This window comes from Hyaena hyaena, unplaced genomic scaffold, assembly GCF_003009895.1.
Source record: "Hyaena hyaena isolate Hyena2069 unplaced genomic scaffold, ASM300989v1 scaffold_388, whole genome shotgun sequence".
Taxonomy (NCBI): Eukaryota; Metazoa; Chordata; class Mammalia; order Carnivora; family Hyaenidae; genus Hyaena; species Hyaena hyaena.
In genome coordinates this window covers 1-138687 of record NW_024081021.1, presented here as the reverse complement: position 1 = coordinate 138687, position 138687 = coordinate 1, and the positions used below count along the sequence as shown (strand labels likewise).

Sequence of the window (138687 nt, the reverse complement as noted above, 5' to 3'; positions counted from 1 at the left end):
TAGGAGGAACTTGACGGAGGACCAAGGGGGAGAAGAAGGGGGGAAATGGTGGGGGAAAGGGAGAGAGGCAAACCATGAGAGACTCTTGAATGCTGAGAACAAACTGAGGGCTGATGGGGGTGAGGAGGAGGGGAAGACGGGAGATGGACATGGAGGAGGACACTTGTGGGGATGGGCACTGGGTGTTATATGAAAACCAACTTGACAATAAACTATAAAAAAAAAAGAGAGAGAATACATGTAAACAAAAGAGATTCTCTCTCACTCCCTCTACCCCTCCTCTACCTCAAATAAATAAATAAATAAATAAATAAATAAACCAATACTTAAGTAACTAAATAAATTTAAAGTGATTAAGCTTGAAAAAATTAAAGTTCATGTCCTCAGTCACATTGGTATTTTAGGTGCTCCATAGCCACATGAGGCTAGTGGTTACTCTTGTGGACAGTGCAGATAGAAAACACTTCCATGATAGCAAAAAGTTATATCAGACAGCACTGCAATAGAATAAATCAGTTTGTCAATATACTGGATTTTTTTTTAATTCAACCAATAGCCATCTATTTAGTATCTACTTGGAGTAAGGTACCATGATAAGAAATCTGTGTTGCACAAGGAAGATTCAAAGAACTTGCCTCTTTCAGCAAGCAGGTCTGAAGAGAAATATAATATGAAAAGATATGGGTCAAAAGCCTTGAGACAGATATAGAGAAAGTACTGCAGGAATTCAAAGGAAGGAGAGATTTATATTTTCCAGTTCAGGGTAGGAAATCAAGGAAGACTTCTTAGAGGAGGTGGGTCTGAAACAGAAAACTGCCCACTTCTGCATTTCAGAAGCACAGAGCACTCAACACCTGGGGATAACTAAAGGAGAGAAGACCTGTATAAAGTAATAACCTGGTGGGTAAGTTAATTCCAAACAAGGAGATTAACAGTGATAGTTCTCATGGCTTTGGAGTCCGGCTTTTATCTCTCCCTCACCTTTGCCCGGGCATGAGTCCCCACATCTGCAGAAACAAAGACTTCTTTTCCCGCTGGGCTCATTTACCCTCTCCCCTGAGCTGACTCATGACTAAGCTGGCCTTCACTCACAGGTGGCGAACCCAAAACTCCCAGTGGAAAATAAACTCAGGTCAGAGGAACAAGGCTTATGAGGAGCACAGTTACTTCCACAGAAAAACAATTAAATTTCTAAGAGCTGGTGTAGTTCTTTCTAATACGGTTTGAATATTTCTGGAGTGCTTAATCTGATTGACATCATCTGGCTAGCCACAAAGGGCTCCCCTGGCCACCAGCCATCTAGATAGATGAGTCTTCGGTGGCTCATACCAGAAGTCAGCAAACCATGGCCCATGGACCAAACTGGGCCCACGGCTTCTTTCTCCCAGCTTGTGAGCACTGACTGATTTCTACATCGTTAAACGGTTGGCAAATATCAAAAGAAGGAGAATATTTAGCGACACACGAACATTTTTATGAAATTCAAGTTTCCATATCTGTATATAGTGTTATGCTGGAATACAACCACATTCATGTATTTGTTTTCTATGTTTTCCTGGTTCAGTGGCAGAGCTGACACATGGTGACAGAGACCAGGTGGCCTGCAAAGCCTGAAATATTTACTCTCTGGCCCTTTACAGAAAAAGGGTGCCAATCCTGGTCTGTACCATCAACTTCTGGAGACACCAGCAGATAGTGATAATAACCTCCTGCTTCTCAAGCTCTTTCTGGTTGACCACACACTTCCCTGGACACCATTGTCACCTCCGTCTTGAATTATCCTGGGCTCCACCAGGTTGATGCTTCTTCACAGACAGACAGGGACCCATAAAGCCAACAGCACCCCCAATGAGGTCATTAGGGAGCAGAAACAGTTCAAAGGCATTTTTTTTTTCATAGCAGCTACATTCAGGCAAAATTCAGACCCATGCAGTGCAATTGCATCCCTAAAACAAAATCAGAAAACAATTATTTTCCTCTTCCCCAACTATTTGGTTTCTGAAAGGTTTTATCATTTGAGAGGGTGCCCCTCACTATCATTATCCATAGCCTAAGATAATGCAACCAATCCAATGAGATTCTTCCTCTTATATGGTCACAGGTGACACTCTGAAGTGTGGTTTTGGGCAATTCTCATGTGTTCCTATAGGCAGGGCATAGTAAATCCTGCATAATTGTATGCACATTCAGATCAGCCAGGCCATTTATTTATTCACATCCAATTTATGCTTCTAAGCATTAAGTGCTGTTAGGTTTTGTTGTAAAAGAAGACTGCTATAAAAATAAGCACGTTTCCCGATTCTGTGGTGTTCATTCTCTGCTCAAGGAGACACACTCCAGCACCCCAAACCCAGCGCGCTGGATGCAGCAGTGGCTTCGTATGAAGTGCTCCGGGAATAAAGATTAAAAAATGCCAAAAAAAAAAGATTAAAAAATGCCTCCTTCCCCCAGGGACTGTGGGGATATGAGGGTTAGGAGTGGCTCTGAAGACGAGGCTCTATGTACACCGGGCCTACAAAGATGCTTTGGGTTGACCAGAAAGACATGGTGCTGGGGAAGGACATGGGAAGACCATGGATGAGGCCCTGAGGAATGGAAGGGGCTGTCTTATTCCCTGCTGGGCCTCCGGTGCTTGGGAAGGGGCTGGCGTCTCACGTGTGTGCCATAGACACTTGTGGGATGATCGAGTGTGACGTGCTTAGGGATGGTGCCAACCCATACGGAGTGGGAGCGGGTGTTCATCTGCTCAGCAGCATGCTCTTTGGGAACCATTCATTGGGGCGAGATGAGGCTGACTTTTAACATGTTATTTCACACGTCGGTGGGTAAATGAATAGCTCTTCTTGGAACCCCTGGAAAGAGCTTGTCTCCAGTCTTCAGCAGCATTTCTGAAGCTTTCTCCCACTCTGGCACACGTGATAGACGTTGTGCACGTGTTTGACATGCCCGTGAAACCTCCAAAATGGCCTGGGACACCCAGCTAAGAGTACTGAGGTGCCCAACTGTTAACGACACGTCAGTAACAGCCACCTGTGGGCTGTGCGGTCTTAGGTGAGACAGGGTGTGCATCTCTGGCTGTTGTATTTGGAAGGCACTATTGTTTCTCTCGCTCAAAAAAAGCATATCAAAATTCAAGCGAGCAAGTTATATTATCGCAATAATCTTAAGTCAACTGCTCTCACTGATTTGTTTTTAAGGGATATTATTTGTGCTTGTTGGCACTTTATTTTCAAGAACAAATTACTTTTCAATCTCGCAGTGAATTGAGATATAACAACTGGGTCACCTGGGTGGCTCAGTTGGTTGAGCATCCGACTCTGGCTCAGGTCATTATCTTAGCATTGGTGGGTTTGAGCCCCGGGTTGAGCTCTGAGCTGACAGCTCAGAGTCTGGAGCCTGCTTCCGATTTTGTGTCTCCCTGTTTCTCTGCCCCTACCCTGCTTGTGTACTCTCTCTCTCTCTCTCTCTCTCTCAAAAATAAATAAATAAACATTTAAAAAGATCTGACAACTAGGTTTGCGAGCCACTGCTTTGTATATCAAAAAGCCTTGAGACATTTATAGATTTAGCAGTCGTGGAGTTAGTGACCAAGGATCCATTCCATATGGAGATTTTTCTGAAGCACAACTTTGAATCCCATGGCTAGTGAGGCCAGAGGCTGGGAGTGCCTCCATCAGCTGGTAAACCCAGCCCGTTGCCCACCTGCTCATGTCCATGTAGCAGTAACATTTTCTACTTGACTTCAGAGTCCCTGTGATCCTTGGGAACTGATTAAGAGCAAAAGCTTGTAGAAAATGGTCCCAAGAAAAACAGCAGCTGCTGGCGAAGGCAGTAAGTCAGGGACACAGTCAGACAAAGGGTCCTAAGGCAGGTTCATCAATGTCTATGGAGAATCGTTACGAACACAAAGGCCACTCCAAATTTTCCTTTCCACTCGACTGCTTTGCACAGGGGGGCGTGTACAACTCCACTGACATTCACAAACACCTCCAGACACACCCCACATGACTGGGAAGGGTCAGCTATATCCCTGCAACACTCCCTTGGCAATTTGTTTTTGCCATGACTCTGCATGACCCTGAAGAACCAGTTGGCAAATCAAAGATAAACATCAAACCAGACTTGGTCTAATTGCATAAATTCCAGATTGATGAAGCCTGCGCTAATGAGGTTTCATGCCCTCAGGGAAGTCTTAATCCTCGTCTCAGTCACCCGGGTTGGGGATGTCTTTCCTGAAGAGGCTCACTCCCCGGGGCACAGCCAGCCTCACGAGGCCACGTTGTAACTTGCTCTCCCTCTCTGATTCTTCAATTTTGGCACCTAAACATAACGTGCCCTTCATGATCCTTTCCAGGTAATTGTTCCAGGTGGAAGATTCACAAAAGCACAGGATTACCCATGAGCCTTCTTCGTAAGCTGCTCCGCTGTCTCGTTTCATTCTGGTACTTAGGCCTCAGCCATTGGGTGTTGTCCAACTTGAGTTGTGAAGTTCGGTGAGTCTCTCTCACAGCCAGGAAGCTAGACTCAGATTAAGAATTACTGTTCAATTTCAAATCAGGGTGCTTCGGTTTGAGCACATGGGAAAGAGACCATAAATAGTGATTTTAGGCATAATCTCCAAAGATTAATTAAGAATACATTCAATTTTTTAAATGTTTATTTATTTATGAGAGGGAGCACCTATGCAGGCTCAGGCCTGCAAGGGAGGGAAGGGAAGGAATGGGGTGGGGGGAGCAGGGGAGGGTCAGAGAGAGAGGGAAACAGGGGATCCAAGCAGTCTCCAAGCTGTCGGTGCACAGCCAAGCGCGGGGCCGAAACTCACAAACTGTGAGATCATGACCTGAGCAGAAGTCGGACGCTCAAGCAACTGAGCCACCCAGGTGGCCCTACATTTCAGTTTCTTGACCTCATGGTCTTTCAAATAGCAGCTTGCTTTCAGAGTGCTCCTAACTTTCAAGGTCTTTTTCTATTAATTGCCTGCTTTTTTAATTTATGTAGGCCCTATGGATAACAACATAAATCATAATAATTCAATACGACAACATGCTATTATGCAATACAGTAGATGAGGCGGTTAAGGTAATCAGTCAGAGCCATGCAGGGAAATGGTCCTCTGATCTTACTTTTAAGAAATGTATAGGGAGCTCATGCAGAGTCATGTTCTCTCTCCGTTTCAAGTTCGTCATGAGGTGACCAGAAGCTCTATCAGAAATGGAACCATGCTGGGACATCCACCCAATTGGAAACCAGATTGCATCCCAGTCAGGCAGGGCAGAGGCATCTGAGATCTGAAAACAGTGTGACGGACCGGTTCTATCGCTGGCTTTTTCAGGAACATGAGAGGAGGAGCAGAGAAATTGGGGCTCTATGTGGGGATGTGTGGATAGAGCTAGACGGTCAAGGGAAATATTTTTTTCCTAGCAGGTAATACTCAGGCCCGTGCGGAGGCTGGCCACAGAGGTCCAGAAGGGAGGGGGGAGAGGATGAGGCAGGACAGAAGGAGCCGGAGCAGCGAAGCCTCTGAGAAGGTAGCGGGACGTGGGACGTGCTGCACATGGTACGCTGTGGGGAGCTCGTGTCGTGTGGGGCTGAGGGCTTTCATCAAATCTGGGGTTCAAGGACAGCAGGGAGCCTGTTTGGGATTCTCTCTCTCCCTTTCTCACTGCCCCTCCCACTCGGGCTTACTCTTCTCTCTCTCTCTCCCTCTCTCAAAATAAATAAATAAACATTTAAAAAATTGGGGGGAGGTTCAAACCTTATCTCTGCCAGTGTGTAGAAATGTGTGAACTTGTGCAGGTTAACCTCTTTAAGCGATCGGCCCCTCATATGCAAAATGGAGGGAATGAGATCTCAGATTCAAATCCCTACCCCTGAGCCACACACACACACACACACACACACACACACACACACGCACGTGCTGGTGTGTGAGTCCCTCAGATGTGATGAAAGCTTAGGTCCTCAGTCTTTCCACAACTTGCCTTCTGGCATTCTCTGTCCTCGCAACCCTCCCTGGCCTTCCTCCGACTCGCAAGGGCGCCCTGATGCTGGTCTGCTGGGTCTTCACCTGCCTGGGACCCGATTGTGGATCGTGCGGGGAGAGCGAGCGGGGAGTCGGGCTCGGAGGGGAGGATGGAGGGCCAGCCGGAGGAGAGGAAGGGAGACGCGGAAGTGGCGGAAGTGGCGGGTTGTCAGACACTGTGCTGGTCACGTTTATATCCCTCGTCTCCTCTAGTCCTCACAGCAAGGCCTGACCCTTGGCACCCAGGGGCAGATGGTGAAACGTCAGGGCCTTGGGAGGGCAGGGCCAGCCCAGCAGCCTTCCGTTACCCGTCCTGCCTGACCCCTCAGGGATCAGCCGCAGATCACGGATGATTCTGTGGCAAGGGAGGAAGCGGGGTCTTCCCTCTGCCGTCTGCCAACGTGATTCCTCTGTGAGTGGAGGCAGGGCCTTCTGGTTGACCCTAGGAGTGAAAGGGAGGGCGAAGACAACACAGCAATAGGTATCAGAGGAGCCGGGGTGTAGACAGGAAGGACTGCGCCCCTTAAGGAAAAGAAATCAGGGCTTCTGAGGAAGAAGTGAAAAAACAGGAGCCCACGGATGCTCAGGAAAACCTTCACAGACTGTGCGGCCCCTTCCAGCCACGGCCCGTCTATGGATTTAGGAACCAGACGGTTCTGAGTCAGAATCGTGTTCTTGTGGCTCACTCATTGTATGACCTTAGACAAGTTAGCCTCCTTGGACAATAGTTTCTGCACTTGTAAGCTGAGAACAATCCCAAAGGACTAAAACCCTGAAGGACAATCCCGGAATGAAGACCGACCCTTCCAGGACAATCACGTGCGTTAAAATTATACATATATATGGTGTTGAACAGCATCTGGCTTTTCATCATCGCTTGAAAAAATCTTTACTGTATTTTCATAATCGTTTAAAAATTTCAAATCAAGTTTGGACGCAAAAGAACTGCATGCCCTCCTTGGCTTCTAGGGGACGTGCCTGCACCAGAAACACGGGGCTGACCCCCCCCCCCCCCCCAGTGCTGAGAGGGGCAGAACCTCCCAGGGCATGGCTGGCACCGGAGATGCCCAGAAATGACGTGCAGTCTTCTGGTATGGACTCCAGAGCGGGGTCTGGTGAGATCAAAGTGTCTGCTTCTGGGGCGCCTGGGTGGCTTAGTCGGTTAAGCGTCCGACTTTTGCTTAGGTCATGATCTCTCGGTTCGTGGGTTTGAGCCCCGTGTCGGGCTCTGTGCTGACTGCCGGCTCAGAGCCTGGAGCCTGTTTCAGTCTGTGACTCCCTCTCTCTCTGACCCTCCCCTGCTCACGCTGTCTTTCTCTCTCCTAGGAAAAAAAAAAACAACAAAAAAAAACAAAGTGTCTGCTTCTACCTGTCCAAGGCCTGTTAGTCGCAACCCTTTGGGTTTCTCAGAAGCCTCCGGTGTAATCAACCCACTTTCCTTTTTGATTCTTTTACCGAGCGCCTGCCGGGTGGTAGGTTTTATTCTAGATGCTGTGGGTACAAAGGCTGAAGATGTCGGTTCCCCCGTGGCTGTGGCACAACTCGGGAAGATGAAAGGAAGCCACAGACCCCGTCCCCCAAGGCGGTGGTCCTTGCCCTGCCCGCAGGGATGGCTCTCAGTGCAGGAAGCCTTGAGCCCCGCAGGAGATCGTTCTGAATTTCCCAGAAAACAGCTTACGCAGCTTGGAGTATCAGTTTTCTCCTTGGCTCCTTCCCCCAAGTTCCAAGATAACTGAACCAGTAACACAGAACACTCCGTTTATTTGGTTGTTGGGAAAAACCAAAAACACCCCGGGGAAGGAAGGCCCCAGTGCCCTGTGCAAAGAGGCTGGCAGTCCGCAGTAGCCTCGCCCTGATGTTCCCTGCGCCCCCGCCTCTCTGAAGGGCTCGCCTCGAGTCCAGGCTGAGGCCCTCCAGCGGAAGCTCCCCGAAGGCCTCCCTCTGGGCTCGGGAGATTTCTGCTGGCTAAATGGAGCCAGTAAGTGCCTTCTATGGTCTAACTGGGGCAAGAAGTGGAAAACAAAGAAGGGGACGAGGGAGAATAGAGAAGAGACAAACAAAGGAAAGTAGCCAACATCCTGGACACCAGACTTGCAAGTGAAGTTAAAACTACCAGGCTCCAGAGGCTTCTACAGGCTTACAAAGCACTCCGAAGTATTATATATCTATTTTTTAATGTTTTATTTATTTCTAGGAGAGAGAGAGACAGCGTGAGCAGGGGAGGGTCAGAGAGAGAGAGAGTCACAGACCGAAACAGGCTCCAGGCTCTGAGCTGACCGTCAGCACAGAGCCCGTCGCGGGGCTCGAACCCACGAACCGCGAGATCATGACCTAAGCGAAAGTCGGACGCTTAACCGACTAAGCCACCCAGGCGCCCCCAAAGTATTATATTTAATCTTTCCTTAAAATTCTCATTCCCTCATCATCTCTTTCTGGAAGCGCCGGATGTGACCCCCAGCTCAGGTCATCACTGCCCGAGTGATTTCGCCTCCGGAAGCTTGTGCTTTATCATCTGTAAAATGGCCATGATGACCTTGTGGGGAGAATTAAAAGAGCCAAAGTGTGTAAAGCGTTTCACACAGTATCTTGCCTGAGCAGTTTGTGGGTTTCCCGCCTTGAGTTTCCTTCAGGCTCTCAGGAGCCAATAGGAAACTGAAAATGCTATTGAACAAAATACGTGAAAAACAGACATGGATTCCCCACTAGTGTGTGTGCTGCACGGGGTGCACGGCAAGATGATGTCCTCTGTGCGAGGACTTGCACCGAGTCCCCGAATGCTGCCACCCCCTTCCCCTGGGCTTCTGGACCCCCTCATCGCTGGGCCTGTCTCTGTCGATATTTATTCAACAACCAGAATCGAGAGGAATAGTCAACAAGCACTTACCACATTCTTATGTGTGGGCAACTTCAGTGTCAGTACGGGGTTACAGCGATAAAAAGCAATGTGGAAACATCTAGGGAAGATGGAAAGAGCCCAAAGATTCTCTGTCCCTTCAGAAGGGGAGCTGCTAAATGGTTAGTCTCCATTTCTACACGCCGATTATGTACTTTATGTACATTTGTTTGTTTGTTTGTTTTAGTTTATTTTGAGAGAGGGGCAAGAGCAAGTAGGGGAGGGACAGAGAGAGAGAGAGAATTCCAAGCAGACAGAGCCCGGTGTGGGGCTCGAATTCATGAACTGTGAGATCATGACCTGAGCCAAAGTCAAGAGTTGGCTGCTTAACCCCACTGAGCCACCCAGGCACCCCTACGTACATTTATTTAATCTGCCTCACAAAATCTTGCATGGTGGGAATTTTTAGCACCATTTTATGAATGAGGGCACTAAGGCTCACAGACTTTAAGTCCCTCTGCAACTTTGTAGAGGAAGCAAGTGCCGGGTCTGGGTCTGAATCTGATTCTGGACGCAGTACTTGTTTTATTTTACATTCTGTTAGCTTTCACTGGAAGCCTCAATTTATGGAAAACAAATGAACTCCCGGGAGAAAGCAGCACATTTTCCCCCCATTGTTTGCTCTGCACCCCTTCCTAATCTTCCCTGGAAATAGATAAGGAAGCCACCAGGACTCCCCAAGGCAGCCGTGGCCATCTGTCCACACAATGGATTTGGGGCCGGGTGGCTTTCCCATCAGACTTTTGCGTCTCTGCCAGCTCAGAACAGCACGTCTCTGGGTCTGATTTCTCCCTGCAGGAACCCAAGAGTCTGTCTCTGTACGTGTTATCAGACCCACTAAAGAGTTGCACATGTCAGTGCAGAAGAAGAGGGCTTTGATGTTGGCTCTGCATCTAGGAAAGCCTCGCTGCTGCCCCACTCTGGCTTGAGCTCTGTGTCTTTCATCAAGTCCCACAAGACGCCTGGCCACCTGCCAGGATGAAAGTAAATGAAGCAGGAAGCTCACGGGGTCAACGCTCCTCCCCGGGACCTGCCTTTGGACAGGGTGCCGATTCCTCTGTGGCTCCCAACCTTAACTTCCTTTCGGGGGAGGGTATCAGGATTCTTGCCCGGTCTTCAGAGTCCATGGCCCCTCTGGAAATAAAAGGTGACAGTGGCGAGGTGAGTGTGTGTTCTGAGCCAGGCTCAACAAAAGCGAACAATCGCCTCCGATCAGTTTACAAAGTGTACACACATTTGTCATCATGCGTCTTTCTCCTGGGAAGCCCATGAGCTGGGCACAGCCGGAAGAAGTATTCCCAACAACACGTACTTGGCTTGCTGAGATCACACTGGGCCGTGCCTGTGGGCTCCTGACGAGACTGTCCTGCAGGTAACGGATGTTCCCAGATGACACCTTGCCTCTCTCTGGGATGAGATCTCCAGGATTCTCTATCACAGGCACCTCTTGCTTCCCAAGTTGGGCCCATCAATGACAGTCGTCCCTTAGGCTCTTTGTTTTCTCCTTCTTCCTCTTTCTACTTGTCTCCTTTTCCTCTAAGCCTTGAATTCCTTCCTGGTTGGCATACATACCTTTCCCTGCTGTGCTATTCAGGGAGCAAGGGCTCCCACTGAGCAGTTGCTGTGTGTCACTGCAGACGCAGTGGTGCTCCCTTGGAATGGAATGATCCGGGATTGCTGGTGATGCCTGGACGTGGTGCTGTGGACATCGATGCCTTGGGAGGACCAATCTCAGGAGGCTGCTGCTCCTGCTGGCTAACAATTTTACAGGCTAGTCCATCTTTCCCACTCTCTTTGCCTTCTATGGGCCCATTTACTGTATAATCCATTTTACGTGCCCTCTTTATCATATACTAAATCTACATGTGGATTTGGGTGTACTTAGGGCCATTCTATTCTGTTCCACTGATCAGTTCATCTATTCTTTCACAATACTGGTTTACTTCTTGGAGCTTAAGACTACATTCCCCCCCTCCCCCCCCCAAGTCTGGTAGGTATGGTTGCCCTTCATTACTTGACTTCTTTGGAATCTCCATAACACTCTTGATGTTGTTTTTCCACTTGAATCTTAGGGCACTAAAAGAATCTTGTTGGTATTTTAATGAGAATTACACTAAATTTGTAGACTACCCAAGGAAGCTTTGATAACTTTAGGATGCTGTCTTCTTAGTCAAAAGATAGTATGTCTTTCTACTTGTTGGGGCCCTGAGATTTCTGCTTGTCTATCAAGCAGTTCTTAGGTTTATTTCTAGATATTTGATTCTATATTGTGGTTATGGTTAATAAGGCATTACCTTCCATTACATCTTCTATCCAGCTAGTGATTTCTACACACTGATTTATTATTACACTGTCTTAGTAAACGCTCTTATTTTTGAAAATAATTTTTCAGTTACTTCACTCAGGTTTTTTGTGTGTACAGGTTAATTTACCTACATAAATAATGACATTTATTATACTCTGTTAATACATTACTTCCAAATGGATACTATCATTTACTTGTCTTTTTAAATTAGAGCTAGTAACTTCTAGAACAATATTAAATAATAGTAGTGATAATGTCATCCTTGCGTTGCTCTGACTTCAATACAAATATTTCTAAATTCTGTGTTAATAGCATGATGGACTCAGATAAATATCTTTCATTATTTCAAGAAAGTATCTTTTTAGTTCTATTTTGTTAAGAATTTCTTTTTTAATCAAGAAAGGATGCAATTCTGTACTTTGAAAAGTTTTACGTGTGTGTGTTTTATCGTGAATATTTTAGTAATCAGTATTTGTTATTTATAAATAAATGAACATAACTATGTTGGCGGGATACCAACTTTTTTTTTACTTTTATTTATTTTTTTGATGAACAGTTTTATTTTTTACACCTAAAGGCTGATGAAAACTCATTACTAATCCTACTAAAGAAAATCCAACATCCCAATCAGAAAGGATAACTGTTTTTACTCATTGAATGCCATTTTCATTTTCTAAAACACAACTTGAAAATACCTAGGGCGTATATTTAATCTCAGTACAATGGATTCAAGACCAAGTATACATGTTACAAGCATCAAGGCTAGATTACAAATTATCAGTCATCATGGTCATCATCATCATCATCTTCTTCTTCTTCTTGTTTTCTTTTCAATTCATTGGCAATATTTTGTAATGACACCATGTTAGCGGTATTAAGAATGTTTGGGATGCCTGGGTGGCTCAGTCAGTTGAGTGTCCGACTTCGGCTCAGGTCATGATCTCACAGTTCGTGGGTTCGAGCCCTGCATCGGGCTCCGTGCTGACAGCTAGCTCAGAGCCTGGAGCCTGTTTCAGATTCTGTATCTCCCTCTCTCTCTGACCCTCCCCTGTTCATGCTGCCTCTCTCTCTCTCTCAGAAATAAATAAAACGTAAAAAAAAAATTAAAAAAAAAAAGAATGTTCTTGGACCCAATTAATGATGCATTACTCAGAACACTTTGAACTGCGAATGATGCAGGAATTGATGCTTTTACAGTTGGGGACTGTGAAGTGGGCATCTGTACTGTAAACCTTTGCCTTGTGAGAGACATTGGAGTCCTTACTTTAGTTGACACAGACATGGTTTGTGGGGTTGGTGTGCCAACCCCCTTAGGTCTGCTAGTAAGAAGCACAGGATTGTTATTCTTCCTGCAGAAGTAGATGCCTTTTTTGGTAAAGACTTAAGACTATATTTGGAGCAGTTAAGCAGTATCTATAAGGTGGTAACCTGGGGCCTGACTATGGCTTGATTAATGGCAAAGGAGTTTGATTTATTTGCCTTGCAATATCTATAAAAAGTCTCTTGGGGGAGGAAAGGTAAAAGACTGATCAACATGACACTGGATTGCCAATTGCACATCATCTGCATCGACAGTGGCTTTCTTAGCATGGCTTGACTAAAGTTTTGCATCATCTAGAATTGTGGCCACTTATCCGAAGGCAAACTCCAACATCTGATTTACAACTCTTAGCCCATATTCTGGAATGCTCATATCCTTCAGGATTTGTGCCATCATCTGTGAACCTTTAGGCATGCTCTTCAGAGAAGCCCTCTTGCCAGACTCCATGATGTCCGTTAATCAGACTTCTTGAGCTAAATCACCCACATTAATGTATTTCAGTCCTGATCTTGATGCAAGTTCTTTGCCTAGCATAAGCCAACCCCTGGTGTACCCGTGAGCAGGATGTTCAGAAGCAACATCGGGGGGATAACCAACTTTTAAAAACTGGTAAAATCAATGAAATCAAAAAAGCTTGGAGACCAATGGGCTTACAAAATTATAGCAAAATTACTTACATTAAAATTTTAACAATAACCACAAATAATTTAGCTTTTTTTTTTAATGCAGAAAGCACTTGGGGCTCTTGAATGCTTTAGGATCATCGTTATGGATATTGATTATCTTCACAGTTGATGAGAGGTTGGTTAACTAAGCATTGGTCATTGGAAGGCCTTAGTTTACCTCTGGAAAACTAAGCATCAAGACCAGATGAGAAGCATCAGATTTCTGTGGCCCTCTAAATGTCTTCCTCCACATCATACAGTGTTCTGGTGAAGCCATAATATGTCAGGTTTCCCCAGCCACACCTACAACTATGGAGGCACCACAAGAAGACAGAGGAGGCATAGACTGTGAGCCTGTGTAGCCTGGGCCCGGCCTCTCTGAACCATGCCTTGGACAAGTGGACTGTCCTGGCTGAAAGATGCTCTCTCTGGCAGAGGCAAGGTGGTAACACACCTATGGGCAGACCAGTCAAAAGATGGGAAGGAAGCAGATCTCATAAAGACCCATTGCTTCAGCAGAGTGGGACTTCCTTTTGGGCCCACTGCCAGAAGTCTTCCTGCATAGAGGATTCTGACAAGTAAAGAAACACAAGTACCCTTTGTAGTCATAAAGAGAGAAAAGATGGCTAGAGGGATAAACATCTCAACCAGCAAATTCTTTTTATCGGATGTCTGGTTTTTGCAAATTTTTACTGAACCAAGACATGTGTTCTTTATAAATTAATACACACTGTGCAAAAACTCAAAACAGTGTGTTGATTTATTCCATAAACATAATTCCCAGGCTAACTGTGGGTTTGTTTTTACATTGTCAACAAGAGTAGGGAGTCAGAGGAGAATCTTGTAAAATCCTGGAGATGAAAAGTTTGGGTCCACATGGAAAGACTACTCTGTAATCTAGAGTAAGTTCAATCTCAGCCTCCTTCCTTCCCTCTGGGTCTTTCCCTCCCTCCCCTCCCTCATTTTCTTCTCTCTCTCTCTCTGACTCTTTATACACACACACACACACACACTTACACATATATATGAAACATATATGTTGAAAATTGCAAATTTAATTCAACTTTAAAAGCACTCATTGAGCACCATGGGAACACAGAAGCAAGATAATATGGGGTGACTTTTAATTTATTTAAAGAATGAATACATGTGCATATAGAGTCGATAACAATTCAAAGAAACACAGAATTGAATAATAAAATACGACGCATGGATTTTGTTGCAAGAGGTCCAAAAACTCATGACTGGTTGTTGGGGTTGTATCAGGGGGGTTCTTATAAGTATAGCAGAGCAAGGGAGGAAGGGGGGCATATGATGTATATCTTCTTTCTTCTAGTCTATACAAGAGGTTCCTGAAGGTCTGTTTTGATGACATTACCCTAGGACAGGAGGCAAATCAGAGCCTCTGTCAGTTTTCATAGGTGTTAAGGCAAGAAAGAAAGAAAGAATAACAACCTACCAGCAACTGAAATGGATGTTTTTGGCTGTAGGATTACTGAATTTAGTGCCATCAGGTTAGAACGATTGAGTCAAGGAAGAAGAACCCAATGGGCACATGAAAAGATGTTCCAGTCATTAGTCGGGAAAGTACAAATTAAAACCACAATGCAGTGCAACCACACTTAGATGACAGTGGCTAAAATTAAGACAGACTGACCATGCCAAGCGTTGGAGAGGATGTGTAACAACCAGAAGTCTCATGCCATCCATTCTGATGGGAATGCAGAGTGGTACTGCCAACTCAAAAGCAGTATGGCAGCTTCTTGTAAAGCTAACATACACCTACTGCGTGACAACTCCACGCGTAGGTTTTTGTCTCCACCTTCCAAATAAAAACACATTTTTGAAAGACTAGCATATGAATATTCATATCAGCTTCACTCATAATAACCCCAAACTGTAAACAACCCCAAATAGGCGAATTGATGAATTATTTATGACATATTCAGGTTATGCAACAAAATGGAATGAACTATTGATATAACATGGGCGAATCTCAAAAATGTGCTCAGAGAAAGAATGATCCCCTTCATGGGATGTTCTAAAAAAAACAATCAACTTATGGTGCCAGTAAGCAGATTTATGGTTGCCTGAGGCTGGAGTGTGGGTTGGAGATTGAGTGGGAAAGGAACTTTCTGGGGGTGATGCACAAATTTTAGATCTTGGTTGTGGTAGGGGTTAAACTGGTGTATAAATTCGTCCAGACTCATCAAACTGCACACTTCCCATGAACACATTTGGTTGTATATAATGCATACCTCACTAGAGCTGATGTAGGAAGAAACGGAGGCGGACCCTCTTCTCATGAATGGGTTTCAGGATGTTGAGCCAGTGAGAAATGGCAGCCCTTCTAAGAAATGCCTGGGGGGTGAGGAGCAGCGAGCAGCTCATCTCCAAATCTGCTTGGAAGCTGTGCAAGGATTTAGGCTGAGCCAGAGGCTGGCAGCCATGATCTGCACCATCTGTGTGTTTGGATGTTTCCTTTGAGACCCGACTCAATTCATTAGCTCCTCTCTTGAACAAGAAACTTGAGTTGGGAGCTAGCTAACTGTGGTTCGAAAGAGCATTTCTCATGGGTTCTGTGCATCCCGAAAGGGGTCCCTCCCTGCCCTGAGAGCATTTCCAGTCCGGGATAAGGTGGGGAGGCAGAAGGAGATGTGCAGCTATAGCTTCTGCACCCCCAGCGAGTTATCCTCTTTGCAAAGAAACTGGGTCTTAATAATGCATGGCTAAGTTGGGGAAAATCCAACAAAACTTTCCCTTCACCCCCAGATTTCTCGGCCAACTCGATAAGCCAAATTGAAACAGTCTCGATTCGGGCAAGGGAAGATTTGCAACTGTGAGACAGATCATAATCTCTGCTAAGTATATCCTGAAATGACATACTTCATGGCGAAGTCTGTGAAGATTCACATCATTATACCAAAATTAAAAGGGAAACAAAGTATGAGTGTGAGCAACATCTTGTAGAGAAATGACCACAAACAGATGTATGCAAATTGCTCCCTAAGTAGAAATAAGGCAACTTTCCAGGACGTTTCCATGAATTTATATTATAAGGACACTGAAATCCCTATCTAAACCCCATCTTAATTACTGTTTTCCCTTCCAATGAGCCATTTCCCCACTTCGGGGGGGATACTTGTGTGTTGTTGGCTAAGTTAACAACTACACGAATTTCAAGAAGTCTATCTTTGTTTCTAGAAGACTCTTTGGTAGCTGCCATAAGCACTTTTTAGGTAAATAAAAACAAAGGAAAAAGAAACAAAGAGTTCCCAAGTAGATTAACTCTGAAATGGTTTAAAACTGATTTAAATTTGATTTCTTCCCTCACGGCACAGGCCAGGGCTGGGGGTAAGGGTATCTGGGTCCAATCTCCAGCAATTCTGTACATGAACTCCAGCAACCCTGATCTGGTTTTGGTTTCCTCATGGTCAAGTTAGGATGGTCCTTACCAATGTCAACAATGTCAGCAAGTAAAAAGCCTTCACCGAGGTTTTACATCTAGTGGGAACGCTTGGAAAAATTAAAAGTTTGACATGAATAAAAAGCAGAGTCTCTCTGGCATTTAAAAGAAAACTTTTAAAATGTTATAAACATAATACATGTGCTATCACTATATGTACCTGGTGTAGGACTGGTCCTGAAAGCAATAAAAATCATCTCATTAAAAAAGTTTCCAATCTGTTAGCTTTGAGCAGAAGGGCTAAGTGTCCTTCAAAAGCAACACTCAATCTTATGAGGTTGTCAGGAATAGTCCTCTGTGATCGCTTTAAATCCTTTTAAGTTCCACACTGGGGTACTGCAGGAATTACTGTATTATTAAACCAAAAGACTACCAGCCGAAGCCTAGAAATAGAATATGAATTAAAATTTCAGAAAGAAAAAAGAATTGGGTCATATAAATGCCACAATGATTAAGTCTAGTAGATGGTCCATATTCCAAATTCAATGCAGGCTGTAGTACTAAAAAATAAAATAGAATGTACACATATCTGTGCTGTTTTGAGGGGAGTTAAGAGTGCTATGAATTTGAAGTCAAGGGCTGGTCTTGGCATTGACTCGAGCTTACTGCCTCTGGCCTAGTCCCTGAACTGTAGGGCTTCTCCATTTCCAATCCTGCTCTCCCCTCTTTCCCTCTGCTCTCCCTCTCTCTCTCTCTCTGTGTGTGTCGAGTCATATCGGAGGGTAGAAATGACCCTTAATTGTCTCTTTCAGGAACCCTAGGAAACTACGGAGTGCTTTCGTGTTTTTGGAGTTATTTAGTTGAACACACGCCAGTTGAGGACATACTGCTACACAGACAACACGAAGGTGAATAATCCACGGTCCCTGCCGTCATCTCGCCAAAGAGCCGAGGGCCGGTGGGGCTGAAAAAGGACATACAAAGGGTCTTGCTAGTTTGAGCGAGGAGAGAACACCTCTACTCAGGTGGGTCAGGAAGGCTTTGTGGTAGAGCTTCCATCACTCGAGCCAGGCCGAGAGTGGGGAGAGAGATGCCCACAGTGGCCACAGGGGAGGGAAGGGACCCTGTAAGATGACAAAAACCAAGTCGGAGGGCAGAAGAGTATCAGGCACGCGTTCAGCAACTACCCCTTCAGCCTGGCTGGACCGCAGTGCGTGTGGGCCCGTGCGCACGCGCAGTGCGAGGGAAGGGTGCTCCCGTGCGAAAACAGACTGGGTGGGAGAACGGGAGTGGGGGCTGTCTTCAAGGCCTTGCCGAAGGCAAGGGCTGAAGGCAGTTGGAAGAAGATGGAGAAATACTGGTTTAAGCCCGCCCTTCTTCCGGGGGAGCTCACTTGCATGGGTCGTGCCCACCCCCTCCTGATCCTTGTCCCCTCCCCACACAAGAGCAGCCCCAGCCCCAGCTAGAAGGCTTGGGAGCTTTGGTGAGAGGGTCCACTACATACCCAGTGGAGGATGTGGTGGCAGCGATGGTCAGTGGGTGGCTTCCAACCTCCACATCAGCCGGTCCCGGTGACAGCTGGTTTCTGGGGCCCGCATCAAGCTACCGACCTTGACTTTGACTCCAAGGAGAAGAATATGAACAAGGTAGTGCTTGGCTCCCTACTTCAGGGCCCGCTATGACCCAGGCTTTGAGGCTCACCGGGACCTCCTCATGGCTGGGGGTGACACGGAGCCGGGCATCAGAGGTGCCACGGCTGAGCAGAGCCAGACCCGCTGAGCAGAACCATCCGGGACCAGCTCAAGGTGCTGGAGGGGCTGGAGTCCTTCCGGGCTCGCTCACCCTGGGCAAGCAGTGCCGTGGAGGAAGGCACCACATGCACTACCAACGAGAAGGGAAGCTGAGAGGAGCTTTTATAAACCATCAGTAATAAAAAATAAACATCAGTCATGTTAGAGGAAAGCCCAATTTTTTAATATTCTATCCTCTCTATAGAAAATGATGTTAAATTAATATCATGTGATGAACAAACGGTACATGGCAAAATGAAGGGAGAAAAGGGTCCTTAGACATGTGCCACACCCTTAGTACATAATGATACTTACTTTTCTGGATTTTGTAGTATTTGTGACATTTGTCAGCTTTTAAAATTTTTATACTATTTTGTGATGTCTTTTTTAATGTTTATTTTTGAGAGAGAGAGAAAGACAGAGACAGTGTGAGTGGGGGAGGGGCAGGGAGAGAGGGAGACAAAGAATCCAAAGGAGGTTCCAAGCTCTGAGCTGTCAGCACAGAGCTTCAGGAGGACTCGAACTGACTCACAAACTGTGAGATCATGACCTGAGCTGAAGTCCGACGCTTAACCAGTTGAGCCACCCAGGCGCCCCTGTCTCTTTTATTCGACATAATGTTGCTTTCATACCTAATTTTGTTTTGGAAAGTTTGTATTCTTTTTCTTAACAATTCTCTAAATTGAATAAACTTGAGGTCTCACAAGCTTGAATCAGCCCTTGGATGGTTCCATAATATTAGCTCAATAAATATTTGAGTAATTACTATTGCTATGCACATGGAGCTCCCAGGACTGAAGAACCCTAGGGAAAAAAAATACATTTCAAATGAAAAGACTAAATAAATAACTGAATTAGTAGCTTGTCTGGAAAATCACTGTCTTCGTGACTGGAACCTTTTAAAAGTTAGGAAAGCCAGGGTGACTGGGTGGCTCAGTTAGTTAAGCGTCTGACTCTTAATTTCAGCTCAGGTCCTGATCTATGGTGTGGGATCGAGCCCTGTGTCAGGCTCCAGGCTAAGCGTGGAGCCTGCTTAAGATTCTCTCTCCCCTTCTCCCTCTGCCCCCTCCCCTGCTTATGGGCTCTCTCTCTCTCTCTTTCTCTCAGAAAAGAAAAAAAAAAAAATTGGGACAGCCAGTGCTTGGCTCCAGATGAACTCCACACACACCATGTCTAGTGGCTGACCGCTTAGGGCACTGCAGCAGCACGGTTATGTGACATTAATAGTTTCTAATCCTCTTTCTACTCGTAATTTTCATCAGATTCTTTTTCCAAGCAGGCTTCCCAATTTAAAATTAGTTGAGTTGTGTAAACACAAAGTATTCGAGAAGGAGGAAAGGCATAATTTAATTCTTCATCTGTTTATAAGAATTAATGGTTTAGAGGACTGGAAAGTGCTCCAGAATTACAAGTCCCTGAAGTAACAATTTCTGTTTTTCAAAATCCAAAATGTGGGCAAAATATAGGAATCAATGGTTTTCAAGCTATTGGACAGCGGGAAAGAAAGGACAGTAATCCCTGCGAAATTGTAACAAATGAGGTGAGCCCTACAATTGCCCCACATTACTGCCTTGAGAGGGTTTCCAGGCAACAACGCACAGAGGGAGAGCCCCGAAGGAGTCCCATGATCTTCTTGAGTTGAGGAGACAGACTGATCAACATAATAGCAAGCAAAATCCTAGCTAGATTTTTTTTTTTTAGAAATTAAAAAGCTGATTCTAAAATTCATTTGGAAATGCAAAACAAAACAAAACACAACACCAGAATAGTCCAATAAGTTTGAAAAGAAGCAAAGCTGGAGAAATAACAATGTCTGCTTTCAGGACAATATAAATGTACAGCTATCAACAGTGTGGTATTGGCATTAGTAATACCGGTAAATAGTTCAATGGAACAAAATAGAAAGTGCATAAGTAGATCTACACATATATGGAAAACCGATTTTTGACAAAGGTGCAAAGGCAATTCAGTGGGGAAACAACAGTCTATTCAGCAGATGGTGCTAGAACAATTGTTTATCCACATATACAACAAGTGAACCTCAACCCATACCTCACACTATATACAAAAATTAACCCAGAGTGGATCACAGATTTAGATGTAAAATCCCAAAGATACAATTTTTGGGAGAAAATATAGGGGAAAACTTTATAGCCTTGGATTCAGCAAAGATATTTAGACACAAGACCCAAACCAACATACATGAAAGTAGAAACTGACTCACCAAGATGAAAAGCTCTTGTTCCGACAAAGACACGTTAAGAGAATTAAAAGATAAACCACAGACTGAGAGAAAACATTGACAAATTACCCATCTAAGAAAGGATTTGTAACTTACAGAATAGATAAAGAACTCTTAAATGTCAATAAAAAAGAAAACAAGTATCTCAATTAAAATAATGGGCCAAAAAGCTGAATAGATATTTCACCGAAAAAGATATATGAATGGCAATTAAGCACATGAAAAACTCAATGTAATTTGTCACTAGCGAAATAAACCCCCCAAAACCCCAATTAGATACTACTACACGCCTAGAGCAGTAGCTCAAATTATGAATGACCGTACCAAGTGTTGTTGAGAAGGCGGAGGAGGTAGAACTCTCATTCATTGTTGGTTGGAATGTAATATGGGATAACCACTTTGGAAAACATATATTTGTGTGTGTGTGTGTGTGTGACACACACACACACACACACACACACATACCCTTTCTTCCTTTCCTGTCCTTTTCCCCTTTCTTTCCTTCCACCTCCTGCCTCTTACCCCCACACCCCACATTTGCTGGCAGGGTTGCCCAGAAGTTCAGACTAGAGCACGAACTGCAGTAGACTGCCCCGGTTCAAACCTCATGCTGTGCTCTTATGGTATTTAATAGCTCGTGCTTTAGCCGCCCCTGTCTGTAAATAGGGTAATACCGAAAGTTCCTTCCTGTTGGGCAGCTGTGAGGATTCTATGATTTGATACAGGTTAAGCACTTAACACAGGCAGAACCATGGGTTAACGCCATGCAAGTGTCACTGATCTCATAGCCCCTAATCTAGGACAGACACGTTGGACTCCAATCAGTGAAATGTAAAAAGGCCTGGGCTCAGAGAAGAAGGCAGAGGGCACGAGATTCCAAGTGCTGGAACCCAGTCCTGGCTTGGCCAGTGCCAGCATCCTGCCCCCATCTGTGCTACTTATTATTTTTTTAAATATTTATTTATTTTGGAGACAGAGCATAAGTGGAGGAGGAACAGAGAGAGAGGGAGACACCGAATCCAAGGCAGGCTCCAGGCTCTGAGCCATCAGCACAGAGCTGGATGCAGGGCTCAAACCCACGAACCGTGAGATCGTGACCTGAGCCCAAGTTGGACGTTTAACCGACTTAGCCACCCAGGCGCCCCCAGCCCCTCCCACCCCATTCTGTGCTACTTATGCGTCAGATCTTAAACAGTTTCTGGGGAAATGAGAAGGCGGGTCTACAAGACTGTCTCCATGGTCCTGTCCAGCTGCTAGCACTGCTTTTTCTCACTCAAAATTATATAAATATTATCAAATGAAAAGCTTTTTGAAAACCGTTAGGCACAAGGGAGATTTTCACGTTACAGCGTAGGCCATTCATTATTTAGTAAGAAAGAGAACTAACCTCGCAAATTATATGGACGGAACAACTGTTAAAATTTTAGCAGAACACCAAGTGACTTCTTTAATGTTTTACGAGACGTTTTAACATGCAGTTTATTATCTTCTGAAATGGGATGTATGCGAAGCTCTGGATGAGAACTCCCCTTTACAAAGCCAATCACGAAGTCTCTTCAGGAGACTCTTTAGGAGTTTGTGTACTTTGCCTGTGGCGCACGGTGCACCACTAGCTTGGGCTTAGTGATCCCCGCCCCCCCTCCCCCCCCAGGAGAGAGCATTTCAGAAGTGCCCCGCAGCTATTGTTCTCTCCCAGGTGGGCAGCAGGCGTGGCCAGTGAAGTAACCACGGGAAGAAAAGCTACATGCAGCTCACATGGCCCGCTTCCTGGGAAATTCACCCGCGTAAGTGTAACAATCTACCTACGATGCTGCTGTCCGAGATAAATACTCCGCTTTTAAAGGGGGCAGATTTAATGGGGAGGCCATCTTTAGTTGTGACCTAGACAGCAGGGTTTTAATATTAATTTGAAAGGGACACAGTATAACCATGATGAGGAGGGAGATTTTCCCCTGTTAACAACTTCCTGCAGAAACTCTCAAGTGTGTCAGAAATTCCTAATACTTTAAAGATTCAGGTGCCTTTCAGGAGTGATATACTCCCATCAGGTCAGATCTTTATCCAGAAACTGGATCAGCTCAACTAAGGGGCATCCATCCGCCCACTGAAGACATACTGACCACAGGGACCAAAGAGGAATTTCGTGAAAACAAATGGAGCTTGATGAGCTCTTCTGTCATTTACTGATGAGTCCCAAGTCCCAGGGAGAGGATTTTTTGATGTTCCTCATAATTCCTAGCAGAAGTCTTTGCACCGATCTCTGCCAGAATGCGCTGCCCCAACAACATGGTTCGTTCTGTCATTTGCTGCTAGTGAGATTCACCTGTCTCAACTGGCACATCCTTTAGGCTGTTTAGAGAAAGCCAGAGGTATCCATAGTCTTATGGACACTGTGTATCTATGGGGGTACCTGCCACACCCCTGTCCCTCCTCGCTAGTAGTTTCAGAGACCAGACAAGAGTCAGTTAAGCTGATTCAGGTATCTCGACGGGTCACTGTGAAAGGCCAGAGGGAGGAACTGGCTTAGTATGGTTAACCAGCACCTCTAGGTCAGCGCTTGAAATTGTGTGTATAAGTGTCTGTGTGTGCCCATATATTTGGGATAGAAACAGGAAATTCAAAGTTTGACCTGATGTCCGGGATGAGGCTGGTTAAAGTGTAGTGAGGAACCTCTATAGATCACTGCTAGTTAAGTTCAATGGAAAAAAAAAATCGTTTTAGTTTAGTAAAACTTGGGAACTATAAGAAATAAAACACAACTCCACAGAAATATGAACTGCTACCAGTTTAGTGTATTTCCAATAGATGCTCTTCTGCTCATTTTCATATAGCTGAGCTCATATGTATGTGCTATTTTGCCTCGTACTTGCACTTAAGATGCTCTAGGCATTTCACTATTTTTGTAATTTTTTTCAATGTCAAAATAATATCCTATTATAGTTGTATGGTTAACTGCTTCCTTACTGTTGGACATAGAGTTCTACTGTAATAAATAATGCTGCCACAAACATTCGTGCATGAGTAATGATACTTTTTCTCCTTAGGACCATTTCCCTGAAATGACATTAAAGAATCAGTGCATTTTTAAGGCTCAGGACATTTTTTAAGGGTGTGTATGGGGATAGGGATGTTCCAACTCATGCGTCATTACCGGCATTGAATATCTTTTTAAAAATATTTTTCATGTTTTATTTATTTATTTTGAGAGACAGAGAGCACAAGCAGGGAAGGGACAGACAGAGTGGGAGAGAGAGAATCCCAAGCAGGCTCCGCACTGTCAGTGCAGAGCCCGATGCAGGGCTGGAACCCACAAGCTGTGAGACCACGACCTGAGTCGAAATCAAGAGCAGATGCTCACCCGACTGAGTCACCCAGGCGCCCCAGATATTTCTTCGAAAGAAAACAAAAATCTTTGCTCATTTAATATTAAAACATTACCTTAATGCAGTTTTATTCACATTTCTGATTACTAGTTAAAATATATTTCCTCTTTTGTTATTCCTCTTCTGTCAACGTGTTCACGACCTCTGCCTATTTTTTCTGTCTTTCATTCACATGAATGAAATTTTGTTTCCCAAAGTCTCCATGGAAGCAGGAATCAAACACTTGCTAGAGTTCATTTTATTGAATTGATTTAAATATTTTATTTAAAGAAATATTCTGAAGATTATAGTATATTGATAGGAAAAATATAAATCATACATGTTTAAAGATCATTTTGTACTGACATTATGCGAAACAGACTTCTCCAAACAACATGATTAGTTTTGTAGTGCTACTAGTGGAATGCATTCTGCAAAACTGTGGTTTTACCTTCAGATCTGAGCACATTACCCTTACATCAGAAAAGAAAAAGGGATAATAAAAAACACAACTTGAATTAGTTTAAATTTTAGTAGACCACATCTGATTTGTTGAAGAGTAAGTTCTTTTATTTACCTCTTCAAGGAAGCGCTTATTTTTTTCACTTCTTTCTGTGCATCTTTATCCTATAAAGAAAATACAAACACACAGTGAAATTTCACACATTTATCCTGCTACTCTAGCTACTTTGAAACAATCTTTGGTTGAATGAGGGGATACTTTGTGAAGGACCCTTAAAAGGACACTACGGATTTCTGAGATCCAGGCATGATTTAGATCTCTGAGAACACGTGTAATTGCAGAGGGCTACTTCCGGGCTGTTCCCCAACCAGGTCGGCAGTGGGGGGATATGGGAAGAAGAGATCCTTCCCTGTAAGCGGACATATTGGACTTCACCAGTGTGTTAATGGTAACATTGGTTTTTTTCTTCAGCTGTATGATGTGGAGGAAGTCCTAGCCTTAGCAGCAAGATTGGAAGAAATCGGAGATTCCGCTGCAAGGTCTAGACTTCATTACTGACTTCATCAAGTAGTTTATGTGAAAGATGAAAAACCATATACTATGTTTTCTACGTGGTTTAATATACTCCACATGTATTGTTATTTCTGTAAAACAAGAGTGGAGGTTAGAAACAGTGGCAATAAATTTAGATGGCAAGGTACTCCTACGCACTTTTGCATTTCACAAACATTTATTGAGCCCCTGATTAGAAAGAATTTAAGGGATGTAACAAATTAAAATACATAGATGAGAAAAAATGAATAACGTAGTATTTGGAAGTGGCTGTTAGATTTTTTAAAAAACCCAATCTTGGAAGTTCTTCAATAGTTTTAATCTAATGTAGTGTCTAGTCAATCAGATGTCTACCTTCTAGCAAATCAATATTTTTTGAAGGTTGTGAGAAAATATGATTAATGAATTTAGAGGATTAATGCATTATTTAAAAGAACTTACAGAAAATAAGCTGTAAGTCACGTTTATCTTGGTAACCCTGGAGATGGTTTAGTGCCTGGTACCTACAAGTCCCTAAATAGGATGCCTGCTATTAGCAGTAACATTTCCCTTTAATTGACTTCTAGGGATCAATTGCTTACAGAATAATGACATGAGAGAATTATTTCCACTAGACGCCTAAAGAAATGAACATGAACAAACCATAAGGAAAAATTTAAAAATTAAGATCATGGCTTAGCAATATTTGCCCACGTGCATATATTCTATGCCCACGTGCATAAATTCTACAAAGAACTCCCCCAAAACACACCCCAAATTAACCGGCAGTGAACGCACACCGCACACCCACAGTCACGCCTGCACACACAACACCCCTCCTGTCGTACCTCTCTCCCCGAGGCTTCCATCCAAGTATTTTATTTATTTATTTTTGACGTGCAGGCTTGTTAGCCCAAAATGCCAGCTAAAACGACTACCTCCAAACATGCTTTCCTCTGTTACTGTCCAAAATGTCCGCCCTTCACACCATCAACCCTCATCGATATTCCCCCCAATACCGTTCTCCTCGACTCAATCTCCCACCGGTCCTCTTTTCCTCACACATTTCTACAGAGCCCCCTGGCACTCCTGTGTGAAGTCACTTTTGCACAACCACCAAAGCATTTGCTGAGAGAATACATTTTGGGGGTAGAGGATAGTTGCCCTCTACCATTTCTTACAGCTGTTAAACTCCTGCTCACTCTCCTTTTACGTTCATTTCTACGGCTTTGGCACCTGGGGCGCTCTCCCACCAAGGTCTGCCGTCGCGGTTGGAGACATCCTAGTCCCCGGGGACCGTGGGTCCCAGCCTCCAGGGAGGTGGCCTCCCCAGCTCTGATGCCCTTCCCCGCCACCCCCGTGAGCATACCCTGGGCTGCGTCATGACCTACCACTAACCGCACTGCCTCTGGAACAGGCATCCCGCCCTCCGAATACACCTGCCGATCTCCGGGTGTCACTTATCCAATCACTCTCAACACCACGTTTTCCACTTCTGCAGTTTAGAGAGGTTTTTTTCCTTCTTGTCTTCTACCAGCTTTCGCCTGCTTTGACTTATTTTTATTATTATTATTTTTTGCTTTGCCTTTTTTCCTACCCACTTTAGGTTCTATATCCAGCTACCCACTTACTAAAAGACAAAAGCCCATTCCCCGCTCTGTGGCACCTGCCCTGGGTCTCTACAAATTCCCAAGTCTACAAACCCATCAGCTTTTCTATTGAGCCGGCAACAAAAAAAGAGGACCCTGGTGTGCTCGGATCCCTTTCTGACCTCCTAGGTCCCGAGGAACTCTACCAATGATCTCCTCTCTCCTTGGTCTTTCTTGAATCCTTCCTTCTCTGATGACCTTTTCTCATTATCATTTAAATATGCTCCCCCATTTCCCATCTAAAAAAAACAACAATTTCTCGACTCTGGCACTTTAACTGCCACCTTACTTTCCTCCTCTCTTGCCCATCTAATTGTTGGAAGTACGTCTACCAGCACTGACAGCATTTTCTCAGTGCTCTGTCTCTGCTTCCATCTTTCCACTGACACAGTCTGGGTTAAGGTCACCAGTGACACAGACATGATTTAACTCCACTCATTCTGGTCCTGACGTCTCCAGGGTTTCTGACAGAGGTGATCACATCTGCCATCCCTTGGCTTCTGAGGGCTTGTCTTGTGTGGTCACTTCTTCCAGTCTCACTTGCAGCTTCCGTTTCCTCCTCCTCTTCCATTATGTTGCTGTTTCTCAAAGTTGATCCTTTGCCTGCTATTTTTCAAACACTATATAACCTCACTGGGTGACCTCCGCCATCTTATGGCTTCAGACATCATTTATATGACAAATACACAACCACTTTATAGATTTGAAAATCTCATAAGCTCAAAATGTCTGTAACTGAGCTCACCTTCTCTACCAAACCTGGTTCTCCCTGGGTCCTTAAAGTGTACCTCCATCTACCTTGGTCAGTTGCTAAAGCCAGAAACTGAGATCTCATTCTTTTGAGTCCTCTAGCTCCTCAATATCCAATTTCTAAGTTTTGCAGAGAATGCCACCCATGAATCTGTTAAGTCTGTGCATCTCTGTTCACTGCTCATTGCCATCATCTTAGTCGGCATCATCGGCTCAGGTCTGTGTTACTGCAGTAGTTACACAAATGCTACTTCTTCTAGTTTTGCGTCCCTCCAAGCCAAGCCAAGTCTCCACATGGTAGCCAGCATGCCCACCCCAAAATCTCATTTGTTACTTGTTGCTTAAGACCCTGTCTTTAAGAAAAAGGTACACAAGGCTCTCATCTCTTCGTTCCCTCTAGTTTCAGCCATATTGTACATTTGATTCATGCTTTTAGGCATATTTCTCAATTCCACGCCTTTGTCTGTTTTTAGTGTTTCATAAAATGGGGCATGTCTACTGCCTGCATCAGTATCACCCGAGATATCTGAATCACTTACAAAGTATGTGTTTAATTGTCCATGTTTCCATTCACTGTTGCCATGTAGCTACATATTTCAACACTAATGCCATCATTAGAACACATTACTTTGTGTTCTCCATTTTTTCAGTTACGTTAAAAGTTGTTTTCTGATTGAACAAAGTTTTTGTAAATATGTTTAGAGCTGCAAAAAGAATAGAAGCTGATCAGCTTTCCACAGTGATGTAATAAAGGAAAAATGGTGGTCAACTACTCAGCATAACATTTATTTTTTTTAAGGACAATTATTAGATTTTTTTTATCAACAACTTTTATTAATCTACTAAGGAGAATTATCTTATTGCCTGTTACACCTTACAAATTCTTTTTTTTTTTTTACATATAGTTTATTGTCAAATTAGTTTCCACATAACACCCAGTGCTCATCCCCACAAGTGTCCTCCTCCATGCCCATCCCCCCTCCCCCCCACATCCATCAGTCCTCAGTTTTTGTCAGCATTCAAGCGTCTCTCATGGTTTGCCTCTCTCCCTTTCCCCCACCATTTCCCCCCTTCTTCTCCCCCTTGTTCCTCCGTCAAGTTCCTCCTAATCCTCCTATACGTGCAAACATATGATATTTGTCCTTCTCTGCCTGACTTACTTCGCTCAGCATAACACCCTCAAGGTCCATCCATGTTGCTACACATGGCCAGATTTCATTGTTTCTCATTGCCATGGAGTATTCCATGGTATAGATAAACCACATCTTCTGGATCCATTCGTCCGTTGATGGACACTTAGGCTCCTTCCATGTTTTGGCTATTGTGGAGAGTGCTGCTATGAACATTGGGGTCCATGTGCCCCTATGCGTCAGCACTCCTGTGTCCCTTGGGTAAATTCCTAGCAGTGCTATTGCTGGGTCATAGGGGAGTTCTATTGTTAGTTTCCTGAGGAACCTCCACACTGTTTTCCAGAGGGGCTGCACCAGTTTACATTCCCACCAACAGGGTAGGAGGGCGCCCGTTTCTCCACATCCTCGCCAGCATCTAGAGTTCTCTGATTTGCTCATTTTAGCCACTCTGACTGGCGTGAGGTGGTATCTCAGTGTGGTTTTGATTTGTATTTCTCTGATGAGGAGGGATGGTGAGCATCATTTCATGTGTCTGGTGGCCATCTGGATGTCCTCTTTGGAGAAGTGTCTGTTCATATCTTCTACCCATTTCTTCACTGGGTTGTTTGTTTTTCGGGCGTGGAGTTTGGTGAGTTCCTTATAGATTCTGGATATTAACCCTTTATCTGATATGTCATTTGCAACTATCTTTTCCCATTCTGTCGGTTGCCTAGTAGTTTTGTGGGTTGTTTCCTTTGCTGTGCAGAAGCTTTTAATCTTGATGAGGTCCCAGTAGTTCATTTTTGCTCTTGATTCCCTTGCTTTTGGGGATGTGTCAAGTAAGAAGTTGCTGCGGTGCAGGTCAAGGAGGTTGTTTCCCGCTTTCTCCTCTAGGGTGTTGATTGTTTCCTGTCTCACGTTCAGGTCCTTTATCCATTTTGAGTTTATTTTTGTGCATGGTGTGAGAAAATGATCTAGTTTCATTCTTCTGCATGTTGCTGTCCAGTTCTCCCAACACCATCTGTTAAAAAGGCTGTCTTTTTTCCATTGGATATTCTTTCCTGCTTTGTCAAAGATTAGTTGGCTGTATATTTTTGGGTCCATTTCTGAGTTCTCAATTCTGTTCCATTGGTCTATGTGTCTGTTTTTGTGCCAATACCATACTGTCTTGATGATGACAGCTTTGTAGTAGAGGCTAAAGTCTGGGATGGTGATTACCTCCCGTTTTGGTTTTATTTTTCAGTATTACTTTGGCTATTCGGGGTCTTTTGTGGTTCCATACAAATTTTAGGATAGTTTGTTCTAGTTTTGAGAAGTATGCTGTACACCTTACAAATTCTGCATTCAACATTTTCAAGAATGCATCACAGTTCTACACCTTTACACTACATTTATTTTCAGTGATATGTCCTTTGCCAAAAGTCTAAATTATAGGCTGGATTGTGTTCTCAAGGGTTCTTGATGGTTTTGTTTTCCAGTATGAGGTGTCTTATATAAATTTTAGATAAAGGCAGTTCTACTTTGACTTGAAGCCTGGGAGACTCCCCCGGGTGAGAATTTGAAGGCTGACTAAGGTATGTGTGATCATGATCTTCCTTCCATCCTGATACCGAGAGTGTCTTATACACTGAGAATCCTCATGTGTCCTATGATATCGCTCTGTGAGGAAAGGGTTCCTCATATTCATTTCATTGAATTGCTTCTCTAACATGAATCATTTAGTATTTCCCAAATGCCTTCCTCCTCCTGGTAAAGACTTGGTGCCTTCCTTCTTGGTTTACTCAGTGTTCTGCCCATTTGAAGGCTTGAGCTTTGGCTAAAGGTGATGGGATCTCTCCCCTGTGGGAACGCTAGTGTCTATAAAGGTTAAAGCTGAGGCTGACGGTTCTTCTCCATTCATTACATTTATAGGGTTTCTCTCCAGCGTGAATTCTCAGGATGGCTAAGGTTAGAACATCAGCTAGGGGCTTTACCTATATGACATTCATATAGTTTCTTTGCCATGTGAATTCACTCATGCTGTTTAAAGGATGAGTCATTGCTGGAGGCATTTCCACTCTGGTTATGAGCAAAGGGTTTTCCTCCTGTGTGAATTCTCTGGAGTGAACAGAAGTTAGCTCTCAGGCTGAAGTGTCTGCCACATTCGTTACATTGTTAGGGTTTCTCTTTGGGTAACACATGCTGAGTCAGCTGAGCTGTGGGTGTGTCCTCATTCTCAAAGAGCTCCTCTACAGTGTGAGATGTCTGCCGCTGAGGGGGACAGGAGAGGATGTGAAAGGTCTGCCTGCATCCATTCATCTATTCATTTTTCGACATATGAATTCTGCGCTGATCCTTCAATGATGACCTCCAACCAAGGCCTTTGCCACACCAGTTACACTCACATGGTGTGACACTCCCCTCCATGTAAGCCTTCTCCTCATAGCTTGTCAACTGCACAGGCATCTGAGTAATTCTGAGGCCTTCGTCATTATGTTTCAAGCACTCGATATATTGGCCACATTTGCTCAAATGTCATCTAAGGACTCAGGTTATGGCTTTGAATTCAGGTGATTCCTTTCTTCTCCAGATTCAAACTATCCAAACCTTTTTTCTAAGACAGCACCCCTTCTCTCCATAAAACACTGTAGTTTCAAATTCCAGGGATTCAAAGTTGGTCACATGCATGAGTCTAGGCCTTAGAGCCCAAGGGCTGACATTCTCAATATCAAGTGCAGTGTGATGAGCTTAGAGCTCCCTGGGAGGGATAGAAGACATGTCACAAATAACCATCATGCCAGGAAGACATTACAAGTGCCATAAGAAAGAGGCACATATGGGAAAATATATCAGTACTCTCTGCCAAAGGCTTTGGATAAATAAGAGACAGACATACTTGTATTAAATTGTTATACCCCTGGCTTGTGTGTAAATGATTATCAAACACCAACTTGACTAGACTGGGTGCTGGGTAAGAATGACTGATCCCAGACTGATGCTGTGTCACCAGTTATTTTTAAGAATATTATTAAAGGAGATCGAAGAGTGACACTTGGGTGGCTCAGCTGGTTAAGCATTCAGCTCTTGATTTTGGCTCAGGTCATGATCTCCCGGTTAGTGAGATAAAACCCTGTGTCAGGCTCCACATGCAGAGCTTGCATGGGATTCTGTCTTTCTCTCTCTCTCAAAATAAATAAACATTAAAAAAAGAGGTCTAAAAAGCTTCTTTAAGGTGTTTTTAAGATCAAATTAAAAAATACAAGCAAGCCCATTCTATATCAAGAAAGCTTAACAAGTAATGTATTTTGGACTGCCAATGAATAAAAGGTTAGAACCCAAAGAGCAGACATAGGGGGCTGTAAACAGAATAAAAATCCCTGCCTGTAACTCAGGAAAATGTCTCCTCAGAGAGTGGGAAAGTCTGTCCCTTCCTCAGTGGCCTTATGAATTTCCTTTTTAAAAAAAATATTTATTTTTGAGAGAGAGAGAGCACAAGCAGGGGAGAGGCAGAGAGAGAGGGAGAAAGGATCCGAAGCAGGCTCCATGCTGATAGCAGTGAGCCTGATATGGGGCTTGAACCCATGAACCCTGAGGATCATGACCTGAGCCAAAGTTGGATGCTTAACCAACTGAGCCACTCAAGCACCCCTAATTTCTTTTCAAATGTACCAGGAAGAATGAATTCTCCAGGCCCAGATAGCATAGAGGAGTTAATCTATAAGAAGTAAGTTCAAACCAGACATAGGCAGGCAAATAAGAATTTCTAACAAATGAGGCTGTGGGCAATTATTGCTGGGTTTTGGTAACTGACCCACTCCTCACTCTGAGCTATAGCATTCCCTTAGATGGAAGGCAGGCTGAATAATCTGTGGACTAACTATATTTTATAAACTTAACTGAAAAACCAATCTCTTAATTAAAAGAAATCAAATATGAGGTCTTAATGAATAGAAAATTAAAAGTAGGATTAGGATTTTATTACTAAGAGTGATTACTGATGAGAGGGATGATTGTCTATTTGTGGAACAGGATGGAAATACAGTCCAGGATTTGAAACAATGGGTAACTTGAAAGCCAACCACACAACTTGTTAGCCAGGAAGCCGCATCCTTTTCCTCTGAGCACTCCTGGAGTCCTTCTCTTCCTGACACTGTTTCTGGTATAGATTATTTACTGTCCTACAAGAGTTGGTCTTAGAAGAGCAATTAATGTCACTTCAAAATGTTACGACAATTTTAAAACAGTTTTTGTCTTTACCAGATTAGCACATCTCTTGCTGTAAAACAAAAGATTACTTAACGCTCTCGGCACCCAACTTTCTCAGCCCTGCCCCAGGTCAGTAACTCGGATGCTTTGTCCAGGCAAACGACTCCCAGGCTGCCAGGTCATGATTTCATTCATCAAGCATTCTCACACTGCCTTACACACAGGGATCCTTTTTTGGTTTCAAAGTAGACTGTTTCCTAGGACCCGAGATTACCTTCCTAGCGTCAAGCAAAGGCCACATGAATAATAAAATACTGCAGTTTCAAGTTCTGGGGAAGTAAAGTTGCTCACATGTAGGACTCTGGGCCCTAGAGCCCAAGGGCTGACGGTCCCAATGTCAGGTGCAGTGTAAGGAGCTTAGAGCTCTGTGGAAGGGACAGGAGACGTCACAAATGACTCCAATGCCAGGAAGAGGTTACAAGCACCACAGAAAAGAAGGAAGTATGTCAGGCAGGGGATTCACTGATGGCTGGGTTATCTTCGCTGTTATTAGTGGCTCCGCTAGACATTTTGGAAATGAACAGACTTGTCAGCAAAATCACTAATGGGGTATATTTCAGTCCGGAAAAACTTACAGAGATGGGGACTACAAATAACTCTCCTCGGCCTATTTTCTAATTGAAAAAAATACTAGGATATTCTTGACATTACATTACTACTTGAGACAAGACAAAACAAAACAAAACCTCCTAGAAAATACAAATGGAAACATCATTGGGAAAATGTGTAACGTGGGAAATATTTACTAATGCTATGTTGCCCATTACCTAAATATTCCCACAATGCCCAGCTTTCTTAGTTACATTTATTACCAGTCCTATTTATTAACACTATTAGCATTATTCTTTTTATTTGCACGGTATGAGACTTCTGATTTTTCCTACCAGTACTTATGGGTGCTTATTACATGCCAGGCATGGTCGTTGGCCTGGGAGTAGAGGGGTGAATGAAACACACCTGGCCGCGACTTTCCTGGAACAATCACACAAACAGTTGTACAACCACAACCATTCTGGATGATGTGAAGGAAAAGTACGAGGAACTTTCTTGCCTGGGAGTGGCAAGGAAGTCTCTCCTAAAGAAATGACATTTATGGTGGGGCCTGAAGGGTGAGTAGGAATCAAGCAGGGGAAGGGAGTGGAGGGCTTGGGAGGGAGTGTTTCAGGAAGAGGCAAGAAGAGGTCCCCAGGGTGTGAGGCAGGGAAGGGCATAGTGTAGAGGTGGGGAGAGAGGGCAACAGAGATCCAAGCCTTGAAGGACATGCTAAACATTTAGGGCTTTATCCCCAAAGCAAAGGGTTTCAAGTAAGAAGTGTCATATGGAGGTTTACGCGGTCTATTCCTCTGGATGCCACTGAGAGTCAAGAACGGCTTGGCGGGAGAAAGAAACCCAGAGACCAGTGGGAGGCTCGCACGTCGTCGGTCCGGTGAACTCGGGTGGTTTCCTGCTTGGTGGTAGCAGTCGAATGAGAGGGCAGCTGGGTAGCTCAAGGCATGCTTTAGAAGAGGAAGACTGAGACCTGGGGGAGTGGATGGATGTCTGGATTGGGGGCTGAGGGAGAGGATTCCCAACCGATGGATGGACATGCCAAATACTAGAGGGGAAGATGGAGAAGAGTAGCTCCAAAGGCCCAATGACGAGGGAAGTCTGAGGTGTCTTCGACACATCTAGGGACAGAGGTCAGGTAGGAAGTTGGATAATCAGGTCTTAGAGCTCAGAAGGGAGGGCTAGAGATACGAACTGAGGATCCCTGGCAGGTAAATGGCATCTGAAGCCATGGACTATAAGTTTCTGGGGCAGGAAGAAGGAAAGGTGAGGGGGAAGGGGGAGAGGAAAGGGGAGAGAGAAGAGGAGGGGGAGGGGGAGGAGAGACTTAGGGGACAAAGACCAAACCTTGGCGGGGGGCGGGGGGGGTGGAGGGGGAGACATCAATATTTAGCCCTTGTTATATTTCATGCACAAATATTTGCATGTCAAACCAGGTATTATACCTCACGACATACTGTATTCTAATCTCAAATTCTAAAAAGAATGCACAGACCCTCAGTTTTAAACGACTGCATGTAACTGGAACTGACATCACTGCGGAGCGACGGAAAAGATAATAGCGTCCCCCCCACCACCGTGGAGCAAGCAACCAGAGGGAGAGAATCCGTTTTCTGCCAAAACAATTGCACAGAGTGTCTTCTGGAGATAGGGCCGCCCCTGAGCCGAGGCTGCCGTGCACCTCCTTTTAACCAGCAGAACCAAGCGAGGGATCGGAGTTAGAAGGACCCTCAACCCTGTAGGAAATTCCAGACATAAGCCATCTAGGACCTTGCACGGGCGGTTACTGGAAAGGCCCAGTGAGGCCCGAGTAGCCCTGTTTAAGGACGCAGGCATCCCGGAACCCTGAAGTTCCTGGCAGGTCTTATCCGCTTCCCCTTTTCCTCCTTATTTCCCAGGACTGAACAACCCTGCCCCTCGTCCTCCAAGCAAACAACTCTCTGCTTTTCCACCGCGGTGCCTGTGTTCATCACCTGCGATGCGCTGCCCCCTCACCTCCACGTTGCATACAATTACAAAGCCTACCTCGGATGCTACCTGATCTTTTCCAGGTGAAAATAGTTTCTCCCTCTTCACTGTTTCCATAACCAATTATTTGTACCTCTCTTAGCACTTCAGGCTTTTCACCCTAGGCTACAGTTACTTGGATATATGACTCATATTCTCTCCCAGGCTGTGAGCTCCCAGAGGGCTGTGCGCATGCCTCACGCGTTTGTATTTGAGATCACAACACACATGGGAGCCAGTATTGCTCTGACAGAGAAGAAAAGGGTGCTCATTTCTGCGGCATTCCTTCTAGCTGCGATTCTGAGGATGACAATGTTTGGCGGTGTGAGAAGGGAGCCGGAACACATGGATGCATTTCCTTTTGTCCCTGCAATACCAATAGACGGCTCAGGGCAACACACACTGGGTAGTTAACTCAGAAATTCCTAAACCAGAGCACATCCAGCATCCTGAATTAGCGAAGAGAAGGGCAAGAAGCAACATGATAGTTTCTTCTTCGTTAACGGGAGGTGTTCAGAGGCCAAGAAAATGTTAATACATGATTTTTAATCTTCACGGTAGAGGAAAACCATACCCTACTGTGAGCTGGAGACTGAAGATGGGCCCTCCTCTTGTGGTCTGTGCTTAACAAGCACCAGGATATTTTAACCGCTAGCCCTTGATTTGTGTGTCCCTTAAAGATACAGGGAGTCTGCTGGTGAAGGGTGACCCACAGCAATTCTAAAAACTTCACAGTACGTGTTAAATCTAAATTAAATCCAAAATGTTTTGGTATGGAAGAAAAATCCAGATGCCTCTGAGTGTCTAACTTCATATCTGGAGCTGCAAAAGGACTGGTGAGAATAACAGCCTTCGCTGTCACTGTTAGGACTTACCTCTTTGGTGACACAAGGAAGCAATACTGCCAAGCCACAAAACTTCATGGCATCATCCATTTGTTCAAGATCGATATAACACTACAAATGAGAAGTAGACAATATGAAGGGGAATCCCGTTTTTATGTAATGGATTCAAAGTGATCTTAAAACAGCGGTCTTCCTTACCTTGGCCAAGAACAGGTAATTGGACTTAGAAAAACCAGGGTGTAGTTCTTCAACCTGATTTTAAGAGAGAACAGAAAAAAAGAATAAATGGGGCAATATTATCACAACCCGTAAAGAGGATATATTTCAATAAATCAAATACTAACCAAATTGTGCTAAAAATTTAGGTTGGTTGTGTTACATCTGAATCATTTGATCAGTTCAAGGATGGTGGAAATACAGCTTTTGAGATTATCCATTAAAATGAGATTATTATTATTACACTTATAAAGCTTATGAAACAATGAGATACTTTAAGATTTCAGGATTCCTTTGTATAACTTATCTTTTTTTTTTTTTTTTTTTTTTTAAGGACAGAGACAATTGGTTATACATCCTCCCAGGACAAGTCCTATTCAATTCATAATCTATTTTGGAAGACGAGTCGAGGATGATACTGCTGTCAGCGTAGAGCCCAAAATGGAGCTCGAACCCACGAACTGTGAGATCACAACCTGAGCTGAAACCAAGAGTTGGATGCTTAACCTTCTCCAGGCGACCCAAGAAGGTTACTTTAAAAAATTTACAAAGATATGCTTGTTCTACAAGATACAAGTGATACAAACATTTCCAAAATTAAAAGTGAAAGTTTCTTTGTTCTGATTTTATTTTCAATTTCAATCTCATCTCCCAGGAGTAACCACTATCAACAGTACCAGAACTTTTATCAACCATACACAAGTAAAAAACAAAAAATTCACTTTTGAGAAAAATGAATATGGGACCTTTTCTAACCATTGGTCCACAACTTTTTTCCCCACAACATATCAAAGACATATTTTTGAGGTAGGTACACAGACCTACCTCACTGTTCCTAAGAGGGGTATTTCCTATTACACATATGCCATAGTTAAATTAAGCATTCTCCATTATACATTTAGACATTTTTTTCACTGTTACTAATAATGATCAATGAACATACTTCCTCCTGTATACTTGTGTACATGTGTGATTATGTCTGTAGAAGAGATTTAAGGAAGTTGAATCGCTGAGTCAAAGGATACATGTGTTTTGAAGATGGATACCATTGGATGGATCTAAGACTTAGGGTGCTGAGGAGTTCACATCTTTGGTAAAGGGCATATACTCGCTACAAAATCTGAAAGGAAAGGATCCTAGAATAAAGTGTCTTGGGCTGGGGAGCTAGACTGGGTGTTTACTCTTTAGGACCGAGGAGATGAATAGTGTGTGGATCTGCCAAGAACTTGCTGGTGAGACAGCAAGGCTGCTAACAGATGAGAGGACACTGTCAAGTTCAGTCCTAGCCAGAGCCTTGAAAAGCCTAGAGAGCCACCCAGGGTATGGATGGATTCTGGTTCTGCTGCTTCTCTCTTGCCCGATTATTTCCATCTCAACTCTTCAAGTCTACTAAGTGCATTTCTTAAGTCTCTCTAAAAGGAAGAATTTGATTAACCTTTGTTCAACTGCACCTTCTTCTAGGTCCAGTAGTTGCCCAGCTCTGTCCAAAACCTGTCCAGAAAACTTGCTTCAACATATGAGCATAAGCAGCTGATTTCTTTTTTAATTAATTTAAATTCATATCCAAGTCAGTTGGCATATAGTGCAACAATGATTCCAGGAGTAGATTCCTTAATGCCCCTTACCCACTTAGGCCATCCCCCCTCCCACAGCCCCTCCAGCAACCCTCTGTTTGTTCTCTACATTTAAGAGTCTTTTATGTTTTGTCCCCTCTCCTGTTTTTATATTATTTTTGCTTCCCTTCCCTTATGTTCATCCGTTTTGTATATTAAATTCCTCATATGAGTGAAGTCATACAATATTTGCCTTTCTCTGACTAATTTTGCTTAGCATAATATTCTCTAGTTCTATCCACGTAGTCACAAATGGCAAGATTTCATTCTTTTTGATTGCTGAGTAATATTCCATTGTATATATACATACCACATCTTCTTGGTCCATTCATCCGTTGATGGACATTTGGGCTCTTCCCATATTTTGACTACTGTTGATAGCACTGCTACAAACACTGGGGTACCCGTGCCCCTTCAAAACAGCATACCTGTATCCCTTGGATAAATACCTAGTAGTGCAATTGCTGGGTCATAGGGTAGCTCTATTCTTAATTTTTTGAGTAACTTTCATACTGTTTTCCAGAGTGGTTGTACCAGTTTGCATTCCCAAAAGCAGTGCAAAAGAGATCCTCTTTCCCTGCATCCTGGCCAACATCTGTTGTTGCCTGACCTGTTAATGTTAGCAATTCTGACAGGTGTGAAGTGGTATCTCATTGTGGTTTGATTTGTATTTCCCTGATGATGAGTGATGTTGAGCATTTCCTCATGTGTCTGTCAGCCATCTGGATGTCTTCTTTGGAGAAGTGTCTATTCATGTCTTTTGCTCCTTCCTTCACTGGATTATTTGGTTTTTGGGTGTTGAATTTGATAAGTTCTTTATAGATTTTGGATACTAACCCTTGATCTGATGTGTCGTTTGCAAATATCTTCTCCCATTCCATTAGTTGTCTTTTAGTTTTGCTGAATGTTTCCTTCACTGTGTAGAAGTTTTTATTTTGATGAGGTCCCAATAGTCCATTTTTGCATTTGTTTCCCTTGCCTCCGGAGAAGTATTGAGTCAGAAGTTGCTGTTGCTGAGGTCAAAGAGGTTTTTGCCTGTTTTCTCCTCTAGGATTTTGATGGCTTCCTGTCTTACTTTTAGGTCTTTCATCCATTTTGAGTGCATTTTGTGTATGGTGTAAGAAAGTGGTCCAGGTTCATTTTTCTGCATGTCGCTGTCCAGTTTTCCCAGTACCATTTGCTGAAGAGACTGTCTTTATTCCATTGGATAGTCTTTCCTGCTTTGTCAAAGATGAGTTGGCCATCCGTTTTTGGGTCCATTTCTGGGTTTTCTATTCTGTTCCATTGATCTGAGTGTATGTTTTTGTGCCAGTACCATACTGTCTTGATGACTACAGCTTTGTAATACAGCTTGAAGTCCGGAATTGTGATGCTTTCAGCTTTGGTTTTCTTTTTCAAGATTCCTTTAGCTATTCAGGGTCTTTTCTGGTTCCATACAAATTTTAAGATTGCTTGTTTTAGCTCTGTGAAAAATGCTGATGTTATCTTGACAGCGATTGCTTATTTCCTTAATATTGGCATTTTAATCCTGCATATATACCTTAGCACTTAAGTTTAATTAACCATACTGGTTATAAATCAGAACATCTCTCTCTCTTTTTGTGCTCATGGTTAAAAAAAAAGAAGAAAAAGAAGCAGCAGCAGCCAAAGGAAAATAGGCTACTAACAACACCAACTTCCTTAAATGGAGCAGATTCTAATGTTTAACCAAAGAGCTCACCTAAATAAATAACAAGGAAGGTAGTGTTGCTCAGTAGAATGTTCTAGTTAAGGAGTAGTTCCTAGCTAGGCTCTTAGAACACCCTATCTGGCAGAGACTATTGTAGTTGTTTACTTGGTCTTGGCTGTACAGTTCCCTGAAGACAGGAGCTGTGTTGGTCATTTCTGCCTTCCCTACATTTGCCACGATGGTACCAGGTATGTGCTTGATAAACATTACTGAATAAACTAGCATTGTTTTAAAAACATCTCATAAACTCAAGCAGCAGCCCTCCATCATATCAGGACATAGAAGGTGGCTCTGCAGGTGGTAAAACCACTAAGAGAGATCCAGAGATCATATGTTGCAAAGAGTGCATGAGATCAAGGCTGTCCATTTATCCCCCAACACTGCCACCCCTGTTATCTACTACCCACACCCCAGCCCTCATTCCAGGCCCTCAACCACACAATGGGCTGCACAGGGAGAGTTTTGAGAGCTTTAAAAACATGGATCGAGCTTTGAAAACACTTTCCGTATGACCCAATAATCCATCCCCAGGTACTTCCCAAAGAAAATTTAAAACATGTCTACACAAAAGTTGCATATGAATGTTCACTGAAGCTTTATTCATAATAGCCCCAAACTGGACACAGCTCAAATGTCCATGAATAGGCAAATGCATAAGCAGCCTGTGGTATACCTCCACAAAATAGAATATTACAAGGCAGTAAAAAGGAACTACAGATACACCAATGAAATGAACGAAGCTCAAAACATTATGCTGAGCAAAGGAAGCCAGATACACACAAAGTACAGCTCTATGATTTCATGTGTATAAAAGTTTAGAATAGGCTAAAAAAAACCCCAGAAAAATAGATCAGTGGTTGCCTAGGGCAGGGGGTGAGGGAAATTGACAGCAAAAGGGCAAAGAGAAATTTTGAGAATGATAGAAATGTTCTAAATCTTAAAATGGTGGTGGTTACGTGAGTAAATAAATTTGTCAAGCTTCAATGAACTGTACACTTGAAATGGATGCATTTCATTGAATATAACCTATACCTTAATATATTCAAAGATTCTGAAATAATTAATCTGGGTCATGGTCTGGGCTCGCATTTTTTTTTCAAAGTTCACCCATTTATTATTTGAGAGAGAGAGAGAGAGAAAGAGAGTGCAAGTTGGGGAGGGGCAGAGAGAGAGAGGGAGAGAGAGAATCTCAAGCAGGCTCTGTGCTGACAGCATGGACTCCACGTGAGTCGTGAACAGTGAAATCATGATCTGGGCTGAAATCAAAAGCTGTAATCTCGCCTGACTGAGCCCCTCAGGCACCCCCAGGCTGGCATTTTTTAAAGCTCTCCAGATGATTCTAATGTATAGCCAAGGTTGAGAACCACTGTCTGAGGGAATCATGCCAGAATTTTGGATGAGGTGGGAGGCATGCTATAGTTGGAAAGAATTCCCACACAGGATTCACAGATGGCTCCTGGTCTAAAACCACCTCCCTGGATGCTGTGATGCTGTAGAGGATCAGATTTCATCAGTTAGAAGAGCAAAATAATTTTAAAAAAGCAAAGTTATTTACTTACTTGTAGTTAGAGTAGTTAATGGGCTAGATCCTGGGCCAAGAAAATTACATGTATTAGTTTATGAATTTTCACACAAATCATATAAAGTAGATATTCATCTGCTTTACAGATGAAGAATTTAAGATTAGAAGAAAGAGGGAAACATGGTCAAGTCACACAGACAGGGAAAGGCTCAGATCTCAAACTGTCTGATTCTAAAGCCAACGCTCTAGATCTCTACAGAACTGAGCTGGATGGTCTGGGGACACATTCCTAGCCCCTGTGAGCCCTCTTTGGAGGGACAGAGCTGGGGACACAAGTCCTACAGTCCAGGGTCCAAAAGCATGACCTCTTGCTGGGACCAGAGGTTGCAGACTCTCCTAGGACGTGGGATCCAAGTTCCTTCTCTCCCCTCACCACCCAGATTTCTCACTTCCCCACCTTGGCCTTTGCCCTTAGCACTTTGGGCTCCTCCATATCCTCAGATGTTGCAGTTGATACAGGGAGGCGTGGGGGGGGGGGGTTGTTCCTGATGCCTTCTCAGTCTCTAAACAAACACCACCATTTTTCAGACAGAATGTCGGTCATGACGGAATGGGGAGGTCCCCAAGATGGTTTGCCAAGGTGTTTACATTTTAATGACATTAAAATTCTCTGAGCTGATATGAAGCACTTCCTAGGAGCTAGGAAATCTCTAAGCAATTTACTTGTATTAACTTCTTTAATCTTCAGAACAACACTATGAGTCAGGTCCTATCATCTCCATGTAATTGATTAACTTGAGAGAAAGGTTAAGAAACTCGTCCAACGTTAATCAGCCGGTAAGCAGCAGAGCAGAGATTCAACCAGGGGGTCTGGTTCCAGAGGTTGCAATCCTTACCTCTACATCACTGGGCCTCTGATCACTTTTGATTTTATCTGTGTAATATTTCAGGTACATTAGCACCTTAAGAATTTTTGGGCAATGTCCTGAATATCTGAGCCCCCATTTATAACTGCTACTATGAAGAATGTGTTTCAAGTCCAAACAACATTTTTCCTAATTAGCTTAGCACCTTCTATGAACCCTTTATCTTAAATATACCCATGATCTATATTCTTTTTTAAAATGTTTATTTATTATTTTGAGAGAAAGAAAGAGGCAGAGAGAGAGGAAGAGAGAGAATCCTAAGCAGGCTCTACATACAGCACGGATCAAAACTAGGGGCTTGATCCCACTACTCTGAGATCATGACCTGAGCAGAAATCAAGAGGTGGACGGGTGACCAACTAAGCTACTCAGATGCCCCTTTGAAGATCTATAATCTTACAGAGTTTAAAATGAAATAACTAATTATCAGTGGTAGATAAAACGTGAGGAAATAAGGATACAGTTTTAAACTACATTCATGTCTTTGGTCTGCCATTGCGTGATGCTAGAAAAAATTAAGTTCCTGAGGTCTTGATTTCCTTTTTTTTTTAGTTTTAATTTAATTTAAATTTTATTTGAGAGAGAGAGAGACCACAGGTAAGGGAGAAGGGGGGAGAGAGAGAGAGAGAGAGAGAGAGAGAGAGAGAGAGAGAATGAATGAGAATCTTAAGAGGGCTCCATGCTCAGTGTAGAGCCCGTTGTGGGGCTCAATCCCATGATCCTGGGATCACGACCTGAGCCAGAATCAAGAGTTGGATGCTCAACTGACTGAGCCACCTAGCACCCCTTGATTTCCTTTTCATAAAACAAAAAAGATCACGTGAAATAAAAAATAAGAAATGTCTAGCCCTTGTACTTTTATTCCCTGTAATCTTTTCCACGAGTGTTCTTGTACATAAGCTCAGAATACTTATTTTTTTCCACAAAGCATAGTAGGTAGGCACTAAGCATTCATTCATAAATGGAAAGTACGATGAAAGCTATTTTGATCTTAGAATGTGTTCTCCAAATTCCCTCTCAGTTCTACAAAACTGATCCCTAAGATACAACAAAAAAAATATGAGAAGGTACAAAATGGACAACAGATACAGAGTCTGATTGTGTCTATATTGTTACAAATCTGAAATAGGTAGATGAGGAAAGATAAAACATGTTAGTCTCTATAAGATTCTATAATTCGTTCCAGAGAAAGATAAAGGGATTAGCCTACAAGGAAGTCGATTTTATGCACACATATATAGAACTGTTTAGAATTTTATTAGCATAGCAATTATACATTTTAAGACAGGAATGAAAATACTGGTTTGGTCTGCTACCCTAAGAATGTTCTAGAGAACTGTCTTCAACTTGTAGAATGGCTTTTGAAATAACTTCCCTTTTGGCATCTTTTAGTTCTTTAAGATTAAACTGGTTCTATATTAGGCTCATTACGAGTATTTGGGATCAAGTCTAACAATGAGGGCATGAATGCTTTTTTTGCACATACTTACACGACCTGGAGAGTTGCTCTTGGATTTGGTTGTAAGGGCTGTGTGCCTAAGACCTAGGGCATACCTAGCTGCTCTGGGAAGCAGTTTGGACATGCTTAAATTAGGACTCCATCCCGGGGTTCTGGTGGAGATCTACATGAAGAAGGGTAGGGGGGACTAGTGCAGGTCATAGGCAGTTCAATACTAACATAATGGATAGACAAACTATACCTTGAGGAAATTTTGCAAAGCTTCTTCTACAGTTGAGGATGGCATTTTTCCAAACAGAGTAGCAGCCATTTTTTTCTCAATCCAGCTCAGTTTCGAGACCTGCAAATACGGAGCAACATCATTCTTAGAGAGTTGTTTACTTTTTGAATTAGAGTCTCTCTTCAGTTACGTGTGTGTGTGTGTGTAGGTATGTATATATATATAATATATATAAATATGAACATACTCCTAAATAACATATATGACAGAGATCACTTTTGTGATATTAATATTGTACCTTCCCTTTTTTATAAGTCTAACAAACTATGAGCTCTAAAAGTACTGGTTACCAAACCAATTTGAAATACTCATGATGAGATTTGTGTTCAGTGAGAGTAAGGCGTGGGGATGGGGAATAATGCTGATCCCATTTGTTCATGTGATTCAAGATTCTGAGACGGCCATAAAGTATTTCTTTGCATGGAGTATAGGAGCTACCAGACCCCGCCATTTCTTTCTTCCTGCCTACTCCCTGCTGCCAACCTGACCCAGGACACAGCATCACAGAAATGTAAACAGAACAAGGATCCTCGACCCAGGCGGAGTGTAGAGTGACATCCCAGTATACATATTTATAATCCAGGAGAAAATGTTTTTAACCAATAACCACCAAAATTAAATGTCCTATTATCATTTATTTGTTGCTTCCTTCTCCCATCATTTTATTTTAATTACAGTTTACAGACAGTGTTACATTAGCCTCTGGTGTACAATATAGTGATTCAACACTTTCATATATTATTCAGTGCTCTACAAAATAAGTGTACTCTTTTTTTTTTTTTAATTTTTAATGTTTAATTTATTTCTGAGAGAGAGAGAGACAGCATGAGCAGGGGAGGGGCAGAGAGAGAGGGAGACACAGAATCTGAAGCAGGCTCCAGGCTCTGAGCTGTCAGCACAGAGCCTGATGCGGGGCTCGAACCCACAAAGCGTGAGATCATGACCTGAGCCGAAGTCAGACGCTTAACCGACTGAGCCACCCAGCTGCCTGGAAATAAGTGTACTCTTAATCCCCTTTACCTACTTCCCCCATCCACCCACCACCTCCCTTCTGGTAACCAACTGTTCCCTTAGTCAAGTGTTTTTTGCTTTGTCTCTTTTTTTATTTGCCTTGTTTGTTTTGTTTCTTGAATTCCACATATGAGTGAAGTCATAAAATATTTGTCCTTTTCTAACTTATTTCACTTAGTGTTAAACCCGCTAGTACCATCATGTTGTGAATGGCAAGATTCCACTCTTTTTTATGGCTGAATAATATTCCATTGTGTATAAATACCACTTCTTCTTTATCTATTCATGTATCAATGGATACTTCAGTTGCTTCTATAATTTGGCTATTGTAAACAGGGTGCAGTAAACATAGGGGTGCATGCATCCCTCTGAATTAATATTTTTGTATCCTTTGGTAAATACCCGTAGTGTGATTACTGGATCATACGGTAGTTCTATTTTTAATTTTTCAAGGAAACTCCATACTACCTTCCACAGTGTCTGCAGTAGTTTGCATTCCCACCAACAGTGCATAAGGGTTCCTATTTCTCTACATCCTCACCAGTACTTGTTATATAGATGTGACATGATATCTCACTGTGGTTTTCATTTGCATTTCCCTGATGATGAGTGATGTTGAACACTTTTTCATGTGTCTGTTGTCTATCTATATATCTTCTTTGGAAAAATATCTGTCCATGTCTTCTCATTTTTAATGGGATTATTTGTTTTTTGGGTATTGAGTTGTATATGTTCTTTATATATTTTGGATACTAACCCTTTATCAGATATGTCATTCGCACACATCTTCTCCCATTCAGCAGGTTGTCTTTTAGTTTTGTTGGTTGTTTCCTTTGCTGTGCAGAAAATTTTTACTTTGAGGTAGTCCTAACATTTTATTTTTGCTTCTGTTTCCCTTGCCTCAGGAGACACATCTAGAAAGATGTTATGGCCAGTATCAGAGAAATCACTGTCTATGCTGTCTTCTAGGATTTTTATGGTTTCAGGGCTCACATTTAGATCTTTAATCCATTTTGAGTTTGTGAATGGTGAAAGAGAGTGGTCCGGTTTCATGTTGCTGTCCAGTTTTCTCAACACCATTTGTTGGAGAGACTGTCTTTTCCCCCATTTCATATTCTTGTTTCTTTCATTGAAGATTCGTTAACCATGTAATTGTGGGTTTACTTCTGGGCTTTCTCTTCTGTTCTATTGATTACGTGTCCATTTTTGTGCTGGTACCATACTGTTTTGATTGCTACAGCTTTGTAATATAACTTGAGGTCTGGAATTGTGATACTGCCAGTTTTCTTTTTCTTTTTCAAGATTCCTTTGGCTAATCAGGGTCTTCTGTGGTTTCATACAAATTTTAGGATATGCTTGTTCTAGTTCTGTGAAAAATGCTGTTGGTATTTTGATAGGGATTGCATCAAATCCATAGATTGCTTTGGGTAGTATAGACATTTTGACAATATTTTTCTTCTAATACATGACTATGGAATGTCTTCTCATTTCTTTGCATTGTCTTCAATTTTTTTCATTAATGTTTTATAGTTTTCTGAGTACAGGTCTCTCACCTCTTTAAGTTTATTCCTAGGCATTTTATTATTTTTGATGCAATAGTAAATGGGTTTGTTTTCTTAACTTCTTTCTGCTGCTTTTAGAAATGCAACAGATCTCTGTACATGGGGATTTCTTATCCTGTAACCTGACTGAATTCATTTACCAGTTCTAGTAGTTTTTTGATGAAGTCTTTATATTTTCTATATGGATTCATCACAACTGCAAGTAGTGGAAGTTTTACTTCTTCCTTACCAATTTGAGTGCCTTTTATTCCTTTTGTTTTTCTGTCTGATTGCTGTGGCTAGGAATTCCAGTACTATGTTAAATAAAAGTAGTTTGAGTGGACATCTTTGCATTGTTCCTGATGTTAGGGGAAAAGCTCTCAGCTGTTTTTCATATAAGGCCTTTATTATGTTGAAGTATGTTTCCTCTAAACTAACTTCGTTGACCATATTTATCATAAATGGATTACTCTGTCAAATGCTTTTTCTGCATCTATTGAAATGCTCATATGGTTTTTATCCTTTCTCTTAATAATATGATGTATCACATTGATTGATTTGCAAACAATGAACCACTCTTGCATCCCAGAAATAAATCCCACTTGATCATGGTGAATGATTTTTTCAATATATTGTTAGATTTGGCTTGCTATTATTTTGTTGAGGATTTTTGCATCGATGTTCATCTGAGATATTGGCCTGTCATTCTTTTTTGTACTGTGTCTTTATCTGGTTTTGGAATCAGGTTATGCTGGCCTATTAGAATGAATTTGGAAGCTTTCCTTCCTCTTTTATTTTTAAGAAAAGTTTGAGAAGAATAGCTATTAACTGTTCTTTAAATATATGGTAGAATTCACCTGCAAAACCATCTGGACCTTAATTGTTGGGAGCTTTAAAATTACTGATCCAATTTCACTGCTGGTAATCAATCTGTTCAAATCCATTTCTTCCTGTTTCAGCTTTGCTAGGTTATATGTTTTTAGGATTTTATCCATCTCTTCTAGGTTGTCCAGTTTGTTGGGATATAATTTTTTATAATATTATCTTATAATCCTTCATATTTTTGTGGCGTCAGTTATTTCTCTTTTGTTTCTATTTGAGTCCTACCCCCCTTTTTTGGGGGGTGAATCTGGCTAGAGGTTTATCAATTTTGTTGATCTCTTTAAAGAACCAGCTCCAGTTTCACTGATATGTCCGTCCGTCCGTCCGTCCTTCCTTCCTTCCTTCCTTCATTCCTTCCTTCCTTCCCTCCTTCCTTTCTTCCCTCCCTCTCTCCCTCCCTCCCTCCTTCCTTCCTTCCCTTCCTTTTCTGTATCTTTATTTCTTCTCTAATCTTTATTATTTCCTTCTTTCTGCTGGATTTGGGTTTTGTTTCTTCTTTTTCTAGCTGACTAGAAATACTCTTCTAGGTATCAGATTAGGTTGTTTGAGATTTTTCTTGCTTCTTGAGGTAGGCCTGTATTGCTATAAACTTCCCCCTTAAAACTACTTTTGCTGGACTCCAAAGATTTTGGATTATTGTATTTTTATTTTCATTTGCCTCCATGTATTTTTTATTTCCTCTTTGATCTCTTGGTTGACTCATTCATTGTTTAGTAGCATGTTATTTAACCTCCAGGTATTTGTGTTTTTCCCAGATTTTTTTTCTTGTAGTTGATTTCTAGTCTCATAGCATAGTGGTCAGAAAAGATGCATGGCATGACTTCAGTCTTTTTGAATTTGTTGAGACTTGTTTTGTGGCCTCACATGTGATCTATTCTGGAGAATGTTCCATGGGCATTTGAAAAAAAAATGTGTATTGTGTTGTTTAGGATGGAATATTCTGAATATATCTCTTGGATCCATCTGGTCCAATGTGTCATTCGGAGACACTGTTCCTTATTGATTTTTTGTTTATATGATCTGTCTATTGATGTAAATGGGGTGTTAAAATCCTCTACTATTATTGTATTACTATCTATTGGTGCTTTTATATTTGTTACTGTTTTATATATTGGGGTGCTTTCATGTTGGGTACATAAGTATTTATAATTGTTATATCTTCTTGTTGGACACATCCCTTAGTGATTATATAGTGTCTTTTTTGTTTCTTATTACAGCCTTTGTTTTAAAGTCAATTTTGTCTCGGAACACCTGGGTAGCTGAGTGGATTGAGCAACTGACTCTTGATTTTGGCTCAAGTCATGTTCTTATGGTTCATGGGACCAAGCCCAACATCAGGCTCTGCACTGAAAGTGCAAAACCTGCTTGGGTTCTCTCTCTCTCTCTCAAAATAAATAAATATTAAAAAAACTAATTTTTAAAAAGTCAATTTTGTCTGATATAAGTGTTTCTACCCTGGTTTTCTTTTCACGTCAATTTGCATGATAAATGTTTCTCCATCCTCTCACTTTCAATCTGCGTGTGTCTTTAGGTCTGAAGTGAGTTTCTTGTAGGCAGCATATAGATGGGTCTTGTTTTTTTAATCTGTTCTGTCACCCAATGTCAGGTGACAGATGGGACATGTAGCCCATTTACATTCAAAGTAATTACTGATAAGTATATATTCCCATTTTGTTATTTGTTTTGTGTTTGTTTTTGTGGGTCTTCTCTGCTTTTTTCTTCCCTTGCTCTCTTCTCTAACCATAAGTTGGCTTTCTTTAGTGATATACTTGGATTCCTTTATTTTTATTTTTTGCACATTTATTACTTTTTTTTTGTTATTTCTGGTTACCATTCAGTTTGTATATAACCTCTTCTGCATATAGTAGTCTATCTTAAGTTGATGGTTGCTTAAGTTTGAACCCATTCTTTATTCCTCCAAGTTTTAGGTATATGGTGTCATACTTTATTTCTTTTTATTTAGTGAGTCCCTTGACTGATTTTAACAGATATATGTACTTTTATTGCTTTTGTGCTTTCTACCTTTCTTACTCTTATTGATGGCCTTTCTTTTCCACTTGCAGAGTCCCCTTTAACATTTCTTGTAGGGCTGGTTTAGTGGTCATGAACTCCTTTAACTTTTGTTTGTCTGGGAAACTCTTTATCCTTCCTTCCATTCCAAATGATAGTCTTGCTGGATAGGGCATTCTTGGCTGTAGATTTTTTTCTTTTCAGCACTTTGAATACATCATGCCACTCCTTTCTGGCCAGCAAAGTTTCTGTTGAAAAATCTACCTCTAGCCTTATGGGGTTTCCCTTGTAGGTAACTGTTTTATTTTCTCTTACTGCTTTTAAAGTTCTTTATCACTGCTTTTTGCCATTTTAATTACTATATGTCTTGGTGTGGACCTCCTTGGGTTGATTTTGTTGGGGGATCTCGATGCCTCCTGGATCTAAATTTCTGTTTCCTTCTCCAAATTCAAGAAATTTTCAGCTATTATTTCTTCAAATATTCTGCCCCCTTTTTTCTCTTGTTCTTCTTCTGGGATCCCTAGAATGATATTATATTTCATGGAGTCACTGAGTTCCCTAAGTCTATGCTCATTTTGCATAATTTCTTTTCTCTCACTTGCTCAGCTTGATTACTTTCCATTACTCTGTCCTCCTGATCAATGATTCATCCTTTTGCTTCTTCTAGCCTGCTATTTATGCAATTTTCAATTTTTTATTTCAGTTATTTCAATTATTGAGTCTTCATCTCTGACTGGTTCTTTATTATTTCTGTGTTGCTGATGTCCTCCACTCTTTTCTCAAGTGCAGTGAGTAGCTTTATGATCAATACTTTAAATTCTCTATCAGGCATATTACTTATCTATGTTTCCCTTGGGTCTCTTGCTGTGATTTTTGTCCTGTTCTTTCATTTGGGACATATTCCTCTGTCTCCTCATTTTGCCGAACTCTCCATGTCTGTTTCTCTGCGTTAGGAAAGTCAGATATATCTCCTGCTCTTGAACATAGTGGGCTGGGTGTGCACCTTAACAGGTGAGGCTGGTTCTTTTCCACAGGTGATGTGCAGCCACTGCCAAGATGGGACAGCTGGCCACTCTGCATGTGGGCAGGGGCACAGTGCTTGCAAGTTGTGTGCATCAGTCCTCTTCTACAGGGGATGCATAGTATTTTTTGCGTCCTTTTAAAAACTTTTCATTTTTCCCAAATATGAATATTAGAGGCTTATCATAAAAGATTAAAAGGGTTTAGAAATGAATACTTCAGAGGGTACTGATGCTCTCTCAACCCCATCAAGTGCTTTCCTTCCCAGTACCATCTTCTAGGTTTCTAGTAGCCGTTAATGTCTATCAAACAGAATTATTCCCTCGCTTTCCTACATAATGTTACTTATTGCTATGTTTATTTTCACTTTTTTTACTTCAAAAATGATATCATGTTGTTTATTTCCTATGACTTATTTTTTTCACTTATTATGGTTTTAAGATTTTATCCAGGCTGCTAAGAAAGGAGACACAGAATCCAAAGCAGGTTCGAGGCTTTGAGCTGTCAGCACAGAGCCTGACATGGGGCTCGAACCCACAAACCATGAGATCATGACCTGAGCTGAAGTCAGATACTCAACTGACTGAGCCACCAAGGTGCCCCTCTTTTTGGGTTTCTTAAGCCTAAACAAATAATGTACATTCAAGTCCCAGACTCATGTGAGGTTGGGTCAATAATTTTTAAGCCTTAGGAGTTTTCTACCTTCTTGAAGACTCAGATTCTTAATATCAAAAACTGGCATAATAAAAACTGCTTACAGGGCTGTTTTAAGAATTAAAGGAGGTAAGAAATATAAAGCATAAGATGCACATTTGATACATAGCAGGTGTTCAATAAAAGAGCTTCCTTCTCCATTCCTAATCCTCAAACCTCAACTAGCAAGCCTCCTCCTTTGCTTATATAAATCTTTCATTCAGAAATAGCATTTCTCATAAGCATAACTTTTCATGCATCTCTTAAGATATATTTTCACATTATGTTAATTTTCTATAAACTAATACACTGGGTCTTAGCCTTCACCAGCTGCCTTTATTTATTTCTATATATTTCATGTCCTTATCTAACTTCAGTTCTTTGAAGACAAGAACAGTGGGCACATAAATGCTCAATACACTCTGTTAAACGAAAAAGTCCTCTCACAAAACAAAGAGTAGTACACCAACACAGGGCACATGCACATAGGTGGTTGATCATCAACTGAGAGAGTGCAGAGGGGGCAGTGTGGTTGTTGTGAGGGGAAATGGAGAGGCGGTAAGTAGAAAAGTACAGATATATATAAAATCATATGCCGTATGTAACATAGGATATAAATCAATCAACCATAAATTCATAAAATATGTGCTGATTTTATCATTTTCCCTACAGTAGGCACCAGGTAAGACAATTAAAGAAAGAATAAGTCACTAAAAATATATCATGTAATCCAAGCATATTGAAATAATTATGGATAAAAACATTTAACTTACAGTATAACAGTATCTTCCTTTGAGGTAATACAAAAAAGGTTCTTCAGGTAAAAACTGGATTGCTTTATCCAGATGCTCCTAAAAGAAAATCCAAAACAAATACCATCTCTCAGGGTTCAGGTGGTGTTGAATGCGACTGTGCCTAAATTCAAAGGGGCTTTACTGTGTTGTTTGGTCCCCCTCCTCAATCCCTATCATTAATATAAGAAGTCTTACCAATAATTCAATTATCAGAAATGATTGCTCACAACTAGGACCAGACTGTGGTGATGATTTAATGAAGCGATGGATAATTTAAAGCCAAATGTCGCTATAAAAAGGAGGAAACATCCAAGTGACACTTCTGTCTGTCCATGACTTGCCTAGCTAATACTGATTTAGAAGCATGCTTACAAATATCAAGTGATTAGGATACAATGGAAGAAAGAATACCAGAACTAGGTGGTGGAACTATTCCCCTGACATAATTAAAATGGGTTAGGGAGCTGGAAAACAAAGAAGAAACTTCTTTGCTCATTTATTGAGCTATCAAAGCTACAGACACATTATAAATGATTTACACGTATATTACTTATCTTATTCATTTATCCTGGTAAGTTTAAGTCCTAGATTGGATTCTAGTCCTCCCACCAAATCAATATGCAAGTAATGTTAACTAATTAGTCCCAATCATGTTTATGATGTTGGTGAGCTCATAACCAAAAGACTTATTCTTTCTTTGAAAAAATAATACTCATCTACTATAATGAGTTCTTTCGAGATCTAGAATAATAATCTTCTATCACCCAAATAGTTTCATTTTTTTTGGCATGGTACTATTCATAGGGTGTCACTTCATTTAAAGAAAAAAAGATAGGGGCACCTGAGTGGCTCAGTGAGTTAAGCATATGACCCTTGATTTTGACTCAGGTCATGATCTTGTGGTTTGTGGGACTGAGCCCTGCATTGGGCTCTGTGCTGGCAGTGTGGAGCCTGCTTGGGATTCTCTCTCTCCCTCTAGTTCTGTCCCTTTCCCTTTCTCGCACATGCTTTCTTTCTCTCAAAATAAATATATAAACACTTAAAAATAAAATAAAAATTAAAAAGATAAATTCCTTGAGATTGAGATTAATTTGGGTTTGTTTTATAACTTTTTTTTGAGAGAGAAAGAGAGAGAGAGAGCGCGCATGCATGAGCAGGGGAGGCATAGAGGGAGAGAAAGAATTTGACAGGCTCCAGTGTGGAGCCGGTCATGGGGCTCCATTCCATGACCATGAGACCATGACCAGAGCCAAAATCGAGTTGGACACTTAACTGACTGAGGCACCTGAGAGATAATTTGTCGAATAATTTGATTCATACATTTTAATGGAACATATAGCTACATTAAAATATTTTTAATATCAAGAAATACCTTGAACCGATGTCCATAGTTGATTTTATTTTGTAAGCCCTCAAACTCAGACACATAGCCACACAAGACTGCATACCTGAAAAGGATAAAAACAGTGGAGAACCAACCTGACAATAAACTATTTGTAAAAAAACAAAACAAAAAAAAAACAAAAACAAAAAACCCAGAAAAACAGTGGATAGTGTGTGAACTTCTAATCAAATACCACCAAATAAACATTTTAAAAATATCTCTAAAGCATTCATTGATATTTGATAAAAGTATTAATTTAGATACAAGGGCCCTAAAAATAATAAATACTTGACATTAACATGAGGCTGGAGATCATGACCTGAGCTGAAATCAAGAGTCAGATACTTAACCCACTGAGCCACCCAGGTGCCTCTGCTTTTCTTTTTCTTCATATTTTTAAAAATTTTATTTATTTATTTTGAGAGAGAGAAAGAGAGTGTAAACAGAAGAGGGGTAGAGAGAGAGGAGAGAGAGAATCCCAAGCAGGCTCTGAACTGTCAGCATAAAGGGTGACGTGGGGCTCAATGTCAAAAACTGTGAGATCATGATCTGAGCCAAAATCAAGAGTTGAACGCTCAACCAACTGAGCCACCTAGGTGCCCCATGAAGACGCCTTCCCCTCCCAAATTCCACATGACCTTCAATCCTTCGTTGGAAATACTGCATACTAGAATATGGCCTCCTGTGAATTGCTTACTTTTTTTTTTTCCGCTGAGAATATGAAAGTTACATCAATAATTATTTGAAATAAGTTGGGTGCAATATTTGTTCAGCAATTTGCTCACTCCAAAATCTGGGGACATATTACTTTTTATATTAAGAGTGTTTCTGTCTGTGCAAAGTCTTCAGAGTATTTCAGAGTGTTTCTGTCCAAGACAAAATATTCATTTACCTAAATCAAGAGTAGGTATTAATGTTTACTTGCACTGTCATAACTGAAATGAAAGCTGTAATTTGGCATATTTACCTTGATCATTTCTGTGGATAAGCATAACTTTCAAGTACAAAAATGAACGGAACAGGGGCACCAGGGTGGCTCAGTCGGTTGGGCGTCTGACTTTGGCTCAGGTCAAGATCTTGCAGTGCATGAGTTTGAGCGTCAGGCTCTGTGCTGACAGCTCGTAGTCTGGAGCCTGCTTCAGATTCTATGTCTCCCTCTCTCTCTGCCCCTCCCCCATTCACACTCTGTCTCTGTCTCTCAAAAGTGAATAAATATTTTTTAAAAAATTTTAGGGGCACCTGGGTGGCTCAGTTGGTTAAGCGTCCGACTTCTGCTTAGGTCATGATCTCACAGTTCATGGGTTCGAGCCCGGCATCGAGCTCTGTGCTGACAGCCAGCTCAGAGTCTGGAGCCTGTTTTGGATTCTGTATTTCCCTCTTTCTCTGACCCTTCCCTGCTCATGCTGTTTCTCTCTCTCTCTCTCTCTCAGAAAAAAAAAAAATTAAAAAATTTTTAAATGAACAATTTTCTTAATTTGGAATAGTAAGACTATTCCTGAACACAAAAGATCACAATTCGCACAACTTCTGACAAACAATAAAATGGTCACTTTTCCGTTATGACATTTTTGACCTCTTAATTTTCAGTTTCTACATAATCAACCAAATCTGCAACAGCAGAAATAATGATGACTAAATCAACCTACAGAAGTGATCTGAGAACTTAACCAGATTAGGAGGCATTACTATTCAGAAATTCTACAATCACACTGCATGTCACATACCTCTCTGTGCCCACCAGTGACTAAGCTTGTAGGAAAAGATTACTGGACTTATGAGTTCTCCTGTAAAACTGCTATTGTCACTTCTGGCTGCACCATGTTCTTTTGAAATTCTCTCTGTCATTCTGTTTTATCATTCCTCCCAGGGAGTTCCAGAAAGTGGAGCAAAATTCTCCACAGCTGCATCCCCCAATTTCCCCATTTCTCTTATGGGCATCATTTGTACTTAAAACCTTAAGCCACTGTATAAAAAAAAATAAGCTTTTATTTATTTAAAAAAAATTTTAATGTTTATTTATTTTTGAGAGAGAGAGAGTGTGTGTGTGTGTGTGTGTGAATAGGCAAGCAGTAGAGAGAGACACACACACAATCTGAATCAGGATCCAGGCTCTGAGCTGTCAGCACAGAGCCCAGTGTGGAACTCGAACTCACAAACCACGAGATCATGACCTGAACCCAAGTCAGACTGAGCCACCCTGGCACCCCAATAAGCTTTTATTTTATTTTATTTTCTTAAAAATTTTTTTTAATGTTTTATTTATTTCTGAGAGAGAGAAAGAGAGAGAGAGAGAGAGAGACAGTGTGAACAGGGGAGGGTCAAAGAGAGAGGGAGACACAGAATCTGAAACGGGCTCCAGGCTCTGAGCTAGCTGTCAGCACAGAGCCTGATGCGGGGCTCGAACCCACGAATCATGAAATCATGACCTAAGCCGAAGTTGGACGCTTAACCGACTGAGCCACCCAGGCGCCCCAATAAGATTTTATTTTAAAATAGCTTGAGATTTATAGAAAAGTTGCAAAGACAATAGAGAGAGTTCCCGTATACCCATATTCGGTTTTCTCTACTGTGTATGTCTTAAATTACTACAGTACATTTATCACAACTGTACCAATACTGTCAAACAAGATATGTAATTTTCACAATGTACCATAATTAATATGTTATTATTAGCTAAAGTCCCCACTTTATTCAAATTATCATGTTTTTCCCTAAATTTAATTTTGACACTTCTCATTCCATCCCTCCCCCACCTTTATCTCTATTCATTCACACATGTGAAAATCTTTTTTTTTTAACATGAAAATCTTTTGAATTGCTATTGTCATCCATCATACACTCTACTCCTCATGATTCTGCGTTACTCACAACTCTTACGGCATCCTTATTATATCTTCACCCACTGACAAAATTACGGAACACCCTAATGTCTAAGATACGGATGTGGAAGCCTGGGATCATCCATTCATGTGCTGCTGGACATTTAGATTGTTTCCATACCATGGCTATTGTGAACAATGCAGCAATGAACATAAGAGTGCTATTTCTTTGAGATCCTTATTTAAGTTCTTTTGGATGTATACCCAGAAATGGGATTGCTGCATCATATGGTAGTCCTATTTATAATTTTCTGAGGAGTTCCCATACTGTTTTCCATAACAGTTACTCTATTTTTCATTCATTTCACAGGTAAAAAGCTTCCAACTTCTCCACATTCTCACCAGCACTTATACACACACATATATATACAGAGAGAGAGAGGTAAAAGGCCAATGATGGCAACAATGATGTTACCAACAGTTATTCTGTTGAATAACTCTGGCTTAACCCCTTCTCTCAAAATGGGTAACCCAGAGGCTTGCCCACATTTCTATATCTTGTCTACAAGAATGTTGGAAGTAAATTGACCTTGCTGCCTTGCTTAAATTCACATAAATACTAGTTCAATTTCCCTACTCTCTATACTGACAAAGAAAGAAAGAAAAAAAAACCCCATATCACATGTTTAGAAAAATCTGTTGGGTCTGTTTGGACTTTCTCAGCCAGAGATTTATGGAACAATGAAACATTTGTCCGGGGATCAAAAGAAAAGAACCTATGGTCACTGATCTAGAGTGGTGGGATCAATCATCTATTTTCTGAACACCGGCATCAGACTGACGTGACGCACATCTCGAGGCATGTATAGTGCTCTCTCAGCACTTTCTCTCCAACTTACTCTGAGCAAGGAGAAACAGGAAAAAAAAAAAAACAAAAAAACTAGACTTATGAATACCATTGCACGAAGCCTGCATATTTTCCTTATAAATAATCTGTCATACAGTCTTATGATTTTCACAATCCATTTGAAGTCTTTTTCTTTAAAGTCTAAAATATTTATCGTCCTACATATCATAAATTCAAAGTTCACCTGACCACTTTTTTTCCCCAAAAGATCATCACTTCTTTTCTGGCAATTAGTTCGACTTGTGTGTGTGTGTGTGTGTGTGTGTGTGTGTTCTCTTCTTTTATATTGTTCATCTTAAAAAATGTAATTTAAAATCTTATTTCACAAACCATCTCAAGTTGATGGAAACGCCAAAGAACGTAAATTCACAATGTAGCCTTTGCCTCCATCTAGAGGTCATTCTCACCATACATGCTTTGACAAAAATTCTGTATTTGCTTTGCATTGATATTGAATACATCTTTACTAAATGACAAACATTCCTGTTTCGACAACTACTAAAATAACTCCATTAGTTTCCCTGCAGTACTTTGGACTCAGCGCAAATGCTATTTATACTGTGAGAAAGCAGAGGAAGAATACTGTAATAGAATACTGAGTATATACTAATAAAAGATCTGGTTTTTGTTTTTCTACTTACCATGTGACCCTTGCTTACTAACAACCTATTCCCCCCCACACCCACCTCCTATACACAACCTTGCTCATCTTGACCTCTAAAATGGAAACACATCGTCCTGTAAATCACTTGCTGTAAGGCATGTGGATATAATTTGTGAACAGTAGAGCATGACAAATATGTAAGATATTATTTGTAATTATGGTCAGGCCTATAGGGTTGACAAACTACAAAGCCACAGTGACTTTACTCTCTTGATTCTAGAAGTATCTTCGGCCGGTTCAACAAAAATAACATTTTTGCAGATAGCTTATGAAGATTTAAAGTGTCAAAGCTTTTTGGAAAAGATGAAGATGGAAAGCAAGTCTTAAAATGATATTTGTTTTTCAACCATTCCCTCGATGTTAATCCTTTCTGATACTTATTCCTAAAGACTGAATCTTTTACTTCAAACTGAAGCTTATAAACTATCGCATAACCCTTTCAATCACGGATCTGCCAAGTTGTGCTACAGGGCCAGGTAGCAAACATTTTAGGCTTTGGGGTCAGACAGTCAAGGTCGCGACCACTGTACTTTACCGCTATGGACAAACACATGGACAGGGCTGTGTACCAGTAAAACTATTTATAAAAATAGGCGTTGGTCTGGGTCAGAGTTTTTCATTTATGCCGAGTGAATGAGAAAATGTCTAAACATACTGACAAAGACCTTTTTGTAATGCTTTATTACAATTAATTATGGACTCAGTTAACCTGAATTTTAACCATTGCTTCTCAAGTCAAAGTTTTAATTTCTCCTTTTTCTCATTACCCTAAACGCTGCTATTTAATTGGATGAGAACTCTTGTATTCACGACCTACATTATAATACACTCTAAGAATTAAGATAAAATTGTCATTTGAATGAATTAAATTTTATCAACTAATTAGATTTTAATATTTTTAAATTACAAACTGATACTGAATAAGATGCTTGTGTGCAACACAATTGGATCATTACTCCACGTGTGTGTGTGTTGATAAGATTTAACCCTAGAGTCAAACCCCATAGTTATAAACAAGGCAATCTGTTCATAACAAAAAGTGAAAAAGATGAACAAAAGAAAAACAGCCAGATTAGTGTAAGACAGACTGGGTCACCTGCTAGGAGAGAGTTACATATAATGTCTTCTAACAAGATGGATTTCAAGGTAATTTTGAAGCCCCCAGAGAAGGCTCAACATTCTTCCTCCATGAAAATTGGGAGCTCACACTGATAAATGCCCTCAAATTGAGGATTAAAATCTACTGTACATTTTATTTATGTATTTTTAATGTTTTTGAGAGAGACAGACAGACAGAGCGTGAGAGAGGCAGAAAGAGGGAGATACCAGATCCAAAGCAGGTTCCAGGCTCTGAGCTGTCAGCACAGAGCCCAATGCGTGGCTTGAACTCATGAACCATGAGATCATGACCTGAGCAGAAGTCAGATGCTCAACTGACTGAGCCACCCAGGCGCCCAGAAAACCTACTGTACATTTTAAATGTGACCCTTCATGGATGCAGTCCTATGTGTGGGAGAAGGAAAACGACCACAGAGAAGAACAAGGCCGGGGGGTGGGGGTGGGGGGTTGAGTGGGGAGCAGATCAGAGTTAAGAGGAGGGCTTGGATGCTTTTTCTGCCTCTAAATCCAGCCAATTAGCTTCCAAACAGTCCCAATATTAAAAAGGAAATGAAGACAGTGTGGCTTGATCAATACAAGTTCATTATAGTCACCACTAAAAGTGGAAGAAAGGAAGTACCTTAATGCATATATATGTTAATTTATTAATATTAATGTGCTAACTAGATGAGAAGGTAAATTTGGTCATAGAAATAATAGCCAACACCCCCATAACCTGGGAAAATGATCTTAAAGTTATGTACTAAGATGCTAAGATGCTAAATACAAAACTACCTTTCTCCTAGTGGGAGGTAGAGGAGTGAGAATTCCTGTGGATAGAATTGTTGGGGGGGGCGGGGGGCTGTGGCTTCCACCTCCCACTCCCTCATGAAGAGGGCAGGGGGCAACCTTGCACCTCATCTTAAGCAAACTGAAGGCAGGTCAAAAGATGTATTTTTATTTTGGACTGTGTCTCCTGAGGGACAGAAAAAAATGTCCCGTGACTCCTAACCAGAGAAGCTTGAAGAGGACAGTGTGGGTGGAGCTCCCCCTGCTGGTAGCAGAGTAAATAAACAGGTTCGCACTTGAAAGTTCGTTGGAGTAAACAGAATTTCCCGTGGGGCAAATGCAGACCTACAGAAGGGAAGCCAGTTTGAGAGAGATTCTGCCTAAAAGTGCTCCCGAAGAATAAAATACTTCCTTAGAGGGTTGGATTTCTGGAAACCGAGGTCTGAGAGAGGGGTCATAAATTAATTTATTACACTTATCCTCCTAGCACCTGAACTACCTGTATTGCTGCTAGGAACTAAAAAATGTCGTAAAAACACAACTACAAAGTGTTAATTAAAGACAATATATTTCAGGGGCGCCTGGGTGGCTCAGGCAGTTAAGCGTCTGACTTCGGCTCAGGTCATGATCTCACGGTTCATGGGTTCCAGCCCCGCGTTGGCCTCTGTGCTGACAGCTAGCTCAGAGCCTGGAGCCTGCTTCTGATTCTGTGCCTTCCTCTCTCTCTGAGGAGGAAGGCACAGAATCACGCTGCTCACGCTGCCTCTCTCTCTCTCTCAAAAATAAATAAAAAATTAAAAAAATATATTTCTTCTTGTGTTTTATACTTCTAAACAAAGGATCCAAAATAAAATGTACTCAAGAATAAATTTGTTTCCCCAAGGGCATTCAGCTACACCCATCCAACGAATTAAATTCTCTTTGTTTGAGCTTTCCTATATTACAAATGACTTCTCTGTGACCTATAGCATTCGTATACATGAACTTATTAAGGTATAAAAAATGAGTGACATGCTTTTATTCTGTGAAGCATTCTTTCCACATTTCATTTAGAAGCATAGCATCACTTTAGTATTTGTTTTCAAAAAAAATAGTAAATCACATATAATTAGGATTTCATGTTCAAAGGCACTGAACTTAGTAGATTCACTTAGGAAATCTTCAATGAAAGTTTACCTTGAATACATTTAAAATATACATACTGTAAAATACATGAGACTAAGAATAGTTACTGTGCTATCTACTAAATATCTTTTTCGGTGAATGTGACTGACAGCTTAAATGGGTCGATAATATCTTGAAAATCTATTGTAACATATAGAGGCATGTGAGAATTTTAAAAGACTGCGTAAGTTCTACGTACTTACCACAGATGACAATGACCATTCATGGGTGCTCTAGTAATAGCTTTTTCCCCCAATGTCTTCCCTGAAAGACAAATGGGCTTACATTTAGTACCTTCATGTGAGTTGGTGGGGGTAGATTACTGAATTAAGTCAGTGGTTCCTAAAATATGGTCCCAAGACCAGAAGTACCAATTACAGAAAAGCAAATTTCTGGCTGTAAGAGAGACCTACTCTACAACAAACTGTGGGCTCAGCAATCTGTATTAACTGGCCTCTAGAGATTCTGATGAATGCTCAGGTTTTCAGCTCATTGGACTAAGCGATATAACCAAGTGGAAGTCATGCAATCATTATTTAAAAGCATTAATAAAAATTGTTTTATAATTGACCAACATTTACTGTGTGCCTTCTGAGTGTCCTATCATAATCTCTGGGAATAAAAAGTCAAATTAAGACACAGCTTTTGACTTCCAAGGGTTCACAGTTCAGTAGAAAGCAGGTACATAAGCAAGCAGATTGCACGTAAAAACTAAAAGCAAGATGAAAAAAACGAGAGAGCGTGTTAGAGAACTGAGTGTTGAGATGGAGAGAACCCCATCTAAAGGGAAGGTTTCCCAGAGAAGTGCATACCTAACCGTGCACAAAGATGAACAGGCTCGATACATACATAACCCTCCCAAATCATCTCCCTTAGTTTTAGAATAACTTTTCATAATGTCATAATTACTTTGGATAGACGTTTAGCTATCGGCCTGAAAAATCGTAATGCTTGCAACGAAACTGAACAACGTTCCAAAAATCCTTCTTAAAAAGGAGCTGCTTCATTTTATACCATCTCCTTTTACCCTGCTCCCTTTTTGCTGTTGTGGTGGCCTTGAAGAGCATATCCAGTGATCTGCAAAATGCTCTTCTAAATAAGTGGTTGAGATCATCTTTATAAATAAGGACCTTTAATTCTGAAACCATTCTAGCTGTTAATTTGTTAAGGTGGGACACTTTGGGTTTTATAGCTCTATCCATTAAGGGAAATATCTCATGTATAAATCTACCTAAACTGGAAAAAATTAAAAAGTGAAGTTTATTAATGCTAGCTGACATTACATTGTAGACATACATTAAAAGAGTGACTTTCGTTTTAAATTTTCAACATTAATCTATTTTTGAGAGACAGAGCACAAGCAGGAGAGGGGCAGAGAGAGGGGGAGACACAGAATCTGAAGGAGGCTCCAGGCTCTGAGCTGTCAGCACAGAGCCTGAAGTGGGGCTCGAACCCACCAACCATGAGATCATGACCTGAGCTGAAGTCAGATGCTTTACCGACTGAATAACCCAGGAGCCCCTAAAGAGTAATTTTTTTTAAATAAACATGTGAAAAACATAAGTAGTTTTAAATGTACAAACATTAATAATGAGATCAATGTTGTAGCTACTTTGCCAAATGGACAGAAATAGCTTTTAATGTACAACCACCAGCCCAAAATAGAGGAGAGGCCATCACCCTGAGAACACAACTGGAAGCTGGGTCAGTCATACGCAGGCTGGTTTTGCAAACTCATTTATGCAGCTGAAGTCTGAAAGGAAGGCAGTTTCACTTACAAAATGGTACTTTGTGATCTATTTGAGGCACCTGTATTGATGGCTTAATTCTGGAAATTATAATAACGTTCCTTTAGATAAAAGATTCATAGTTTACTTGGAATACAAATTACGGGTACTTCAAAAGACACACTGCATAATGCTACACCCCATCCTGAGTTTTATTAAAGAATTCTGTGCTTCTCCAGTGACCAAATCATGCCTTCAGATAACAATTTTAAATATGTTATTATGGGGAAAACCAGTCAGCCCTTCCTCCTCCCTTACACTGAGTTCCAGGGCCCCCCAGCGCTGGTCTCAGCTCTAGCCCACTCTGTCATTACCTTTCCTAAGCACTTACTACCCGAACACTGAAGTATAATGGGCTGGCTCCATGTTGATCTGTCTAGCAAGTTCCATAGTGTGGCTTCGTCTTTTTTTTTTTTTTTTTAATGTTTTTTATTTCTGAAAGAGAGACAGCATGAGCAGGGGAGGGTCAGAGAGAGAGGGAGACACAGAATCTGAAGCAGCCTCCAGGCTCTGAGCTGGCTCTCAGCACAGAGCCCAATGAGGGGCTCGAACCCGTGAACTGTGAGATCATGACCTGAGCTGAAGTTTGACGCTCAACCGTGGCTCCGTCTTAATCACATTTACCTCATTCCTCTCTCCCTTCTCTCCCTCTCTCCACCCTTCATTTTAACATTGTTCCTGGACACAGTAATTTCAAATAAATATTTCCCTAATGGATAAAAAAAAAGAATTGTTTTTAATATACCTCAATATGTGAATGAATAGACTACATCGTAGGCTTTTACTCATTTTTCTTGACACTATAAACGTTTCTCGTTTTTTAAGATATATCCTATTCCGATCTCCATTTTCATCCCCAGGTTTCTTCCAGCCCATTTCTTTTTCCATTTTTATCACCTCTTCCATGAACTCAATTAAGCTTTTACTCCATTTAAAACTAAAGATCCCAAGTAATTTCACGTATGGAAACTCTTCCTTCCACAGGAAAGACTTCCTGCATCAACCCCCAGCCCCTGCTATAATATCCTTTCTGGGATTACTCATAACACCCTGCATTCTCCTCAACTTGCGATGTATTTCCATTTGTTTCTTTATAATGTGTGGTTATTTCAATACTACTGCTTCCCCCACAAAGCCATCAGCTCCTCTGCAGTCACACACAGGATGAACCTTGATGCCCAGGGTAGGGCAGGTGCTTACGGGCAATAAAAAGTCTTTCATACTTTAGCAGTTTACACAGCTAGACCTGATTTTCTCAGTAGATATGAAAATAAATCTGCTTTTTAAATTTTTATGTACCCTAGAGTTAATAAACCTCTAGAATGTTGTTTTTTTTTAACAAATAGTTTATTGTCAAATTAGTTTCCACATAACACTCAGTGCTCATCCCCAAAGTGCCCTCCTCCATGCCCATCCCCCCCTCCCCCCACATCCATCAGTCCTCAGTTTTTGTCAGCATTCAAGAGTCTCTCATGGTTTGCCATAGAATTCCATGTTGTATATGGCCTACAAGATGGATCACTACAGAAAAACTGCCCCACAAAGCTGATGATGAATATGGGGCAGAAGTCACTGCACAAGGAAATCTACAAGTAGAAGGAATAGAATTACAAGGAGTTTGGAAATATTTCCTTCTTGGAGACAAAAAAAAATGACAAGGAACAAGAGTGGAATGAGATCTGCAGTATCATTATTTTCTTGCTGTTTCTTCCTCATGCTAACTTAAAGAAAGAAAGCTTGGAAAAGAGAAGGTTTGGAATAAAGGGAGAAATTAAGGAAGTTTGATGTCAGATTACTACACCGAGGCTCAGAGAAATGGCAGTTAAGGGGCTTTGTACAAGAAAGACTTTTGAGATTCAGTGGCAGAGACATATATGTACAAAAGCTTTGACATTCTGGCTGTTACCATGTTGTTATGATGGAAAATTTCAAAAATATGCATAAAAGGGTAGAGGACAGTAGCATGAACCATCATGTACTGTATCACTCAAACAATGATCAACTCAAGGCTAATCTTGTTTTCTGGAGATAAATTTTGAAAAAACAAACACACAATGAAGTTCAAGTAATTATCTCTTTGTAGCACATGCAGTTCTCCCTTACAGGAATCAAGGAGGGGTATTTTAATTGTGCTGAAGACAACCATCCACTGAGTCTTCCTGCTCCTCAAATGTTACCTAATTATCTTTCTGTCATAAACTTTAGTATCTGAAATCTGAGTTTTTTGGCTGTCTATTCTAATATGCTCAAACATTTTTAAAGAATATATATCTGGGGCACCTGGGAGTCTCAGTTGGTTAAGCATCCGACTTTGGTTAAGCTTCCGACTTTGGCTCAGGTCATGATCTCACGGTTCGTGGGTTTGAGCCCCACATCAGGCTCTGTGCTGATAGCTAGCTCAGAGCCTGGGCTTCTCTTCAGATTCTGTGTCTCCCTCTCTCTCTGACCCTCCCCTGTTCATGCTGTCTCTATCTCTCTCTCAAAAATAAATAAAACATTAAAAATTTTAAAAAAAGAATATATATCTTAGTCCTAAAAAAAACTTTCTGTCCTTAGACTATGTGTATTTTCCAGTACTAGAACATATAAAATAGATTAAACATATTGGTTTTAGCTTAAGATAATTTGGCTTTAATTAAAATTCATTAATGGGTTATTATAGATAACAACTGTCACTTGAGAAAAATCAATCTTTATAAAATACTTACCAATATTAGCATAATGTTTCTTTTCTTGTGCATTAGTAGATAGCTCATACATGTCTCCATAAGCACGAGCAAACCTCCAAATAAACTCTATTTCATCTCTAAACTGAAAAGATAACACTGTACATTAGATTAACTCAGTCACTTGATGAAACTATAAATGTTTTCCACTACACCTTTTAACAAATTGGGCAGGTGAACTGGTACTTATAGATGACTGAATTTAGTCATGTATATATAACATTTTAATTCAAAATATTCAGGCTACAAAAAGTGATTTAATAGTGTTACATTTGAATCTCAAAACTAATGAATGTCATCCCGACTCTACCTCTACGCCAACATGGAAGAGAGAATTGAGAGGTACCAGAATTTTTAAGTTTTCACTGGTTGTATTATCTTCTTCTTATTTCTAAGGTAACGACCCTCGATATGATGCCTCAGTGAGCATTAGAGATCCCATATACTCAAAGAACAGTCACATTTTTAACCTACATTACCTATAATTATAATCATAATGCTGGAGGTTTAAAAACTTTTAAACAATCTGTTTAGAGTTGCTAGAGCCTCAGACAAAGGATTTAAATTGTTCATGGGAAAGAAAGATGTATTGCTCACTGAAATATTGAGAACCTTTCCCTCTCTACCTCCCTTCCTCTGTTTCTCCCTCCCTCCCTCCCTCTCTCTCTGCCCTTCTTTCTCTCTTTTCTTTTTCTTTTAAGGTGGTTGTAGTAGGAAGGATGGGCTTTCCCAATTCAGCCCAATGTTAAACATTGAAAAATGACCATTAGTAGAAACAGAATGAAATACTGATAGCTGTTACATTAATAACTACAAGACAGAAAACTTAAAATGTAGTTTTTTTCTTGCCCCAAGAGAAGTATGTCTTATTCTTTATGTTTGGGTATGTGTTAAATACAACAAATGGATAAAAATCAAATAAAAATAAAACTGTATAATCATATCTCTGGTTCTCATTTTCATGATCTTAGAGCATAATAAACTCTTATATTTACTTTTTTAAAGTTTAGATTATGGAAAAATTTTGCATCCACCATTTGGCTTGTGTAAACTAACCCAACTGTTATGGTTATAACATAAATGGGACAGCAGATTAAATAAAAATTAAAATCATACAGATGCTATTATCTCATCTCTTACCTTTTCTTTGTGGTCACAAAGTAGTTCAAAACTCTCCATCTTGCTAGATTCATTCATACGTAAATTATCAACCTTCTGAAGAAGGACATCTAAATTTAATTCCTCTACGTGTGTGTTAAATGCCTTAGGGACTGGAAAACTCTGCTCTTCTGTGTCAGTATTAGCTGTAATATACCTAAAATTGCAGAAATAACAAATAATGATCAACTCTCTTGAAAGTTATGTTATAATAGCCAGAGTGATCCTTTAAAGATGCAAGACAGTATGCTACTGGTACAAGAACAGACGAGTGACTGACGGAATAAAACAATGGCCAGAAGTAGATCCATACATATATGGAAATGTGGTGCATGACAGAGTTGGCATGTGAGATTAGTGGGAAATTAAGGGATTGACCGGGAGGGAAATGGCTATTCCTATAGAAAATAATGAAATTGAATCTCTACCATATAGCATAAAAATAACTCTGGATGATATAAGGAATTAAATGTTAAAAATAATTTGTTTTTAACTCTAAATAGAGAGTATAGGTGAATACCCTTTAGTCTTTGGAGCAAAAAATTTTCTTAACCAAAATATGAAACCATTAATTGTAAATGATTATTAATTATACAGGATGAATCAGTTTGACTATGTTAAAATGAAAAATGGCTGCTAATCAAAAAACACTTTAAAAAATATAAAAATGCAAAATAAAAACCAGAATGGTTTTTAACATTGGTTTGTTAACATTAACAATGGTTTGCAACACAACTGAAGAACATGGGTATCAAGAGCACATAAAAACTTTCCTAAAATTCAATAATAAAATCACAGTGAACTCAACAGAAATATGCTTGGGAGATATAAACAGACTTTCCCAAACGAGAAAATACATAGTCAATAAACACAAGAAGAGGTGTTCAGTGTTCACTAGCAATTAGAGAAATACAAATAAAGACCACAAAGAGATATTGCTTTATACTCATTTCATTGATAAAAGGTAAAAAATCTGACAATACCAAATGCTGGAGAGGAAGTCAATCCACAGGATCTGACATGAATGTAGATCGGTGAAACCCTTGGGAAAACACTTTGGAATTATCTTTTAATACTGAACCTTCACATACTCTAGGACCCAGTAACCCAGATCTCTTGCATATGTGCATATATGTATGCACAGATATGTATAATATGTACATGTTACATATAGTATATGTATAATAAAAAAGATATGTATAATAGATATGTATAATAAAGACAGCAGTACTTTCAAATAGAAAACACCCAGAAACAACCTAAATGCCCATCAAAGAGTGGATGAATATCACACAACAGTCAAAATGCAAGAAACATGGTGATGTGCAAAATATGAATCTTTTTTTAATGTTTATTTATTTTGAAAAAGAGAGAGAAAGAGTGCATGCATGCATGCACAATGAGGAGCAGAGAGAAGGGGAGACAGAGAATCCCAAGCAGGCTCTGTGCAGGGATCGATCTCACAAACCGTGAGATCATGACCTGAGCCGAAATTGAGAGTAGACACTTAACTAACTGAGCCACCAGGTGACCCAATATGAAGAAATATTAACAAACTTAGATTAAGGGGGAAAAGAAGCTCTTAAAATTATATACAACACAATCCCCTTTCCATAAAAACAATCAAAATTGAAAGTGTTTCAAGGAATATACACACAGGTGCAATAAAATGATATATTAAAAAGGAAGGAATGAACAATATAGAGTATAGATTCATGATGATAGTTATCCTCAGCTGAGGGGAGGCATAGGAGCCAAATGTTTGATGAGGATTACTGTCTAAGTCCTATCTTTTGTTTTAGGAGGTAGTTTCATGGATGTTTTCACATTATTTATAATAACTAACTAAATGAATAAAAGTGGCGCATGCATGGACCAGTCATGAGAGCTTGTAGTTTTTAATCCAATTCTAGGCACCTGAGGTATAATAAGAAAATGATAACCAAAAGGAAGTAATTAGTTTAGTATTGGGCATAATATTCTTTAGAGCAAAAAGCTTAAAATTTAAAGAGGCACACAAAACACTAAAAATCGTTCAATTTATGAACAAGAAAGAGCAGTTTTAGACTTCTATGCATCTACAAACACAAGTCTCAGATATATAGAAAACACAAATTAACATATACAAGGAGAAATTGAATCCATTATTAGAATGGGAGATTTTTAACATAAGATTCTAAGTAATTGATAAAGTGTGAGAGAAAGCCAGGATACAATTTAAACACCAAATGAACAAGCTTAAATCCAATCAACACATATAGAACTCGACATTCAACCCCTGGAAAACAATGTCTCTTCCCGTTACATAATGAAGTATCTATGAAAACAGCCATGTACACAGGACCATGAAATAAGCTACAACTGATAATCTATTGTGTAGACCATATTCCCTGTTCACAATGTAATTCAATTAGAAATCACCACTAAAAAGTAGGGGGGGAACCCAAATATTTAAAAATAATCGAAACAGTTCCAACTACATGCTTACCAGAATGGCAAAGATGGAAAACACAAAAAACGCCAAGGGTCAGTGGGGATGTGGAGCAGATGGAGCTCTTATACATGGCTGATGGGAGTATAAATTAGTACAACTGCTTTAGAAATATGTTTGGCAATATATCCTGAAGCTGTCATATACATATGCTATGGATCTAGCAATTTCACTTGTAGGTATATACCCAAAAGAAATGTGTACACATGTTTATCCAATCATAATAGTCCATAAGTGGAAAGTACCAAATGTCTATTAGGATCAGAAAACTTACACACCGTAGTATATGAACACAATGGAAGGTATTTTGTAGTGCGAATAAATCGCCTACAATGACACACAACAAAATGGATGGCGATAATAAGAAAATGTCAACTGAGAGAAGCTAGACACAAATAAGTACACAGTGTATTACTTCATTTACATAAAGTAGAAACAATTTTCACTGCTGTCTACATTTAGAAATCAAGATGGGTTATCCTGTTGGTTCCAGGGAGTGACTCGATGAGGGCATGTTGGGAGTCGCTGAGGTATTGATAATATTCTGTCTCTAAATTTAGGTGCTGACTTTACCATTTATTCAGTTTGAAAATCCATGTATCTGTATCCTTGATATTTGTATGCTTTTCTACATGTATATTGTATTTCATAAAGTTAAAACATTTTTAAAAAGATAAATCTCATACATAAAAGGATGTAAGAAAAGAAAGCAAGCAGAAATCATCATAAACAGGCTTAGGAATAAAGCAAAGAGCCATTGTTACTACAGAGAAGAGCACAGATTTAAATAATGGACTATCATGAAAAAGTTTATGCTAATAAATTTGAATTTTGAAAGGAAAGACAAGCACCTAAAAAAATATAATTGGCTAAAACTGCTCATGAAAAAAAATAATAAATTAGTCAAGAAAGTGAAATAAAAGGTGCCCAAATTGTTAAGAAAGAAGGAAAGTTATCTCCAATCACAGATAACATCATCTTATTCATAGAAAATCCTAATGAATCCACAAAAAGTTATTAGAACTAATAAACTAGTTCAATAAGGTTGCAAGATACACAATCAACTAATAAAAGACAATTGTATTTCTATAAATAAAAATGAACAATCCCAAAATGAAGAAAACAATTTCACTAACAATATTATTAAAAAAAATAAAATTCTTAGGATTGCATTTAACAAAAAATGTGTAAACTTGTACACTTTAAACTATAAAACATTGTTGAAATTAAAGAATAGGATCTAAATGCATGAAAAGAAATCTCATGCTCATATATCAGAAGATTTAGTATTAGCATGATAGCAGCACTCCCCAAATTTATCTACAGATTTAAACAATTTCTATTAAATCTCAGCTGGTAACATTTTCCCCCAGAAATTGGTAAGCTGATCATAAATTTCATATGGAAAAGCAACGGACCTAATATAGCCAAAATAATTTTGTAAAATAAGAGGAAAGTTAGAGAATTCACACTTCCAAATTTCAAAATTTACTACAAAGTCATAGTAATCAAGTACTGGCAGAAGGATGACACACATGGATTAGAGATTAAAGGCCTAGTAAGAATTAAGTGTCTGGAAATAAACCCTTATGTTTATGATCAACCTGTTTTGACAAGAGTACCAAGGCAACTTGGTGGAGGAAACAATTGTATTTTCAATAAATGGTACTTGGACAAATAGATATCCACATGCGGAAGAACGAAGTTGAATCCATACCTCGCACCATATATAAACATTAACTAAAAATGGATCAAAAATCTAAAGGTAAGAGCCAAAACTATAAAACTCTTAAAAGAAAGCACAGGAGTAAATCTTTGTAACAATAGACTAGGGAATGGTGTCATAGATATGAATGACATTACAAGCAGAGAAGACAAAAGAAAAAATAAACAATACAGGTTTTATCAAAACTTAAAATTTGTGTTTCAAAGGAAATTTTTTCCATCTATTTAATTCACAAAATGGAAGAAAATACTTACTAATCATATATCTGATAAGGGACCTATATATAGAATATATAAAGAACCCTTACAACTCAATAATAAAAAGACAAATAACTCAACTTAAACATGGAAAGAGGACTTAATAGATATTTCATCAAAAGATGATAACAAATAGCCAATGAACACATTAAGAGAGGCTCAATATCTTTAGTCACTAGGAAAATACAAATCAAAGCCACAATTAATTATCACTTCACAACTTGTAAGATGGCTAAAATAAAACAGATAATAACAACTGTTGATAAGCATATGGAAAAACTAGAACTCTCTGACACTGCTTATGGGACTGTAAAATGCATATGCATCAACTTTGAAAAACAATTCAGTAGTTCCTCAAAATGTTTAACATGGAGTTATCTATCATATGACTCCGCAATTACACTCCTAAGTACAATCCAAAAGAGCTGAAAACATCCGTCCACACAAAAACCTGTATAGGAATGTACACAGAAACTTATTCATGATGGCCAAAAAAAATGAAAACAACTCAAATGCCCATCACCAGATGAAAGGGTAAACAAAATGAGTAAGCAATGAAATATTATTTGGTAATACAAAGGAATGAAGTACTATTAATTGTATGATGCAACATGAATGGACCTTGAACATACTATGCTTAGTGAAAGGCCACATATTAGTAAGATTCCATTTTATGAAATGTACAAGATAAGCAAAACGATGGAAACAAAAGGTAGAATAATGGTTGACAGGGCCTGGGAATGAGAGGAGATAGAGAATGAGTGGAAACACAGCACAGGGCTGTCTTTTGAATAATGAAAGTGTTTGGAAATTAGAGAGTGATGATGGCTATATAACTCTGTGGATAAACTAACCCCCACCAAATTATACACTTTAAAAGGGTGAATTTTATAGTATATGAGTAATATCTCAATATTTTATTTTTATAAGAAAAAACAAAAAAGTGAATATTCCTATATCCATTGAATAAATTAAACCAGAATTTATTTCAACACACACACACACACACACACACACACACACACCACAGATTGAGAGAGAAAGAGAGAAAGGGAGAGAGAGACTCAATTTCTCTTAAGCGGAATTCTACCAAATATCCAAAGAACTAGGTATATTCAAATTCTTGTAAGGAATTAAAAGAAGAGGGAAAACCTCCTAATTCCTTTTATGAAGCTGGTAAAACTGACACCAAAATCAAACAAAGATAGTAGAAGAAATGAAAATTATGGACCAATTCCACACATAAATATAGACGTGAAAATATCAACCAAAGGTATCAGAGACATCACAAATACCAACCAAAAACCACAACAAACATGAAGGAATGCATCATAACCAAACTGGATTTCTCCCAGGAATTACAAGCTTAGCTTAATATTAGAACATTTCTCTAGCACAATAAATAGAATTAGAAAAACTGCATGATCATTTCAGTGGTTACCAAAAATTTTTTTTCAATAAATTCAATACCATTTTAGGACAAAGGAATACCAAACCCAGAAATAAGGAATAGAAGGGGACTTCTGAACACAATAAAGGTTATATGCCAATAACTATAATACATTTCACACAATTATGAAACATTAGAAGCATTCTCTTTAAAGTAAGAAATAGAAAAGGTTATATGTTCAATAATGTTGCTTCTATTCATCAATGTACTGCAGATCCTATTAGCATATTAAAAGAAAACAAAAATCATAAGAATTGGAAAGGAGAAATAGAAGTATTATTATTTGGAGTTTATTCAATAGAAAACACCCTAAAAGAAAAGGTAAACAAAGCTAATCAACATTTATGATCAATTTTTGAAAACCAATCATGTTCTTATATCTATAAAACAAGTTAGAGAATGTAACTTCAAAAAGTATAACATTTACAATAGCAGGAAAAACACACAGTACCTACAAAATAATTACACATAGAGTTTTGGTTTTTGTTTTTAGTTTTCTATAGAAAATTACAAAAATACTATTTGAGGACATTAAAGAATATCTTATTAAACAGAAAAAGATACCACGGATAAGAAAACTTAACATTGAACCCAAGTTCATATAACCCCAAATTTAACTACACCTTAATGCAATTCCAATCAAAACCACAATGGTTTCTTTCCCCCCTATGGAACTTACCTGACTCTAAAATCAAGATGGAAGGGCAAGTATAAGAAGAACAAAGACACTTTTAAATAACAGCGATCAGGGCAATAGTATGAAGAATAAAACTATAAGAAGTCAATGTGGTAATGGCCTAACAACAGGCAAACTGGCCAATAAAACAAAAGAGAACATCTAGGCTAGCCTTATCCCCACATTTAGAAACACTCAAGTGTAGGGAAACTCTTTTCCCACTTTGGATAGGAATCTTCTACTTATAACTAAGCATTTATCAAAAATTATGAAAAAGTTTTGAAAGCAAATTTTAAAAATAGGGCATATCTAAACAGGTCTGGGAAAATCCGAACATGTATTCATTTTGGGTTAGAGCTCAGATTTGGACTAAGGCGGGGAAAAATCAGTTCATAGATATCTGATGTCAGAATTTTCTCTTTTAGCAGGTCTGGAGAGTCCCACCTTAAAATGTCAAATTTACTTACACACATTTGTCATATCATGTACTTTTCTGGCCCTATTTATTGCTCCCAACTTGAATAAGAACTATGCCATTTCTCCTACCCTTTCATCTCTTCTGCACAATCAATTACTTGCTTCAATAGCAACAACAGTGTCTTTAAAGGTATCACTGCACTATTTAAAGAGAAAATGACATTATTTTCTATGAAAATAGTGTATTTACAAAAGTGTATTAGTAGTGACTTGCATCAGAATAGGCAAAAACATGCCTGGCCACATCAGGTACCCTGACTCAGTTCCTTTTGTTCAATCTTACCTAACACTTCATTCCCCCCAACATTTTTTTCCAAAAGATACACGCCAAGAGAGACTGATGTCAGCAAGATGGTGGATGGGAAGCTCCATGATCTCGAACCGCGAGATCATGACCTAAGCGAAAGTTGGACGCTTAACCGACTAAGCCACCCAGGCGCCCCATAGATACTGTATTTGGTAATGATTTCTTGGATGTGGCAACAAAAGCACAGGCAATAGAAGCAAAATAGATAAACTGGACATCAAAATTAAAATAAATTAGACATCAAAATTAAAATTAAATTCTGTGCATCAAAGGACATAATGAACAGAGTGAAAGGCAACCCACATAATGGGAGAAAATATTTGTAAATCCTATATCTCACAAAGGGTTAGTATCCAGTATATATAAATCCTACAACTCAACAACAAAAAGCAGACAACCAAATTTAAAAAAAATGGGCAAAGGGCTTGAAGGAATATCTTTCTAAAGAAGATATACAAAAGGCCAATAAGCACATGGAAGAATTCTCAGTGTCACTAAACATCAGAGAAATTGACACCACAATGGGATACCACCTTGTTAGGATGGTTATTGTCAAAAAATAGAAATGAGCAAGTGTTGGTGTGGATGTGGAGAAACTGAAATCCTTGTGAGCTCTTGGAGGACCATAAAATGGTGCAGCTGCTATAGAAAAAACATGGCAGTACCTCAAAAAATTAAAAATACAATTAGCATATGATCCAGTAATTCCATTTCTGGATATACAATCAAAAGAGCTGCAAGCAGGGCCTTGAAGAGATATTTGTACATCCATGCTCATAGCTGCATCATTCATCATAGCCAAAAGGTAGAAGCAACCAAAGTATCCATTCATAGATCAACAGATGTGGTATATACATACAAAGTAATACCATTCAACCTTAAAAAATAAGGAAAGTGACACATTACAACATGGATGACAGCTGAAGGTATTACGCTAAGTGAAAAACAGCCAGTTACAAAAAGCAAATACCATATAATTCCACTTCTTTAAGGTACCTAGAGGAAACAAATCCACACAGACAGAAAGTAGAAGAGTGGAGTTGCCAGATGGGAGAGTGGGAAGTGCTTGTTTATTGGGTCCAGAATTTCAGTTTGGAAAATGAAAAAAAATTCTGGACATAAATAGTTATAATGGTAGCATAACCATATGAACATATTTAATGTCACTAAAGTTAAAAATGGTTAAGACAGGGGCGCCTGGGTGGCTTAGTCGGTTAACCGTCCGACTTTCGCTTAGGTCATGATCTCGCGGTTCGTGGGTTCGAGCCCCGCGTCAGGCTCTGTGCTGACTTCCAGCTCAGAGCCTGGAGCCAATTTCAGAGTCTGTATCTCCCTCTCTCTCTGACCCTCCCCTGCTCACGCTGTCTCTCTCTCTCTCCTAGAAATAAATAAAAAATATTTTTAAAAAAAATGGTTAAGACAGTAAGTTTTATGTAATGTGTATTTTACCACAAATAAAAAACTGAAGTAGAAAACAAATTTTGTAAAGATACATGCTAAAAGGAGGAGAAAAGTTCAAAAGTAAAAGTAACATCTTAGCCCAATGATAATAGGTTTAGGGGGCATTTTATCATGACAACTAATTGAAAATGATGCCAATTCCTTTCCTCTGCAAAAACTAGCTATATTCTAACTTAAGTATTTTTAATTGCCTATATACATTTTCCATTCATTACTTATTCTGATAAATATATTTATAAACTTTAATATAATGGGAAAAAATTGAAAAATATTTACTCAAAAATAAAATTTCAGGAGACATTTTTTAAAATATAAAAAATGTTTTAAATAAAAATTTTGGAAAAAATATGAAAAATGTTCACTTTTAAAAATAAAGAATGGGACACCTGGGTGGCTCAAGTTGGTTGGGCGTCCAACTTCGGCTCAGGTCATGATCTCACAGTTTGTGAGTTCAAGCCCCGCGTCGGGCTCTGTGCTGACAGCTCAGAGCCTGCAGTCTGCTTCGGATTCTGTGTCTCCCTCACTCCCCCCCTCTCCCACACTTGAGCTCTGTCTCTCTCAAAAATAAACATTAAAAAAATTTTTTAAAATAAAGACTAATTTATGAATCTATTAAAACTCTGAGTTCTCTGAAGTCACAGACATGCACACACAAATGTGTATGAAAATTATTTACTTAAAATATCTGGGTTCCATATTGAAATTTTCTACATATTTCCATTATAACATATTTGTATTTATAATTTGATCCTTATATTAGTAAAAATATCATCTGTCAGGGGGTATCTGGCATGAGAAATGCAGTTATCAAGGCCAATATAAATGAAAAATTGTGAATTGCTGAATATAGCTCCATAGATGACACAGGAAAACTGTCCGTCATGATTAGAGTAGGATTAAAGAAGATGTTAAAACTCTCAAAGAATGTCATAAATTTAGAGGACCTATATATCAATGTTTGATGTTATTTTCAGATCACAGAAATATTACAATCATCACCCAGAAATTTGAGAGTGGACAATCTGTAAGCAGTCAATTTGCTAAAAGCCTGAAACAGATTAATAATCTTTGGCTTCCAAACTCCAATAATGTCACTAAACTATCTTTTAAAAAAAAATACAGCAATTACAGTTAAATTTAGACTACAGCGTGAAGGTCTTTTTTCCAAAAACGCAGTGAAACTGAGAAAGACAAGATTTCTGTGAGAACTGAGCAGTGAATACTATGGGCTGTGGAGTATGCCTGGTGGGAAAATTTCTGCTTTGAGCTATCCCTCGAAGAAAAGGCAGAATTTGAGGCCACCTTATTTTAGGGACTGTAATAGATGAAGATGTATCTTCATCCTGAGATGAAAGAGCAATGTTTTCATCTTCCAAGGAATCTGAAGCAATGTCATTCTGAGGTGGGATAAAGCTAGTAGCATTTTTATAAAGTGAAGAAAATCCAACATTACAGAAAAACAGGGGAAGTTACTCTTTGAGAGGGATGCTGTTGCATCCTAGGTGGAAAATAATCAATACGGTGATTTTGAGAACCAGGATGAATGTCAACTTTCCTTGATTGGCCTCTTTCTTCAGGATCAGTAGCAATCTCGCTTTGTTGACAGGAATAGGAAATCAGAGTTGGAAGAGAAAGTAAGGTGGCTGTGCTGTGTTGGTAGATGCTTCTATCAACAGCGTTCTGATGGGTTGAAGAGTTAGCTTTTGTCTCAAAACTCATAAATTGCCCAATGTTATATTTGGGAGAGCATGGGCTTAAATATTTTTCAGCACCAGCCATACTTGAGCTTTTAGAAACTGCTTCAATTTCATCTGGATTAAAGATTTTATGACCTCTTGATTGAAGATCAAAAAAACTCGTGCTATCGTAACAGGAAATTATACTAAGTCTAGGGGCTGAGAAAAGTCCTTGGGATCTAACGCCAAAATGGTTTGAGGAATATTTTAAATCACTGAAGCTGCCTTTTTCTTGAGAATCAAAATTGGCTCTACTTTGTTGACGGTTGGGGAAAATACCACTTTTCTGAAATTTCACAAATAAAGAAGGTCTTCTTCCAGAGAAAGACGAGTGGACAGATGCACTTGATGAAGATAAATCTTTACTTCCTCTACGTGAACTGACTTCAGATACTGCAGATGGATGAGCTCTTTTAGGACCAAGAGATATAGTTCGGTGAGTAACGGAAGATGCTCCAAGGTACAGGTGGTCTAAAGTGACTTGATCTGCAGGATGATTTGGTAGGAGGCTCTGGTCATCTTTGCAGTAGCTAGAGTGAGAAAAGGGTCAAATGAGGAAAAAAAAATAGGGAGCAGAGGAGGAAACCTACCAAGCCTCCTGAAGAATAATATCCACTTTATATATGGAAACAACGAAGAATGAGAAAATAATGGCGGCTGAATTGATGGTCACACAGATGTACCCCCGCAGAATGCCCTAGTCTAAAAGATTATCTCTACCTCCACAATACCTGCCCAATCTATTAAATTTGGGGAAGATATATAGAAAGTCTCAGGAAAACAGGCAGAAAGAAAGATCAGGGGAAACATACAAGAGGGCATGAGAACAAAAGTCTCCCCTGAAGGAAATGGCAGGACTTCCTGTTTTAAATCATACTATCTGTTTGAGTCTCTTGAACTCCTATATTAAAGGAGTTTAAGTAGAATAAATTTATGCCCCGTTGACTAATACATTTTAAAATATTAACCACCATGGATGAAGTGGGACCTCTCTAGAGAGAATACTGCAGATAAATATCCAGCTCTTCCAGAGATTCAGTTATTATGGGAAACTAAAGGAAACATTAAAGCTTGGTTTGCGAATGCTTCCACGTTCTTTAGCACATGAAACATATGGAACAGTGGGTTGCTGGGTTTTTTTCTTTTTAAAGGCTTACCTTAAGCATTTTCCCATATTGAATTTAATCCAAAGTAAATTTTTCCCTTCCTTTCTAAGCTATCATCTTTAAGCCTTAAAATGCCCTGTGTAGGTGGAACAGGTCAGAAGACTGAATGCTTAAGCTGCATGTGGAATTAACATGGCAATAACCCAGAATGTGATGACAGCAGACTCTAGAATCTGATGACATCAGGTTAGGATAAAACTGTTCTGTGGCTCACCTTTCTGAAAAGCTGAAATTCACGTGACTGGGGAATGTATAACTCAATCGTGTTCAAGGAGTCAGCCAACAAATCAAGGATGAGAAGGCAGGATGAAGGACGAAGGCAGTAACATATATAATATCTGCACTATCCTTTGCCCGGGATGGTCTCTCTCACTAGCCGTCCTCTGTGCCCTCAGCCTACTAATCCATTCTACTTTCCCAGAACACTCCTTAAGGCTTTTATACCCTCTGGTGACACGGAAAAGTGACCATTACAGACTTTGGCCCAAAGATGCATTGATGAAGGAAAATAAAGACATAAAGAGGAAACCTCATAAACGAAACCAGCTTTATCTATGTTGACAGCAGAGCATGCCACCGGATTGTGTGGGCCCCATGCCCAGAAGATGGAGGCCTGCCTGTGTGCAACTGTTTCTAATCCCTTGAAACAACTTCTACTCATTTCAAAACAAGGTTAACAGCGTTTTCAGAAAAGAACTACTGTCCTCTCCTTTCCAAACCAACTCGGAGCACTGTCCCTATAATAGGTGTGCGTGTAAAGCCACTGATGACATAAAACACTGCCTCAGATATAAACTTTGTTACTTCTCAGTATCCTGAATACCTTGTTATGTTACTACCTCCTGTTTCTGTACAATCTTCTTTGGGAAACCTTTGAACAAATTACTTTTCAGAGGCCTAACCCTCCCTAATTTTCATCATATAATTGTCAGTTTGGTCATTTGACTTTACCCTCCATAGAAGCTAATGCGTTATTCACCATTAATGTTTCACACATGGTTCTTGGGTCAGAGAGACAGGACTTTCTTGTGTGCACAGCAAATCAAGCAGTATGGTCACCAGCGTCTGTGTGCTGGTTCTCCCGGCCCCCGGGTCCCACAGGGGCAATGCAGAGGGCTCAGAGACGCTTGCATTTGCACTGCTCTGTGCTACAAAGAAAAGACGGCACCGTTTAGGGAATGCACTACTTTTACCACAAGCAGTAGGCACATCTGCCAAAGGTGCTGTTGGCCCTGGAGGGAAACATGACCTCATTCCTCAGGGTTTCTTGCCACCATCCCGAGATTTGGCCTAGATAAAGAGCAGGTCACACAGACCTTACACCCTTTGCAAAAATGGCTCAAGCTGGAACACAGACCTCAGTATAAAATGCAAACTGTAAAACTCCTGGAAGATAACACAGGAGAAAAAATAAACATAGATAAATTTGGGTCCGGCAATGACTTTTTAGATGGAACACCAAAGGTCTGCTCCCACTTCCTGGATCAGTCTTCAGTCTTTCCTGGGCAGGCTCACCTTCTTCTGCTCGTCCCATCGGTACTGGTTCCAAAAGGCTCTGTCCTCCACCCCTTCACTCTTCCCAGGTGATACATTCTGCCTGAGCGACGTCATGCGTTCCTAGAGCATCAGCATCGTACACATTCCGGAGGGATGCCTGGAACAGGGACAACTTTCCCCGAAGAAATGCTTCTCTCAGCCCTTCAGCTCCTTCTCACAGGCTTCAGATGGGTGAATGCTCATGCGGGCAGGGACTTCCATCGATTGGCAGCTCCCGCCTAGGAGGGGCTACCAACTGGCTCTACAGTGCAAGGGAAGACTTGATGGCTCTTATTGCTGTTGTCGGCCATTGGGGCTCTGGTTAAGACTAGAACACAGCATCTCTAAACATTGTTTTAAAAATCTGTTTGACTTGCGAGGCTTTGTATAATTTCCTCACGGACCTGAGAGCCAACACAGTGGCTAGCACAGAGTAGACATTCTTCATTGAGTGAATAAAGGGAATCCCAACTGTTAGTTTCACGTTCCTTTACTGTTTCATTTTTATTTTTATTTTTTACAAAGTTTATTTATGGGGGGGTAATGCAAGCAGGGGAGGGGCGGGGGGGGGGGGAGAGAGAATCCCAAGCAGGCTCCGCACTGTCAGCACAGAGCCGAACGCAGGGCTCGAACTCACCAAGTGTGAGATCTTGACTTGAGCTGAAATCAAGAGTTGGATGCTTAACTGACTGAGCCGCCCAGGTGCCCCTCATTTTTAAAAGAAATTCACAGATGTGAAGACCAGAATACAAATAAACTATGAAAAGATGCTCAGTCTTATTAGTGTTCAGGGAAATGCAAGCTGAAATAATGATTAGTTACTATAACCATCAGGTTGCCTAAAATTAACAAGTCTCTAAGAATCTGTAGGGGAAAATAAGAGTTCTCACGCACTGGCAGACTCTAAAGAATAGTTTAGTTATAAAGGATAACAATATATTTGGTCTACAACTCAGCATCCAATTCTAAGTCTATATTTTCAAATTATTCCACATGTACCTAAGGGAATATGAAGGTGTTCAATAAAACATTGGTTAAAAGAGCAAAAAAAAAAAAAAAAAAAGGTGAGGTCACATAAACAGCTACCCACAGGTTGAGAAATTAATGCATTTACATACAACGAAATGCAACACAGCAACCAAAAAGAATGAGATAAATTTACATACATCAGTCTGGAAAAATCTCGAATAAAAACATTTGATACAAAAGCGAGTGACAAAATGGTTTACACCCTACCATTTATGTAAATTTTAAGGACCAAACACCATTCATTCATTGTTGATATAAACACTCACAACTATGGGAAACATGCAGACTTTCAAAGGAAGACTCTGAAGGAACTTTAAGATAAAAGTTACCTCTGAGCAAGAGGACTGCAAAAAGGATCGCGATTACGTGTAGTGTTTTTATTTTCCAAAATCCGCAACAAGAACCAATTTTTGTGTGCAAATGTATACTTCTACAACCTGAAAGAATACAGAAGGACCCCATCATGAATATTTGAATTTGTCTTCCTTCCCAGGCCTTGAGAAAGGGAAGTCCAACATTAAAACGGGCTTGGCAGAAGTAAACCACGGTTAGGAATAAAAAATGTAAATGAACAAAAAGCAAAGAGTATATTTTGGCTCATGAAATGAAAATGTAACGAGTTTTCAAGAAAATCTCAAAAGCCTGTTTCCGTCTGTGTTCTTGCTGACATCACCACGCCCTATATTTGCAGAGTAATAGCTGAGGTACTAGGCGTTATGGCTCGAGTAGTATGGTGTGGTGTTCTTTTGGGGGTAGGTTGGTGGGGGGTTTCTTTTCAAATAATCAGAATTGTGTCTGTTGAAGCTATCATATGAACTTAACGCTACGTGGAAAATGCCTAAGTCGAGAAAAAAAGAAATAAGGCCCATAGGGTCACTATACAACCCTGATTTACTTAACAGAATTGTCTCATGTTGAAACACATGTATTCTTTGTAAAGCCCCCTTGAAATGAGGAACTATGAGTTTATTACGGGATATTACTTTAATCCAAACTGGAATAAGATGAAACTGGTGTAAGAGAGGTTTCTAAAGCTTTACATAACATCGTGACTTAAAGAGGAGCGGCTGGGTGGCTCAGTTGGTTAAGTGTCCGACTTCAGCTCAGGTCATGATCTCATGGTCTGTGAGTTCAAGCCCCACGTTGGGCTCTGTGCTGACAGCTCAGAGTCTGGAACCTGCTTCACATTCTGTGTATCCCTCTCTCTCTGCCCCTCCCCTCCTCGCACTCTGTCTCTCAAAAATGAATAAACATTAAAAACAAATAAATGGTTTTTTAAACTCATGGCTGAGTGGAGCAATACAGATGAAGGCTGACAGAGAGAAGAACAGTGAGCAGCCTGAAAAAGAAAATGAGCTCAAAAGTTTTCAGAACTAAGGCAGGAATTTCAGTTTACAGTGAAAACACCAATATGAACTTGTGACCTTAAAAATAGTTAACCCCCCCGTTTCTTCACCCTGACTCTAAAAATGGGCCCAAACACGCTCCGGTATCATCCTGCCTACAAATAGTACATGTGTGTACACCAGACACTGCTGTCTCATACTCCTTGTCACTGAAAGGAACCGAAGCTGCCAAGGCGGTGACTGACACCAAGTCTTGGAGCAGGCACAAACACAAAATCAGCTGAGACATAATGCTACCGAGCAGCACAGATGCTTTCCAAGATGTTCACGCTGGTGCTGAGACGGAAAAGGAAGAATGCTGACAGGCCCTCTGACGGCCACGTTATGAGAATTTGAGCCTCAGGCATCATCAGCTCCACAACGAAGTACATGAAATTAGCCAAATCCAAAAAAGGCATAAATCCCTCAGTCCATGATGATACTGTGAAATGAAGACAGCATGCAGGAGATACTATTTGCAGAAAACGCATTCTACTGATCTACCCACTCAAGTTTTTGATGTCACCCAAGGATATAATTAGGTTTTTTTCCTTGTCTTGTGTAAAACGGTGTCAGCAAATTGTGACTGGCATCTCTTTTACTAAAAGAAGGCAAAATCTCCAGGCACCTTTGGCAAAAGAGAAACTTTACATAGCAGAACATGTAACTGTCATTTGATGTTTTAATGTTGCCATCAAGGGTTCATTTCCAGCTTAAATGTGGTGAGGGGGCTGGGACAGAATCTTACCATGACCAGTCATTTCTGTCCCGTGGGAGGTTTATAAGGACAGGCAATCTAAAATTTACACAACTTACACTTTGTTTTTATTTTATTTAAAAACTGTTTTAATGTTTATTTATTTTTGAGAGACAGAGAGACAGCACGAGTGGGGGAGGGGCAGACAGAGATGTAGACACAGAATGTGAAACAGGCCCCAGGCTCTGAGCTGTCAGCACAGAGCCCGATGCGGGGCTTGAACTCACGAACAGTGAGATCATGACCTGAGCTGAAGTCAGATGCTCAACTGTCTGAGCCATGGCTCAGGTCATGATCTCACAGTTCGTAGGTTCGAGCCCCACATTGGGCTCTCTGCTGACAGCCAGCTCAGAGCCTGGAGCCTGTTTCAGATTCTGTGCCTCCCTCTCTCCCTGACCCTCCCCTGCTCACACTGTCTCTCTCTCTCTCAGAAATAAATAAAACATCAAAAAAATTTTAAATAAATAAATAAATAGATTACAATTAAAATTCAGCATCTCAGTTGCACTAGCTACATTTCAGGTGCTTAACAGACATACGTGGCTAGTGGCTACCATATTGGCAGCGTCGATTTAGACCATTTCCATCACCACAGCAAGTTCTTATATAAGGGGCCATACCGTGGCCACATATAAAAAGAGGTTCCACATTTTGGCAAGTAACGACTGACTTTTTCATTACTCACATGATGTCACCTCATGCTAATACGTTACTTATATTCCTTCTATCAATGTGGTCTAAACTATCTTAAATACAGACCACTATTGAATATAGTTTTAAGTATGATGTAAGCAAAAATAATCATTCCTTTTTATATCTTATTAATAGCAGAATATATAACTGGACATACATAATGAAAGCACCTAAATAATAGCAATAATGAAATAAATAATCAGTTCAACATGGGAAACATCATCAAGAAACTTACCCTCCTTCACTTTCTGCATCCTCTGAACTATTACTTGTTGCGGAACTTTGAACTGTGGTAAGCCTTCTTTTTCTAGCTCTGTGCTGAGGACTTATTTTATGAACAGTTATTTTCCCTCCAAGTTCACCTTGTATATATTCCTCCAGCTTTGGAATGGTTTCTTTAAGGACTCTGATTTCCTCTTTGAGTTCTTCCATATTTGTCAGTAATTCATTTAACTTCTCCAATATCTGAAGCTGCCTTCCTTGAAAGATTGCTACTGTTCCATGGCCGTTATACATTTCATCTTGAAAAGTCATCGAATTGAACTTACTACCCAGGGAAAGGAATTTAGGTAAATTCAGTGCTGTCCTTGATTTACGAACCTTGTGGTACCACAAGAGAAGCAGGCTGATTCCAGTAGTTCCCACCATGATGCCAAATATCAGTTCTTTATTTGTGGAAGAAGGCATTTCTTGGGTTTTGTTTCTAAAATTGAAAGCATAAGTGTAAATGAATGTTGTTTCTGTCTTTGCCCAAGACAAAAACGTTAAGGTTTTCTCTATCAACAAAAGCCAAGTCTATGTCATAAACAACACACACACACAGTAAATCACAAACTGGAATGTATTATAAGTATAATATATTTACCTCTAAAAAGTAGTGGCCCAGTAGAAATATTTACTTTAAGGATATCACTGAAGCCCAATGTAAAGTAGCAACTTTAATTCAGAATTTGTATTCTACATGACTGATTGGAAATGTACTCTTTTTCATATATTTTTATAGAGTATGATAGTGGTAACGGAAAAGCATCATTATACATTTTTGAAAAAAAACTACATAAGAATTCAAACTGTGCTTAACTGTGCTTGAACCCCTAATCTGTATAAAATTAGTATGCTGATTTCTGGATCTTATCTTTAAGGAAGTTCAAGGAGCTTTATCTTTAAAATCTTATTTTTACATTTATTTATTTTTGAGAGACAGAGTAAGACAGAGCGTGAGCCAGGGAGGCGCAGAGAGAGGAGACACAGAATCTGAAACAGGCTCCAGGCTCCGAGCAAGCATTCAGCACAGGGCCTGACTCAGGGCTTGAATCCACAAACCGTGAGATCATGACCTGAGTTGAAGTCAGATACTCAATCAACTGAGCCACTTAGGCGCCCCAAGGAGCTTTTTCTTAGCACCCAGTTCACATGTATAGTTAAGGTAATAAACAACATTTTTAAAAACCCAAGGATTTAAAATATAAAAGAGAGCTCTGGCAAGCTGGTAACCCACCTCACCTCTATTCTACTCAACATGGAGAGCAAAAATTCTAATATGTACAGGCTTCATCGCTTTTCTTCTTTTTACCCAGAATTCCTCTGTTCCCTACATTTCTGTTTCTGTCTGAAGTCTTAATGTTGTTGTTTTCTTTCAAATTTTCCTATTTTTTAAAGTAACAAAAATGTCATTTCTTTGAATCTTTTCTCCATCTGAACTTTCACTGTTCGCATTTAATTCCATATAAACTCAGCTACTTTGACTAAATGCACCATAATGTTTCTTTGGTATATCCCATCTTCACTAGGTTTCTTGTTTTATCTCTGTTTTTAAAATCAGAAGACCACTAAAGGAAAACAATATAAAGCTCCCTTTTCTTCCTAGACTTTAAAATGGCAGTAAATATATTAGTATTATGATAAACTTCTGTGATTAGAGTAAAATATACTGAGGCGTTTTTTTATAGACTTTGAAGTTCTCAAAATTATTTTCCCATCAATTTCCACTATTTTGTAAACAGGTAAACTTGTATATTAAATTTTGTTAGCAACTTGGGGAAAATGTTACAAATAATGGTAAACTGTCCATTACAGTAATTTAAATTCACAAAATTTTTGGTTTGTTTTTCTTGACACTTTCTCAAGGAGATTAGTACAGCACTGTCACCTTTGATTCCCAAGAAAGAAGAAACAAATGAGATTCAGTCCTATGATCTCCCCAGGTTACTAACTGCAGGCAACTTCTGGACTATGGCACAGGAAGGAGAAATCCAAACAAAGGCTGGTAGCCTACTGAGCTGAACTGAGATCAGAGTTCAGAGAAACCGAAGCACCTAGAATTTGTGTCGCACAGTACTGAAGATGAAGGGGGCTATGTAGACAAAGAGCTCTAGAAATATGCATAAGGGTCTCCTTAAATCTTTTAATGGATACCAGTCTGGATATGCATGGAGTGAAACCCCATCAGACCAGGCGAAAGAACAATTTCCAGAAATAGAACCATTACCAGGGAGCTATAAGCTGAGCACCAGCCAGCATGGAGTGTTTATCAAATACTTGAGGCTTTCAGTAGAGACCTCACAAAGGTAATGCCTTGAAAATGAGGTGAAATTAACCCTATAGTTAAGTCTATTTTGACTTGCTCTAAAATAGATTGAAACTGAATCTCCAAAGGATCAAATAATATAGCTGCCTTCAAAAAACTCCAGTTGTCTTTAAAGGAATAGCAGATGTTCAGAACTCAACAACATAAAATCACAATGTTGATTATCTAATCAAAAATTACTAGATACATAAAGGAGCAGGAAAATGACAGAGATGATACAATTAACAGCAGACAGGATGTTAAAACAACCATTACAAATTTGTTCACTACTTAAATATTAAAAACATGTTAAAGGAAAATATAAACATGATGAGGAGAGAAACAGAAGTTATTAAGCAGAACCAAATAGAACTTCTAGAGACAACAAATAAAATATCTGAAATAAAACTGTTTTGAATGAGACTAACAGAAGAAAAAACATTGTTGGAAAAATGTCAGCAAACCTGAAGACAAAGCAATAGAGACCATCTACTACAGACTAAATGCTTATGTCTCCTCCAAACACATATGTTAAAATCTTAATCCCCAAGGTAGTAGTATTATTAGGAGGTGGGGACTTCAGGAGGCAGAGACTTCATAAATGGGATTAGGGCCCTCATGAAAGAGAACCCAGAAATATCCCTTCATCCTTCCAACATGTAAAGTTACAAGGAGAAGGTGTCATCTATGAACCAGTGGGCCATCACAAGTCAGTGAATCTTCCTGTACCTTGATCTTGGACTTTCAAGCACTAGACTTGTGAGAAATAAAATTCTGTTGTTTATAAGCCACCCAGACTATGGTATTTTGTTATAGCAGCCCAAGTGAAATAAGACATGATACAAAATGAGGCACACAGATATATATGTGTGTGTGTGTGTGTGTGTGTATACACACATATATATATACATATATATATGTATATATATATATATATATGCCTAAAATAAGAAAGAAGGAAACCAAAAAAAAAACAAAAAACAAAAAACCAAGCACAGCCTATGGGCAATATCAAGCAGTCTAAAACATACATAGTTAAAGTTATAGGGAGGAAAAAGGGACATAAAAAATATTTGAAGGAAAAATGGCCAAAATTTTTCTAAATTAAACAAAATCTATAAACCCAGGGATCCACATAATCCAAAGGTCAACATAATCCAAGCAGAATTAGGTAAGCAAAAGCAAACCAAGGCACAATGCTATTAAAACACTGAAACCAGTGATAAAGCAGAAATCTTAAAGGTAGTCAGGGGGAGGGGCACTTGGGTGGCTCAGTCCATTAAGCGTCCGACTTCTGCTTAGGTAATGATCTCATGCTTCATGAGTTCAAGCCCCTTATTGGGATCTGTGCTGACAGCTCAGAGCCTGGAGCCTGCTTCAGATTCTGTGGCTCCCTCTTCCTCTGCCCCTCCCTCAGTTGCGCTCTGTTCCACTTTCTCTCAAAGATAAACACTAAAATAATTTTTTAAAAAGTAGTCAGTGGGAAAAAGTGACATATTGTGTACAGAAAGAAAGATAAGATTATAGCAGACACTGTCTCAGAGACATAGCCTTAGAAACTTCAAGCAAAAAACCCCCAATGAAGTGACATCTTTAAAGTACTGAAAGAAATGGTCAACTTACGTTTTCATACCCAGTGAAATATTTTCCAAAAATTAGGGTAAAACAAAGACTTTTTTTTAGGCAAACGTTGAGAGAACCCACTGCCATGAGGCATGCACTACAAGAAACGCTAACAGAGGCTCTTTAGGTAGAAGGAAAATGATAATAAAAACTCGGATCTACACAAAAGATGAATTACACCGGCAGTAGCAAATATGTGGGTAAATATAAGTCATTTTTCTCCCTTCATAGGGGCTCCTGGGTGGCTCAGTTGGTTAAGCGTTCGTGGGTTCAAGTCCTGCATGGGGTCCTTTGTTGTCCGTGCAGAGCTGGTCTCAGATCCTCTGCTTCTCTCTCTCTCTGCCCTTCCCCCATGTGTTCCCATGCTCTTTTTCTCTCTCTCTCTCTCTCAAAAATAAAAACACTAAAAAGAAAGTAAAAAAAAGATTTCTTTATAAAATATTTGCTTATTATAGCAAAAATGATAATAAACTATTACACAGAAGTAAAAAGTTAGGACAACAATAGCCCAAAGTATGGGAAGGGACAAACAGGAAATACTATTGTGAGGGTCTTGGATTATAATTCAGTGTCTTATTATAGGTTAAAAGATGTACATTTGTAAATCCAAGGGCAAACACTAAACAAATAATAATAACAGCAAAAAATAAATTAAAAAAAAACACTCCACAAAGGTATAAATAGTAAGCCAAGAATGGAGATAAAAATGCAATACTAAAGATATTCAGTTAACCTAAAGGAAGTCACGCAAGGGGGAAAAAAATCAAATGGGTAAATAGAAAGCCAGTACAGAGAGAAGAAATTATGTCATGACTCTATGGGGAAAATGGTGCCCAACAGATGGAGAAATAACAGTATTTCTGTTTGGGAATGGACAAAATCCCATTTTTTTAAAAAAAAGGGAAGATAATCTGATGAAGCAGAAGAAAAGATCAAGAGAACCACAGCAGTGGTGAACTTGAGAAGGCCGAGGGATGGATGGTCTGCAGTGCACAAGTACAGACGTTGACCTTTGATGGAAAACACAAACCATTCATTCATAGCAATGAAAGAAAAGGCAGATTATGTGAACAGATCCAGGAAGGTGGGTAGATGCGATCGTGGGAGCTTATGAAAGTCCTCTGTGGTTGCTTCATTGTTTTAAGTGAAGTAGGAAATAACAAAATAACAAAATAAACAGCCGGAGAGTGAAAATGGGGGAAAGCACACTGGAAACATAGAAATTCCTATGATCTATATCCCATGATCCCACATTCTTAAGCAAGGCATTGTTTTTTATACTCTAAATGACCAACTAAAAGTAGTGTTTCAAATGATGCCCTATATGAGAGTGAATAAGAAGCACATTTACCAGAAGCCTGCCTAAAGAAAGTCTCTTTAGATCCCTAAGTAATACAAATACACATTGAAAACAGGGAGTATCCTATCTGGATGCTCTATTTCATTACAGGTTTAAGTGTAAAAGAGAAGGACTAATAGTTTTGAAATAAAAATCTATCATGGGGCACCTGGGCAGCTCAGCTGGTTGAGCATCCAACTTCAGCTCAGGTCATGATCTTGCTTTTGTGGGTTCAAGCCCCACACTGGGCTGTGTGCTGATGGGTCAGAGCCTGGAGCCTGCTTTGGATTCTGTGTCCCCCTCTCTCTGCCCCTCCCCTGCTCACACTCTGTCCTTCTCTGTCTCTTAACAAAACAAAAAGTTAAAAAAAATTTAAATAACAACTTTCCAGAAATTACCTCAGAGGTTGGTGACTACTACACCCAAGGGAATTAAGAATCCCTTCTCCTAGGGGTGCCTGGATGGCTCAGTCGGTTAAGCGTTTGACTTCAGCTCACAATCTCGCGGTTTGTGGGTTTGAGCCCCACGTCGGGCTCTGTGCTGACAGCTAGCTCAGAGCCTGGAGCCTGTACTCAGAATCTGTGTCTTCTTCTCTCTCTGACCCTCTCCTGCTTGCTCTTTCTCTCTCTCTCAGAAAGTTTTTTAAAAAGGTTAAAAAAAAAAAAAAGAATCCCTTCTCCTTAAACCAAGGATTTCAGCTTAAAGCCAGTGTGCTTAATCTGGCCTGCCTGACCTCAGCAGAGTTTGCCTGGTATTAACTTTTTTAAGCAAAACACATTTTTACTTAGTTGGTAAAACTGAACTGTAAATCTAACCATCTGCCCACTCCTATCCCATCTAGGAGACACGCCAGGAATAGATTCGGGTCAATGTGTAACTTCAGCTGAAGTGGTAGGCAATTATTATTAGCTGGACACTTTTTTTTTTAATGTTTTATTTATTTCTAGGAGAGAGAGAGAGAGACAGCATGAGCAGGTGAGGGTCAGAGAGAGAGAGGGAGTCACAGACTGAAACAGGCTCCAGGCTCCGAGCTGGCAGTCAGCAAAGAGCCCGACACGGGGCTCGAACCCATGAACCGCGAGATCATGACCTAAGCGAATGTCGGACGCTTAACCGACTAAGCCACCCAGGCGCCCCTGGACACTTTTATTTCCACAAAATAATATATCACCAAACTAACTTAGTTTTAAAAACTATTGCAAAAGGCAATAGATACAAGAAAAGGCACTACATGCCAATGACTTCCATTTGCATCCCATCTAATGACCATGCATCAAGCTTGATCACCCTGGCTTTTTGTCAATAAAAAGATTAACGCAGAAAGCTCCTATGCTGATATTGAAGTCTGAAAAGAAATTTTCCTATTCTGATTGTTTCTTGGCTTGTTCATATTTTACATTAAAAAACGTGGCCTAGTTTGACATTATTTTCACTTAATAAGTAAATAAATGGAAGTCGAAATCTACCCAGGAAGGCGATCTTTGCCCAGAGCCCGTACCAGGTTTAAGCAGGTGGCAAAGAGCATCGATTTTTGTTTGACCTTTTCTTTAGGGACTGTACCAATTCCAAATGATCTCGTTGAGGCAAGTCCTATTATTACCTCTATTTTGCAGATCAGCAAACTGAGGCATACAGTTCTCAAGTCATTTACCAGGGGCCATCCAACCAGGACAGGGCAACTGTCACCCTGAGAATTCCTGGATGTACTGTGGCATGATGAAGATTCCAACAGCAGCAGTAAGGGCATGAAGGAGAATGCTGACTGGGCAGAGATGTTCAGAGCGGAAACATGACTTCAAAACTATTAAAATCAACTGGGGAGAAACCCAGAATCAATGGAGTAGGTACTGCTTTTACGTAACCACAATTAGAGCCTGATAGCGCAAGTTATGCTTGAGTTTTTTTATCAGCATAAAATAAATGTGCTTCTACCACCAATTTGAAAAATGCCACGCTGATTCAAAACAGTAACTAGTAAAGTGATAAATCAGAATACTTGCTTGCCTGCAGTATAATTTCAAAGGTTATGTTATTTATCTAACTTTTATGTTTAATTACCAAATTAGCATACACTTACACTTTAGTATAAAACAAATTTTTAAAAAACCTATGGACTAAATAATCAAATGCTATGTATTATTCCTGTTACAAGTTTTGATTTGTAAGGTACTAGTAATAATGGCGGAAAATGATAGGCATTATTTTAATAAAAACTATTGGCATCTAAAATTAATGGGCAATAGATCATTAAGTTATTTACAAAGAACCAAAAATCTTACTGAAGTAAATCATCCAAATGTTAGCACTAATGAAATTTTACATTAAAATTGATTTTTAGATATGTAAATTATGCTTTACCAAGTTACTCAGAATGTTTTCAGGAATATCCAGCACATATATTCGTTTATCGCATCAGCAGAATCTTACGGGGAAGTACATAAAATACGTAATTCTGGTACTTGAAGGATGTATGAAAAATCTTGCAAGAAGGGTAAAGGAACATCATGGGTTACACGCAGGCCTGAGGTTTGTTTCCCAAGGGATTGTCTCTGAGCGCTTGACTTGGCAGATTCCCCACAGCGATCTGGATAACCTGATACTTTCTAAACGAATTCTAATACTTCTATTCTATCTAGGTTTTCACTATTTTCCCTATAACTTCTTTCAAATATAGGGCTCGCTGATGTTTGGCTTATTTGCAAATGCGGCACTGAAAATCTGGCCTTCCTTTCGTGTAAAATAGAGGCTCAGAGTCTGAGCAAAAAAAATCACAACATAACAAAAATGTCTGCCGGAGGCTGAAAGTTCAGCCCCAGGAGCGAAGGCTAGAGGCGACCCAGAGTCTCCGGGTGACACTCCTCGGGTCTGCAGGGAGCCGCCGGGCCGCGCAGCACACCGCCAGCTTGCCGCGCTCCCAAGACGGGCGGCCTGCGTGCAAACGCCGGCGGGTCCCACGGCTGAAGCTTCCAGACGCCAGCTCTGCAGGCTGCGCCCGGGAGGAAGCCGCCGCAAGCCGGGGCCGACGCGCCGCAGCGCCGGCCGGCGGGAGAACACCCCGCGGACAGCCGGTGGCGTGGGGGGGGACTCGCGCAGCAGCCGGAAGCGCCGCGGCTGACGCCGGAAGTGCCGCTCAGCCCTCCGCACTCCGGCCGCGTCCGGCCCCCGCCCGCCGAGCCGCCCGCCGCCCACCTCGGCACGCACCTGAGTTCGCCCGGCGGGCCCCTCCGCTGTCGGAGAACCGGGACAGGGACCCTGCGGCCGAGCGGAGCGGAGCGGCGGGCGGACAGCAGCCCAGAGTCCGCGGGTCCCCTGGCCCGGCCCCGCGGCCGCCGCGTTCTGACCCAGATAGCGGAGGCGCCGGGGGAGGAGCCCGCGGCCGCTACCCCTACGGCTCCCGCCTCTTCCCGCGGGGGGTTTGACTTACCCGGGCGGGCGCCCAGCGCACCTTTCCCAGGAGGAGAGGGCGCTCCCCGGGCGCCTCGGCCCGCACCGCACATTGTTGTCGGGATGCCGCCTCCCTTCCAGGCCCGTCTCCCCCGGGGCCACCGGCCCTGGCTCCGCGCCACCCGCGCCTGGCTCAGCGCGTTCCGTCCCATCTCTGCCTCTCCCCGAACCCGCTGGCCCCTGACCCTTTCCCGCATCCCCCCGGCCCCTCGCTCCAGCCTACCCTTGCTTCCCCCTTCGGGGCACAACCTTGAACTTTGATCTGCAATACTGGGTAGCGCAGACGTCATATACTAATTAGCAATCGTATCCGCAGCCACGTTTTCCTGACTTTGGCTCACGTTCCCTTTTAATGAAGAAAATCCCCAACCTCTTCGTACCCCCACCATTTTGAGTTGCCTTTAGGCGAAAACCACTGTCTTCTCAGATGCCCAGCATTCGAGATTTTACCCGGTTGCACGTTCTGTGGTTTGTACAATGAAAGCAAACTGCCAAATAAGCTCAAAAACTACATACTCACTCCTTTGTCTTGCCCTCACTTTGAGCTTTAAATTTAGGCTCGTCGAGAACTTAGTCTTGCTTACCAAGTTCCCCACCAGTGTACTGAATGGAGTTAAAAACAGGTCACTCCTATTTACAATGAAAAAAAAAAAATACTGCTCTGTGAGAGATCAAAAGGCTCATTTTATAATCTATACAATGCTTTTCTACTGATGGGGGTGCTGTAGGATCTTTAAGACTCTAAGATGTTTTTTGAGCCGTAAGCAAGCTGCCTTACAAAATTACCTTAGCCTAGCCATAGCCACAGTCATTTTATTTCAACGAGGTTCTATTTTGGAAGACAGCTGGCCAATACTTCTAAGATTTGAAACTAGTAAAGCACTCCGTTCCAAGAATCACTTTCACTCTCCTGTTATTATGGCAAACATATTACAATATAATGCTAAAACTTTGTGTAACCAGAACACAATATAATGCAAACCTGTTTTGCAGGGTAATAATAGGTGGTGGTTGTTTTATATTTAAGATTTGGTCACGAAAGAAACGATATTGTCTCTTCTATACTACTTAAATGAAGCTTAAAGCTTGGGATTTAAGCTTTTCCAGAAGCAGCCCACCGAGTTGTTCGCTACTATGTCCTCAGCACACCGCGCAGAAGAGGACTTCAATAAAAATATGGAGTGTGGGGTGAGAGGCTTACCAACTCTCTGCTCTGTGAGGAAGATGGCAGCTGGTATGGACTTGTCTTCAAGTTCAGGAAGGAGGGTAAAATAGCTAGACTCCTCCTATCCGCCCTTATAACACCTGTTCTTCTACCTGCCATTGCCAGTATCTTTGAGTCTGTTCCTTGCTCAGCAAAGATTATCTGAGAGGTGGAAACTGAGATAGTGGTAGTCATTGATCTTTGGTAAAGTTCAAACTAAATAGCACGGAGAGGAGCTATCTTTGCTAGGCACTGTTGTAGGGATGATAAAAAAGAAGAAATGACCTACTCGGAGAGTAGCATAAAAGGAACTATGAAAGGGGGAGGGGCGCACAGCCACGAGGAATTTCAAAGTTGCGTGGACAAACGTTTGTGTTCCTCCCCAAGTTCGTATGTTTAAACCCTAATCCCCGAAGTGATGTGATTTGGGGGTGGGGCCTTAGGGAGATAATTAGGTCACAAAGTTGGAGCCCTCGTGGATAGGATTACTGCTCTTACAAGAAGACTAAGAGAGCAGAGCTCACTTTTTCTACCTAGCGAGGGGATGACAAGCTGTCTGCAGCCTGGAAAAGGACTCTTACCAGAACCCAACCATACTGGTACTGTGATCTCTCCAGCCTCCAGGACTATGAGAAATACATGTGATTTAAGCCACCCAGTCTACGGTAATTTGTTATGGCGGCTGTAACTGACTGAGGCCCTTTCATCCATCGCAACGACACAGGGCTGCAATTCTCACGAACTGGTGACATACGGGCCCCTCGCAGTTTGTCCCCACATGCTTTTCCAGCTTTTCCTTGCCATTCCATAGGGCATCATCCCATACTTCAGCTATGGCCAAACTGCTGCATCATCTATCTCTCCAATAAGCCACATAGTTTCCAGTCTCTGTGTCCTTTTCTGGCTGCTCTCTGTGCCTAGAATACCCTACTCTTTGCTGCTTGTCAAAACCCAATCCATCCAGTTTAACCTGCTTCCCTTGAGAAGCTACGCAGTACATGTTCCCTCTCTCCAAAAGATGTTTTCATCCATGTCCCCGTCAAAACTTTTGTGGAAGGATAAGGATTTAAACAAATACAAAACCCCTCCCTGATGCCTTTATACACCTCTCTCATGGACACTGTATTATTATTACTGCTTGGTCAGTGATGACTGTGTCCTTGAGATTGTGAACATCTTCAACAAGGATGTTTTCATCTTGGTGTCCCCAGCGCCTCTCACAGTGCACATACCTGGTACTAAATAAATATTTGAAACACATTTTTTTGAAAGTAATATGGATAGTCAAGAGCAAAGAATTAAGAAATGTGTAGTCCTTCCTATAGAAGGCGTGTGTCATTGGTTGGTCAGTTATTTTTGTTTTATTTTTATTTCTTGGGTTTTATCTAAGTTTTAGGGTTTTATTTCCAGTAAGCAATCAGATGACCAGATTGGTTTTAGTCCTAAAATAGTTATCAATCTTCTCTATAGTTCACTGTCCTTATATTTCCTTGTGTAATTAGTTCCTAATCTTTTTCTCACCCATCCGCTTACTCAGGGAATAGACCATGTGAAGGAACTGGTTAGTTAGAAGACAATCAAGAGCTGTGTCTCCATTTCCTTGAGAAGATATACTCTCCTTTTATTCTAGAAATGTGATCTGCATTTTACGTTAAGGCATCAGGAATTGGTGATGGTCAGATATTACAACTGACATTCCAATACCTTTTTTTTTTTCTCTCTCTTCAAATGTTCTAATTCACAACATGAATGTCTTCATTTGTGAACTGCAGGTTGAGCTGTAAATATCGTAACTACCACCACATCAGCCCCAACTACTACCTCAAGATGGCAAAAGTGACCTCCTTCTCCAGGCTGGGGTTAAGTAGTTTATTGAGGGGCTCCTGGGTGGCTCAGTCGGTTAAGTGTCCAACATCAGCTCAGGTCATGCTCTCACAGTTCGTGGGTTCGAGCCCTGCATTGGGCTCTGTGCTGACAGCTCAGAGCCTGGAGCCTGCTTCAGATTCTGTATCTCCCTCTCTCTCTGACCTCCCCTGCTCACGCTCTCTCTCTCTCTCTCTCAGAAATAAAGAAAACATTTTAAAAACTGTAAAAAAAAAAAAAGTAGTTTATTGGTAATTAATTGAAGAAATTATTTTAAAATTAAGAACACACTAACCACAGAGAGAGAGAGAGAGAGAGAGAACGCAGAGATCCAAGGCTGGCTGCACAGACAAGGAGCAGCAGTGGAGGATATATGAAGCTCCAAGTTTCCCAAGTCAGACCTGGAAACTGGAGGGACAGCCAACAGCCCCAGCAAAAATACTGATCGCGTGTTACACTCACTTCCTGCTTCCTACTTAATACGATTTATCTTAGTCCATCTTCCCAGCAATGCAGTGAGATAAACAACATTGCAGGTGAGGAAACCAAGGCTTGGAGAGGTGAAGACACTTGGCCCCGGGCACATAGTCACTTTTAGAGGCAATAATCAGGGGCGCCTGGGTGCTCAGCCCGTTAAGCGTCCAGCTTCAGCTCAGGACATGGTCTCAGGGGTCCTGAGCTGGAGCCCCGCATTAGGATCTGTGTTGCCAGCACGGAGCCTGCTTGGATTCTCTCTCTCTCTTTCTCTTTGCCCCTGCCCTGCTCTCTCTTTCCCTCTCTCAAAATAAATAAATAAACTTTAGAGGCAATAATCAAACCTAGCTTTGTCTGAGAGCCTTTCCTCCTGACCACACCCTGCAAGCCCAGCTGGGACTGCAGGCCTCCATGCCTGATGGACCACTGGACCGAGGAGGCTCATCATAGCACATCATAGGAACATCATAGCATAGCTCCTAAGCACATCACAGCAGTTCTTACGTGATATTGTCCTGTCTGCACCTCCCACCGCAGTTATTTGGGGTTCAACCCTCACTGCCTCTTACAGGAAGGACTGAGCCTCCAGATCAGAGCACTTTGTCCCATGGGGAGCTTCTCTCTACGGGTCGCCATTATCTCTAAGCCACAGGGTGCACACAGAATTATGGTGGGCCTATCGTGTTCAGCTTAGGCTAAGAATAGACTTGGGGAAAAGAGGAAAAAGAATGCTGTGTCTAATGCAAGCAGGGTGTTTGGGGGGCATTTTTTCTTTTGGGGGAACCCCAGAACACAAGAAAGTTACCCGCCAAGTCAGGAGCTTACTATGACTGAGTTGGACCTTCCAAAGGAAAAATGCTTTCTTTGAAAAAGGCATAGGAATAAGTTTATTTCCCAATCAAATTTGCACCAGCATTCTTCTCAAAACTAGAACAAACTATCCTAAAATTTGTATGGAACCACAAAAGACCCCGAATATCCAAAGTAATATTGAAGAAGAAAACCAAAACTGGAGGCATCACCATCCCAGACTTTAGCCTCTACTACAAAGCTGTCATCATCAAGACAGTATGGTATTGGCACAGAAACAGACACCTAGACCAATGGAATAGAATAGAGAACTCAGAATTAGACCCACAAATGCATGGCCAACTAATCTTTGACAAAGCGGGAAAGAGTATCCAATGGAAAAAAAAAAACATCCTCTTTAACAGACGGTGCTGGGAGAACTGGACAGCAACATGCAGAAGAATGAAACTAGATCATTTTCTCACACCATACACAAAAATAAACTTAAAATGGATAAAGGACCTGAACGTGAGACAGGAAACCATCAAAACCCTAGAGGAGAAAGCAGGAAACAACCTCCTTGACCTCCACCGCAGCAACTTCTTACTTGACACATTCCCAAAAGCAAGGGAATCAAGAGCAAAAATAAACTGTTGGGACCTCATCAAGATTAAAAGCTTCTGCACGGCAGAAAACTACTACCCACAAAACTACTAGGCAACCAACGGAATGGGAAAAGATAGTTGCAAATGACATGTCAGATAAAGGGTTAATATCCAAAATCTATAAGGAACTCTCCAAACTCCACACCTGAAAAACAAACAACCCAGTGAAGAAATGGGCAGAAGATATGAACAGACACTTCTGCAAAGAGGACATCCAGATGGCCAACAGACACATGAAATGATGCTCACCATGCCTCCTCATCAGGGAAATACATATCAAAACCACACTGAGATACCACCTCACGCCAGTCAGAGTGGCTAAAATGAGCAAATCAGAGAACTCTAGATGCTGGCGAGGATGTGGAGAAACGGGCACCCTCCTACACTGTTGGTGGGAATGTAAACTGGTACAGCCCCTCTGGAAAACAGTGTGGAGTTTCCTCAGGAAACTAACAATAGAACTCCCTTACGACCCAGCAATAGCACTGCTAGGAATTTACCCAAGGGATACAGAAGTGCTGATGCATAGGAGCACATGTACCCCAATGTTCATAGCAGCACTCTCCACAATAGCTAAAACGTGGAAAGAGCCTAAGTGTCCATCAACGGACGAATGGATCCAGAAGATGTGGTTTATCTATACCATGGAATACTACATGGCAATGAGAAAGAATGAAATCTGGCCATGTGTAGCAACAGGGATGGACCTTGAGGGTGTTATGCTGAGCGAAATAAGTCAGGCAGAGAAGGACAAATATCATATGTTTGCACGTATAGGAGGATTAGGAGGAACTTAACGGAGGACCATGGGGGAGAAGAAGGGGGGAAATGGTGGGGGAAAGGGAGGGAGGCAAACCATGAGAGACTCTTGAATGCTGACAAAAACTGAGGACTGATGGATGTGGGGGGGAGGGGGGAGATGGGCATGGAGGAGGGCACTTGTGGGGATGAGCACTGGGTGTTATATGGAAACCAATTTGACAACAAACTATTTGTAAAAAATAAAATAAAATAAAATATAAAAAAGTTAAAAAATAAAAAAATAAAAAAAAAGAAGATGTGGTTTATCTATACAATGGAATACTACATGGCAATGAGAAAGAATGAAATCTGGCCATGTGTAGCAACCTGGATGTAACTTGAGGGTGTTATGCTGAGCGACGTAAGTCAGGCAGAGAAGGACGGATACCATATGTTTGCACATATAGGTGGATTGGGAGGAACTTGACGGAGGACCATGGGGGAGGAGAAGGGGAAAAATAGTTGGGGAGAGGGAGGGAGGCAAACCATGAGAGACTCTTGAATGCTGAGAACAAACTGAGGGCTGATGGGGGGTGGAGGAGAGGGGAAAGGGAGGTGATGGGCATGTGAAGGGCACTTGTTGGGATGAGCACTGGGTGTTATATGTAAACCAACTTGACAATAAACAAAGAAAGAAAAAGAATAAGTTTTTTAACTGCTTCCACAAGCCTAAGTAATTAGAATAATAAACTACTTATTCATCACTTAAAGACAATAAAATAGTTGACCCAATATTCCTGCACCGAATAAATCTTAAAAGGTATTTTGGGAAAATATGTATGAAAGAACAATTAGCAACAACATTTATGTAATACTAGTTAGCAAGTCAATGTTGAAACCATTTATTAAGTATGGCTACCTCATTGAAATATAGAATTCATTTTAGAAACTTTCTGTTTGGCTTGAAAAATTAAGTTTTGTTCAGCGAAGAAAGTCATTTGCAGAAAGACATATACTTTGCCCTATTGATACTAACCTTGTTCAGTGGTGATCGGCAGTTTTTCCAGCACACTTGAAGATAGGAACGAAATTTCTTCAGAAATTGCAGAAGGCTTTGTAAGTCAGCCACATTCTTACACTGATTTTGGTTGCCTGTTTGTCAGTCTGTTCAAAGCACAGCCTTGGATCCACTTGAAAATGGAACTCACCAGATTCAGAGTAAAGAGTAATTTTGCCTCCCCCGCCCCTCCCCCGGCTTTTGTCTTCATCCTGAGAGAAAATGTTCAGGGACATTCTTGCTGATGTATTTGTCAGCTTCATAGGGCAAGGTCAGTTTCCTTGTGGCAGATTTGAAATAAAGTCAAATGGTTATCAGGCAAAACCCTGTGGCAATACACGTATGTACAAAGTAGTTAAAATAACTGGATAGTGTTAATTATACATAAGTAGAACAAAAGATTTCGTTTTGAATTTCGGTTATAAGTAAATTTTGCAGGAGGTTCTTCTGGGGAAAATTTAGGTTAGCAGTTTCCCAGACCTACTGTCCTCAAACTATACGAAGATAAGTCATTTTCTCCTTAGGAGCAGATCTCTTGCAAAAAATTGTTCAGCAGACACAACCCCTTGGTATGCAAATAAATCTGCAGGAACAGTCCACTCTATGCCAAAATAGAGACACATGAATTAACCAACCATTGTTGAAACTTTTTCCATTTGATAAAGAATGTAGTTCCATCACTATAACTAAGATACATAGACTCTCGTTCAGAAAAGTGACTCTAAAAAAAGATGAGGTTCATCACGGTAATGATTTTAGAAGAAAGCTTGCTTCCTAAAGCAGGTGACTAACCCATAGGTATTATGGTCCAAAATAATTGTGGTTTGTTTGGAACTTAGAATATATCTTGCTAAAATCATGCCATAAAATTGTGGTTTGTTTTCTAAGTAACCCCATAAAATCCTTCATAATCTATACAATAACGTATTACATGGTTTCAGCTGAATTCTCACTCAGAACTGCTGATGTCAGGCTATCACCAATCTGTAGCCATGGCCTTAGCTATTTCCACTTTAGGAAAAAAACAAAGTGGACTTGTTTCTGTCAGCTGCAGCAGCTAATAAGTGTCCGATGTAAAGAGAGACCTCATTTTCTAGCTATTGCATCTGCTTACTAGCTAATTAAAAAAAAAAAAAATTCTTCCTATCTCCAACCACAGGATCTCCTGAGTTTTCTAACAAGAAAAGAACTATCCATTCAATCACAGGGCTCTCTGACTTTCTCACCTGAGGCAAAACAATAGTTCCAATGCTGCTTAAAAAAAAAAAGTCAATTCCAACATAATGACATTTCCTCTCTCTGTGTAATCCCCCCCCCCCACCCCCACCAAATTCTCAAACAGATGGGCTCTGGGAGGAACTTTTCTTCCGGCTAGTCACTCATGGTACCAGAAGTATCTATAACCCAAAGGGTGTCTGTATTTAATAAATGAAAGACTATTCAACTAATTTTGATCATTGAGATATTCACATTGAAAAATGCAGTGCAACTTTCCTGAGTGACAGGAGTTAAAAAATATATATTTGATTTTGAAAATCCAACTTTAGAAATAAAGGCACTTCTATTATTATGGTTTGCTAAATACTTGTGATTGTGAAGACATGACCAAAAATAAGGTGTAAAAACTGCACAGATCTTTCAACAAGATGATATAATTGCCGCTATGGCTTAGGTTAGAGCTTCAACAGCTTCATATATCTAAAGGAAAAGTGAAAATTTCAGTTGATTCAAATATTTTTAAATAGTTTGGTGCCAATTATCCTTCCTAAAAAAAAACAAAAAACAAAAAACTTCTTAACCCTATCTCCCCTTTGGTGTTTCTACCTTATCTCATGCAGGGAACTACCAAAAGCTATAAGAGAAAACTCCACTTACAGACTTTGCTTCTTTTTTTCTTTCTTTTTAAATGTTTTATTTATTTTTGAGAGAGAGAGAGAGACAGCACAAGCAGGGAAGGGTCAGAGAGAGGAAGACACAAAATCTGAAACAGGCTCCACGCTCTGAGCTAGCTGTCAGCACAGAGCCCAATGCAGAGCTTGAACCCACGAACCAGGAGATTATAACCTGAGCCAAAGTCGGGTACTTTACCAACTGAGCCACCCAGGCGCCCCTACCTAGACTTCGCCTCTTGATTCCCCAACCATTAATCAGCCCAGTGCAGAAACCACTAAAACTACTCTCACTAAGGGGACAGAGTCTCCTGATTTCCCAAATTAGTGGTTTCTGATCTCTTCAGATCAGGGTTTTTCAACCTCAGTCCTACCAACTTTGGGGACTAGAGAATTGTTTGTTGTAGAGAGAATTCCCCGTTGTGGGATGTATAACAGCATTCATGGCTTCTCCCCACTAGCTGCCCTTAAACCTATAAATTGACATGTAACTTCATGGAATCTCAGTCCTCAATTAACAGTGAAAAGCTCAAATACCAGTACATTCTCTAAAGAATTAAATACCCTGGAGGCAGGCTTGTTAAGCAATGTTGCAACATCAAAAGAATATGATGTGAGTTCTTAATTTCTAAGTTTAGATAACTTTTTCTTTTTTTCTAATGTTTTATTTATTTCTGAGAAAGAGAGAGAGAGCGAGAGCAGGGGAGGGTCAGAGAGAGGGAGATAAAGAATCTGAAACAGGCTCCAGGCTCTGAGCTGTCAGCACAGAGCCCAATGCAGGGCTCGAACCCACGAACCATGAGAGCATGACCTGAGCCAAAGTCAGATGCTTAACCGACTGAGCCACCCAGGTGCCCTGATAATTTTTTCTTAAAGCATGGGCCATGCCTTATTCATTTTTCTACCCTCAGTACTTGGCATTCATTAACATACATCTTTTTTTTTTAATGTTTGTTCATTTTTTTAATTTTTTTTTTTTTAATTTCTAGGAGAGAGAGAGACAGCGTGAGCAGGAGAGGGTCAGAGAGAGAGGGAGTCACAGACTGAAACAGGCTCCAGGCTCTGAGCTGGCAGTCAGCACAGAGCCCGATGCGGGGCTCGAACCCACAAACCGCGAGATCATGACCTAAGCGTAAGTCGGACGCTTAACCGACTAAGCCACCCAGGCTCCCCGTTGTTTGTTCATTTTTGAAAAAGAGAGAAAACAGAGCGTGAGCGGGGGAGGGGCAGAGAGAGAGGGAGACAGAATCTGAAGCAGGCTCCAGGCTCTGAGCTGTCAGCACAGACCCAGACATGGGGCTCGAACTCACTGACAGCGAGATCCTGACCTGAGCAGAAGTCAGACACTCAACCAACTTAGCCACCCAGGCACCCCCATTAATATACATTTTGAATTAATAAATAGATTGATGGAGAAATTAAAATATCTTGGCATCTGAACTCTTTATGTTTCAACCTGAAGTTTTGGCAAGTTTGCACATACGTCCCCAACCTATGTGATTGCTTTAAAAAATGCTTTTGTGGGCGCCTGGGTGGCTAGGTCGGTTGAGTGTCTAGCTTTGGCTCAGGTCATGATCTCGTGGCTCATGGGTTTGAGCCCCGCATGGGCTCTTTGCTGACAGCCAGCTCAGAGCTAGGAGTCTGTCTTCGGATTCTGTGTCTCCCTCTCTCTCTGACCCTCTCCTGCTCATGCTGTCTCTCTCTCTCTCTTAAAAATAAATAAAACATAAAAAAAAGTTTTTTGTAATTGGTTAATGCCAGGTAAGGCAGGTCACGGAGGAGAAAGGACCATTGGTCATGGAATATGGAATTTGTAGGGTGAGAAAGGACAACACAAATATCCAAAATTCAATGGTACCACCAATTATTTTGCCTAAATTTTGCCCAAAGCTAGGTCTTTTTATCAAACTACTTTTCTCATCAGGATTATACTATCCAGTGTTTGGAATTCTTTCTAAATATATGTATACTTCAGAAAGATTTAGTGTGACTGCTTTCTGCTTTGCAAGGCGCACTAAATCTTGTAAGTAGCATTTGTAATGAAAATGGCAAACTAAATGATCGGGACATTTATGTGCGTATCTGTCGACTGGACTGCTTGCTTATTTTGTGGATTTTCTGACCACCAAGGCTTCAGATTTTTAGTTTTGACATGGGGCCCAGGAATTTGCATTTCAAAATATTACTCTGACTTGATGTCCTGTGGGCCACCCTTTGGGAAACTCTGCGTGCAGCAGTATTTCTGAAGTCAAAATGAGATCAGGCAGCCTGATACTGGAGGCATCCGTGTTAAATCTGTTCTTTACTCATTTTTAGTGTTTTGTGCAAAAAGAGGTTCGAAGACCTTGTTGAACAAGAAACCAAATGAAATTCAGATCTGGGAATCAGAATACCTCGTTAGGGGTCCTTCTCGCAATTTTCCCTGTGCGCAGGCGCGAGCAGGTGAGCAAGCGCAAAGATAAGGAAGGGTAAGAAAGGCCCACATTTGTTACAGGAATCACCCAGGGAACCATTCTCAGGATTCCAATGCGAGGGGAATATGCCTTTTGGTACTTTTTGTTTCTCTTCTACACAATGGCTTAGGGTGTTTATTAGACTCCCTTTCTGAGATCATCAATTAGATCATTGAAGGGATTACACAGGGAATTTCTTTGAGAGTTGTGGTGGGAAGGGGGCACCTGGGTGGCTCAGTCGGTTAAGCGTCCAACTTCGGCTCAGGTCATGATCTCATAGTTCGTGGGTTCGAGCCCCGCGTCGGGCTCTGTGCTGACAGCTAGCTCAGAGCCTGGAGACTGCTTCAGATTCTGTGTCTCCCTCTCTCTCTAACCCTCCCCTGCTCACGCCGTCTCTCTCTGTCTCTCTCTCTCCCTCTCTCTCAGAAATAAATAAAACATTAAAAAAAAAAAAGAGTTGTGGTGGGAAGAAGAAAACTGTAAGGAACGAAAATCCAGATGCACACAGGGTCACAAAAAATAGTACAGAAGCTCTCCACTGTGTGCTTGTGTATGTTTGCCATATCCCAACATCCAGGATGATAAGGGAATCGCCTATTGGGTCTATAATGGTACTATGCAAGAGCCATCGGAGAGCACCACAGAGTGCCAGGAACCTCTACCAAGGACAGATCCAGACCAGGAGGTAAGACTCTGAGAGAGGTGCTCCTGAGAGAACAGGGGGGCTGTGAGTAGGACTTGGGGACCCCCAGAGACAATGAAGCATTTAGCTCCGGAGAATAAAATGGAGGCAAAAGGGAAGGGAACTCTAACATTAAATCCAGGAAAATCCCAACACAAACTAAAAGATTTTTATTCCATTTTCACAGCGTATGGAAATTAGTTCTCTTTCCTACGACTCTTAATGCCCTGCTTGACTGCAAGTAACAGAAAACTTGACATGTCTTCAGCACTCAAGGTTTTTATCCTCTCCTATCTCAAAAAGTGTGGAGATCAGATTGGGTCAGCACCTCAGCAGTACCATGAGGAGCCAGCCACTTTCCATATTTCCATGCTGCAACCCACGGCGTGTTGACTTTCGTCCTGGGCCTGCGCCCTCGTGGTTGGAAGATGGCTGCCGCGGCTCCGGGAATCGAGCCCTCTCACCAGTGCTTCAAAGGGCAGGGCGGAAGAAGAGGCCATCTCTGTTTTTATGATTAAGGAAAATTTCCCCGGGTGTTCCTGAGGTCTCGGTGGTTGTAACTGAGCATCCCCACGCCATCCCTGGAAGGGAGCTGCTTTGGAACAGCTGTCCTTTGGGCCTTTGTTGTAGGAGGCGAACTCTGGCAAACAGCAAGAACTGGAAGATGACTGGCTATTGTGCGGAGAAACTTGTGGGTGAGCAAACAAAATGGTTTCGAGAACGGCTCTGGTGTCTCTGTGTCGGTGTTTGGATACAAGTGAGTCAGATTTCTAAACCCGGCTTCATATCAGAATAGCTCAGGCCCAGATTATTTCCTATCTCCTGAGAGTAATTCTAGCCCATTAACTCACTTTAGGGAACAGGGTGCTGGTTATGAGCTAGCTCTCCCGCTAATGTGCTTTTTTGCACTTGAAAGAGCAACGCCTGCGGGGGGAAAAATGTGTCCCAATATATTATGGTTGCCAGGAACATAATGAACAGAGGTTTAAAAATAGGGGAGGTCAAGAGTTTTGTTTTATAGAGGCCACATGTGTATTCATGCAAACACAGCTTTTACTGCTTTTTCTTTGTACACATACAAATTTCCAGTTGGACATGAAAATGTGTGGAGGCGCTCCATGAATAATGACCCTTTAAAAAAGAAATAAGATTCTGGCTTTTACCTTCACAATGTGGGAGTCAGGGGGTTAGTGGATCCTTCCAGAGATCTACTACAGTATCTTCGGTAAAACAAAATATCGTTAGTAGAGCAGATAAGCCTTCCAGTCGGAAGATTCAAATATGCAGAAATGTCAGTTTCACGATTAGTCTGAAACTGAACTCCGTGTTGCATCCCTTAATCCTGGCTAGCAATGGAGCAGGAGATTAAGATCGTCTATTCAGGGGAACTCGGTTACTTCTAGATTTAAGTCTGGGAATCTTCCACTCTGATTCACCTCTCCTTCTCCCTAATCTCTCAGGGAGGCTCACGTATCATACTGGCACCTCGCTAGTGTGGCCATGCTCCCTTCTCACTCACTTCTCATGCCAGAGAACTTGTTTCGGTCCCCAAAGGCTTCCTCCACCCCGTCCTTGGGCTCCTGCTCTGGCTTCAGGAGCTGGTGGCCAGGGCGGCCTTTGGTTTCAAGGTCTAGCGGTTTGTTTTCTTTTCGCATCCCAACCGCAAGCTTCTTCTGCCCTCTGGCCCTTCAGGCATGCTGCACGCCCCCTGCCCACTCATCCCTGCGGGTTTTAGAAACTCTTACCCTGCTTTCTTACCTGGGCGGGGTAGCAGGACTTCCTGAGACAAGCTGGCCTATTCATAAAAGAAATGGTGACACAATTAAGCACAGCTAGCTAATGAGAGACTTCTGACCGTGAGATTTTTTCCAAATCCTCACTTTCCCTTTACACAGCTGTGTGCACGTGGAGATTTATCATAGAGGAAAATAAGAAATCAGCTTTGCTTCTAACAGTGCAAGCACGCACGGGTGGGTCTGCGAAAAGCAGGGAAGAATTTGATCCTCTCTTCTTAGATAAGGGAACAAAGTCAGAGATAAGATAATGTTGCCTTGGGAAAAAATGTCTCCTTTCAGTGGCTTTCCCCCGGGAGCCTGATTGGTCTGTGGGGATTCAATACTCAAAGCTGAGCCAGTGTGTGTTTCTGTGCCAGCGAGCTGTGCACATAAAGCATTCCGCTTCGGGGGATCTGGGGGGCTCAGTCAGTTAAACGGCTGACTCTTGGTTTGGCTCAGGTCATGATCTCACTGTTCGTGGGTTCAAGCCCCATGTCAGGCTCTGTGCTGACAGCTCAGAGCCTGGAGCCTGCTTTGGATTCTGTGTCTCCTTCTCTTTCTGCCCTTCCCACACTCACATTTTGTCTGTCTGTCTGTCTCTCTCACTCTCAAAAATAAATAAACTTTAACAAAGAGAGAGAGAGAGAGAGAGAGAAAGGAGGAAGATGGTGGATTGGGGTGGAGAAGCAGCAGGCACTGAGCGTGCTCAATGGGGCCTTAGAGCATTCATCTGCCTCCAGGCTGCATTTCTCTGTGGCTTTTGATTCTTACCCTCTTAATAGCGCTCACCTTCTGGAAGCCAAAGGACAGGATGGGCTCATGTAAGAGGCCAGGACCAAGGAACTAGTTAGACAGCTGTTTGTTCAGGCAGAAAAGGAGACCGGGCTATGTAGGGCAAATGTGTGAGGATGGTGAGTCCAGGTGAGGAGGCAGGATACAGAGTCAGGGCATCTCCGTGGGAGGCAGGACCAAGCAGGTCTGGAGGTCTGGAGCAGGTAGGAGAGAGGTCTTGGGTCAGGAGAAGCAAAGATGAAGTGTCAGGCAAGCCAGGCTTCAAACAGAAACACTAGACCAGCTAGTGGGTCCTGTGTGCTGTGGTCTGGCATCTAGCTCAATGGCCGAAGTCCTCAGAGCGGCCACCAAACCTGGACAAGACCACGGATCCTAAGACAGTCCGTCTGCACTCCCTCATCTTGGCTCGTTGCTCTGCTCAGTTTGGAAGGAAAAACTGGCCACGAGAGGGCAGTAGGGAGCCACTGACACCCTTAGGTGGCATATTGTTGGGTACTAGGTGCCCCCAAACCTGGGCAAACTGACTTTGATTCCTTAGCCTCAGCCTGGACATCCTGACTCAGTAGCCTGGGTGGAGGCCGCCGGTCTGTAGTTTTAATTGTGCAACAGACCCACAGTATCCTGAAGTACTCTGCATCTCCTATCATCTTTAGCTCCCTTAACCCAGGATGACAAAAAAGATTGTTAGGAGAATAACGTGTTAAAAGGTTTACTGAGAAAAGAAATCATGTAACAATGAATATCTAAAACATATGCTCATTTCAAAGTATAATAATAAAGGGAAGAGCTGTGCCAGCACCTGGTAGCTTGAGAAGTAGAATGTCACCCACACCTTTGAAGCCCCCGTGTGCCTGTCTCACTTCACATCCCTTCCCTCACTCAGGAGGTGACCATAATCCTGAGGTTTGTACAAATCACCTCCTTCCTTCTTTTTAGACCTTAGCACCTCTGGTTTTCATTTTGTTTTGTTTTGCTTGTTTGTTTATCCCTAAATAATAGATTATTTAACTTGGGCTGATTTTGAATTTTTAACAAAAGGAATTATTTTTTTCAATGAACAGTAGGCTTTTGAGAAAAATCCATCTGGACACATGTGTTTGTAATTTATTTCCATGTACATGCATAAACCCATGGATTTATTTCCATGTACGTGCGTAAATTTATTTGTAATTTATTTCCGTGTCCATGCGTAAATCCATGTACACGGAAATACATGGATTTCCTCTCACCCCCCACCCCCCATATCTTTAAACCAATTCTACCCATAATGTGGGGCTTGAATGCGCCAGCCCAAGATCAAGAGTCACATATTCTACTGACCGGGTCAGCCAGGCACTCCTCATCTCCTCTCTCAATGGACATTTACAGAACTTCTGGGTTTCTCCCTCCACATTTCTGTGAATATTCCTGTGCCTGGAGAATTTCTCAAGAGTTTTTCCAGTGCATACATCTAGAAGTAGAATTTCAGAGTTTTAGTGTATGCATTAATAATAAGCACTATCCATAAAAAAAGAGAGTGATAAATTTGATCCCATCAATACTTAAAGATGGTGAAAAGGCAAGCCACATCCTGGGATAAGATGTTTGCAATACAGAATGTTGACAAAGGGCTAATATCTAGAATATACACACAATCGTGAATCAATAAAGAAAAGTGAGATGACCTGGAAGAAAAATGGGCAAAAGTCACACATGCTTCAGAAACAAGGAAATCCAGAAGGCCTTTAAAAATATTATGTCCAGGTGCGCCTGGGTGGCTTAGTCGGTTAAGCGTCCGACTTTCGCTTAGGTCATGATCTCGCGGTTCGTGGGTTCGAGCCCCGCATCGGGCTCTGTGCTGACTGCCAGCTCGGAGGCTGGAGCCTGTTTCAGTCTGTGACTCCCTCTCTCTCTGATCCTCCCCTGCTCACGCTGTCTCTCTCTCTCTCTCTCTCTCTCTCTCTCTCTCCCCCTCCCTCCCTCCTAGAAATAAAATAAAAATAAAAATAAAAAAAATAAAAATATTATGTCCAATGTCATTAGTTATCAGAGAAATGTGAAGCGAAGCCACAAAGAGATATCAGCACGTAGCTTATGGCTTGGTCAAAATGAATCAGCCAATATTAAGTGTTGTCGAGGTTATGGGACAATAGAAAAATCCACTCACTGCAGAGTAAGTGGTATCATCACTTTGAGAAACACCAACATTATCTGACTAGTCCTCTCAAGGCTCTGGTCTTATAGGATAAGTTGGAGAATACAATGGAATGTGAAAAGCCAGGTGCCCAGCACTGAAGTGGGGCTATGAAAAGGAACTCATGAAAGGGTGTATAGGAAGCTCTCACCTTGGCGTAGCTGTGCCCTCTGTGGGTTCACAGTCAAGCATCTGATGGGAGGCTCAGGGCTTCCATGGCTCAGCAGGACCTATAGTCTGGAAGAGCTAGATACATAGCAGAGAAGCATGAGGCCAACCTGGGTGGACCTGACAGGGCACCTAATCACGAAGACTGTTAGAGAGAAACAGCTCCTGCTTCACTCATTCTCACTTCCCAAATCTTATCTAAATACGTGTTTTGGCCAATTCTAACCAGGACATACAGGAAAGGGGATTCTGGGAGATGTGGTTTCCAGGGTATTTGTTTCCCATTACCCTGTAACAAATCACCAACAACTCAGTGGCTAACACAATGCAAACTTAGCTTGCAATTCTTGAGGTCAGAGGTGCAAAACATGTACCACTTGGTTAAAATCAAGGCATTGACAGTGCCCCACTCCCTCTGGAGACTCTGTGGGGAAGTCTACTTCCTTGCCTTCTCCGGCCTCCAGAGGCTACCGCATTCTTGGCTTGTGGCCCTTTCCTCCATCTTCAACATGTGACACACCAGCCTCTGCTTCTGTTGTCACGTCTCCTTTCTGATTGTGATCCCCCTGCCTTCCTCCTCTAAGGACCCTTGTGATTATATTGTGCCCACCTGGATAGTCCAGGACAACCTTCCCATCTCAAGATCCTTACCTTAATTACATCTATGAAATCCTTCTTTTTTTTCATCAAAAAATTTTTTTAGGGGCGCCTGGGTGGCTTAGTCGGTTAAGCGTCCGACTTCCGCTTAGGTCATGATCTCACGGTTCGTGGGTTCAAGCCCCGCGTCGGGCTCTGTGCTGTCTGCCAGCTCAGAGCCTGGAGCCTGTTTCAGTCTGTGACTCCCTCTCTCTCTGACCCTCCCCTGCTCACACTGTCTCTCTCTCTCTCTCTCTCTCTCAAAAATAAATAAACATTTAAAAAAAATTTTTTTAAATGTTTATTTATTTCTAGGAGAGAGAGAGAGAGAGAGAGCAAACATGAGCAGGGGAGGGCAGAAAGAGAGGGAGAATCTGAAGCAGGCTCCAGGCCCTGGGCTGCAGCACAGAGCCCAATGCGGGGCTTGGACCCATGAGGCCTGAGATCATGACCTGAGCTGAAATTGGATGCATAACCTACCAAGCCACCCAGGTGCCCCAATCCCCTCTTACCATCTAAGGAAACACCTTCACAGGTTCCAGGGATAGAACATGGCCCTGTTTGGGGGTTGTGATTCAGACCACCACAGCGGCACAGCCCAGCCACCTTCCCACCAACTGGAGCATTTGTTTATTAGATGATTTTCAACTGGCTCACCTAGGTTCTCACACAGAGCATGGCTGACTTCTTTCAACGCTGAGTTTGGTTGATAATCTATGGATCCTCTGTCTTGTTAAGATCGTTTTGGACTTTCTTTTCTCTCTCAGGCTTTGTTTCTGTCTCACATTTTGGCACACCCACCAAATTCCTTTTCACTTCAAGGTGTCCTTAGTGTTCTTCTTTTAATCGCCCTTGTAGCTATGTCTGTTTTTTATGATTTGGGAAGTTTAAATAAAACTCCACTGCCATAAGTTCTTGCTATCATGTATTCTTGCCATGGTTTTGAACTCGTGTATAGATATTATTTTCTTAAATGAGGTTAGAAAATAAGTATGATGATAAAGATTAATGAAGGTTTTCAAAAGACCTTTCCTGAGAGTGGATTTCTTAACCAATGTCTTCCCAAACCATCCCCTAAAATATGACTCAGCACTAAACTTCAAAGCTGGGTAGCTACTTACACTACTAGAAATAAAATTAGATAGGAGAGTTATGTGGCTAAGATATCCCTCCATTATGGTCAGAAATGAAATTGTGAAGGTTTGGGGTCAGGATATTTTCTCAGTTGAAGTATCAATTTCAAATACCTATTTTAAAGATTCTCAGACAAAGTGGTTTGATTTCCTAGTGTCTTATAAGTGTTTCACTTCACTACATCCTAAGTGAGATTTTAGACTATGAACCACATTGAAAGAATCCCTTGGACCACCTACCTCAAAGCTTCTGCTTGCAGCCATGGAACACACACACACACACACACACACACACACACACAACACAAACCCCACCACCACCACTATAACCACACCATTTGAAGTGTCTGCCCAGCGTGTGACATCTTTGTGGTTACAATTGTCAAATATCTATTTTTATACCCTTTTTATGGAGAATTCAAATCTCTAGCAAAAAACACTCTTCGAACAAAACCTACTCATTGCATTTGGGCAACCGCAGACCACCTGGAGGGCCTTCAAAGACCAGATTTCCAGAAACTACAATTTAGAACAAAAAAAGAATCATGGTGCCTTGAGTTGAGGAGGACCGAAAAGGTACCTGGTACAAGCTCGCCCCAAATTTGAAAACTAGCAAAGCACACAACTTGCCCTGGTTTTCATATTTTACAAAAAGGGATTAAGTATGGAATCCAGATGTCATCTAAGACAACCTTGTCCATTGGGGATTTAGGAAACTTTCTAATAGAACTTGGGCTGAACTCCTACATTCACAAATGCTTCTCTGTTTTGTTTCCCCCTTAACCTGGAAACTCAGACCCTTGGACCCTGTAATTGGTCATTCTACTTAATCATCTCTAGAAGTTAGTGGTGTCAGAGAGGAGTCAAAGGGGTCATCTGATGCCTCACCCCACATCCTGACATCTCCCATGTCTTTCCTTCTTCTCTTCTCCCTCTTCCTCTTCCTAATGCCACCTCCCTCCCTCCATAGAAAACAGATAATCCCATCTCCTTGCACCGTATGCCCTTCCCACATGGCCTTGGTACCAGTCCCTACCTTCCACTGTCCTCCTGCCCAGATTAATCTTCTCTGAGGGGACCTATTGAGTATTTCCCCCAATAAGAATGGGACTCCTGTGAAGAGCAATTTACCTACCAACTGCTAGGAGAACAAAAATGTCTTCATCTCCTTACATATATGGCAGGCAAAACGATCATAAAACCATGAAACTATGTGAGAAGTTATTCAATCTCTTCCTCCACAGAAGACAATCCACACAGAAAGCTCAGACAGGTGAGTGCAAGTGAGAGAATGTCTACAGGCTTCTCTCTAGAACTCTCTAGAACCATTAGCAGGTTCAGCAAACAGGCATCGCCTGAAGTTTTCCCCTCTCCCAACGCTACAGTCAGAGCAGGATGTTCTTTCTTCTGCATTCTTTCCAAATCCTGGGGAAAGCTTCTTCCCCATTCACTAAACCTGTCACTCTATTCTTTCTCCTTGGTTATGGGTATGCATCCAAGAAGCAAACTTCCTACTGCTAGCTTTTGTGTTTGTTTCACTTGTTGAAAAGGCAACATGGCAATGAACTGTACTTAGCAGTAGAGAAATCAGTAAGTTCTTACAGCCAAAGAAGAGTGGGTTCTTATATTTTTCATGATGAGTTCCACAGGTATACGTGTTGTTTTACTGATGAGGCAGCAAACTCCTGGGGCCCTGTCTTTTTTTTTTGGGGGGGGGGGGGCCCTGTCTTATACTTCCGTTCAACCTCCATCTAATCTAGCTGCTACCTACTTGCTTCAGAAATGAAGCATCACTAAGCTTCCCTGGGCTGCTTCCTGCTAAGTCAAACAAAAGCGGGCCTTAGTCTTTATTCAAAGGACTCGAAGAAACAACATGATGTCATGGGAAACATTGGATTTAAAGCCTGAGGGCCTGACTTAAAAAACAAACAAACAAAACGCAGTCCGGTTATTGAAACTTTCTGAGATTCTTTGGTTTGCTTGTTTGTAAAACGAGTAATAATAATTACTGCCCAGCATGGGGTTGTTGTGAGAAGCAAATATGATCGTGCATGTTAGAGTCCTGTGCAGAATGCAAAACATTTTGCAATATTGAGATATCAAGCCAGAGTTTAGCCATCAATATAAGCATCCAATAAGATGTAAAAGGAAGGACTCAGTTCATTCTCTGAGTCTTCAGGTCCATTTCTGAGGACTTGAACTTCAAATCCATTCCCGCAGCTCAAATTTTTGTACAAACTTTTCCTTTATCTTCAAGACTAGCCTTGAGTTTGTGATGCATCTGCCATGGCCTGGTGACTAAAGACATCTGAACAAGCAGCTTGAACTCAGCCCTCACGAAGGAGAGTCCCACTGAGCCATAAGTTGTCTGGCACTGACTTGTTCCCCGCTCCATGGCTGCAGACTCCAAGTCTGTCCCTGGAGATTGAGCCTTTTCCGGCTTTCCCGGGCCTTGCACAGCACAAGTGCAGCACACCAGTGCAGAGACAGAGACAGTCTGGGTAGCCAGGCTGGGTAATTTAAGCCTGAGCAAATCTTCATTTCCCCATCCAGCCAAACCCTCCGAGGAGGGCCACCTCCATATTCCATTGTGCACTCAAGGAGGCTGGATTGCCAGGTTGGGCAGGGGCCTGCCCAGGATGGCCATGGCAGTGACTTACCAAGGTGACAGAGCTGGGTAGGGTCTAGAAGTCCCCCGCTGAGCCAGGCCTTAACCCTCTGTTGCCAGATCAGGGGAGATGGGAGGGAGGCGGGGAGTGAGAAAGGGCAGAACAGTTTGGATAGTGAGGGTAGGAGTGTTGCAGGAGAGCCCTTAAGGGAAGTGTGCCAGCAGCCTTCAACCCACCAGTAGGAAAGTGTTTCAATGTATTAAGACCTAGAATGTTCTTATAGGGACACACAGGCCCAATACCAGCCCAAAGATTGAGACATCATCTACTCTGTTCCTCTGGCTTCACTGATGAGGAAATTGAGTAATTGGGCCAGGTCACTTTCCCAGCAATGGTTTCTTTGCAGCATTCTCCCCAGCCAATTGTCCTTAGTAACCCGGGCTTCACAACAGCAGGACTGACGGGTGACTGGTTTCCATGGCGACCAGAAAACAGATGCAATGCTGGCACAACCCTTTATTTAATCTATTGAAGTCTTGTTACTGGTACCTTGGATTTGATGTCCTAACACTACTGGTTTCTTCATCAATAATTTATGTCAACGTAACTTTATTAAGCAGCTATTGTATAGAATGGACTAGATTTTACAGGATATTCAAAGGACCAGAGAGCCTCTGGTATATGTATATTTATTTATGAATTGTACTGTACTGATATTATATTAAATATTAACAAAGTTGAACTTAAAATGTTCTTTCTTCGTAACAGTGGAAAATTTACACGATCTTTGATGATGGGAATGGATTCCATATCCATGGTTTCCCTATGTATGGATCTTTTCTCGGTAGAAAAAGTTAATCCATTCTACCAAACACATAAAGCGTGTTAACTTTTCTCCAGTGTGCTCTGATAAGAGCATCATCTGCTCACTTATAATCATTTTTGCCACTGTATATAGAAACTGTGACCCCAAGGTCCTAACTTGTGTGTTTGCTCACTGATCTTATCTCACATTGAAGAGCACAGTGCCTTCCTTCCTTGCATTGAGGCATCATGATTGTTAAAAATACCAAAGACATCAAACACATACGCAAGTCTGGCTGTCAAGTTCACATCTACAGAAGCTGGGGCTGAAGTGGTTTCTTACCTTGCAGAAACACTTTGAATTCATCTCGCAGTTTAAACATTCCTGAGTTGCTAGAGCCTTCCCCCTCCATAACCATCATGCCTCATCAAGAAACTTGTTTTTTATGGATCAACCTCCATATTAACACATAATAAAGAGAATGATTTGAGCTAAACATATTGGCCTCGATGTCATTTCATGTTTTACAGGATCAGTAAGCACGTTGTGTAGTTCGGCCAACTTTTAAAGGACTGTTAATAAGATTTCCTTGATGAATAAAGCAGTGAATTGATTCACAGTCACTGGTGTAAGCTTCTTGGTACCTCGCTAGTGTGCAGAAGCCTGTCTAACCTCATCAGTCAGCTTCTGTCTCTTTCCTAACCAGCGCCTGGGTCTAGAGACAAACACTTTCCTCTCCCCTCTTTTTTATTTCCAATATGGAATTTTATGGTCTATAAGGGTTTTCATTATGTCAAAGAAGGAAGTAAAAGCGTGTTGGAAGAACTTTCTCTCCGAATCAAACCTGGGTTTTACTCTTGGTGTTTGACAACAAAATGCTGTTTTGATTCAAAATAGCAAACTTTTACCCACTTCTGTGTTCCTGCTGTAACAATCTGCCAAAGGGAAAAGACATGTACCCCCAAAAATGTAGAGAGAAAAGCATGTTGACATTTTTAGACTTCTTTCCCGAGCCCCATCATTTGGCCGCAGAGGGTTTGCAGTCTCCTCTACAGAGGGTGGTTGCTGGCCGTACGTTGCCACACGGCTAGCTGTGTAATGGCGAAGCTTCCGGCTCTCCGGGGGGTCTATATCCGGGTTATGTCATAAGTGTCCCCCCCACCCCCCTGTAATGTTCCAGCTGCAGTAGCTCTTTTCCTGCCCATTGCCACCAGGGATCCAGAGAGTCTCCGGTTCACAAATGAATGGTCTGTGTTCGGCATGTCTGGGAGCCCAGCATTTGAAACCCAGAACTCATTTTTCTGTAGAGAGAACGTTTTAAGTGTTTGTTGGGTCTCCAGGTCAACCCACAAAGACTCATTCCACTCCTAGTACAGGTTAATGAGTTTCCCCTTTGCTCCTTTTATATATATCCTAGAATTACAGAATGTCAGGGCTGAAACGGAACATAGACCATTGTGTTATTCGTTGCCAACAGGGTTGTTTTCAGTGCATTCTGTTACAAATGTCCCACCTTCCATCTACTTTAGACGTTAAGTAGGGTCCTGTGGTCTAGCCTGGAAACCCAGTCATCCTTTACAATGTGGTAAATCAAATAGCCATAAAGCAAGAATGGTCTTGCCACAGAGAACTTCACCTTGGCTACTCTTCTTTACAGCCTTTGAGGCACACTGCAAGGGCCAGGAGTTCGTTAGTGGTGTCCACACAGACATGGCCAATACTTCTTAGGCAACTTAAATCAATGTGATCAGGAAAACCTTTGCTCAGCTGCAGGAGCAGAGGCGTGAGGGAACACCTCCTGGCATTTACTGAGCCAGGCATACTTCCATCTTAGGGAGCCCTTATCCCTCTTGTCTTCTTATCTTCCCTGTCCTCTCCGCCTGAAATGCTCTACCCCAGATATCGTCATGGTACACTCTCTCCCTTCATCAGCTCTTTGCTCCAGAGTCACAGCTCAGAGAGGCCCTCATTGCTGGCTCTATCTGAACCAGCACTTTCCGTGCTCTGGGTGCTCTGGTTTCCTGCCCCCGCTTTGCTTTTCTCCGTAGCACTTTTCATTTGCTTGGTTATCAGAATCCCTGCTTACCACCCTCCCTTCCCTCTTCTCCCAACTCTGAGCCAGCTTCAGGAGGGGAGGATTTTCTTCCTTTGGTTTATACCATCACAGTCTAAAACACTATCCAGCACACAGTAGGAGCTTGGGAAATGTGTTTGTAGGTGAAAGAATGAGGCTAGTAAGTACTGGACCAGATGCTCTGTATACATTATTTCACTCAGCACTCAGAGAGCTTCCGGGTAACAGGTTTCTTCTTTTTTAACAGAGGAGCGGCTGAACGCCCTTAGGTGATAGCAGGTTTAGCAATACAATTTTGTGATTCATGTAAGCATTTTATCCGTTTCTAATTGTTGGTATTTTTGGATCTCAGTAAAATCCTCTCACATTCCCTGCAGCGGACATTTGAATCAAAAGAAATTCTCTCTAAATTTAGTTATCAGAAAGGGGGAAGGATGGCATTTTACAGTGGTTTGTCTCTAAGGACAATTTGGAGCCCAAATGTCCATCAAGTGATGAGTGGGTAAAGAAGATGTGGTGCATATATACAATGGAATGCTACTTGGCAATCAAGCCAATGAATCTTAAATGAATGATAATGACCACCATTGCTGGTAGGGGTAAGATTTAAGGTCTCTGTCCTCAAACACCTTAGGGAGATACCGTCTTTTTGTCCTGGGAGAAACAATATGTAACCATTTTTCATTCATCCATTCATTCATTAAACAAACATGAGTTCTGTCCTTGAGGAATTCTATCCCAGAAAGAAAGAAGCTTTGTAAAAACTTTGATAACACAGTGAGATAATAGTAACAGAGCAGTCTGTGTAAAATGCTATGAGGACACGTGGACCTGCACGCATATCATCTTTTTCGTCCTTGGTTATGGTCAAGGTTACATGCCAAACTCTCTAAACATCTTCCTGAAATTATTTTCTTTTCTTAAAAAATGTTTTATTTATTTTTGAGAGTGAGAGAGAGAGTGTGAGCAGGGGAGGGTCAAAGGGAGGGAGACACAGAATCTGAAGACAGGCTCCCAGCTCTGAGCTGTCAGCACAGAGCCCAACACAGGGCTCGAACTCACAAACTGTGAGATCATGACCTGAGCCGAAGCCAGACGCTCAACTGACTGAGCCACCCAGGTGCCCCTGAAATTATTTTCTTAAATGTACATATGCATGGCATGGTTAGACAAACTTGGCACTTCTATGCAAAGAGATACACGCATCAGACCATAAAGGATGGGGTCCATGTCAATACATGATGGCCCCCAAAGTGAACCTCCACAGAAATATATCAGAAGGGAGTTTGAAGCCATGTTTTGTGAGTTGGCAGGAATGAGAACAACTTTAGAATCAGTTGAAAAATTGGTTTTAAACCTAGATCTCACTTAGCTGTGTATAATCTTGGGTGTGGTCTCTGCTATCTCAGAAGCTCACATCTCACAGAATGTAGTGAACAGAATTCCCAGCACAAATTGATACTTAGCAGGTGCTCAGTAAACGTCATAGAGCAAAGCTACCTTGTTCTGCTAGCTTTGGGGTAAATTTTACATCTATCATTTAATCAACATAGGACTTTATAATTATTCATATTTTACAGGTGAAAATCGGAGGGTAAAGGTAGCAGTATATCTACTAAGCAGTTTAGCTGGGAGCCCATATTTTCCTCTTCCAAAGTTAGGCCTCTACATAAATAAGTATATTTTAATTTCATCCGGTTCTTTCTGTAAGTTGCTTAAGGAATTCATGATCTAAAATTAAAAAATATGTGTGCAAAGGGGCGCCCGGGTGGCGTAGTTGGTTAAGCGTCCGACTTTCGCTCGGGTCATGATCTCGCGGTTCGTGGGTTCGAGCCCCGCGTGGGGCTCTGTGCTGACTGCCAGCTCAGAGCCTGGAGCCTGTTTCAGTCTGTGACTCCCTCTCTCTCTGACCCTCCCCTGCTCACGCTGTCTCTCTCTCTCTCTCCTAGAAATAAATAAAGCATTTAAAAAAAATATGTGTGCACGAATTTATTAGTTAAGTCCTCAGGGATACAAAATTGTCAGGGATACAAAATTGTCTTTTCCAGACTACATACCCCCTAATTTTCATCGTTATGGCAATGCTTCGCAATTTTATTTTCAGGCAGTAGATGGCGCTGATGATTGTCAAAAGAGACAAAGATACTACCAAACACCATACCCCTGACTCCTTTCCTTAGCCATTACAACAAAATAAAAAGCAAACAAACAAACAAAAACTGGTGAAGAAAGTAAAGATTTTCATTCCAATTAAACGTTGAAATTAGGAATTTGGAACTGCCCTGTAATTGAGCTGGATGCATATGTGACCCCTGTGCGCTTAATTTAGGACTCTAGGAACGATCTCCTGGGCTCCTTGCAAAATTTCGTCAAACAGGATTAAAACAAAATATAGTAAAATGTAATCATCCAGACAAATAATAAATTTCGAGATATTTGTCAGATTTTATTTTCTGCATCATAATTTTAGGAAGAGATGAATATTGAGACAACTATGAATGCAGTTAAAACATACAATATATATTAGTATATATTATATAATATGTAATACGTTTTATTTATAAATATATATTTAAGTCATATATATACACATATTATATAATAATATATATCAATGTAAATATATTATATATTTATTTAATGCATAATATAAAAATGACATTTATTTAAGATATATAATATAACTATTATTATATATTATATGTAAATATAAATATTATATATCTTAAATAAATATAATATAAATATATATATGACTTAATACATATACATTTTATATATATATATATTTCTCTCCCTCTCTCCCTCTCTCTCTCCTCCAGAGTGCTGAAGACAGTACAGAGGAATACAGTGGTCAAGATGAAAAACAAGACAATTGAATTATATGAGTTTGGGGTAAGTTAACATCTTGGAACATAAGTTTTCTCCTCTTGAAACCTGAAATGTTTCTTGCCTAACCCACAGAACAGCTGCACGGGTCAAAGGCAGTAATGCAGCGTAAACGCCTTGAAAATCATGTCCTATATTCAGATAAGCCTTCTTTCCTCCTTTCCAAGCATTCAACCCAACCTCCTAGAAGGCACAATCTTAACACAATGGCACTGAAATTCAGAATAAAAGACTCGAGTGTTCATTTGCTCATCTGTCCATGAACAATTTAAAGACCTTTGGTGTATTAGATTCATGGAAAACCAGGGACCAAGGCGTTTTCAATCATAAAAGGAACGTTTAGACTAATATTCAGCCATTCAGAGAATTAAATAAAAGAACCCTTGACTCCAAATGGTATAAGTTTATTGAGGTAGCCTATGCTCTCTTTCCCACTTTCAACTGTCTTTTCCTCCGTAGGAGTGAGGGTGCCCGCACTTGGAGGCACTGCGTGTATGTCTGTGGGGCACACATTTGTGGGGTGCAGGTGAAGCAGGCTAGCTCAGTGTACTTCTGCTGCAGTGACAGTCATAGGTCTACAGAAGCCTACGTGGAATTTCTCCCTTGATTTCTACAAGAGGCGTAGACGCCTTTTTTTTTTTAATAGCTTATTGAAATATCTTTGACATATAAAAAAAATAGACATGTCTCAAAAGAAGAAATTCAAATAGCTAACAGCTTCTCAGCATCTTTAATCATCAGAGACATGCAAATAAAAACCACAAGGAGCGATCTCCTCACACCTGTCAAGGTAGCTATTATCAAAAAGAGAAAAGATAACAAGGGTTGTCAAGGATGTGGAGAAATGGGAACCCTTGTGCGCAGCTGGTAGGAACGTAAATTAGTGCAGCCGTTATGAGAAACAGCATGGGGAAGCATCAAAAATGAAATTACCATAGTACCGTCAGTACTTCTTTTAACAAAAGATTCACAAATATTTGTGGGTGAGGGTGGACATGCTGTCATTTCTGCTTTAGGAATCCTGGGCGTCTCATGCCACTGATTCCTGGGTCTCAAGCTGCTGTCCTCTGGAGGGGAAGACCTTCCTCACCAGGGACCCCCAACTGCTAGACCCAGCTTCTCAATTCCTGCCAAAGATAAGTGACCCATCTCCATGCTTCGCTATTTGAGCTGGGCTTTGGGGACATCAAGCATCCAGGCCAAGGCAAAAGTGTCTGGTTGGATTCTAAAAGCTGGGGAGGGTGTGTGTGTGTGTGTGTGTGTGGCAGATTCCTGGACCGTGACCTTCTTCTTGCTTTAACAGATTCTGTCACTTGCCCAGGCAGGACTTCCTGCCTGGGCCCCACCATATTCCCCACCTTGGGAGGAAATATCCCTGTAGAGCCTTCCTACATTTGTGATTAGAGGGGTGTTTCCATGGTTGTTTATGTCATCTCGCTAGACCCTAAGTTCTGGGGGATATGACACAAGTCTGTCGCTGGTCCTGCTGTATTCTCATGCCTGGGACGGGGCCCAGCGCAGAGCAGGTGTTTGGTGAAGGGCTGCTGAATGAGTGCAAGAGTGATTGACTTGAACCTTCCCCCGGGAAGGGCTGGCAGGCACCTAAGGGTCACACCGACCCAGCCACTAAGCGCCCAGACTGACCGCCTGTATGCCACTTCTCAAGCTTTTCAAGAGGACAGACTGGTGGAAGAAAGGGGAGAGTTTCTGGTTGGAAAGAGGCTGGATGTGTAGGCCTCCAGCACCCCCGCCCCATGCCCTAAGCTTTCCAGAACCTTTCCTGCTAAACCGCTCACCCCCCAGAGGGCCCCTTCCTCCTCTTTCCATCATTGGTCCCCATGGGCACGGGCTGGCATGGAGTTGGATTCTAAGTAAGAGGCTGTTATAACAGGAAGCAAATAACGTTCCTCCCCTGATGGGGGTGTTTCCTTCTTAAAGCAGTTACAAAGGGCTCTTTTCAGAAAGAAAGGGGCCGGACGTGGTGTGTGGCCACATTGCTGTCTGCCCCATGCAGGTTGAAGCACAGTCTGGAGTCAGGGCCTCCGAAATGAACCCCAAAACGGAGTGGCCCAGGTCCTCTGAGCTCCCTTTACCTGCTGGTTACCAGAACCCCCAGAACCCCCTAGGGTCCTTGCGAATCGCTTTCTTTTCTTGGCTTCCAGGATACAGCAGTCTGGGTTTTCCTCCTGTTTTCTCGAAGTCCCCTTGCAGGATCCCTTTCATAATCTCTACACCGTGGGGGTCCCCAGACCTCAGTCCTGAGGCCTCTCTCCCCTAACCACATTCACGTTGGCATGAGCACATTGAGTTTCAGGGCTAGAAATTCCCTCTGTGCCCTGAGGAATCCGTCCAGCTTTGTTCTAGCTCTTGCTTTGTCTCTGGACTCCAGATTCTTAAGGCTCACTGCAGACTCTACCTCCCCACTGGGGGGTCTAATGGATGTTTCACACTAACCAGATCTAAAGCTGAACCCTCTCTCTCCTTCTCTTGTTTAGAAGACTATTTTTAATGAGGGACAGAACATTAATGTAGACCCAATAGTTGATACCATGTGCAATAGTGGAAAAATAGGGGCCTTCGTGTTAAAGGTCAGGAAGAATGGAAGGAGGTAGCCATCTTGATGCCATTTAAACAATGATCAGGAGGGTCTAGCCAAGTAAATAAAATGAGGGGAGAGGACAAAAGAAAGGAAGATGAAAATTTTTATTTGCAGATGATATGATTGTCAATATTGCAAACCAAAGAGAATCTAAAAGAAAATAGCATAAAAGAGATATAAGGTAAGAGTCAGTTAGAAAATAAATATGCATATATTAATACCTTTTATACTAGCTCTAACAAATTCAAAATATAATGAAAAAGGTGTTGTACATGGTAGAAAATTTTTTAAAACAATATAAAATACCTCAGAACCAACTTCTCAAAGAGATATAACATGTACATTTTGAAAATTAAATATAAGCTACATTTAATTTTTTTAATGCTTATTTATTTATTTAACACAAAGTTTAATGTTTATTTTTGAGAGAGACAGAGACAGAGTATGAGCTGGTAGGAGCAGAGAGAGAGGGAGACACAGAATCCAAAGTGGGCTCCAGGCTCTGAGCCATCAGCACAGAGCCCAGTGTGGGGCTCGGACCCACAGACCATGAAATCATGACCTGAGCCAAAGTCAGATGCTTAACTGACTAGACCACCCAGGTGCCCCAAACATAAACCACACTTAAAAGCAAGTGACAAATCAGGAAAACAACTTCCAAGTAAATGACAAATCACATTTTCCTATCTCTAATATATAAATAGTTCTTACAAAGAAAGAACAAAAAGGCAGAATTCCAGTTAAAAATTACAAAGGGCAAGTGATTCACAAAAAGAAAAAATAGTCAACAAATCTTTTAAAAGCATTTGGCCTCCTTAGCAACCAAAGAAGTGCAAATTAAAACTGTAAAATGGTATTTATGTCTTGTCAGATTATAACCCCTTTTCTAAAATATTGTCAGCATTGATAAGATGTGAAGAAATTGGCATACTTCTATGTTGCTGGTGGAATATAACTAGCTGTGATTTTCCTAAAGGCAATGTGGCAATATGTATCAAAAGCGTTATGGCATGCTTTGACCAGAAATTTCACCTCTAGGAATACATTCTAAGGATATAATCATACTCATTATTAAAAGCTTTGGATTACAGAATTTTGATAAGGGGAAAGTTCTGGAAACAATCCAAATGGTGAACAATAGGGGGCTGGTGAGATAAACTAGGTCCCTCCAAAATTAAAGCGACCATGCAGCATTACACATGACATTACGGGACATAAAGCTGAACTCTTGTTCCTCCGCTTCCGGTGCACCAGCTGGCCTTGCTCTGAATGTTCCCTACCTCACTAAGTGGCTCAGTCCCAAAACCTTGCAGTCGTCCTTGACCTCTCTCTTTCCTTCAGGGTCTGCATCTAATCCACGGGCCTGGCAGCTCCACCTTCAAGATGCATCCCTTGTTCGACCTCTTCTCATCACCCTGAAACGTGTTAGGCTTGATGGAGACCAAGTCACACCACGTCGCTCCGGGACCAGCTCTGCAGTCTCTGTCTTTCTGCTTCTGCTCTTGACCTGCAGCAGGCAATTCTCTATATAGCAGGCAGACTGATCCTTTTAACTATCAGTTCGTATCACCTTTTGCTCGAAACTATCAGGGCTTCCCTCACACACGGAATAAAATACAAACTCCGTGCCACTGTCTAGTCAGCTTCACCGGCTCTGGTCCCTGCGTATCCTTCTGACTTCAGCCTGTATCTCTGCTCTAGCCACGTGGAACTTCTTGGCATTCCCCAGACACACAAGCTCATCCCTGCCTTCCATTTGCACGGGTGGTCGCTCTCTGGAGGTCTCTGCCCCCAGTTCTTTGCATGGCTTTGTTCTTAAATGTCCAAAGAGAGCCTTGTTTGACCACTTAAGTAAAATAGCTTCCCATCGCTCTCCATTCCTTCATCTGTATTTTTGTCATTGTACTTATGACCACCTGTGCTCGGAGTAACCTGTCCTTAGGTGAAAGCGTGAAAAACCTGGCTAGTTTAAGTAGAAGAGGGATTTGATAAGAGACAGGAGCTGAAGGAATGGTTGGGAAGGCTCAGGGGTTCATAGCCAAGAGCAACGTGTAAATCATGCCAGCTGGTAAGAATCTGCTGCCCTTCTGTCAAAGGGCACGTCACCGGTGCTGCTGTCCCAGATACTAGCTCTGCTGTACCCGCTGCAATCTTCGTCTTCCCGCAGGTACCACCGCCACCAGTGAAGGTCTTCTGCAGGTCCTGTGTCCTTGAGTCACCTGTTCCTGTGCCAAAGTATGGGCTCATGTGTCTGATTGGCCAAGACTTGTCCACAGGTCTTGGCCCGTTCTGCAGGACAGGCTGATCAAACTACTATCTGGTGGTTTCTATTTCTACATCGTGGGCCATGGGTTCTGTATCCCAAGACTCCATAAGGTACATGGTCTCCGGATATGAGATGGAGTTTCAGATTCTAGGCAGCCAAAAAAGGATGATAAATATCTATTGCATTCACTGGCTTGCTACTGTATGTTTATTTGTCTATTGCCAATCTCCACTACTAGAATAGAAGCTTCACTAGGTTGGGGACTTTGCCTTCTCTCCCTGTCTCCTGAGAGTCCAGCACAGTGACTGCACAGAGGTGGCCTTCCATTATTATGTGTTGGCTGAATATCACGTACTATATTCAAAGTGTTGGCAAACATAAAGATTAAATTGCCCAGTTGTTATCGTTCTTTCTTTTGGCAGTGGATACTCCTGGCCCCTCTTCTGGCCTGTTCCCCCTCCCCTAGCTCCTAAAGCAAAAGCATGCCAGTCTAGCCTGACGTGGCTAGAAATCACACTTCTAGGCAGAGAGCATCAGAATCGAGCTGCATTGCAGGACACCCAGCTGATGTCACAAATTGCTTGGTGTGGGGAAAAACCTTCACACATTTGGTGACCAGAAATGAAGTGCTCTCTTGGGGTTAAGTCAAGGAGACACAAGAACTGGAAACAGAAGGAGAAAACAGTTTTCTTTCCCTTACAAGGACACGGACATACGGAATGCCAACATTTGGTGATGGGAGAAGGGTGATGCAGAATTTTCCTCTTTTAATGAGAAAGAGAGAAAATGATAGTGAAAGTAGTGTCTGGACTGGATTGCCTTCAGGACAGGGATGGGAGGAAGATGGAGAGAGAAAGCAATGGGGGGGGTGGAGAAAAAGAAAAAAAGGAAGGGGGCTCTATGAGGGAAAATCGGGCTGCCCAAGATGTCGAAAGAGCGCTTCGTATATTCTATTTATAGATTCTAGAGACCTTCGAAGATGAGACAGCGTGAATCGGTTTAGCTGTGTTGAAAGATTACTAATTACAGTCATTTATGAGAATCGCTGCTTTGCATTTCTAGCTAATCACTGTGCAGGCAAAGTATTATCTATATCGTGAATATCTGCTGGAGTGTCTTTTGTTGTAAATTTTATTTGATTGCAGCACCTGCTCGTGAAGATTCCCTCTGTTCTGGTGCCACATAGCTGCCTGCTCAGGGCTGAAACAAAGCAACCCACAAGGAATGCTTTCCAAGAATAAAGAAAGAAAAAAAATGCCCATAAATATGCCATGTAATTTTTGTTATTTGGGGTGGCGGTTGCTAGAAGACGGTTAACAAAGCACCAAGAATTTTTTTTTGCAGCTTCCTATATCCCCATTCTCTATTCTTATCACCGTCTCTCTTTTCTGCTCTCTCTCTCTCTTTCACACACACACACACACACACACACACACCAGTCTTTGCAACTAGGTCCACGACAGATACAGAAACTGAAGTGTGTAATCTGCAAACCTATCCATTATGGTGTTTTGCAGACGGACAGAAGTCGCTTTTCCTGTTTAAAAAAAAAAAAAAAGCGCCATGCTACTAACAGTGCCTGGGCCATTCAGGAAATCGGTGACATATTAAGCAATGCGGGGTTTGGATTAGGACAAAAGAAGGCTAAGTTAAATCCAAGACAAAGACATCTTGACTTTTAGCTTAGAAACGTGTACAGTTCCTTCCTTTAGATTCCGTTTTGCAAAACAACTTTCCAAACCACATATTGCGGGCGTGTGTACGTGTGTAGCCCTTGGAGCAGTGTGTAAAGAAGCAAGTCAACATGGCCGTCATTCTCAGTCCGATGCCCCACCACCACGATCTCTGCACAGAGCAGATAAACTGGGGTTGTCGACCAGGGCTCCTCTACCAGCGCTGGAATGCAGACAGGGAATTGCATACATGGAAAAAAAAAACAGATTGGAATCGCTTGGTTCCTATGTACATTCATCAACTTCTATCCAGTCAACATTTGGCATCAGCGCCGGGGGATCAACCTTTCCAGGCCTGTTGTTCAGATGAAGACATTACAGAACCCGAAAGGCACGTCAAGTCCTCCAGCACGGCAGCAGGCCTGAGATAAAAACCAGACTTCGGAGTCAGAGTGGGAACAAGCTATACTGTTTTAAAATGTTACTTACTGCTTAAAAAAAAAAAAAAAGTAAGGAATCAGGAGTCAGAAAATGAAATATAAGGGCGAGATTTAAAAACTTAAGCGTTTTCTTCTTAAAAATACTACTTCTATGTAAAATTGCAACTTGACCCTTAGTCACCCCCCAATAACTGGGTTATTGGGGAAGAGCCAAATGACGAAAGCTTAAAAGTCATCGAGTGCAATTCTCATCTGATATTTGAACCCCTCTTCTGTGCCCCAACATCTTGCCATCTTGCTTCTGGTTCAAAACTTTCGGTGGCAGCAAGCCCGTTGCCTCCTGGGGCAACTCTCTTCTCTGAAATGTGCTGGTTGAGAGGCTGAACTCTCTGCTACTCTATCTCCCCATAGTCTTGCCGTTGCCTTTTGGAGACACATGAGTCCAATATCTCTTCCTTGTGCAAGCCCTTCCTTCACCATTAGGAAGCCTCAGTTATATGCTTTTCAAGACTTTCCTTTATATAAAATATTTATTTATTTTTGAGAGACAGAGAGAGAGACAGAGCACGAGTGGGGAAGGGGCAGAGAGCGAGGGAGACACAGAATCTGAAATGGGTTCCAGGCTCTGAGCTGTCAGCACAGAGCCTGACACGGGGCTCGAAGCCATGAACTGAACTATGCGATCATGACCTGAGCTGAAGTCAGACGCTTAACTGACTGAACCACCCAGGTGCCCTCCAGACGATCCTTATGGTTCCAAGTCTACAAATAGTCCTGAGCCGTGGTGTCAGGCTCCAACGCTGACTGTCCTGGCTCCAGTGTGCAAATGCTCCCCTTCAGTGTGGCACTGGCCACCAAATCCATGCCATGGCTTGAGGTCTGACCATGTTTAGTGGATACCTGCCATATTTTTGACCACCCAGCAACTTTTAATTTTTTTTTAATGTTTTATTTATTTCTGAGAGAGAGAGAGAGAGAGAGAGAGAGAGAGAGACAGTATGAGCAGGGGAGGGTCAGAGAGAGAGGGAGATGTGGAAGCAGGCTCCAGGCTCTGAGCTGGCTGTCAGCACAGAGCCCAACGCGGGGCTCAAACCCACGAACCGTGAGATCATGTCCTGAGCTGAAGTCAGACGCTTAACCGACTGAGCCACCCAAGCGCCCCAACCCAGCAACTTTTAAACACCTCCTCTCAGGAGCCTGGTTATCCCTAAGAAAGAAGTCAGAACCTGCTTTCTTTCTTTTTCTTTTTTAATTTTTAATGTTTATTATTTTGAGAGAGAGACAGAGACAGAGAGAGAGAGTGCCAGTAGGGGAGGGACAGAGAGAGAGGGAGAGACACAGAATCCGAATTGGTCTCAGGCTCTGAGCTGTCAACACAGAGCCCAACGCAGGACTTGAATTCACAAACCGTGAGATCATGACCCGAGCTGAAGTCGGATACTTAACCGACTGAGCCACCCAAGTGCCCCAGAACTTGCTTTCCAAGCCTCCTCTGCAGCAAAGGCTTGAGCATGTGATCTAGACACCTCTGATGACATGCAACCACAGAGACTGCGATTTGGGAGCTACAGATATGAAGAAGGACTGAGCTGAAGCCATTCTGGTAAGAGTAGATGTGGTGACATCCAGACTTTCACAGACAGGGCTTGTGAGAGCCTCTCTAGAGGCTTGAGCCCAGCATTTAGAAGATGAGCTCCCAGGGTAGGAAGAATAATGGCCTTCTAAGGATGTCCATGCCCGAATCTTTAGAACCTAAACATGAATATGGGACTCGCGTGGCTGGTGTGATCAAGCTCAGGATCTTGAGATGGAGAGCTATCCTGGACTACCTGGATAGACCCCATGTACTCTGTACAGTCCTTGTAAGAGGGAGGCAGGAAGGTCAGAGTCCGAGAAGGTGATGTAATGATGAAAGGGAAAGCTGAGGGCAGGAAGGAGATGTGATGACAAAAGCAGAAATCAGAGAGAAGGAGAGATTTGAAGGTGTCATTCTGCTGGCTTTGAAGATAGAGAAAGGTGCAATGAGCCAAGGGATGCAGGAAGCTTCTAGAAACTGGAAAAGATAAAAAGAATGTCGCTCTCTTAGAGCCTCTGGAAAGGAACGCAACTGTGCCAGCACCTTGATTTTAGCCCAGCGGGACCTGCTTTGGATTTCTGGCTTTCAGAACCAGAAGAGACTAAATCTGTGTTGTCTTAGATTAAGTTGATAGTGGTTTGTTAGAGCAGCAATAGGAAGCCCATACCTCACTGCCCAAGTCCATAAGCCCGGTGATGGCAGTAGTGGGGTCTCCAGGAGAGGCTTTGATGCAATTCAGGCACTTCTCCCCCCACTCAACTTGCAAAGCTGATTCTCTAGTCCTCCCAAAGGCCCCACAACCTCTCCCCTAACATTTAGCAAATTCATTTTCTTCTTAAACCGGATGGAGTACATAGGTTCTGGTAACCCTGGCCACCCGCCACTCTACATTCACGCTTTCTATTTTATTTCTGATTCTCTCTCAGCCCCACCTTTGCTGCTCTGTCACTTCTGCCCTAGTTCAAGTTTCCACTATTCCATACCTAGACCATTTTCATGCCTTCCTAATGGGTTTCCCTGTGTCTGGCTTCTTTCCAATCCACCTCTTCCTTCACAAGCCTGCTGTATCATTATCTTTCTGAAAACTTGACCTTGAGACTTGGTTGCCCTATTGAAAACACATTGACAGTGTGCCATTGCCACCAGGATCCAGACCAAAGTCTTTACAAGGCTTGGAAGGACCCATGTCCCCTTGTCTGAACCCACTTGCACAGTCATTAAGAGCAAAAGCTTTGGTGCTAGTGACACCTGGTGAGCTCTAGACCTGGGTAAGTCCCTTCACTATGAGGAGCCTCATCTGCAAAGCAGCAACAATACCCTCTTCATTGGTAAAACGGTGATCTGAGGCTTCCTAGCTCATAGCATTGCCATGTAATTAAATGAGATAATGTATAAAAATGCACTTGGCTCAGTGCTTGGCATATAGTAGGCATTTGATTATATACACGTGTGCCTCTGTGTCACTCCCCACCTGTTCCACCAAATACTTCCTTGTTACTCTTGCATTTTCATGCTGACATTTCTTTAACCTGAAAGTCCTTCCCACCTTCTCTTTTGCCTGGCAACCTAATCTAAGATCAAGCTCAAATATTATCTCCTTGTGGAACCTTCTTTGACTCCTTCAAGCAAGTCCCTACTCTGAATGCCTCATCTGATTCTATTGTCATGACTTGTTTACAAAGTCACTTCCTCCACTGAGAGTCTTTTTCATTCTAAGGTTGATAAAGCCCAGTGTGGCATCCGGCAAACAGGAGCCTCTCGAAAAATGTCAGGTGAACATTCCCAGAATGACGCAATGACGGAAAGGAAAAGGTTGGAACCGTCACCTGCCCTTTCTGGAAAGTGAGATTTGGCTGGAAGCATGAAAAGTTCAAACCTGAAACTTCACTCAATTGCATAGCAAACCTATGCAGGTGTTCTAGGTAGGTTTAAAGGAAAATAACTTTAAGAAAGTTGAAGATTACAGGTGACTCAGTTGGCTAAGTGTCCAACTTGATTTCACCTCAGGTCATGATCTCACAGTCGTGAGTTCTAGCCCCCCATCGGGCTTTGTGCTGACAGCATGGAGCCTGCTTAGGATTCTCTCTCTCCCTCTGTCTCTGCCCCTCCCCTGCTCGTGCTTGCATTCTCTCTCAAAATAAATAAACATTTTTTTAAAAAAGAAAGTTTAAGATTACATAATGGTTGAGTATGAACAATTATTTTACAAAGGATTTTTAGGTGCACAAAAGAATTGTTTTCTTTAGAGAGGAAATTGTCCAGTTGCTATAAGCAATTATTATTCACCTAATAATTCCAAATGTGGGCAGGGCAAAAAGCCTCAGTGGTAGAGGTCACTGCCAAATGAGGTTCTACTTGAAATTAAGACAAAGCACCTTGAGCTGAGTGCCAGTGAGAAAAAGACATTGGTTGGGCATGCAACCATTTACACGTGTGTGCAAAGTCAAGTGCATCTGAGTGACATTTGACTGTTTTTTCCCAGAAGTCAGCAAGAAGTGTCAAACCATCCAATGTATCTTTATTTTCAATGTCAAATCACAAATTGTAACTAAGATCTCCAGGCAAAGGGTTAATTTGTGAGTTACTTGGACTTTCAAACAAAATACACAAAAATGGAACTCATCTACGGGAAAAAATGGAGATTACTCCTTCAGGACCCTATGAATTGGCTAAACAAATATAGGTTACAACTCAACTGGGCTGTGGCCCATGAGAGGCCACGTCTGCCTCCACAGAAACCTTTTCCATCGATGGGAATTGCACGTAGCACCATTGGCCCACCCTTACCCTTGCCCTGCGGACATTCAGAAAGTCAGAGACAAGTGAATCTTGGTTGGGGTCACTCAGACCATGGAACCTTTGCCAGAACAAAAAAACCCCCCAAAGGTCATGACCTTGGTTGCATCTAAAGTAAAGGCTTTTCTGCTTTAGATTATAAACTGGTCTGGATGAAAACCAGCTGATGTGCAGACAATCTGATGGGTTAAATAGGCTTTTTTCAACCTTTGTAATTATCTCTTTGGGAAAGTAAATGTTAGCATAACCATTGGCATTTGGTAAGTTATCCTGTGCTACTTAGGATGGAAGACAGATAAACTTTTATCATTTTTTGGAGTAGTTCATATACATGTCTTATCATAGAACGCTATTCTGTTTTGTTGCTATGCTGTGTAGAAATATATTTCTATAGAGTTAAGTTCAAATAGTTGCACATGGATGCAAGGTTTTCTGTTTTCTAGTACGTGCCTAATTTTAAAAGCGTGGCACTCCTTTGAGAACAAACAATGACTTCCATCTACAAGCCTGAAGACCAGGCTGTGGAAACCAAGAGCCCTGGCTGAGGACCTACTGGGGAAACACACCCAATGAAAGACGAAGTGGTTCTGTAGGGATCACAGGCCTCTTGGGCCATATTTTTGCTAAGACTGATCACACGTTGCTCTTCTCTGGCAACAGAGAACGTATCACTTTCCAGAATAATGAGAACCCTTTTGGTCAAAAGATAAGAAACATGCCATTTCTCAATAAGGAGACAACCTGTCAAAATCATGCATAAGTAAAATCATAACTAGAGGGCCCGAGTCCTTTATAGCCATTAATCGCTTCCATCCTCTTTGAAAATCCCGAGGGGAAGAGGCAAGTGATAGCAGCTCACACACAGAGACACAGAGACACGGGTGCACCGGAGACTCCTGCCAACTCGGTAGGATCTAAAATAGTCCTTTGGCAACTGAGCCAAGAATGGGTTCCAGGCTGGGAGGCGACTGTGCACATCAGAGGAATGGGTTCCCTCCCCTTGGCTGGGGCAGAAGCTAATCCTGTGGTCTCCCCAAGACAGCAGCTCTGCTCCAAGGGTGGCCAACGAATGCTTGTCAAGAGCCAGCTTGCGGAGCGGCCCAGCCCAAGGTCATGCCCACACGCTGCTACTGAAAATGTTTTAACTATTCGTAACATCGTATGTACTCTGCTTAGCGAGAGCAGCTGCCCTTGTTCTCCTCTCTCCTTGAAGAGCAGGGCTGTGTCAACCTCCCTTCCCCTTTGGAGTTTGACCAAGTAATAGGAGACCCCACCCTGGGCATTATCAGTTTGTGTGTGAGTTGCTGGAGACTGGTTTATTTCACATTCAGCAAGCATTTCCTGAGCGCTCACTAAGCTCTCTGTGCCATGGCTTGGGGTAAAAGTTCAGCGAGGAGTCATAATATTCATTAAAAAAAAAAGAATATACCTCAGCGAGGTGTGATAAAAATAAAAAGATTAGATGGGCGCCTGGGTGGCTCAGTCTGTTAAGCTTCTGATTCTTGGTTTTGGTTCGGGCCATGATCTTGCGGCTTCATGGGTTTGTATCTCGCGTCAGACTCTGTGCTGGTAGTGTGGAGCCTGTTTGGGAGTCTCTCCCTCCCTCTCTCTCTCCGCCCCTCCCCGGCTCGTGCTATCTCTGTCTCTCTCAAAATAAATAAATAAATCTTAAAAAGTAAAAAAATAAAAATAAATAGATAATAAAAAGATTAGCTTCAGGGTATCCCACTCCAACTACGTGTCAGTCCCCATGTTTGCACTTAATTGTCTCAATCTTCAGAACAACCCTGCAAGGTGAGGATCTTCGTTCCTGTTTCACAGATTAGGAAACTAAGGCTCAGGGAAATTACATGATGTGGCGAAGCTCAGAATATCAAGATTGGGAAGGGAATTGATTCAGTGGTGAATGGAGGAGTCCTTGAAGGTTGTTGGGCAGGGACATGACCTGATGGGAGACTAAAGAAAAGAAGTGCATAGAATGGCAATAGGCTAAATCAAGAGACAGGAAATCCACCAGGGGTCAGTTAGGATTTGGTGGAAATGTGCTAAAGGTTGACCTGCAAATCTAAACGATATATGTATATGCATATATGTTTTAAGAACATGATCATCTGCAATAAAAACTACAAAGAAAAGCCAGGTAATTGCCAACGCAAAAATTCAGGACCACAGCTACTTCAGGGAAGGGTGAACAGAAGAGGGGGCAGGGGGGATATAATTAGGGTCGAAGATTCAGTAGGCTTAAACAGCATTGATTTTTATTTTATTTACTTTATTTTATTTTTCAACTTCATTGAGGTATAATTAATAAGTAAAACTGTAATGCTTATAATTAATAAGTAAAAATTAAAAATATACAATTTGCAGGACACCTGGGTGGCTCAGTCATTAAGTGTCTAACTCTCGATTTCTGCTCAGGTTGTGATCTTGAGGTTTGTGAGTTTGAGCCTCAGGTCGGGCTCTGCATTGACAGCATGGAGCCTGCTTGAGATTCTCTCTCTTCCTCTCTCTCTGCCCCCCCACCCAGCACGCGTGCATGTGCACTCTCTCTCTCTCAAAAATAAATAAACTTAAAAAAAATACACAATTTGACATTTGGCATATGTACACATTGCAGAAGGATTCCCACCATCAGGTTAATTAATGCACGAGTCACCTCACAAGTTTCCTTTTTTGTTTTCTTTTTTGGTGAGAACCCCTTAAGTTCAATTCTCTCGGCAAATTATAATTATACAATATAGCATCCCTGAATGGCAGCCACAGAAGCTGGGGCACCAGGCATGGCTACAAGCTCTTCCCAGAGAGATGTTGATAATCTGCTTGTTACAGCTGGGATGAATAGAGGGAGAAGGTGGTGGAAGTGCCCTGGGTTCCACCGAGGATCGTAGCTAGCCCCTAGATGTGTGCAGATTAGAAAATGGAATTTCAGATCGTAGGTTGTCAAGTAGGCAATACGTCTCCTGGCAGGGAAAGGCTGGGAGATGGGCCTTTTTGCCTGTTCTTTCTATACTGAGCTCTGGGCTGACGGCCTCAGTGAGCCCTCATGTGCCTGTTAAGAATTGCTTCTTTGTTTTCTGTAGTCTTGTGGGTGTCATGAATGTAAGCACCACTGGCTTTTCATAGGTGTCTGGGGGCCTATATCTCTGGAGAGAACCTTGAAAGTTATGGCACTAGATGTAGGGTCCAAAACCCTTACTCCTCAGAGAGAAGCTGGGAGCTGAGGGTCCCCCTGATTGTATAGCAATGTGCCAGATTTGGGGGTTATGGCGAGCGTGTGTCCCAGTCTTTCTTACCCATTTTGATGTGGGCTGTTTCTTAGTCACCTGATGTGGAGGAGTCATCCAGCTAGTTTCTGGATTTCTCGCAGAGAGAATTGCTCCGAATGTAGCCATGCATTTGGTGCTCTGCAGGAGGAGAGAGCTCGGGAGCCTCCTGTGTCGCCATCTTGGTTCCTCTCTTTGCCTCATTCAAACAATAGTTAGCTTCCCCATGTCTTGTGCTGTTTTGGAGCCACATGGGTAGTCAATACATTCTCCTTTGAAACCCTATGTACTAGAATTTCACAAGTTCTCCCTGCTCAGAGTGCCCTCAGTGTCTCCGTGAAGTTTTCAGTGTCCTGAGACAAAACCAAATGCCTAATAGTTTTGTTTTCTAGTAGTTATGTACAAATAACTTCAAACTCATAGATTATGTGGTGTCTCTTGAACATTTAAAATATCCAGTGATGCCAAAGAAATGGAAAAACATTCCATGCTCATGGATAGGAAGAATAAATATAGTTAAGATGTCATTACTACCTAAAGCACTCTACACATTCAATGCAATTCCAATCAAAATTGCAGCAGCATACTTCTCAAAACTAGAACAAACTATCCAAAAATTTGTATGGAACCACAAAAGACCCCGAATAGCCAAAGTAATACTGAAAAATAAAACCAAAACGGGAGGTATCACCATCCCAGACTTCAGCCTCTACTACAAAGCTGTCATCCTCAAGACGGTATGGTATTGGCACAAAAACAGACACATAGACCAATGGAACAGAATTGAGAACTCAGAAGTGGACCCAAAAGTATACAGCCAACTGATCTTTGACAAAGCAGGAAAGAATATCCAATGGAAAAAAGACAGCCTTTTTAACAGATAGTGTTGGGAGAATTGGACAGCAACATGCAGAAGAATGAAACTAGATCATTTTCTCACACCATGCACAAAAATCAACTCAAAATGGATAAAGGACCTGAACGTGAGACAGGAAACTATCAACACCCTAGAGGAGAAAGCAGGAAACAACCTCCTTGACCTCCACCGCAGCAACTTCTTACTTGACACATCCCCAAAAGCAAGGGAATCAAGAGCAAAAATAAACTGTTGGGACCTCATCAAGATTAAAAGCTTCTGCACAGCCAAGGAAACAACCCAGAAAATTAATAGGCAACCAACGGAATGGGAAAAGATAGTTGCAAATGACTTATCAGATAAAGGGTTAATATCCAGAATCTATAAGGAACTCACCAAACTTCACGCCCGAAAAACAAACAACCCAGTGAAGAAATGGGCAGAAGACATGAACAGACACTTCTCCAAAGAGGACATCCAGATGGCCAACAGACACATGAAACGATGCTCAGCATCCCTCCTCATCAGGGAAATACAAATCAAAACCACACTGAGATACCACCTCACGCCAGTCAGAGTGGCTAAAATGAGCAAATCAGAGAACTCTAGATGCTGGCGAGGATGTGGAGAAACGGGCACCCTCCTACACTGTTGGTGGGAATGTAAACTGGTACAGCCCCTCTGGAAAACAGTGTGGAGGTTCCTCAGGAAACTAACAATAGAACTCCCCTATGACCCAGCAATAGCACTGCTAGGAATTTACCCAAGGGATACAGAAATGCTGAGGCATAGGAGCACGTGTACCCCAATGTTCATAGCAGCACTCTCCACAATGGCTAAAACATGGAAAGAGCCTAAGTGTCCATCCACAGATGAATGGATCCAGAAGATGTGGTTTATCTATACCATGGAATACTACATGGCAATGAGAAAGAATGAAATCTGGCCATGTGTAGCAACAGGGATGGACCTTGAGGGTGTTACGCTGAGCGAAATAAGTCAGGCAGAGAAGGACAAATATCATATGTTTGCACATATAGGAGGATTAGGAGGAACTTGACGGAGGAACAAGAGGGAGAAGAAGGGCGGAAATGGTGGGGGAAAGGGAGAGAGGCAAACCATGAGAGACTCTTGAATGCTGACAAAAACTGAGGACTGATGGATGTGGGGGGTAGGGGGGGATGGGCATGGAGGAGGACACTTGTGGGGATGAGCACTGAGTGTTATGTGGAAACTAATTTGACAATAAACTATTTGTAAAAAATAAATAAATAAAATAAAATAAAATAAAATAAAATATCCAGTGATGCTCCTGTGGTGTCGCTATGGTCTTCTGGATGGCTCAGCACACAATCTATCATCAGGTATACTCATGTATATGAAATATTTCTAGATATAGATATAGATCAATTATGTAGATTAATTATAATATTAATATTTAATATGTAAGTGTTTCTCCAAAGCTGAGGCAGATGGGGATATGAAAGGAGCATGGGACTTCCTTGGCTTGGTGACGGACTGGACGTGGGGAGGGGAAAGTCAAGGCTTCATTAGAGTGTTGAGGCAGGATGTTGAGAAAAGTGTAAAGTCAGTGGTAAGAGCTGATTGACGGATTATAGGAAGAAACAAGTGGAGTTTGGGACATAGTGCATTGATGGCAGAAGATATTCAGATTTCCAGAGACAGTTGAATAATTGGCACAAGGTTATGTCCCAGAGATCTGGACCCAAGAGGCCGATTTGGAGACCATCTGCAGACAGCAGCGGGGCTCTGAGGCAGAGATGACCCAAGGGCAGAGGATAGGAGGAGTGTGATGGGAACCGAGGGCAGACACCAGGGGAGCACCCACATATTTGTACAGAGGGAGTGAGAGAAACTGGAGATAATGAGAGGACAGCAAAGGGTGGGCAGCTTCAGAGAAATCAGGAAGGGATTCTGGAAAGGGGTGGGGGTAGGGGAGATTGCCAGTGGGCTCCAGTGCTGCTGGGACAGTCAGAGGAGAAAGATGGATACAAGCCATGGGAACAGACAGTCAGGCAGTCATGAAAAATAGATCATGGGTTAACCTTGCTCTTTCAATAAATTTGAAGGTAAAGGGAAAGTTGGAAAATTTGCCTGAAGGGGTAAAGGGGTCAAAGGACTTTTCATGGTTGTTGCCTATATTCACCTACGGGCAGAGAGAAGGAAGCCGAGGGAGAGGGAAGCTATAAAAGCAGAAAAATAGAAGGGACAAAGACTGGGGCAAAGAGACAGAGGAGACAGAAGGAAACAGGGTCAAGAGCACGAGCCAAGAAAGACCAGTGCTCCTTCCTCAGAGATCGGCATGGGTACAAGGGAAAGCTGGATGAATGCAAGTTCAAGGGACAGACATTGAGAAAGGTCCCACCTAATGGCTTTGGGTGTCTCAGGAAAGTGTAAAGAAAGCCTGCAGCAGTGAGGTTTGGTTAAGGGCTTTACAGACAAGATCAGAGAAGCCAGGAATCAACCAAAGGTGCGCAAGGGATCCTCCCACGGCTGTGCGGCCCACATGGAGCTTCAACAGTCCATGTCCAGTGGCTTCAGGGAGCTCTGCTCTGTGGCTGTTTCCCATCAATGCTCAGCAGCCCCAGAGGGAGAGTAGACAGGACCAGGGTGGCATGGTCAGGGCTGGGGCAGCAGAGGTCAGGGCATGAAGGCATCAAAGAGATGTCTGGTGATCATCTGGCCCCAAAGTGGGGAAGGGTGGAGGGTCTGACAGATGCAAGGAGGGGTGAGATCTGGGAGGGGCCAGCCTCCTTGTCAGGTCCATCCCACTCTTCCCAGCCTCCGCAGCCCACCAACTTGCAGGAAGTCTCCACTAGCAGAGGCGCTGGCAGAGTACCGGGGATGGCAGGAAGGGCGACTTGAGGCTATTTCTCACCTCCTTCCCCTTCCTGTGGCACTCCTGGCATTGGTTGTGTTTCCTCATGGGCTCCGGGTCCTACAGGGAAACCCCTCCCTCCATGGTCCCAGCTCCCAGCAAGCAGCTCGCGCCCCGGGGTCCCTGGTTTCTGGCCTAGCTATGCCCCCTCTCCTGCCAATCCTCCAGGCCTAGCAGCGGTCATGAGTTACTGTAGTTGTGAATATCTCTGTGACCCGTGAACCAGTTCCCTGGTTGAAATATCTAGAGTGGTGTCTGTCTTCCTAAGTGGCTTTCATGGATCCATTGGAATAGAAATGAATCAAAACATATCCCTCCTTTTTGATCTGCTTCCATCTCCTTCTTTCTCCTTTGCCTCAAAACAAGTGAGGAATAATATGTAGTTTTTAAATTATCGTATGGAGTATGATAAAGGGGAGTGCAAGTGTGCACATAGTCTACACAGTACTTGGGTTGATTGCCAGAGCCAGGACAAGCTTGCTTCCTTGCCACCTTTCTGAGATGGGGGCCATGGAAACACAGAGCCGGGGGTGAGTGTGTGGTCACCCATGAGGCCCTCTGACCCAAAGCAGTTCTGCGAAGGTCTTGGTACCTGAAATTCCTAGGTCTTGGTACCTGAAATTCCTCCCCCATCCCCCTTTGATTCAAGTTACTCTGCATCTCCAGGAAGCTTTTATTTATTTATTTATTTATTTATTTATTTATTTATTTATTCATTCATTCATTCATTCATTCATTCATTTCATAGTTTATTGTCAAGTTGGCTGCCATATAACACCCAGTGCTCACCCCAACAAGTGCCCTCCTCCATGCCCATCACCTTCCTTCCCCTCTCCCCCACCCGCATCAGCCCTCAGTTTGTTCTCAGCATTCAAGAGTCTCTCATGGTTTGCCTCCCACCCTCTCCCCAACTATTTTTCCCCTTCTCCTCCCCCATGGTCCTCTGTTAAGTTTCTCCTAATCCACCTATACATGAAAACATATGG

At 41.6% G+C, this 138687-nt stretch overlaps 1 protein-coding gene and 1 pseudogene across 5 annotated transcripts; both read right to left on the bottom strand.

Moving 5' to 3' along the window:
- Nucleotides 1–11997: 11997 nt before the first annotated feature.
- Nucleotides 11998–12988, bottom strand: LOC120244636 (annotated as a pseudogene).
- An 11546-nt stretch (nt 12989–24534) lies between these two features.
- Nucleotides 24535–92322, bottom strand: RMDN2 (regulator of microtubule dynamics 2). Of its 5 annotated transcripts, none has more exons than XM_039251231.1 (11): nt 92220–92322; nt 83726–84193; nt 66326–66500; nt 65168–65270; nt 60876–60936; nt 53220–53295; nt 51827–51904; nt 43858–43956; nt 36350–36403; nt 36182–36262; nt 24535–24633 (listed from the first exon to the last, which is right to left on the bottom strand). In XM_039251231.1, exons 2-11 carry the CDS (start codon nt 84175–84177, stop codon nt 24580–24582), a joined length of 1233 nt encoding a protein of 410 aa, XP_039107162.1. In that variant the 5' UTR covers nt 84178–84193; nt 92220–92322; the 3' UTR covers nt 24535–24579. The 5 variants fall into 5 exon arrangements, with proteins under 5 accessions (XP_039107162.1, XP_039107158.1, XP_039107160.1 ...); XM_039251227.1 differs by lacking the exons at nt 83726–84193; nt 92220–92322 and adding exons at nt 76744–77454; nt 78082–78180; XM_039251228.1 differs by lacking the exons at nt 24535–24633; nt 83726–84193; nt 92220–92322 and adding exons at nt 33963–34272; nt 76744–77454; nt 78082–78180.
- Nucleotides 92323–138687: the final 46365 nt, after the last annotated feature.

Coding starts and splice junctions, on each gene's coding strand:
- RMDN2 (XM_039251227.1), bottom strand. Junction 66,501..76,743: donor GAAGAAAGAGGCCAATCAAG/GAAAGTTGACAT, acceptor CTGCAATTTTAG/GTATATTACAGCTAATACTG. Junction 36,263..36,349: donor ATTACCTGTTCTTGGCCAAG/GTAAGGAAGACC, acceptor TCTCATTTGTAG/TGTTATATCGATCTTGAACA.